This window comes from Neofelis nebulosa, chromosome 6 (genome assembly GCF_028018385.1).
Source record: "Neofelis nebulosa isolate mNeoNeb1 chromosome 6, mNeoNeb1.pri, whole genome shotgun sequence".
NCBI classification, from domain to species: domain Eukaryota; kingdom Metazoa; phylum Chordata; class Mammalia; order Carnivora; family Felidae; genus Neofelis; species Neofelis nebulosa.
The window spans coordinates 2,605,989-2,750,167 of NC_080787.1; positions in this window are offsets into that span (position 1 = coordinate 2,605,989).

Sequence of the window (144,179 nt, forward strand, 5' to 3'; positions counted from 1 at the left end):
CCCAAACACGTGTGTGGCCTTGGCAGCCAAAGACGGATCCTGACCGGCAGCCTCCCTTGTGCCCTCAACTCATCCCTTGGGGGCGACCACTGCCATGCTGTGGGTTGGGCGCCTGGAGCCTCCTGGGACCTAACCCTAACCCTAACCGTACCCCGAACCGGGAACCTCCACCACAACCTAAGCCTGCCTCGAATCCCAACCCTGCTATGGAGCCGCCTTCTGGCATGGGCCCTCACTTCAGCCCTCGAGGGAGATCACGAGACTGGAGTCGATTCAGCCCTGGGGACGTCCCTGGACCAAACCCTAACCCTAGCTAAGGCTCCCTCCCCTTGGGGACCCCATGCCAAAGTCTGACAGCACCACGCGCCTGGAGTCCAGAAGCGGTGCAGGCTGACTCGGCATGGAAGCTGCAAGCTCACCATGTCGTTTCCAGGCCCGTCTGCAGCTGACCGAGAGGATTCCGGAGGCCTCTTCGAACAGTGGCCCAAACACGGGTGTGGCCTTGGCAGCCAAAGACGCATCCTGACCGGCAGTCTCCCTTGTGCCCTCAACTCAGCCCTTGGGGGCGACCACTGCCATGCTGTGGGTTGGGCACCTGGAGCCTCCTGGGACCGAATCCTAACCCTAACCGTACCCCGAACCGGGACCCTCCACCACAACCTAAGCCAGCCTCGAACCCTAACCCTGCTATGGAGCCGCCTTCTGGCATGGGCCCTCACTTCAGCCCTCGAGGGAGATCACGAGACTGGAGTCGATTCAGCCCTGGCGACGTCCTTGGCCCAAACCCTATCCCTAGCTAAGGCTCCATCCCCATGGGGACCCCATGCCAATGTCTGACAACACTACGCGCCTAGGGTCCAGAAGCGGTGCAGGATGACTCGGCATGGAAGCTGCAAGCTGACCATGTCGTTTCCAGGCCCGTCTGCTGCTGACCGAGAGTATTCCGGAGGCCTCCTCGAACAGGGGCCGATCGACGTCTGTGTCCTTGGCAGCCAAAGACGGATCCTGAACGGCACCGTCCCTTGTGCCCTCAACTCAGCCCTTCGGGAAGACCCCTGGCCTGCTGTGGGTTCGGCGCCTGGAGCCTCCTGGGACCTAACCCTAACCCTAACCCCACACCGAACTGGGACCCTCCACTGAAACCTAAGCCGGCCTCGACCCCTAATCCTGCACTTGAGCCGCCTTGCTGCATGGACCCTCACTTCAGCCCTCGAGGGAGATCACGATACCGGAGTCGCTTCGGCCCTGGCGACGTCCCTGGACCGAACCCTAACCCTAGCTAAGGCTCTCTCCCCAAGAGGACCCTATGCCAACGTGTGACAACACCACGCGCCTCGGGTCCGGAAGAGGTGCAGGTGACTCGGCATGGAACGTGGAAGCTCACCATGTCATTTCCCAGGCCTGGCTGCAGCTGCGGAAAGGATTTCGGAGGCCTCCTCGAACAGTGGCCCAAACACGTGTGTGGCCTTGGCAGCCAAAGACGGATCCTGACCGGCAGCCTCCCTTGTGCCCTCAACTCATCCCTTGGGGGCGACCACTGCCATACTGTGGGTTGGGCGCCTGGAGCCTCCTGGGACCTAACCCTAACCCTAACCGTACCCCGAACCGGGAACCTCCACCACAACCTAAGCCTGCCTCGAACCCTAACCCTGCTATGGAGCCGCCTTCTGGCATGGGCCCTCATTTCTGCCCTAAAGGGAGATCACGAGACTGGATTCAATTCAGCCCTGGCGACGTCCCTGGACCAAACCCTAACCCTAGCTAAGGCTCCCTCCCCATGGGGACCCCATGCCAAAGTCTGGCAACACCACACGCCTGGGGTCCAGAAGCGGTGCAGGCTGACTCGGCATGGAAGCAGCAAGCTCACCATGTTGTTTCCAGGCCCGTCTGCAGCTGACCGAGAGGATTCCGGAGGCCTCCTCGAACAGGGACCGATCGACGTCTGTGGCCATGGCAGCCAAAGTCGGATCCTGACCGGCACCGTCCCTTGTGCCCTCAACTCAGCCTTTCGGGAAGACCACTGCCCTGCTGTGGGTTCGGCGCCTGGAGCCTCCTGGGACCTAACCCTAACCATAACCCCACACCGAACGGGGACCCTCCACTGAAACCTAAGCCGGCCTCGACACCTAACCCTGCACTTGAGCCGTCTTGCTGCATGGGCCCTCACTTCAGCCCTCGAGGGAGATCACGATACCGGAGTCGCTTCGGCCCTGGCGACGTCCCTGGACCGAACCCTAACCCTAGCTAAGGCTCTCTCCCCAAGAGGACCCTATGCCAACGTCTGACAACACCACGCGCCTCGGGTCTGGAAAAGGTGCAGGCTGACTCGGCATGGAACCTGGAAGCTCACCATGCCGTTTCCCAGGCCCGTCTGCAGCTGACCGAGAGGATTCCGGAGGCCTCCTTCAACAGGGGCCGATCGACGTCTGTGGATTTGGCAGCCAAAGACGGATCCTGACCAGCAGCCTCCCTTGTGCCCTCAACTCAGCCCTTGGGGGCGACCACTGCCATGCTGTGGGTTGGGCGCCTGGAGCCTCCTGGGACCTAACCCTAACCCTAAACGTACCCCGAACCGGGACCCTCCACCACAACCTAAGCCTGCCTCGAACCCTAACCCTGCTATGGAGCCGCCTTGCTGCATGGGCCCTCACTTCAGCCCTCGAGGGAGATCACGAGACTGGAGTCGATTCAGCCCTGGACCAAACCCTAACCCTAACCCTAACCCTGGACCAAACCCTAACCCTAGCTAAGGCGACGTCCCTGGACCAAACCCTAACCCTAGCTAAGGCACCCTCCCCATGGGGATCCCATGCAAAAGTCTGACAACACCACGCGCCTGGGGTCCAGAAGCCGTGCAGGCTGACTCGGCATGGAAGCTGCAAGCTCACCATGTCGTTTCCAGGCCCGTCTGCAGCTGACCGAGAGCATTCCGGAGGCCTCCTCGAACAGTGGCCGATCGACGTCTGTGGCCTTGGCAGCCAAATATGGATCCTGCCCGGCAGCCTCCCTTGTGCCCTCAACTCAGCCCTTGTAGGCGACCACTGCCATGCTGTGGGTTGGGCTCCTGGCGCCTCCTGGGACCTAACCCTAACCCTAACCGTACCCCGAACCGGGAACCTCCACCACAACCTAAGCCTGCCTCGATCCCTAACTCTGCTATGGAGCCGCCTTCTGGCATGGGCCCTCACTTCAGCCCTCGAGGGAGATCACGAGACTGGAGACGATTCAGCCCTGGCGACGTCCCTGGACCAAACCCTAACCCTAGCTAAGTCACCCTCCCCATGGGGACCCCATGCCAAAGTCTGACAACAACACGCGCCTGGGGTCCAGAAGCGGTGCAGGCTGACTCGGCATGGAAGCTGCAAGCTCACCATGTCGTTTCCCAGGCCCGGCTGCAGCTTCCGAGATGATTGCGGAGGCCTCCACGAACAGGGGCCCAAACACGTGTGTGGCCTTGGCAGCCAAAGACGGATCCTGACCGGCAGCCTCCCTTGTACCCTCAACTCAGCCCTTGGGGGCGACCACTCCCATACTGTGAGTTGGGCGCCTGGGGACTCCTGGGACCTAACCCTAACCCTAACCGTACGCCGAACCGGGACCCTCCACCACAAACTAAGCCTGCCTCGAACCCTAACCCTGCTATGGAGCCGCCTTCTGGCATGGGCCCTCACTTCAGCCCTCGAGGGAGATCACGAGACTGGAGTCGATTCAGCCCTGGCGACATCCCTGGACCAAACCCTAACCCTAGCTAAGGCTCCCTCCCCATGGGGACCCCATGCCAAAGTCTGACAACACCACGCGCCTGGGGTCCAGAAGCGGTGCAGGCTGACTCGGCATGGAAGCTGCAAGCTCACCATGTCGTTTCCAGGCCCGTCTGCAGCTGACCGAGAGGATTCCGGAGGCCTCCTCGAACAGGGGCTGATCGACGTCTGTGGCCTTGGCAGCCAAAGACGGATTCTGACCGGCAGCCTCCCTTGTGCCCTCAACTCAGCCCTTCGGGAAGACCACTGCCCTGCTGTGGGTTCGGCGCCTGGAGTCTCCTGGGGCCTAACCCTAACCCTAACCCCACACCGAACGGGGACCCTCCACCGAAACCTAAGCCGGCCTCGACCCCTAACCCTGCACTTGAGCCGCCTTGCTGCATGGGCCCTCACTTCCGCCCTCGAGGGAGATCACGACACCGGAGTCCCTTCGGCCCTGGCGACGTCCCTGAACCGAAACCTAACCCTAGCTAAGGCTCTCTCCCCAAGAGGACCCAATGCCAACGCCTGAAAACCCCACGCGCCTGGGGTCCGGAAGAGGTGCAGGCTGACTCGGCATGGAACCTGGAAGCTCACCATGTCGTTTCCCAGGCCCGGCTGCAGCTGCCGAGAGGATTGCGGAGGCCTCCTCGACCAGGGGCCCAAACACGTGTGTGGCCTTGGCAGCCAAAGACGGATCCTGACCGGCAGCCTCCCTTGTACCCTCAACTCATCCCTTGGGGGCGACCACTGCCATGCTGTGGGTTGGGCGCCTGGAGCCTCCTGGGACCTAACCCTAACCCTAACCGTACCCCGAACCGGGAACCTCCACCACAACCTAAGCCTGCCTCGAACCCTAACCCTGCTATGGAGCCGCCTTCTGGCATGGGCCCTCACTTCAGCCCTCGAGGGAGATCACGAGACTGGAGACGATTCAGCCTTGGCGACGTCCCTGGACCAAACCCTAACCCTAGCTAAGGCACCCTCCCCATGGGGACCCCATGCCAATGTCTGACAACACCACTCGCCTGGGTTCCAGAAGCGGTGCAGGCTGACTCGGCATGGAAGCTGCAAGCTCACCATGTCGTTTCCCGGGCCCGGCTGCAGCTGCCGAGATGATTGCGGAGGCCTCCACGAACAGAGGCCCAAACACGTGTGTAGCCTTGGCAGCCAAAGACGGATCCTGACCGGCAGCCTCCCTTGTGCCCTCAACTCATCCCTTGGGGGCGACCACTGCCATGCTGTGGTTTGGGCGCCTGGAGCCTCCTGGGACCTAACCCTAACCCTAACCGTACCCCGAACCGGGACCCTCCACCACAACCTAGGCCTGCCTCGACCCTAACCCTGCTATGGAGCCGCCTTGCTGCATGGGCTCTAACTTCAGCCCTCGAGGGAGATCACGAGACTGGAGTCGATTCAGCCCTGGCGACGTCCCTGGACCAAACCCCAACCCTAGCTAAGGCTCCCTCCCCATGGGCACCCCATGCCAAAGTCTGACAACACCACGCGTCTGGGGTCCAGAAGCAGTGCAGGGTGACTCGGCATGGAAGCTGCAAGCTCACCATGTTGTTTCCAGGCCCCTCTGCAGCTGACCGAGAGGATTCCGGAGGCCTCCTCGAACAGTGGCCCAAACACGGGTGTGGCCTTGGCAGCCAAAGACGGATCCTGACCGGCAGCCTCCCTTGTGCCCTCAACTCAGCCCTTGGGGGCGACCACTGCCCTGCTGTGGGTTGGGCGCCTGGAGCCTCCTGGGACCTAACCCTAACCCTAACCGTACCACGAACTGGGACCTTCCACCACAACCTAAGCCTGCCTCGAATCCCAACCCTGCTATGGAGCCGCCTTCTGGCATGGGCCCTCACTTCAGCCCTCGAGGGAGATCACGAGAGTGGAGTCGATTCAGCCCTGGGGACGTCCCTGGACCAAACCCTAACCCTAGCTAAGGCTCCCTCCCCTTGGGGACCCCATGCCAAAGTCTGACAGCACCACGCGCCTGGAGTCCAGAAGCGGTGCAGGCTGACTCGGCATGGAAGCTGCAAGCTCACCATGTCGTTTCCAGGCCCGTCTGCAGCTGACCGAGAGGATTCCGGAGTCCTCTTCGAACAGTGGCCCAAACACGGGTGTGGCCTTGGCAGCCAAAGACGCATCCTGACCGGCAGTCTCCCTTGTGCCCTCAACTCAGCCCTTGGGGGCGACCACTGCCATGCTGTGGGTTGGGCACCTGGAGCCTCCTGGGACCGAATCCTAACCCTAACCGTACCCCGAACCGGGACCCTCCACCACAACCTAAGCCAGCCTCGAACCCTAACCCTGCTATGGAGCCGCCTTCTGGCATGGGCCCTCACTTCAGCCCTCGAGGGAGATCACGAGACTGGAGTCGATTCAGCCCTGGCGACGTCCTTGGCCCAAACCCTATCCCTAGCTAAGGCTCCATCCCCATGGGGACCCCATGCCAATGTCTGACAACACTACGCGCCTAGGGTCCAGAAGCGGTGCAGGATGACTCGGCATGGAAGCTGCAAGCTGACCATGTCGTTTCCAGGCCCGTCTGCTGCTGACCGAGAGTATTCCGGAGGCCTCCTCGAACAGGGGCCGATCGACGTCTGTGTCCTTGGCAGCCAAAGACGGATCCTGAACGGCACCGTCCCTTGTGCCCTCAACTCAGCCCTTCGGGAAGACCCCTGGCCTGCTGTGGGTTCGGCGCCTGGAGCCTCCTGGGACCTAACCCTAACCCTAACCCCACACCGAACGGGGACCCTCCACTGAAACCTAAGCCGGCCTCGACCCCTAACCCTGCACTTGAGCCGCCTTGCTGCATGGACCCTCACTTCAGCCCTCGAGGTAGATCACGATACCGGAGTCGCTTCGGCCCTGGCGACGTCCCTGGACCGAACCCTAACCCTAGCTAAGGCTCTCTCCCCAAGAGGACCCTATGCCAACGTGTGACAACACCACGCGCCTCGGGTCCGGAAGAGGTGCAGGTGACTCGGCATGGAACCTGGAAGCTCACCATGTCATTTCCCAGGCCTGGCTGCAGCTGCGGAAAGGATTGCGGAGGCCTCCTCGAACAGTGGCCCAAACACGTGTGTGGCCTTGGCAGCCAAAGACGGATCCTGACCGGCAGCCTCCCTTGTGCCCTCAACTCATCCCTTGGGGGCGACCACTGCCATGCTGTGGGTTGGGCGCCTGGAGCCTCCTGGGACCTAACCCTAACCCTAACCGTACCCCGAACCGGGAACCTCCACCACAACCTAAGCCTGCCTCGAATCCCAACCCTGCTATGGAGCCGCCTTCTGGCATGGGCCCTCACTTCAGCCCTCGAGGGAGATCACGAGACTGGAGTCGATTCAGCCCTGGGGACGTCCCTGGACCAAACCCTAACCCTAGCTAAGGCTCCCTCCCCTTGGGGACCCCATGCCAAAGTCAGACAGCACCACGCGCCTGGAGTCCAGAAGCGGTGCAGGCTGACTCGGCATGGAAGCTGCAAGCTCACCATGTCGTTTCCCAGGCCCGGCTGCAGCTGACCGAGAGGATTCCGGAGTCCTCTTCGAACAGTGGCCCAAACACGGGTGTGGCCTTGGCAGCCAAAGACGCATCCTGACCGGCAGTCTCCCTTGTGCCCTCAACTCAGCCCTTGGGGGCGACCACTGCCATGCTGTGGGTTGGGCACCTGGAGCCTCCTGGGACCGAATCCTAACCCTAACCGTACCCCGAACCGGGACCCTCCACCACAACCTAAGCCAGCCTCGAACCCTAACCCTGCTATGGAGCCGCCTTCTGGCATGGGCCCTCACTTCAGCCCTCGAGGGAGATCACGAGACTGGAGTCGATTCAGCCCTGGCGACGTCCTTGGCCCAAACCCTATCCCTAGCTAAGGCTCCATCCCCATGGGGACCCCATGCCAATGTCTGACAACACTACGCGCCTAGGGTCCAGAAGCGGTGCAGGATGACTCGGCATGGAAGCTGCAAGCTGACCATGTCGTTTCCAGGCCCGTCTGCTGCTGACCGAGAGTATTCCGGAGGCCTCCTCGAACAGGGGCCGATCGACGTCTGTGTCCTTGGCAGCCAAAGACGGATCCTGAACGGCACCGTCCCTTGTGCCCTCAACTCAGCCCTTCGGGAAGACCCCTGGCCTGCTGTGGGTTCGGCGCCTGGAGCCTCCTGGGACCTAACCCTAACCCTAACCCCACACCGAACGGGGACCCTCCACTGAAACCTAAGCCGGCCTCGACCCCTAACCCTGCACTTGAGCCGCCTTGCTGCATGGACCCTCACTTCAGCCCTCGAGGGAGATCACGATACCGGAGTCGCTTCGGCCCTGGCGACGTCCCTGGACCGAACCCTAACCCTAGCTAAGGCTCTCTCCCCAAGAGGACCCTATGCCAACGTGTGACAACACCACGCGCCTCGGGTCCGGAAGAGGTGCAGGTGACTCGGCATGGAACCTGGAAGCTCACCATGTCATTTCCCAGGCCTGGCTGCAGCTGCGGAAAGGATTGCGGAGGCCTCCTCGAACAGTGGCCCAAACACGTGTGTGGCCTTGGCAGCCAAAGACGGATCCTGACCGGCAGCCTCCCTTGTGCCCTCAACTCATCCCTTGGGGGCGACCACTGCCATACTGTGGGTTGGGCGCCTGGAGCCTCCTGGGACCTAACCCTAACCCTAACCGTACCCCGAACCGGGAACCTCCACCACAACCTAAGCCTGCCTCGAACCCTAACCCTGCTATGGAGCCGCCTTCTGGCATGTGCCCTCATTTCTGCCCTAAAGGGAGATCACGAGACTGGATTCAATTCAGCCCTGGCGACGTCCCTGGACCAAACCCTAACCCTAGCTAAGGCTCCCTCCCCATGGGGACCCCATGCCAAAGTCTGGCAACACCACACGCCTGGGGTCCAGAAGCGGTGCAGGCTGACTCGGCATGGAAGCAGCAAGCTCACCATGTTGTTTCCAGGCCCGTCTGCAGCTGACCGAGAGGATTCCGGAGGCCTCCTCGAACAGGGACCGATCGACGTCTGTGGCCATGGCAGCCAAAGTCGGATCCTGACCGGCACCGTCCCTTGTGCCCTCAACTCAGCCTTTCGGGAAGACCACTGCCCTGCTGTGGGTTCGGCGCCTGGAGCCTCCTGGGACCTAACCCTAACCCTAACCCCACACCGAACGGGGACCCTCCACTGAAACCTAAGCCGGCCTCGACCCCTAACCCTGCACTTGAGCCGTCTTGCTGCATGGGCCCTCACTTCAGCCCTCGAGGGAGATCACGATACCGGAGTCCCTTCGGCCCTGGCGACGTCCCTGGACCGAACCCTAACCCTAGCTAAGGCTCTCTCCCCAAGAGGACCCTATGCCAACGTCTGACAACACCACGCGCCTCGGGTCTGGAAAAGGTGCAGGCTGACTCGGCATGGAACCTGGAAGCTCACCATGCCGTTTCCCAGGCCCGTCTGCAGCTGACCGAGAGGATTCCGGAGGCCTCCTTCAACAGGGGCCGATCGACGTCTGTGGATTTGGCAGCCAAAGACGGATCCTGACCAGCAGCCTCCCTTGTGCCCTCAACTCAGCCCTTGGGGGCGACCACTGCCATGCTGTGGGTTGGGCGCCTGGAGCCTCCTGGGACCTAACCCTAACCCTAAACGTACCCCGAACCGGGACCCTCCACCACAACCTAAGCCTGCCTCGAACCCTAACCCTGCTATGGAGCCGCCTTGCTGCATGGGCCCTCACTTCAGCCCTCGAGGGAGATCACGAGACTGGAGTCGATTCAGCCCTGGACCAAACCCTAACCCTGGCTAACCCTGGACCAAACCCTAACCCTAGCTAAGGCGACGTCCCTGGACCAAACCCTAACCCTAGCTAAGGCACCCTCCCCATGGGGATCCCATGCAAAAGTCTGACAACACCACGCGCCTGGGGTCCAGAAGCCGTGCAGGCTGACTCGGCATGGAAGCTGCAAGCTCACCATGTCGTTTCCAGGCCCGTCTGCAGCTGACCGAGAGCATTCCGGAGGCCTCCTCGAACAGTGGCCGATCGACGTCTGTGGCCTTGGCAGCCAAATATGGATCCTGCCCGGCAGCCTCCCTTGTGCCCTCAACTCAGCCCTTGTAGGCGACCACTGCCATGCTGTGGGTTGGGCTCCTGGCGCCTCCTGGGACCTAACCCTAACCCTAACCGTACCCCGAACCGGGAACCTCCACCACAACCTAAGCCTGCCTCGATCCCTAACTCTGCTATGGAGCCGCCTTCTGGCATGGGCCCTCACTTCAGCCCTCGAGGGAGATCACGAGACTGGAGACGATTCAGCCCTGGCGACGTCCCTGGACCAAACCCTAACCCTAGCTAAGGCACCCTCCCCATGGGGACCCCATGCCAATGTCTGACAACACCACTCGCCTGGGTTCCAGAAGCGGTGCAGGCTGACTCGGCATGGAAGCTGCAAGCTCACCATGTCGTTTCCCGGGCCCGGCTGCAGCTGCCGAGATGATTGCGGAGGCCTCCACGAACAGAGGCCCAAACACGTGTGTAGCCTTGGCAGCCAAAGACGGATCCTGACCGGCAGCCTCCCTTGTGCCCTCAACTCATCCCTTGGGGGCGACCACTGCCATGCTGTGGTTTGGGCGCCTGGAGCCTCCTGGGACCTAACCCTAACCCTAACCGTACCCCGAACCGGGACCCTCCACCACAACCTAGGCCTGCCTGGACCCTAACCCTGCTATGGAGCCGCCTTGCTGCATGGGCTCTCACTTCAGCCCTCGAGGGAGATCACGAGACTGGAGTCGATTCAGCCCTGGCGACGTCCCTGGACCAAACCCCAACCCTAGCTAAGGCTCCCTCCCCATGGGCACCCCATGCCAAAGTCTGACAACACCACGCGTCTGGGGTCCAGAAGCAGTGCAGGGTGACTCGGCATGGAAGCTGCAAGCTCACCATGTTGTTTCCAGGCCCCTCTGCAGCTGACCGAGAGGATTCCGGAGGCCTCCTCGAACAGTGGCCCAAACACGGGTGTGGCCTTGGCAGCCAAAGACGGATCCTGACCGGCAGCCTCCCTTGTGCCCTCAACTCAGCCCTTGGGGGCGACCACTGCCCTGCTGTGGGTTGGGCGCCTGGAGCCTCCTGGGACCTAACCCTAACCCTAACCGTACCACGAACCGGGACCTTCCACCACAACCTAAGCCTGCCTCGAATCCCAACCCTGCTATGGAGCCGCCTTCTGGCATGGGCCCTCACTTCAGCCCTCGAGGGAGATCACGAGACTGGAGTCGATTCAGCCCTGGGGACGTCCCTGGACCAAACCCTAACCCTAGCTAAGGCTCCCTCCCCTTGGGGACCCCATGCCAAAGTCTGACAGCACCACGCGCCTGGAGTCCAGAAGCGGTGCAGGCTGACTCGGCATGGAAGCTGCAAGCTCACAATGTCGTTTCCAGGCCCGTCTGCAGCTGACCGAGAGGATTCCGGAGCCCTCTTCGAACAGTGGCCCAAACACGGGTGTGGCCTTGGCAGCCAAAGACGCATCCTGACCGGCAGTCTCCCTTGTGCCCTCAACTCAGCCCTTGGGGGCGACCACTGCCATGCTGTGGGTTGGGCACCTGGAGCCTCCTGGGACCGAATCCTAACCCTAACCGTACCCCGAACCGGGACCCTCCACCACAACCTAAGCCAGCCTCGAACCCTAACCCTGCTATGGAGCCGCCTTCTGGCATGGGCCCTCACTTCAGCCCTCGAGGGAGATCACGAGACTGGAGTCGATTCAGCCCTGGCGACGTCCTTGGCCCAAACCCTATCCCTAGCTAAGGCTCCATCCCCATGGGGACCCCATGCCAATGTCTGACAATACTACGCGCCTAGGGTCCAGAAGCGGTGCAGGATGACTCGGCATGGAAGCTGCAAGCTGACCATGTCGTTTCCAGGCCCGTCTGCTGCTGACCGAGAGTATTCCGGAGGCCTCCTCGAACAGGGGCCGATCGACGTCTGTGTCCTTGGCAGCCAAAGACGGATCCTGAACGGCACCGTTCCTCGTGCCCTCAACTCAGCCCTTCGGGAAGACCACTGGCCTGCTGTGGGTTCGGCGCCTGGAGCCTCCTGGGACCTAACCCTAACCCTAACCCCACACCGAACGGGGACCCTCCACTGAAACCTAAGCCGGCCTCGACCCCTAACCCTGCACTTGAGCCGCCTTGCTGCATGGACCCTCACTTCAGCCCTCGAGGGTGATCACGATACCGGAGTCGCTTCGGCCCTGGCGAAGTCCCTGGACCGAACCCTAACCCTAGCTAAGGCTCTCTCCCCAAGAGGACCCTATGCCAACGTGTGACAACACCACGCGCCTCGGGTCCGGAAGAGGTGCAGGTGACTCGGCATGGAACCTGGAGGCTCACCATGTCATTTCCCAGGCCTGGCTGCAGCTGCGGAAAGGATTGCGGAGGCCTCCTCGAACAGTGGCCCAAACACGTGTGTGGCCTTGGCAGCCAAAGACGGATCCTGACCGGCAGCCTCCCTTGTGCCCTCAACTCATCCCTTGGGGGCCACCACTGCCATGCTGTGGGTTGGGCGCCTGGAGCCTCCTGGGACCTAACCCTAACCCTAACCGTACCCCGAACCGGGAACCTCCACCACAACCTAAGCCTGCCTCGAATCCCAACCCTGCTATGGAGCCGCCTTCTGGCATGGGCCCTCACTTCAGCCCTCGAGGGAGATCACGAGACTGGAGTCGATTCAGCCCTGGGGACGTCCCTGGACCAAACCCTAACCCTAGCTAAGGCTCCCTCCCCTTGGGGACCCCATGCCAAAGTCAGACAGCACCACGCGCCTGGGGTCCAGAAGCGGTGCAGGCTGACTCGGCATGGAAGCAGCAAGCTCACCATGTTGTTTCCAGGCCCGTCTGCAGCTGACCGAGAGGATTCCGGAGGCCTCCTCGAACAGGGACCGATCGACGTCTGTGGCCATGGCAGCCAAAGTCGGATCCTGACCGGCACCGTCCCTTGTGCCCTCAACTCAGCCTTTCGGGAAGACCACTGCCCTGCTGTGGGTTCGGCGCCTTGAGCCTCCTGGGACCTAACCCTAACCCTAACCCCACACCGAACGGGGACCCTCCACTGAAACCTAAGCCGGCCTCGACCCCTAACCCTGCACTTGAGCCGTCTTGCTGCATGGGCCCTCACTTCAGCCCTCGAGGGAGATCACGATACCGGAGTCGCTTCGGCCCTGGCGACGTCCCTGGACCGAACCCTAACCCTAGCTAAGGCTCTCTCCCCAAGAGGATCCTATGCCAACGTCTGACAACACCACGCGCCTCGGGTCTGGAAAAGGTGCAGGCTGACTCGGCATGGAACCTGGAAGCTCACCATGCCGTTTCCCAGGCCCGTCTGCAGCTGACCGAGAGGATTCCGGAGGCCTCCTTCAACAGGGGCCGATCGACGTCTGTGGATTTGGCAGCCAAAGACGGATCCTGACCAGCAGCCTCCCTTGTGCCCTCAACTCAGCCCTTGGGGGCGACCACTGCCATGCTGTGGGTTTTGCGCCTGGAGCCTCCTGGGACCTAACCCTAACCCTAAACGTACCCCGAACCGGGACCCTCCACCACAACCTAAGCCTGCCTCGAACCCTAACCCTGCTATGGAGCCGCCTTGCTGCATGGGCCCTCACTTCAGCCCTCGAGGGAGATCACGAGACTGGAGTCGATTCAGCCCTGGACCAAACCCTAACCCTGGCTAACCCTGGACCAATCCCTAACCCTAGCTAAGGCGACGTCCCTGGACCAAACCCTAACCCTAGCTAAGGCACCCTCCCCATGGGGATCCCATGCAAAAGTCTGACAACACCACGCGCCTGGGGTCCAGAAGCCGTGCAGGCTGACTCGGCATGGAAGCTGCAAGCTCACCATGTCGTTTCCAGGCCCGTCTGCAGCTGACCGAGAGCATTCCGGAGGCCTCCTCGAACAGTGGCCGATCGACGTCTGTGGCCTTGGCAGCCAAATATGGATCCTGCCCGGCAGCCTCCCTTGTGCCCTCAACTCAGCCCTTGTAGGCGACCACTGCCATGCTGTGGGTTGGGCTCCTGGCGCCTCCTGGGACCTAACCCTAACCCTAACCGTACCCCGAACCGGGAACCTCCACCACAACCTAAGCCTGCCTCGATCCCTAACTCTGCTATGGAGCCGCCTTCTGGCATGGGCCCTCACTTCAGCCCTCGAGGGAGATCACGAGACTGGAGACGATTCAGCCCTGGCGACGTCCCTGGACCAAACCCTAACCCTAGCTAAGTCACCCTCCCCATGGGGACCCCATGCCAAAGTCTGACAACAACACGCGCCTGGGGTCCAGAAGCGGTGCAGGCTGACTCGGCATGGAAGCTGCAAGCTCACCATGTCGTTTCCCAGGCCCGGCTGCAGCTTCCGAGATGATTGCGGAGACCTCCACGAACAGGGGCCCAAACACGTGTGTGGCCTTGGCAGCCAAAGACGGATCCTGACCGGCAGCCTCCCTTGTACCCTCAACTCAGCCCTTGGGGGCGACCACTCCCATACTGTGAGTTGGGCGCCTGGAGACTCCTGGGACCTAACCCTAACCCTAACCGTACGCCGAACCGGGACCCTCCACCACAAACTAAGCCTGCCTCGAACCCTAACCCTGCTATGGAGCCGCCTTCTGGCATGGGCCCTCACTTCAGCCCTTGAGGGAGATCACGAGACTGGAGTCGATTCAGCCCTGGCGACATCCCTGGACCAAACCCTAACCCTAGCTAAGGCTCCCTCCCCATGGGGACCCCATGCCAAAGTCTGACAACACCACGCGCCTGGGGTCCAGAAGCGGTGCAGGCTGACTCGGCATGGAAGCTGCAAGCTCACCATGTCGTTTCCAGGCCCGTCTGCAGCTGACCGAGAGGATTCCGGAGGCCTCCTCGAACAGGGGCTGATCGACGTCTGTGGCCTTGGCAGCCAAAGACGGATTCTGACCGGCAGCCTCCCTTGTGCCCTCAACTCAGCCCTTCGGGAAGACCACTGCCCTGCTGTGGGTTCGGCGCCTGGAGTCTCCTGGGGCCTAACCCTAACCCTAACCCCACACCGAACGGGGACCCTCCACCGAAACCTAAGCCGGCCTCGACCCCTAACCCTGCACTTGAGCCGCCTTGCTGCATGGGCCCTCACTTCCGCCCTCGAGGGAGATCACGACACCGGAGTCCCTTCGGCCCTGGCGACGTCCCTGAACCGAACCCTAACCCTAGCTAAGGCTCTCTCCCCAAGAGGACCCAATGCCAACGCCTGAAAACCCCACGCGCCTGGGGTCCGGAAGAGGTGCAGGCTGACTCGGCATGGAACCTGGAAGCTCACCATGTCGTTTCCCAGGCCCGGCTGCAGCTGCCGAGAGGATTGCGGAGGCCTCCTCGACCAGGGGCCCAAACACGTGTGTGGCCTTGGCAGCCAAAGACGGATCCTGACCGGCAGCCTCCCTTGTACCCTCAACTCATCCCTTGGGGGCGACCACTGCCATGCTGTGGGTTGGGCGCCTGGAGCCTCCTGGGACCTAACCCTAACCCTAACCGTACCCCGAACCGGGAACCTCCACCACAACCTAAGCCTGCCTCGAACCCTAACCCTGCTATGGAGCCGCCTTCTGGCATGGGCCCTCACTTCAGCCCTCGAGGGAGATCACGAGACTGGAGACGATTCAGCCTTGGCGACGTCCCTGGACCAAACCCTAACCCTAGCTAAGGCACCCTCCCCATGGGGACCCCATGCCAATGTCTGACAACACCACTCGCCTGGGTTCCAGAAGCGGTGCAGGCTGACTCGGCATGGAAGCTGCAAGCTCACCATGTCGTTTCCCGGGCCCGGCTGCAGCTGCCGAGATGATTGCGGAGGCCTCCACGAACAGAGGCCCAAACACGTGTGTAGCCTTGGCAGCCAAAGACGGATCCTGACCGGCAGCCTCCCTTGTGCCCTCAACTCATCCCTTGGGGGCGACCACTGCCATGCTGTGGTTTGGGCGCCTGGAGCCTCCTGGGACCTAACCCTAACCCTAACCGTACCCCGAACCGGGACTCTCCACCACAACCTAGGCCTGCCACGACCCTAACCCTGCTATGGAGCCGCCTTGCTGCATGGGCTCTCACTTCAGCCCTCGAGGGAGATCACGAGACTGGAGTCGATTCAGCCCTGGCGACGTCCCTGGACCAAACCCCAACCCTAGCTAAGGCTCCCTCCCCATGGGCACCCCATGCCAACGTCTGACAACACCACGCGTCTGGGGTCCAGAAGCAGTGCAGGGTGACTCGGCATGGAAGCTGCAAGCTCACCATGTTGTTTCCAGGCCCCTCTGCAGCTGATCGAGAGGATTCCGGAGGCCTCCTCGAACAGTGGCCCAAACACGGGTGTGGCCTTGGCAGCCAAAGACGGATCCTGACCGGCAGCCTCCCTTGTGCCATCAACTCAGCCCTTGGGGGCGACCACTGCCCTGCTGTGGGTTGGGCGCCTGGAGCCTCCTGGGACCTAACCCTAACCCTAACCGTACCACGAACCGGGACCTTCCACCACAACCTAAGCCTGCCTCGAATCCCAACCCTGCTATGGAGCCGCCTTCTGGCATGGGCCCTCACTTCAGCCCTCGAGGGAGATCACGAGACTGGAGACGATTCAGCCCTGGGGACGTCCCTGGACCAAACCCTAACCCTAGCTAAGTCACCCTCCCCATGGGGACCCCATGCCAAAGTCTGACAGCACCACGCGCCTGGGGTCCAGAAGCGGTGCAGGCTGACTCGGCATGGAAGCTGCAAGCTCACCATGTCGTTTCCCAGGCCCGGCTGCCGCTTCCGAGATGATTGCGGAGGACTCCACGAACAGGGGCCCAAACACGTGTGTGGCCTTGGCAGCCAAAGACGGATCCTGACCGGCAGCCTCCCTTGTACCCTCAACTCAGCCCTTGGGGGCGACCACTCCCATACTGTGAGTTGGGCGCCTGGAGACTCCTGGGACCTAACCCTAACCCTAACCGTACGCCGAACCGGGACCCTCCACCACAAACTAAGCCTGCCTCGAACCCTAACCCTGCTATGGAGCCGCCTTCTGGCATGGGCCCTCACTTCAGCCCTCGAGGGAGATCACGAGACTGGAGTCGATTCAGCCCTGGCGACATCCCTGGACCAAACCCTAACCCTAGCTAAGGCTCCCTCCCCATGGGGACCCCATGCCAAAGTCTGACAACACCACGCGCCTGGGGTCCAGAAGTGGTGCAGGCTGACTCGGCATGGAAGCTGCAAGCTCACCATGTCGTTTCCAGGCCCGTCTGCAGCTGACCGAGAGGATTCCGGAGGCCTCCTCGAACAGGGGCTGATCGACGTCTGTGGCCTTGGCAGCCAAAGACGGATTCTGACCGGCAGCCTCCCTTGTGCCCTCAACTCAGCCCTTCGGGAAGACCACTGCCCTGCTGTGGGTTCGGCGCCTGGAGTCTCCTGGGGCCTAACCCTAACCCTAACCCCACACCGAACGGGGACCCTCCACCGAAACCTAAGCCGGCCTCGACCCCTAACCCTGCACTTGAGCCGCCTTGCTGCATGGGCCCTCACTTCCGCCCTCGAGGGAGATCACGACACCGGAGTCCCTTCGGCCCTGGCGACGTCCCTGAACCGAACCCTAACCCTAGCTAAGGCTCTCTCCCCAAGAGGACCCAATGCCAACGCCTGAAAACCCCACGCGCCTGGGGTCCGGAAGAGGTGCAGGCTGACTCGGCATGGAACCTGGAAGCTCACCATGTCGTTTCCCAGGCCCGGCTGCAGCTGCCGAGAGGATTGCGGAGGCCTCCTCGACCAGGGGCCCAAACACGTGTGTGGCCTTGGCAGCCAAAGACGGATCCTGACCGGCAGCCTCCCTTGTACCCTCAACTCATCCCTTGGGGGCGACCACTGCCATGCTGTGGGTTGGGCGCCTGGAGCCTCCTGGGACCTAACCCTAACCCTAACCGTACCCCGAACCGGGAACCTCCACCACAACCTAAGCCTGCCTCGAACCCTAACCCTGCTATGGAGCCGCCTTCTGGCATGGGCCCTCACTTCAGCCCTCGAGGGAGATCACGAGACTGGAGACGATTCAGCCTTGGCGACGTCCCTGGACCAAACCCTAACCCTAGCTAAGGCACCCTCCCCATGGGGACCCCATGCCAATGTCTGACAACACCACTCGCCTGGGTTCCAGAAGCGGTGCAGGCTGACTCGGCATGGAAGCTGCAAGCTCACCATGTCGTTTCCCGGGCCCGGCTGCAGCTGCCGAGATGATTGCGGAGGCCTCCACGAACAGAGGCCCAAACACGTGTGTAGCCTTGGCAGCCAAAGACGGATCCTGACCGGCAGCCTCCCTTGTGCCCTCAACTCATCCCTTGGGGGCGACCACTGCCATGCTGTGGTTTGGGCGCCTGGAGCCTCCTGGGACCTAACCCTAACCCTAACCGTACCCCGAACCGGGACCCTCCACCACAACCTAGGGCTGCCTCGACCCTAACCCTGCTATGGAGCCGCCTTGCTGCATGGGCTCTCACTTCAGCCCTTGAGGGAGATCACGAGACTGGAGTCGATTCAGCCCTGGCGACGTCCCTGGACCAAACCCCAACCCTAGCTAAGGCTCCCTCCCCATGGGCACCCCATGCCAAAGTCTGACAACACCACGCGTCTGGGGTCCAGAAGCAGTGCAGGGTGACTCGGCATGGAAGCTGCAAGCTCACCATGTTGTTTCCAGGCCGCTCTGCAGCTGACCGAGAGGATTCCGGAGGCCTCCTCGAACAGTGGCCCAAACACGGGTGTGGCCTTGGCAGCCAAAGACGGATCCTGACCGGCAGCCTCCCTTGTGCCCTCAACTCAGCCCTTGGGGGCGACCACTGCCCTGCTGTGGGTTGGGCGCCTGGAGCCTCCTGGGACCTAACCCTAACCCTAACCGTACCACGAACCGGGACCTTCCACCACAACCTAAGCCTGCCTCGAATCCCAACCCTGCTATGGAGCCGCCTTCTGGCATGGGCCCTCACTTCAGCCCTCGAGGGAGATCACGAGACTGGAGTCGATTCAGCCCTGGGGACGTCCCTGGACCAAACCCTAACCCTAGCTAAGGCTCCCTCCCCTTGGGGACCCCATGCCAAAGTCTGACAGCACCACGCGCCTGGAGTCCAGAAGCGGTGCAGGCTGACTCGGCATGGAAGCTGCAAGCTCACCATGTCGTTTCCAGGCCCGTCTGCAGCTGACCGAGAGGATTCCGGAGTCCTCTTCGAACAGTGGCCCAAACACGGGTGTGGCCTTGGCAGCCAAAGACGCATCCTGACCGGCAGTCTCCCTTGTGCCCTCAACTCAGCCCTTGGGGGCGACCACTGCCATGCTGTGGGTTGGGCACCTGGAGCCTCCTGGGACCGAATCCTAACCCTAACCGTACCCCGAACCGGGACCCTCCACCACAACCTAAGCCAGCCTCGATCCCTAACCCTGCTATGGAGCCGCCTTCTGGCATGGGCCCTCACTTCAGCCCTCGAGGGAGATCACGAGACTGGAGTCGATTCAGCCCTGGCGACGTCCTTGGCCCAAACCCTATCCCTAGCTAAGGCTCCATCCCCATGGGGACCCCATGCCAATGTCTGACAACACTACGCGCCTAGGGTCCAGAAGCGGTGCAGGATGACTCGGCATGGAAGCTGCAAGCGGACCATGTCGTTTCCAGGCCCGTCTGCTGCTGACCGAGAGTATTCCGGAGGCCTCCTCGAACAGGGGCCGATCGACGTCTGTGTCCTTGGCAGCCAAAGACGGATCCTGAACGGCACCGTCCCTTGTGCCCTCAACTCAGCCCTTCGGGAAGACCCCTGGCCTGCTGTGGGTTCGGCGCCTGGAGCCTCCTGGGACCTAACCCTAACCCTAACCCCACACCGAACGGGGACCCTCCACTGAAACCTAAGCCGGCCTCGACCCCTAACCCTGCACTTGAGCCGCCTTGCTGCATGGACCCTCACTTCAGCCCTCGAGGGAGATCACGATACCGGAGTCGCTTCGGCCCTGGCGACGTCCCTGGACCGAACCCTAACCCTAGCTAAGGCTCTCTCCCCAAGAGGACCCTATGCCAACGTGTGACAACACCACGCGCCTTGGGTCCGGAAGAGGTGCAGGTGACTCGGCATGGAACCTGGAAGCTCACCATGTCATTTCCCAGGCCTGGCTGCAGCTGCGGAAAGGATTGCGGAGGTCTCCTCGAACAGTGGCCCAAACACGTGTGTGGCCTTGGCAGCCAAAGACGGATCCTGACCGGCAGCCTCCCTTGTGCCCTCAACTCATCCCTTGGGGGCGACCACTGCCATGCTGTGGGTTGGGCACCTGGAGCCTCCTGGGACCTAACCCTAACCCTAACCGTACCCCGAACCGGGAACCTCCACCACAACCTAAGCCTGCCTCGAATCCCAACCCTGCTATGGAGCCGCCTTCTGGCATGGGCCCTCACTTCAGCCCTCGAGGGAGATCACGAGACTGGAGTCGATTCAGCCCTGGGGACGTCCCTGGACCAAACCCTAACCCTAGCTAAGGCTCCCTCCCCTTGGGGACCCCATGCCAAAGTCAGACAGCACCACGCGCCTGGAGTCCAGAAGCGGTGCAGGCTGACTCGGCATGGAAGCTGCAAGCTCACCATGTCGTTTCCAGGCCCGTCTGCAGCTGACCGAGAGGATTCCGGAGTCCTCTTCGAACAGTGGCCCAAACACGGGTGTGGCCTTGGCAGCCAAAGACGCATCCTGACCGGCAGTCTCCCTTGTGCCCTCAACTCAGCCCTTGGGGGCGACCACTGCCATGCTGTGGGTTGGGCACCTGGAGCCTCCTGGGACCGAATCCTAACCCTAACCGTACCCCGAACCGGGACCCTCCACCACAACCTAAGCCAGCCTCGAACCCTAACCCTGCTATGGAGCCGCCTTCTGGCATGGGCCCTCACTTCAGCCCTCGAGGGAGATCACGAGACTGGAGTCGATTCAGCCCTGGCGACGTCCTTGGCCCAAACCCTATCCCTAGCTAAGGCTCCATCCCCATGGGGACCCCATGCCAATGTCTGACAACACTACGCCCCTAGGGTCCAGAAGCGGTGCAGGATGACTCGGCATGGAAGCTGCAAGCTGACCATGTCGTTTCCAGGCCCGTCTGCTGCTGACCGAGAGTATTCCGGAGGCCTCCTCGAACAGGGGCCGATCGACGTCTGTGTCCTTGGCAGCCAAAGACGGATCCTGAACGGCACCGTCCCTTGTGCCCTCAACTCAGCCCTTCGGGAAGACCCCTGGCCTGCTGTGGGTTCGGCGCCTGGAGCCTCCTGGGACCTAACCCTAACCCTAACCCCACACCGAACGGGGACCCTCCACTGAAACCTAAGCCGGCCTCGACCCCTAACCCTGCACTTGAGCCGCCTTGCTGCATGGACCCTCACTTCAGCCCTCGAGGGAGATCACGATACCGGAGTCGCTTCGGCCCTGGCGACGTCCCTGGACCGAACCCTAACCCTAGCTAAGGCTCTCTCCCCAAGAGGACCCTATGCCAACGTCTGACAACACCACGCGCCTCGGGTCCGGAAGAGGTGCAGGTGACTCGGCATGGAACCTGGAAGCTCACCATGTCATTTCCCAGGCCTGGCTGCAGCTGCGGAAAGGATTGCGGAGGCCTCCTCGAACAGTGGCCCAAACACGTGTGTGGCCTTGGCAGCCAAAGACGGATCCTGACCGGCAGCCTCCCTTGTGCCCTCAACTCATCCCTTGGGGGCGACCACTGCCATACTGTGGGTTGGGCGCCTGGAGCCTCCTGGGACCTAACCCTAACCCTAACCATACCCCGAACCGGGAACCTCCACCACAACCTAAGCCTGCCTCGAACCCTAACCCTGCTATGGAGCCGCCTTCTGGCATGGGCCCTCATTTCTGCCCTAAAGGGAGATCACGAGACTGGATTCAATTCAGCCCTGGCGACGTCCCTGGACCAAACCCTAACCCTAGCTAAGGCTCCCTCCCCATGGGGACCCCATGCCAAAGTCTGGCAACACCACACGCCTGGGGTCCAGAAGCGGTGCAGGCTGACTCGGCATGGAAGCAGCAAGCTCACCATGTTGTTTCCAGGCCCGTCTGCAGCTGACCGAGAGGATTCCGGAGGCCTCCTCGAACAGGGACCGATCGACGTCTGTGGCCATGGCAGCCAAAGTCGGATCCTGACCGGCACCGTCCCTTGTGCCCTCAACTCAGCCTTTCGGGAAGACCACTGCCCTGCTGTGGGTTCGGCGCCTGGAGCCTCCAGGGACCTAACCCTAACCCTAACCCCACACCGAACGGGGACCCTCCACTGAAACCTAAGCCGGCCTCGACCCCTAACCCTGCACTTGAGCCGTCTTGCTGCATGGGCCCTCACTTCAGCCCTCGAGGGAGATCACGATACCGGAGTCGCTTCGGCCCTGGCGACGTCCCTGGACCGAACCCTAACCCTAGCTAAGGCTCTCTCCCCAAGAGGACCCTATGCCAACGTCTGACAACACCACGCGCCTCGGGTCTGGAAAAGGTGCAGGCTGACTCGGCATGGAACCTGGAAGCTCACCATGCCGTTTCCCAGGCCCGTCTGCAGCTGACCGAGAGGATTCCGGAGGCCTCCTTCAACAGGGGCCGATCGACGTCTGAGGATTTGGCAGCCAAAGACGGATCCTGACCAGCAGCCTCCCTTGTGCCCTCAACTCAGCCCTTGGGGGCGACCACTGCCATGCTGTGGGTTGGGCGCCTGGAGCCTCCTGGGACCTAACCCTAACCCTAAACGTACCCCGAACCGGGACCCTCCACCACAACCTAAGCCTGCCTCGAACCCTAACCCTGCTATGGAGCCGCCTTGCTGCATGGGCCCTCACTTCAGCCCTCGAGGGAGATCACGAGACTGGAGTCGATTCAGCCCTGGACCAAACCCTAACCCTGGCTAACCCTGGACCAAACCCTAACCCTAGCTAAGGCGACTTCCCTGGACCAAACCCTAACCCTAGCTAAGGCACCCTCCCCATGGGGATCCCATGCAAAAGTCTGACAACACCACGCGCCTGGGGTCCAGAAGCCGTGCAGGCTGACTCGGCATGGAAGCTGCAAGCTCACCATGTCGTTTCCAGGCCCGTCTGCAGCTGACCGAGAGCATTCCGGAGGCCTCCTCGAACAGTGGCCGATCGACGTCTGTGGCCTTGGCAGCCAAATATGGATCCAGCCCGGCAGCCTCCCTTGTGCCCTCAACTCAGCCCTTGTAGGCGACCACTGCCATGCTGTGGGTTGGGCTCCTGGCGCCTCCTGGGACCTAACCCTAACCCTAACCGTACCCCGAACCGGGAACCTCCACCACAACCTAAGCCTGCCTCGATCCCTAACTCTGCTATGGAGCCGCCTTCTGGCATGGGCCCTCACTTCAGCCCTCGAGGGAGATCACGAGACTGGAGACGATTCAGCCCTGGCGACGTCCCTGGACCAAACCCTAACCCTAGCTAAGTCACCCTCCCCATGGGGACCCCATGCCAAAGTCTGACAACACCACGCGCCTGGGGTCCAGAAGCGGTGCAGGCTGACTCGGCATGGAAGCTGCAAGCTCACCATGTCGTTTCCAGGCCCGTCTGCAGCTGACCGAGAGGATTCCGGAGGCCTCCTCGAACAGGGGCTGATCGACGTCTGTGGCCTTGGCAGCCAAAGACGGATTCTGACCGGCAGCCTCCCTTGTGCCCTCAACTCAGCCCTTCGGGAAGACCACTGCCCTGCTGTGGGTTCGGCGCCTGGAGTCTCCTGGGGCCTAACCCTAACCCTAACCCCACACCGAACGGGGACCCTCCACCGAAACCTAAGCCGGCCTCGACCCCTAACCCTGCACTTGAGCCGCCTTGCTGCATGGGCCCTCACTTCCGCCCTCGAGGGAGATCACGACACCGGAGTCCCTTCGGCCCTGGCGACGTCCCTGAACCGAACCCTAACCCTAGCTAAGGCTCTCTCCCCAAGAGGACCCAATGCCAACGCCTGAAAACCCCACGCGCCTGGGGTCCGGAAGAGGTGCAGGCTGACTCGGCATGGAACCTGGAAGCTCACCATGTCGTTTCCCAGGCCCGGCTGCAGCTGCCGAGAGGATTGCGGAGGCCTCCTCGACCAGGGGCCCAAACACGTGTGTGGCCTTGGCAGCCAAAGACGGATCCTGACCGGCAGCCTCCCTTGTACCCTCAACTCATCCCTTGGGGGCGACCACTGCCATGCTGTGGGTTGGGCGCCTGGAGCCTCCTGGGACCTAACCCTAACCCTAACCGTACCCCGAACCGGGAACCTCCACCACAACCTAAGCCTGCCTCGAACCCTAACCCTGCTATGGAGCCGCCTTGCTGCATGGGCTCTCACTTCAGCCCTCGAGGGAGATCACGAGACTGGAGTCGATTCAGCCCTGGCGACGTCCCTGGACCAAACCCCAACCCTAGCTAAGGCTCCCTCCCCATGGGCACCCCATGCCAAAGTCTGACAACACCACGCGTCTGGGGTCCAGAAGCAGTGCAGGGTGACTCGGCATGGAAGCTGCAAGCTCACCATGTTGTTTCCAGGCCCCTCTGCAGCTGACCGAGAGGATTCCGGAGGCCTCCTCGAACAGTGGCCCAAACACGGGTGTGGCCTTGGCAGCCAAAGACGGATCCTGACCGGCAGCCTCCCTTATGCCCTCAACTCAGCCCTTGGGGGCGACCACTGCCCTGCTGTGGGTTGGGCGCCTGGAGCCTCCTGGGACCTAACCCTAACCCTAACCGTACCACGAACCGGGACCTTCCACCACAACCTAAGCCTGCCTCGAATCCCAACCCTGCTATGGAGCCGCCTTCTGGCATGGGCCCTCACTTCAGCCCTCGAGGGAGATCACGAGACTGGAGTCGATTCAGCCCTGGGGACGTCCCTGGACCAAACCCTAACCCTAGCTAAGGCTCCCTCCCCTTGGGGACCCCATGCCAAAGTCTGACAGCACCACGCGCCTGGAGTCCAGAAGCGGTGCAGGCTGACTCGGCATGGAAGCTGCAAGCTCACCATGTCGTTTCCAGGCCCGTCTGCAGCTGACCGAGAGGATTCCGGAGTCCTCTTCGAACAGTGGCCCAAACACGGGTGTGGCCTTGGCAGCCAAAGACGCATCCTGACCGGCAGTCTCCCTTGTGCCCTCAACTCAGCCCTTGGGGGCGACCACTGCCATGCTGTGGGTTGGGCACCTGGAGCCTCCTGGGACCGAATCCTAACCCTAACCGTACCCCGAACCGGGACCCTCCACCACAACCTAAGCCAGCCTCGAACCCTAACCCTGCTATGGAGCCGCCTTCTGGCATGGGCCCTCACTTCAGCCCTCGAGGGAGATCACGAGACTGGAGTCGATTCAGCCCTGGCGACGTCCTTGGCCCAAACCCTATCCCTAGCTAAGGCTCCATCCCCATGGGGACCCCATGCCAATGTCTGACAACACTACGCCCCTAGGGTCCAGAAGCGGTGCAGGATGACTCGGCATGGAAGCTGCAAGCTGACCATGTCGTTTCCAGGCCCGTCTGCTGCTGACCGAGAGTATTCCGGAGGCCTCCTCGAACAGGGGCCGATCGACGTCTGTGTCCTTGGCAGCCAAAGACGGATCCTGAACGGCACCGTCCCTTGTGCCCTCAACTCAGCCCTTCGGGAAGACCCCTGGCCTGCTGTGGGTTCGGCGCCTGGAGCCTCCTGGGACCTAACCCTAACCCTAACCCCACACCGAACGGGGACCCTCCACTGAAACCTAAGCCGGCCTCGACCCCTAACCCTGCACTTGAGCCGCCTTGCTGCATGGACCCTCACTTCAGCCCTCGAGGGAGATCACGATACCGGAGTCGCTTCGGCCCTGGCGACGTCCCTGGACCGAACCCTAACCCTAGCTAAGGCTCTCTCCCCAAGAGGACCCTATGCCAACGTGTGACAACACCACGCGCCTCGGGTCCGGAAGAGGTGCAGGTGACTCGGCATGGAACCTGGAAGCTCACCATGTCATTTCCCAGGCCTGGCTGCAGCTGCGGAAAGGATTGCGGAGGCCTCCTCGAACAGTGGCCCAAACACGTGTGTGGCCTTGGCAGCCAAAGACGGATCCTGACCGGCAGCCTCCCTTGTGCCCTCAACTCATCCCTTGGGGGCGACCACTGCCATACTGTGGATTGGGCGCCTGGAGCCTCCTGGGACCTAACCCTAACCCTAACCATACCCCGAACCGGGAACCTCCACCACAACCTAAGCCTGCCTCGAACCCTAACCCTGCTATGGAGCCGCCTTCTGGCATGGGCCCTCATTTCTGCCCTAAAGGGAGATCACGAGACTGGATTCAATTCAGCCCTGGCGACGTCCCTGGACCAAACCCTAACCCTAGCTAAGGTTCCCTCCCCATGGGGACCCCATGCCAAAGTCTGGCAACACCACACGCCTGGGGTCCAGAAGCGGTGCAGGCTGACTCGGCATGGAAGCAGCAAGCTCACCATGTTGTTTCCAGGCCCGTCTGCAGCTGACCGAGAGGATTCCGGAGGCCTCCTCGAACAGGGACCGATCGACGTCTGTGGCCATGGCAGCCAAAGTCGGATCCTGACCGGCACCGTCCCTTGTGCCCTCAACTCAGCCTTTCGGGAAGACCACTGCCCTGCTGTGGGTTCGGCGCCTGGAGCCTCCTGGGACCTAACCCTAACCCTAACCCCACACCGAACGGGGACCCTCCACTGAAACCTAAGCCGGCCTCGACCCCTAACCCTGCACTTGAGCCGTCTTGCTGCATGGGCCCTCACTTCAGCCCTCGAGGGAGATCACGATACCGGAGTCGCTTCGGCCCTGGCGACGTCCCTGGACCGAACCCTAACCCTAGCTAAGGCTCTCTCCCCAAGAGGACCCTATGCCAACGTCTGACAACACCACGCGCCTCGGGTCTGGAAAAGGTGCAGGCTGACTCGGCATGGAACCTGGAAGCTCACCATGCCGTTTCCCAGGCCCGTCTGCAGCTGACCGAGAGGATTCCGGAGGCCTCCTTCAACAGAGGCCGATCGACGTCTGTGGATTTGGCAGCCAAAGACGGATCCTGACCAGCAGCCTCCCTTGTGCCCTCAACTCAGCCCTTGGGGGCGACCACTGCCATGCTGTGGGTTGGGCGCCTGGAGCCTCCTGGGACCTAACCCTAACCCTAAACGTACCCCGAACCGGGACCCTCCACCACAACCTAAGCCTGCCTCGAACCCTAACCCTGCTATGGAGCCGCCTTGCTGCATGGGCCCTCACTTCAGCCCTCGAGGGAGATCACGAGACTGGAGTCGATTCAGCCCTGGACCAAACCCTAACCCTGGCTAACCCTGGACCAAACCCTAACCCTAGCTAAGGCGACGTCCCTGGACCAAACCCTAACCCTAGCTAAGGCACCCTCCCCATGGGGATCCCATGCAAAAGTCTGACAACACCACGCGCCTGGGGTCCAGAAGCCGTGCAGGCTGACTCGGCATGGAAGCTGCAAGCTCACCATGTCGTTTCCAGGCCCGTCTGCAGCTGACCGAGAGCATTCCGGAGGCCTCCTCGAACAGTGGCCGATCGACGTCTGTGGCCTTGGCAGCCAAATATGGATCCTGCCCGGCAGCCTCCCTTGTGCCCTCAACTCAGCCCTTGTAGGCGACCACTGCCATGCTGTGGGTTGGGCTCCTGGCGCCTCCTGGGACCTAACCCTAACCCTAACCGTACCCCGAACCGGGAACCTCCACCACAACCTAAGCCTGCCTCGATCCCTAACTCTGCTATGGAGCCGCCTTCTGGCATGGGCCCTCACTTCAGCCCTCGAGGGAGATCACGAGACTGGAGACGATTCAGCCCTGGCGACGTCCCTGGACCAAACCCTAACCCTAGCTAAGTCACCCTCCCCATGGGGACCCCATGCCAAAGTCTGACAACAACACGCGCCTGGGGTCCAGAAGCGGTGCAGGCTGACTCGGCATGGAAGCTGCAAGCTCACCATGTCGTTTCCCAGGCCCGGCTGCAGCTTCCGAGATGATTGCGGAGGCCTCCACGAACAGGGGCCCAAACACGTGTGTGGCCTTGGCAGCCAAAGACGGATCCTGACCGGCAGCCTCCCTTGTACCCTCAACTCAGCCCTTGGGGGCGACCACTCCCATACTGTGAGTTGGGCGCCTGGAGACTCCTGGGACCTAACCCTAACCCTAACCGTACGCCGAACCGGGACCCTCCACCACAAACTAAGCCTGCCTCGAACCCTAACCCTGCTATGGAGCCGCCTTCTGGCATGGGCCCTCACTTCAGCCCTCGAGGGAGATCACGAGACTGGAGTCGATTCAGCCCTGGCGACATCCCTGGACCAAACCCTAACCCTAGCTAAGGCTCCCTCCCCATGGGGACCCCATGCCAAAGTCTGACAACACCACGCGCCTGGGGTCCAGAAGCGGTGCAGGCTGACTCGGCATGGAAGCTGCAAGCTCACCATGTCGTTTCCAGGCCCGTCTGCAGCTGACCGAGAGGATTCCGGAGGCCTCCTCGAACAGGGGCTGATCGACGTCTGTGTCCTTGGCAGCCAAAGACGGATTCTGACCGGCAGCCTCCCTTGTGCCCTCAACTCAGCCCTTCGGGAAGACCACTGCCCTGCTGTGGGTTCGGCGCCTGGAGTCTCCTGGGGCCTAACCCTAACCCTAACCCCACACCGAACGGGGACCCTCCACCGAAACCTAAGCCGGCCTCGACCCCTAACCCTGCACTTGAGCCGCCTTGCTGCATGGGCCCTCACTTCCGCCCTCGAGGGAGATCACGACACCGGAGTCCCTTCGGCCCTGGCGACGTCCCTGAACCGAACCCTAACCCTAGCTAAGGCTCTCTCCCCAAGAGGACCCAATGCCAACGCCTGAAAACCCCACGCGCCTGGGGTCCGGAAGAGGTGCAGGCTGACTCGGCATGGAACCTGGAAGCTCACCATGTCGTTTCCCAGGCCCGGCTGCAGCTGCCGAGAGGATTGCGGAGGCCTCCTCGACCAGGGGCCCAAACACGTGTGTGGCCTTGGCAGCCAAAGACGGATCCTGACCGGCAGCCTCCCTTGTACCCTCAACTCATCCCTTGGGGGCGACCACTGCCATGCTGTGGGTTGGGCGCCTGGAGCCTCCTGGGACCTAACCCTAACCCTAACCGTACCCCGAACCGGGAACCTCCACCACAACCTAAGCCTGCCTCGAACCCTAACCCTGCTATGGAGCCGCCTTCTGGCATGGGCCCTCACTTCAGCCCTCGAGGGAGATCACGAGACTGGAGACGATTCAGCCTTGGCGACGTCCCTGGACCAAACCCTAACCCTAGCTAAGGCACCCTCCCCATGGGGACCCCATGCCAATGTCTGACAACACCACTCGCCTGGGTTCCAGAAGCGGTGCAGGCTGACTCGGCATGGAAGCTGCAAGCTCACCATGTCGTTTCCCGGGCCCGGCTGCAGCTGCCGAGATGATTGCGGAGGCCTCCACGAACAGAGGCCCAAACACGTGTGTAGCCTTGGCAGGCAAAGACGGATCCTGACCGGCAGCCTCCCTTGTGCCCTCAACTCATCCCTTGGGGGCGACCACTGCCATGCTGTGGTTTGGGCGCCTGGAGCCTCCTGGGACCTAACCCTAACCCTAACCGTACCCCGAACCGGGACCCTCCACCACAACCTAGGCCTGCCTCGACCCTAACCCTGCTATGGAGCCGCCTTGCTGCATGGGCTCTCACTTCAGCCCTTGAGGGAGATCACGAGACTGGAGTCGATTCAGCCCTGGCGACGTCCCTGGACCAAACCGCAACCCTAGCTAAGGCTCCCTCCCCATGGGCACCCCATGCCAAAGTCTGACAACACCACGCGTCTGGGGTCCAGAAGCAGTGCAGGGTGACTCGGCATGGAAGCTGCAAGCTCACCATGTTGTTTCCAGGCCGCTCTGCAGCTGACCGAGAGGATTCCGGAGGCCTCCTCGAACAGTGGCCCAAACACGGGTGTGGCCTTGGCAGCCAAAGACGGATCCTGACCGGCAGCCTCCCTTGTGCCCTCAACTCAGCCCTTGGGGGCGACCACTGCCATGCTGTGGGTTGGGCGCCTGGAGCCTCCTGGGACCTAACCCTAACCCTAACCGTACCACGAACCGGGACCTTCCACCACAACCTAAGCCTGCCTCGAATCCCAACCCTGCTATGGAGCCGCCTTCTGGCATGGGCCCTCACTTCAGCCCTCGAGGGAGATCACGAGACTGGAGTCGATTCAGCCCTGGCGACGTCCTTGGCCCAAACCCTATCCCTAGCTAAGGCTCCATCCCCATGGGGACCCCATGCCAATGTCTGACAACACTACGCGCCTAGGGTCCAGAAGCGGTGCAGGATGACTCGGCATGGAAGCTGCAAGCTGACCATGTCGTGTCCAGGCCCGTCTGCTGCTGACCGAGAGTATTCCGGAGGCCTCCTCGAACAGGGGCCGATCGACGTCTGTGTCCTTGGCAGCCAAAGACGGATCCTGAACGGCACCGTCCCTTGTGCCCTCAACTCAGCCCTTCGGGAAGACCACTGGCCTGCTGTGGGTTCGGCGCCTGGAGCCTCCTGGGACCTAACCCTAACCCTAACCCCACACCGAACGGGGACCCTCCACTGAAACCTAAGCCGGCCTCGACCCCTAACCCTGCACTTGAGCCGCCTTGCTGCATGGACCCTCACTTCAGCCCTCGAGGGAGATCACGATACCAGAGTCGCTTCGGCCCTGGCGACGTCCCTGGACCGAACCCTAACCCTAGCTAAGGCTCTCTCCCCAAGAGGACCCTATGCCAACGTGTGACAACACCACGCGCCTCGGGTCCGGAAGAGGTGCAGGTGACTCGGCATGGAACCTGGAAGCTCACCATGTCATTTCCCCGGCCTGGCTGCAGCTGCGGAAAGGATTGCGGAGGCCTCCTCGAACAGTGGCCCAAACACGTGTGTGGCCTTGGCAGCCAAAGACGGATCCTGACCGGCAGCCTCCCTTGTGCCCTCAACTCATCCCTTGGGGGCGACCACTGCCATGCTGTGGGTTGGGCGCCTGGAGCCTCCTGGGACCTAACCCTAACCCTAACCGTACCCCGAACCGGGAACCTCCACCACAACCTAAGCCTGCCTCGAATCCCAACCCTGCTATGGAGCCGCCTTCTTGCATGGGCCGTCACTTCAGCCCTCGAGGGAGATCACGAGACTGGAGTCGATTCAGCCCTGGGGACGTCCCTGGACCAAACCCTAACCCTAGCTAAGGCTCCCTCCCCTTGGGGACCCCATGCCAAAGTCAGACAGCACCACGCGCCTGGAGTCCAGAAGCGGTGCAGGCTGACTCGGCATGGAAGCTGCAAGCTCACCATGTCGTTTCCAGGCCCGTCTGCAGCTGACCGAGAGGATTCCGGAGTCCTCTTCGAACAGTGGCCCAAACACGGGTGTGGCCTTGGCAGCCAAAGACGCATCCTGACCGGCAGTCTCCCTTGTGCCCTCAACTCAGCCCTTGGGGGCGACCACTGCCATGCTGTGGGTTGGGCACCTGGAGCCTCCTGGGACCGAATCCTAACCCTAACCGTACCCCGAACCGGGACCCTCCACCACAACCTAAGCCAGCCTCGAACCCTAACCCTGCTATGGAGCCGCCTTCTGGCATGGGCCCTCACTTCAGCCCTCGAGGGAGATCACGAGACTGGAGTCGATTCAGCCCTGGCGACGTCCTTGGCCCAAACCCTATCCCTAGCTAAGGCTCCATCCCCATGGGGACCCCATGCCAATGTCTGACAACACTACGCGCCTAGGGTCCAGAAGCAGTGCAGGATGACTCGGCATGGAAGCTGCAAGCTGACCATGTCGTTTCCAGGCCCGTCTGCTGCTGACCGAGAGTATTCCGGAGGCCTCCTCGAACAGGGGCCGATCGACGTCTGTGTCCTTGGCAGCCAAAGACGGATCCTGAACGGCACCGTCCCTTGTGCCCTCAACTCAGCCCTTCGGGAAGACCCCTGGCCTGCTGTGGGTTCGGCGCCTGGAGCCTCCTGGGACCTAACCCTAACCCTAACCCCACACCGAACGGGGACCCTCCACTGAAACCTAAGCCGGCCTCGACCCCTAACCCTGCACTTGAGCCGCCTTGCTGCATGGACCCTCACTTCAGCCCTCGAGGGAGATCACGATACCGGAGTCGCTTCGGCCCTGGCGACGTCCCTGGACCGAACCCTAACCCTAGCTAAGGCTCTCTCCCCAAGAGGACCCTATGCCAACGTGTGACAACACCACGCGCCTCGGGTCCGGAAGAGGTGCAGGTGACTCGGCATGGAACCTGGAAGCTCACCATGTCATTTCCCAGGCCTGGCTGCAGCTGCGGAAAGGATTGCGGAGGCCTCCTCGAACAGTGGCCCAAACACGTGTGTGGCCTTGGCAGCCAAAGACGGATCCTGACCGGCAGCCTCCCTTGTGCCCTCAACTCATCCCTTGGGGGCGACCACTGCCATACTGTGGGTTGGGCGCCTGGAGCCTCCTGGGACCTAACCCTAACCCTAACCATACCCCGAACCGGGAACCTCCACCACAACCTAAGCCTGCCTCGAACCCTAACCCTGCTATGGAGCCGCCTTCTGGCATGGGCCCTCATTTCTGCCCTAAAGGGAGATCACGAGACTGGATTCAATTCAGCCCTGGCGACGTCCCTGGACCAAACCCTAACCCTAGCTAAGGCTCCCTCCCCATGGGGACCCCATGCCAAAGTCTGGCAACACCACACGCCTGGGGTCCAGAAGCGGTGCAGGCTGACTCGGCATGGAAGCAGCAAGCTCACCATGTTGATTCCAGGCCCGTCTGCAGCTGACCGAGAGGATTCCGGAGGCCTCCTCGAACAGGGACCGATCGACGTCTGTGGCCATGGCAGCCAAAGTCGGATCCTGACCGGCACCGTCCCTTGTGCCCTCAACTCAGCCTTTCGGGAAGACCACTGCCCTGCTGTGGGTTCGGCGCCTGGAGCCTCCTGGGACCTAACCCTAACCCTAACCCCACACCGAACGGGGACCCTCCACTGAAACCTAAGCCGGCCTCGACCCCTAACCCTGCACTTGAGCCGTCTTGCTGCATGGGCCCTCACTTCAGCCCTCGAGGGAGATCACGATACCGGAGTCGCTTCGGCCCTGGCGACGTCCCTGGACCGAACCCTAACCCTAGCTAAGGCTCTCTCCCCAAGAGGACCCTATGCCAACGTCTGACAACACCACGCGCCTCGGGTCTGGAAAAGGTGCAGGCTGACTCGGCATGGAACCTGGAAGCTCACCATGCCGTTTCCCAGGCCCGTCTGCAGCTGACCGAGAGGATTCCGGAGGCCTCCTTCAACAGGGGCCGATCGACGTCTGTGGATTTGGCAGCCAAAGACGGATCCTGACCAGCAGCCTCCCTTGTGCCCTCAACTCAGCCCTTGGGGGCGACCACTGCCATGCTGTGTGTTGGGCGCCTGGAGCCTCCTGGGACCTAACCCTAACCCTAAACGTACCCCGAACCGGGACCCTCCACCACAACCTAAGCCTGCCTCGAACCCTAACCCTGCTATGGAGCCGCCTTGCTGCATGGGCCCTCACTTCAGCCCTCGAGGGAGATCACGAGACTGGAGTCGATTCAGCCCTGGACCAAACCCTAACCCTGGCTAACCCTGGACCAAACCCTAACCCTAGCTAAGGCGACGTCCCTGGACCAAACCCTAACCCTAGCTAAGGCACCCTCCCCATGGGGATCCCATGCAAAAGTCTGACAACACCACGCGCCTGGGGTCCAGAAGCCGTGCAGGCTGACTCGGCATGGAAGCTGCAAGCTCACCATGTCGTTTCCAGGCCCGTCTGCAGCTGACCGAGAGCATTCCGGAGGCCTCCTCGAACAGTGGCCGATCGACGTCTGTGGCCTTGGCAGCCAAATATGGATCCTGCCCGGCAGCCTCCCTTGTGCCCTCAACTCAGCCCTTGTAGGCGACCACTGCCATGCTGTGGGTTGGGCTCCTGGCGCCTCCTGGGACCTAACCCTAACCCTAACCGTACCCCGAACCGGGAACCTCCACCACAACCTAAGCCTGCCTCGATCCCTAACTCTGCTATGGAGCCGCCTTCTGGCATGGGCCCTCACTTCAGCCCTCGAGGGAGATCACGAGACTGGAGACGATTCAGCCCTGGCGACGTCCCTGGACCAAACCCTAACCCTAGCTAAGTCACCCTCCCCATGGGGACCCCATGCCAAAGTCTGACAACAACACGCGCCTGGGGTCCAGAAGCGGTGCAGGCTGACTCGGCATGGAAGCTGCAAGCTCACCATGTCGTTTCCCAGGCCCGGCTGCAGCTTCCGAGATGATTGCGGAGGCCTCCACGAACAGGGGCCCAAACACGTGTGTGGCCTTGGCAGCCAAAGACGGATCCTGACCGGCAGCCTCCCTTGTACCCTCAACTCAGCCCTTGGGGGCGACCACTCCCATACTGTGAGTTGGGCGCCTGGAGACTCCTGGGACCTAACCCTAACCCTAACCGTACGCCGAACCGGGACCCTCCACCACAAACTAAGCCTGCCTCGAACCCTAACCCTGCTATGGAGCCGCCTTCTGGCATGGGCCCTCACTTCAGCCCTCGAGGGAGATCACGAGACTGGAGTCGATTCAGCCCTGGCGACATCCCTGGACCAAACCCTAACCCTAGCTAAGGCTCCCTCCCCATGGGGACCCCATGCCAAAGTCTGAAAACACCACGCGCCTGGGGTCCAGAAGCGGTGCAGGCTGACTCGGCATGGAAGCTGCAAGCTCACCATGTCGTTTCCAGGCCCGTCTGCAGCTGACCGAGAGGATTCCGGAGGCCTCCTCGAACAGGGGCTGATCGACGTCTGTGGCCTTGGCAGCCAAAGATGGATTCTGACCGGCAGCCTCCCTTGTGCCCTCAACTCAGCCCTTCGGGAAGACCACTGCCCTGCTGTGGGTTCGGCGCCTGGAGTCTCCTGGGGCCTAACCCTAACCCTAACCCCACACCGAACGGGGACCCTCCACCGAAACCTAAGCCGGCCTCGACCCCTAACCCTGCACTTGAGCCGCCTTGCTGCATGGGCCCTCACTTCCGCCCTCGAGGGAGATCACGACACCGGAGTCCCTTCGGCCCTGGCGACGTCCCTGAACCGAACCCTAACCCTAGCTAAGGCTCTCTCCCCAAGAGGACCCAATGCCAACGCCTGAAAACCCCACGCGCCTGGGGTCCGGAAGAGGTGCAGGCTGACTCGGCATGGAACCTGGAAGCTCACCATGTCGTTTCCCAGGCCCGGCTGCAGCTGCCGAGAGGATTGCGGAGGCCTCCTCGACCAGGGGCCCAAACACGTGTGTGGCCTTGGCAGCCAAAGACGGATCCTGACCGGCAGCCTCCCTTGTACCCTCAACTCATCCCTTGGGGGCGACCACTGCCATGCTGTGGGTTGGGCGCCTGGAGCCTCCTGGGACCTAACCCTATCCCTAACCGTACCCCGAACCGGGAACCTCCACCACAACCTAAGCCTGCCTCGAACCCTAACCCTGCTATGGAGCCGCCTTCTGGCATGGGCCCTCACTTCAGCCCTCGAGGGAGATCACGAGACTGGAGACGATTCAGCCTTGGCGACGTCCCTGGACCAAACCCTAACCCTAGCTAAGGCACCCTCCCCATGGGGACCCCATGCCAATGTCTGACAACACCACTCGCCTGGGTTCCAGAAGCGGTGCAGGCTGACTCGGCATGGAAGCTGCAAGCTCACCATGTCGTTTCCCGGGCCCGGCTGCAGCTGCCGAGATGATTGCGGAGGCCTCCACGAACAGAGGCCCAAACACGTGTGTAGCCTTGGCAGCCAAAGACGGATCCTGACCGGCAGCCTCCCTTGTGCCCTCAACTCATCCCTTGGGGGCGACCACTGCCATGCTGTGGTTTGGGCGCCTGGAGCCTCCTGGGACCTAACCCTAACCCTAACCGTACCCCGAACCGGGACCCTCCACCACAACCTAGGCCTGCCTCGACCCTAACCCTGCTATGGAGCCGCCTTGCTGCATGGGCTCTCACTTCAGCCCTCGAGGGAGATCACGAGACTGGAGTCGATTCAGCCCTGGCGACGTCCCTGGACCAAACCCCAACCCTAGCTAAGGCTCCCTCCCCATGGGCACCCCATGCCAAAGTCTGACAACACCACGCGTCTGGGGTCCAGAAGCAGTGCAGGGTGACTCGGCATGGAAGCTGCAAGCTCACCATGTTGTTTCCAGGCCCGTCTGCAGCTGACCGAGAGGATTCCGGAGGCCTCCTCGAACAGTGGCCCAAACACGGGTATGGCCTTGGCAGCCAAAGACGGATCCTGACCGGCAGCCTCCCTTGTGCCCTCAACTCAGCCCTTGGGGGCGACCACTGCCCTGCTGTGGGTTGGGCGCCTGGAGCCTCCTGGGACCTAACCCTAACCCTAACCGTACCACGAACCGGGACCTTCCACCACAACCTAAGCCTGCCTCGAATCCCAACCCTGCTATGGAGCCGCCTTCTGGCATGGGCCCTCACTTCAGCCCTCGAGGGAGATCACGAGACTGGAGTCGATTCAGCCCTGGGGACGTCCCTGGACCAAACCCTAACCCTAGCTAAGGCTCCCTCCCCTTGGGGACCCCATGCCAAAGTCTGACAGCACCACGCGCCTGGAGTCCAGAAGCGGTGCAGGCTGACTCGGCATGGAAGCTGCAAGCTCACCATGTCGTTTCCAGGCCCGTCTGCAGCTGACCGAGAGGATTCCGGAGTCCTCTTCGAACAGTGGCCCAAACACGGGTGTGGCCTTGGCAGCCAAAGACGCATCCTGACCGGCAGTCTCCCTTGTGCCCTCAACTCAGCCCTTGGGGGCGACCACTGCCATGCTGTGGGTTGGGCACCTGGAGCCTCCTGGGACCGAATCCTAACCCTAACCGTACCCCGAACCGGGACCCTCCACCACAACCTAAGCCAGCCTCGAACCCTAACCCTGCTATGGAGCCGCCTTCTGGCATGGGCCCTCACTTCAGCCCTCGAGGGAGATCACGAGACTGGAGTCGATTCAGCCCTGGCGACGTCCTTGGCCCAAACCCTATCCCTAGCTAAGGCTCCATCCCCATGGGGACCCCATGCCAATGTCTGACAACACTACGCGCCTAGGGTCCAGAAGCGGTGCAGGATGACTCGGCATGGAAGCTGCAAGCTGACCATGTCGTTTCCAGGCCCGTCTGCTGCTGACCGAGAGTATTCCGGAGGCCTCCTCGAACAGGGGCCGATCGACGTCTGTGTCCTTGGCAGCCAAAGACGGATCCTGAACGGCACCGTCCCTTGTGCCCTCAACTCAGCCCTTCAGGAAGTCCACTGGCCTGCTGTGGGTTCGGGGCCTGGAGCCTCCTGGGACCTAACCCTAACCCTAACCCCACACCGAACGGGGACCCTCCACTGAAACCTAAGCCGGCCTCGACCCATAACCCTGCACTTGAGCCGCCTTGCTGCATGGACCCTCACTTCAGCCCTCGAGGGAGATCACGATACCGGAGTCGCTTCGGCCCTGGCGACGTCCCTGGACCGAACCCTAACCCTAGCTAAGGCTCTCTCCCCAAGAGGACCCTATGCCAACGTGTGACAACACCACGCGCCTCGGGTCCGGAAGAGGTGCAGGTGACTCGGCATGGAACCTGGAAGCTCACCATGTCATTTCCCAGGCCTGGCTGCAGCTGCGGAAAGGATTGCGGAGGCCTCCTCGAACAGTGGCCCAAACACGTGTGTGGCCTTGGCAGCCAAAGACGGATCCTGACCGGCAGCCTCCCTTGTGCCCTCAACTCATCCCTTGGGGGCGACCACTGCCATACTGTGGGTTGGGCGCCTGGAGCCTCCTGGGACCTAACCCTAACCCTAACCGTACCCCGAACCGGGAACCTCCACCACAACCTAAGCCTGCCTCGAACCCTAACCCTGCTATGGAGCCGCCTTCTGGCATGGGCCCTCACTTCAGCCCTCGAGGGAGATCACGAGACTGGAGACGATTCAGCCTTGGCGACGTCCCTGGACCAAACCCTAACCCTAGCTAAGGCACCCTCCCCATGGGGACCCCATGCCAATGTCTGACAACACCACTCGCCTGGGTTCCAGAAGCGGTGCAGGCTGACTCGGCATGGAAGCTGCAAGCTCACCATGTCGTTTCCCGGGCCCGGCTGCAGCTGCCGAGATGATTGCGGAGGCCTCCACGAACAGAGGCCCAAACACGTGTGTAGCCTTGGCAGCCAAAGACGGATCCTGACCGGCAGCCTCCCTTGTGCCCTCAACTCATCCCTTGGGGGCGACCACTGCCATGCTGTGGTTTGGGCGCCTGGAGCCTCCTGGGACCTAACCCTAACCCTAACCGTACCCCGAACCGGGACCCTCCACCACAACCTAGGCCTGCCTCGACCCTAACCCTGCTATGGAGCCGCCTTGCTGCATGGGCTCTCACTTCAGCCCTCGAGGGAGATCACGAGACTGGAGTCGATTCAGCCCTGGCGACGTCCCTGGACCAAACCCCAACCCTAGCTAAGGCTCCCTCCCCATGGGCACCCCATGCCAAAGTCTGACAACACCACGCGTCTGGGGTCCAGAAGCAGTGCAGGGTGACTCGGCATGGAAGCTGCAAGCTCACCATGTTGTTTCCAGGCCCCTCTGCAGCTGACCGAGAGGATTCCGGAGGCCTCCTCGAACAGTGGCCCAAACACGGGTGTGGCCTTGGCAGCCAAAGACGGATCCTGTCCGGCAGCCTCCCTTGTGCCCTCAACTCAGCCCTTGGGGGCGACCACTGCCCTGCTGTGGGTTGGGCGCCTGGAGCCTCCTGGGACCTAACCCTAACCCTAACCGTACCACGAACCGGGACCTTCCACCACAACCTAAGCCTGCCTCGAATCCCAACCCTGCTATGGAGCTGCCTTCTGGCATGGGCCCTCACTTCAGCCCTCGAGGGAGATCACGAGACTGGAGACGATTCAGCCCTGGCGACGTCCCTGGACCAAACCCTAACCCTAGCTAAGTCACCCTCCCCATGGGGACCCCATGCGAAAGTCTGACAGCACCACGCGCCTGGGGTCCAGAAGCGGTGCAGGCTGACTCGGCATGGAAGCTGCAAGCTCACCATGTCGTTTCCCAGGCCCGGCTGCAGCTTCCGAGATGATTGCGGAGGCCTCCACGAACAGGGGCCCAAACACGTGTGTGGCCTTGGCAGCCAAAGACGGATCCTGACCGGCAGTCTCCCTTGTACCCTCAACTCAGCCCTTGGGGGCGACCACTCCCATACTGTGAGTTGGGCGCCTGGAGACTCCTGGGACCTAACCCTAACCCTAACCGTACGCCGAACCGGGACCCTCCACCACAAACTAAGCCTGCCTCGAACCCTAACCCTGCTATGGAGCCGCCTTCTGGCATGGGCCCTCACTTCAGCCCTCGAGGGAGATCACGAGACTGGAGTCGATTCAGCCCTGGCGACATCCCTGGACCAAACCATAACCCTAGCTAAGGCTCCCTCCCCATGGGGACCCCATGCCAAAGTCTGACAACACCACGCGCCTGGGGTCCAGAAGCGGTGCAGGCTGACTCGGCATGGAAGCTGCAAGCTCACCATGTCGTTTCCAGGCCCGTCTGCAGCTGACCGAGAGGATTCCGGAGGCCTCCTCGAACAGGGGCTGATCGACGTCTGTGGCCTTGGCAGCCAAAGACGGATTCTGACCGGCAGCCTCCCTTGTGCCCTCAACTCAGCCCTTCGGGAAGACCACTGCCCTGCTGTGGGTTCGGCGCCTGGAGTCTCCTGGGGCCTAACCCTAACCCTAACCCCACACCGAACGGGGACCCTCCACCGAAACCTAAGCCGGCCTCGACCCCTAACCCTGCACTTGAGCCGCCTTGCTGCATGGGCCCTCACTTCCGCCCTCGAGGGAGATCACGACACCGGAGTCCCTTCGGCCCTGGCGACGTCCCTGAACCGAACCCTAACCCTAGCTAAGGCTCTCTCCCCAAGAGGACCCAATGCCAACGCCTGAAAACCCCACGCGCCTGGGGTCCGGAAGAGGTGCAGGCTGACTCGGCATGGAACCTGGAAGCTCACCATGTCGTTTCCCAGGCCCGGCTGCAGCTGCCGAGAGGATTGCGGAGGCCTCCTCGACCAGGGGCCCAAACACGTGTGTGGCCTTGGCAGCCAAAGACGGATCCTGACCGGCAGCCTCCCTTGTACCCTCAACTCATCCCTTGGGGGCGACCACTGCCATGCTGTGGGTTGGGCGCCTGGAGCCTCCTGGGACCTAACCCTAACCCTAACCGTACCCCGAACCGGGAACCTCCACCACAACCTAAGCCTGCCTCGAACCCTAACCCTGCTATGGAGCCGTCTTCTGGCATGGGCCCTCACTTCAGCCCTCGAGGGAGATCACGAGACTGGAGACGATTCAGCCTTGGCGACGTCCCTGGACCAAACCCTAACCCTAGCTAAGGCACCCTCCCCATGGGGACCCCATGCCAATGTCTGACAACACCACTCGCCTGGGTTCCAGAAGCGGTGCAGGCTGACTCGGCATGGAAGCTGCAAGCTCACCATGTCGTTTCCCGGGCCCGGCTGCAGCTGCCGAGATGATTGCGGAGGCCTCCACGAACAGAGGCCCAAACACGTGTGTAGCCTTGGCAGCCAAAGACGGATCCTGACCGGCAGCCTCCCTTGTGCCCTCAACTCATCCCTTGGGGGCGACCACTGCCATGCTGTGGTTTGGGCGCCTGGAGCCTCCTGGGACCTAACCCTAACCCTAACCGTACCCCGAACCGGGACCCTCCACCACAACCTAGGCCTGCCTCGACCCTAACCCTGCTATGGAGCCGCCTTGCTGCATGGGCTCTCACTTCAGCCCTCGAGGGAGATCACGAGACTGGAGTCGATTCAGCCCTGGCGACGTCCCTGGACCAAACCCCAACCCTAGCTAAGGCTCCCTCCCCATGGGCACCCCATGCCAAAGTCTGACAACACCACGCGTCTGGGGTCCAGAAGCAGTGCAGGGTGACTCGGCATGGAAGCTGCAAGCTCACCATGTTGTTTCCAGGCCCCTCTGCAGCTGACCGAGAGGATTCCGGAGGCCTCCTCGAACAGTGGCCCAAACACGGGTGTGGCCTTGGCAGCCAAAGACGGATCCTGACCGGCAGCCTCCCTTGTGCCCTCAACTCAGCCCTTGGGGGCGACCACTGCCCTGCTGTGGGTTGGGCGCCTGGAGCCTCCTGGGACCTAACCCTAACCCTAACCGTACCCCGAACCGGGAACCTCCACCACAACCTAAGCCTGCCTCGAATCCCAACCCTGCTATGGAGCCGCCTTCTGGCATGGGCCCTCACTTCAGCCCTCGAGGGAGATCACGAGACTGGAGTCGATTCAGCCCTGGGGACGTCCCTGGACCAAACCCTAACCCTAGCTAAGGCTCCCTCCCCTTGGGGACCCCATGCCAAAGTCAGACAGCACCACGCGCCTGGAGTCCAGAAGCGGTGCAGGCTGACTCGGCATGGAAGCTGCAAGCTCACCATGTCGTTTCCAGGCCCGTCTGCAGCTGACCGAGAGGATTCCGGAGTCCTCTTCGAACAGTGGCCCAAACACGGGTGTGGCCTTGGCAGCCAAAGACGCATCCTGACCGGCAGTCTCCCTTGTGCCCTCAACTCAGCCCTTGGGGGCGACCACTGCCATGCTGTGGGTTGGGCACCTGGAGCCTCCTGGGACCGAATCCTAACCCTAACCGTACCCCGAACCGGGACCCTCCACCACAACCTAAGCCAGCCTCGAACCCTAACCCTGCTATGGAGCCGCCTTCTGGCATGGGCCCTCACTTCAGCCCTCGAGGGAGATCACGAGACTGGAGTCGATTTATCCCTGGCGACGTCCTTGGCCCAAACCCTATCCCTAGCTAAGGCTCCATCCCCATGGGGACCCCATGCCAATGTCTGACAACACTACGCGCCTAGGGTCCAGAAGCGGTGCAGGATGACTCGGCATGGAAGCTGCAAGCTGACCATGTCGTTTCCAGGCCCGTCTGCTGCTGACCGAGAGTATTCCGGAGGCCTCCTCGAACAGGGGCCGATCGACGTCTGTGTCCTTGGCAGCCAAAGACGGATCCTGAACGGCACCGTCCCTTGTGCCCTCAACTCAGCCCTTCGGGAAGACCCCTGGCCTGCTGTGGGTTCGGCGCCTGGAGCCTCCTGGGACCTAACCCTAACCCTAACCCCACACCGAACGGGGACCCTCCACTGAAACCTAAGCCGGCCTCGACCCCTAACCCTGCACTTGAGCCGCCTTGCTGCATGGACCCTCACTTCAGCCCTCGAGGGAGATCACGATACCGGAGTCGCTTCGGCCCTGGCGACGTCCCTGGACCGAACCCTAACCCTAGCTAAGGCTCTCTCCCCAAGAGGACCCTATGCCAACGTGTGACAACACCACGCGCCTCGGGTCCGGAAGAGGTGCAGGTGACTCGGCATGGAACCTGGAAGCTCACCATGTCATTTCCCAGGCCTGGCTGCAGCTGCGGAAAGGATTGCGGAGGCCTCCTCGAACAGTGGCCCAAACACGTGTGTGGCCTTGGCAGCCAAAGACGGATCCTGACCGGCAGCCTCCCTTGTGCCCTCAACTCATCCCTTGGGGGCGACCACTGCCATACTGTGGGTTGGGCGCCTGGAGCCTCCTGGGACCTAACCCTAACCCTAACCGTACCCCGAACCGGGAACCTCCACCACAACCTAAGCCTGCCTCGAACCCTAACCCTGCTATGGAGCCGCCTTCTGGCATGGGCCCTCATTTCTGCCCTAAAGGGAGATCACGAGACTGGATTCAATTCAGCCCTGGCGACGTCCCTGGACCAAACCCTAACCCTAGCTAAGGCTCCCTCCCCATGGGGACCCCATGCCAAAGTCTGGCAACACCACACGCCTGGGGTCCAGAAGCGGTGCAGGCTGACTCGGCATGGAAGCAGCAAGCTCACCATGTTGTTTCCAGGCCCGTCTGCAGCTGACCGAGAGGATTCCGGAGGCCTCCTCGAACAGGGACCGATCGACGTCTGTGGCCATGGCAGCCAAAGTCGGATCCTGACCGGCACCGTCCCTTGTGCCCTCAACTCAGACTTTCGGGAAGACCACTGCCCTGCTGTGGGTTCGGCGCCTGGAGCCTCCTGGGACCTAACCCTAACCCTAACCCCACACCGAACGGGGACCCTCCACTGAAACCTAAGCCGGCCTCGACCCCTAACCCTGCACTTGAGCCGTCTTGCTGCATGGGCCCTCACTTCAGCCCTCGAGGGAGATCACGATACCGGAGTCGCTTCGGCCCTGGCGACGTCCCTGGACCGAACCCTAACCCTAGCTAAGGCTCTCTCCCCAAGAGGACCCTATGCCAACGTCTGACAACACCACGCGCCTCGGGTCTGGAAAAGGTGCAGGCTGACTCGGCATGGAACCTGGAAGCTCACCATGTCGTTTCCCAGGCCCGGCTGCAGCTGCCGAGAGGATTGCGGAGGCCTCCTCGACCAGGGGCCCAAACACGTGTGTGGCCTTGGCAGCCAAAGACGGATCCTGACCGGCAGCCTCCCTTGTACCCTCAACTCATCCCTTGGGGGCGACCACTGCCATGCTGTGGGTTGGGCGCCTGGAGCCTCCTGGGACCTAACCCTAACCCTAACCGTACCCCGAACCGGGAACCTCCACCACAACCTAAGCCTGCCTCGAACCCTAACCCTGCTATGGAGCCGCCTTCTGGCATGGGCCCTCACTTCAGCCCTCGAGGGAGATCACGAGACTGGAGACGATTCAGCCTTGGCGACGTCCCTGGACCAAACCCTAACCCTAGCTAAGGCACCCTCCCCATGGGGACCCCATGCCAATGTCTGACAACACCACTCGCCTGGGTTCCAGAAGCGGTGCAGGCTGACTCGGCATGGAAGCTGCAAGCTCACCATGTCGTTTCCCGGGCCCGGCTGCAGCTGCCGAGATGATTGCGGAGGCCTCCACGAACAGAGGCCCAAACACGTGTGTAGCCTTGGCAGCCAAAGACGGATCCTGACCGGCAGCCTCCCTTGTGCCCTCAACTCATCCCTTGGGGGCGACCACTGCCATGCTGTGGTTTGGGCGCCTGGAGCCTCCTGGGACCTAACCCTAACCCTAACCGTACCCCGAACCGGGACCCTCCACCACAACCTAGGCCTGCCTCGACCCTAACCCTGCTATGGAGCCGCCTTGCTGCATGGGCTCTCACTTCAGCCCTCGAGGGAGATCACGAGACTGGAGTCGATTCAGCCCTGGCGACGTCCCTGGACCAAACCCCAACCCTAGCTAAGGCTCCCTCCCCATGGGCACCCCATGCCAAAGTCTGACAACACCACGCGTCTGGGGTCCAGAAGCAGTGCAGGGTGACTCGGCATGGAAGCTGCAAGCTCACCATGTTGTTTCCAGGCCCCTCTGCAGCTGACCGAGAGGATTCCGGAGGCCTCCTCGAACAGTGGCCCAAACACGGGTGTGGCCTTGGCAGCCAAAGACGGATCCTGACCGGCAGCCTCCCTTGTGCCCTCAACTCAGCCCTTGGGGGCGACCACTGCCCTGCTGTGGGTTGGGCGCCTGGAGCCTCCTGGGACCTAACCCTAACCCTAACCGTACCCCGAACCGGGAACCTCCACCACAACCTAAGCCTGCCTCGAATCCCAACCCTGCTATGGAGCCGCCTTCTGGCATGGGCCCTCACTTCAGCCCTCGAGGGAGATCACGAGACTGGAGTCGATTCAGCCCTGGGGACGTCCCTGGACCAAACCCTAACCCTAGCTAAAGCTCCCTCCCCTTGGGGACCCCATGCCAAACTCTGACAGCACCACGCGCCTGGAGTCCAGAAGCGGTGCAGGCTGACTCGGCATGGAAGCTGCAAGCTCACCATGTCGTTTCCAGGCCCGTCTGCAGCTGACCGAGAGGATTCCGGAGTCCTCTTCGAACAGTGGCCCAAACACGGGTGTGGCCTTGGCAGCCAAAGACGCATCCTGACCGGCAGTCTCCCTTGTGCCCTCAACTCAGCCCTTGGGGGCGACCACTGCCATGCTGTGGGTTGGGCACCTGGAGCCTCCTGGGACCGAATCCTAACCCTAACCGTACCCCGAACCGGGACCCTCCACCACAACCTAAGCCAGCCTCGAACCCTAACCCTGCTATGGAGCCGCCTTCTGGCATGGGCCCTCACTTCAGCCCTCGAGGGAGATCACGAGACTGGAGTCGATTCAGCCCTGGCGACGTCCTTGGCCCAAACCCTATCCCTAGCTAAGGCTCCATCCCCATGGGGACCCCATGCCAATGTCTGACAACACTACGCCCCTAGGGTCCAGAAGCGGTGCAGGATGACTCGGCATGGAAGCTGCAAGCTGACCATGTCGTTTCCAGGCCCGTCTGCTGCTGACCGAGAGTATTCCGGAGGCCTCCTCGAACAGGGGCCGATCGACGTCTGTGTCCTTGGCAGCCAAAGACGGATCCTGAACGGCACCGTCCCTTGTGCCCTCAACTCAGCCCTTCGGGAAGACCCCTGGCCTGCTGTGGGTTCGGCGCCTGGAGCCTCCTGGGACCTAACCCTAACCCTAACCCCACACCGAACGGGGACCCTCCACTGAAACCTAAGCCGGCCTCGACCCCTAACCCTGCACTTGAGCCGCCTTGCTGCATGGACCCTCACTTCAGCCCTCGAGGGAGATCACGATACCGGAGTCGCTTCGGCCCTGGCGACGTCCCTGGACCGAACCCTAACCCTAGCTAAGGCTCTCTCCCCAAGAGGACCCTATGCCAACGTGTGACAACACCACGCGCCTCGGGTCCGGAAGAGGTGCAGGTGACTCGGCATGGAACCTGGAAGCTCACCATGTCATTTCCCAGGCCTGGCTGCAGCTGCGGAAAGGATTGCGGAGGCCTCCTCCAACAGTGGCCCAAACACGTGTGTGGCCTTGGCAGCCAAAGACGGATCCTGACCGGCAGCCTCCCTTGTGCCCTCAACTCATCCCTTGGGGGCGACCACTGCCATACTGTGGGTTGGGCGCCTGGAGCCTCCTGGGACCTAACCCTAACCCTAACCGTACCCCGAACCGGGAACCTCCACCACAACCTAAGCCTGCCTCGAACCCTAACCCTGCTATGGAGCCGCCTTCTGGCATGGGCCCTCATTTCTGCCCTAAAGGGAGATCACGAGACTGGATTCAATTCAGCCCTGGCGACGTCCCTGGACCAAACCCTAACCCTAGCTAAGGCTCCCTCCCCATGGGGACCCCATGCCAAAGTCTGGCAACACCACACGCCTGGGGTCCAGAAGCGGTGCAGGCTGACTCGGCATGGAAGCTTCAAGCTCACCATGCCGTTTCCCAGGCCCGTCTGCAGCTGACCGAGAGGATTCCGGAGGCCTCCTTCAACAGGGGCCGATCGACGTCTGTGGATTTGGCAGCCAAAGACGGATCCTGACCAGCAGCCTCCCTTGTGCCCTCAACTCAGCCCTTGGGGGCGACCACTGCCCTGCTGTGGGTTGGGCGCCTGGAGCCTCCTGGGACCTAACCCTAACCCTAACCGTACCCCGAACCGGGAACCTCCACCACAACCTAAGCCTGCCTCGAATCCCAACCCTGCTAAGGAGCCGCCTTCTGGCATGGGCCCTCACTTCAGCCCTCGAGGGAGATCACGAGACTGGAGTCGATTCAGCCCTGGACCAAACCCTAACCCTGGCTAACCCTGGACCAAACCCTAACCCTAGCTAAGGCGACGTCCCTGGACCAAACCCTAACCCTAGCTAAGGCACCCTCCCCATGGGGATCCCATGCAAAAGTCTGACAACACCACGCGCCTGGGGTCCAGAAGCCGTGCAGGCTGACTCGGCATGGAAGCTGCAAGCTCACCATGTCGTTTCCAGGCCCGTCTGCAGCTGACCGAGAGCATTCCGGAGGCCTCCTCGAACAGTGGCCGATCGACGTCTGTGGCCTTGGCAGCCAAATATGGATCCTGCCCGGCAGCCTCCCTTGTGCCCTCAACTCAGCCCTTGTAGGCGACCACTGCCATGCTGTGGGTTGGGCTCCTGGCGCCTCCTGGGACCTAACCCTAACCCTAACCGTACCACGAACCGGGACCCTCCACCACAACCTAAGCCAGCCTCGAACCCTAACCCTGCTATGGAGCCGCCTTCTGGCATGGGCCCTCACTTCAGCCCTCGAGGGTTATCACGAGACCAGAGTGGCTTCGACCCTGGCGACATCCCTGGACCGAACCCTAACCCTAGCTAAGGCTCTCTCCCCAAGAGGGCCCAATTGCAACGTCTGACAACACCACGCGCCTGGGTTCCGGAAGAGGTGCAGGCTGACTCGGCATGGAAGCTGCAAGCTCACCATGTCGTTTCCCAGGCCCGGCTGCAGCTGCTGAGAGGATTTCGGAGGACTCCTCGACCAGGGGCCCAAACAAGTGTGTGGCCTTGGCAGCCTCCCTTGTGCCCTCAGCTCAGACCTTCGGTGTGACCACTGCCCTTCTGTGGGTTGGGCGCCTAAAGCCCCCTGGGACCTAACCCTAATCTAACCTTACCCCGAAATGGGACCCTCCACCACAACCTAAGCCTGCCTCGAACCCTAACCCTGCTATCTAGCCGCCTTCTGGCATGGGCTGTCACTTCAGCCTTCGACGCAGATCACGAGACTGGAGACGATTCAGCCCTGGCGACGTCCCTGGACCAAACCCTAAGCCTCGCTAAGGCTCGATTCCCATGGGGACCCCATGGCAAAGTCTGAGAACACCACGCGCCTGGGGACCAGAAGCGGTGCAGGCTGACTCGGCATGGAAATTGGAAGCTCACTATGTCATTTCCCAGGCCCGAATGCAGCTGCCCGAGACAATTCCGGAGCCATCCTCCACCAGGGGCTTATCGACGTGTGTGGCCTTGGCAGCCAAAGACGGTTCCTGACCGGCACCATCCCTTGTGCCTTCAATTCAGCCCTTCGGGGAGAAAAATTTCCTGCTGTGCGTTCGTCTCCTAGAGCCTCCTGGGACCTAACCCTAACCCTAACCGTACCCCGAACCGGGACCCTCCAACGAAGTCTAAGCCGGCCTCGAACCCTAACCCTGCATTTGAGCCACCTTGTCTCATGGGCCCTCAATTCAGCCCTCGAGGGAGATTATGAGACCGGAGTGGCTTCGGTCCTCGCGACGTCCCTGGACCGAACGCTAACCCTAGCTAAGGCTTTATCTGCATGGGGACCCAATTCCAATATCTGTCAACACCTAGTCCTGCGGTTCAAAAGGGGTACAGGCTACCTCTACATGGAACCTGGAAGCTCACTATGTTATTTCCCAGGCCCGGCTGCAGCTGCCCGAGAGGATTCCGGAGGCCTCCTCGACCAGGGCCCATCGACGTGTGTGGCCTTGGCAGCCAAAGACTGATCTTAACTGTCACCGTCCCTTGTGCCCTCAACTCAGCCCTACGGGGAGACCACTGCCCTGCTGTGCATTTGGCGCCTGGAGCCTCCTGAGAACTAACCCTAACACTAACCCTGCCCTGAAACACGATCTTCCAACGAACCTTAAGGTGTGCTCGAACACTAACCCTACACTTGACCCCCCACGTCGCATGGGCCCTCACCTCAGCCCTGAGGGAGATCAAGAGAAAGATTCGCTTCGGCCTTGGCGGCGTCCCTGGACAGAACCCTAACCCTACCTAAGGCTATCTCCCTATGGGTATCCAATACCAAAATCTGACAACACCACACGCCTGGGGTGCATAAGTGGTGCAGGTTCACATGGCATGGAACGTGGAAGCTCACCATGTCATTTCCCAGGCCCGGCTGCAGCTGCCCGAGAATATTCCTGAAGCCTCCCAACCAGGGGGCAATTGACGTGTGTGGAATTGGCAGCCAAGGACTAATTCTGACCGGCACCATCCCTTTTGCCCTCAACTCAGCCCATCCGGGACACCACTGCTCTGTTGTGGGTACGGCGCCTCGTGCTTCCTGGGACCTAACCCTAAACCTAACCCTAAGCCGATCTGGGACACTCCACTGAAACCTAAACCGGCCAGGATCCCTAACCTTACACTTGAGCCGTCCAGTCACATGAGCCCTCACTTCAGCCTTCGAAGGACATGAAGAGAACTGAGATGCCACGGCCCTGGCGACGTCCCTGGACAGAACCCTAACCATAAGTAAGGCTCTCTCCCTATGGGGACCCAATACCCAAGTCTAACAACACCATGCGCCTGGGGTGCACAAGCAGTGCAGGGTCACTCGACATGGAACCTGGAAGCTAAATTAGTCGTTTCCTGGGCCTGGCTGCAACTTTCTGAGAGGATTCCTGAGGCTTCCCTGACCTGGGACCCATCGATGTGTGTGGCCTTGGAAACCAAAGACTGATACTGACCGGCAACCTCCCTTGTGCCCTCAACTGAGCCTTTTGGGGAGACAACTGCCCTGTGTGGTTTCAGAGCTGGGAGCCTCCTGAGACCTAACCCTAACCCTACCCCGAACCGGGTCCCTCCTCCGAAACCTAAGCCAACCTCGATCCCTAACCCTAAACTTAAGCCGCCTTGTCGCATGGACCCTCACTTCAGCCCTCGAGGGAGATCAAGAGAACTGAGTCGCTTCGGCCTTGGCGACTTCCATGGACCGAACCCTATCCCTGCCTATGGTCTCTCCCCATGGGGATCCAAAAGCAAAGTCTGACAACACCACGCGCCTGGGGTGCACAAACAGTGCAGTTTCACTCGGCCTGGAACATGGAAGCTCACCATGTCTTTTCCAAGGCCCAGCTGCAGCTACCCGAGAGGAGTCCTGAGGCCTCCCGACCAGGGGCCCATCAACTTGTGCGCCTGTGGCAATCAAAGACTGATCCTGACTGGCACGCTCCCTTGTGCCCTCAACGCAGCCCGTCAGGGAGACCACTACCCTGCTGTGGGAACGGTGCCTGAAGCCTCCTGGTACCTCACCCTAACCCTACCACGAACAGGACCCACACACCGAAACCTAATCTGGCCTCGAACCCTAACCTACACTTGAGCCACCCCGTCACATGGGCTCTCACTTCAGACCTCGAAGGAGATCACAAGAACGGACTCGCTTCGGGCCTGGCGACGTTCCTGAACCTAACCCTAACCCTATCTAAGGCCCTCTCCCCATGGGGACCCAATACCAAATATGAGAACACCACGTGCCTGGGGTCCAGAAGCAGTGCAGGCTCACTTGGCATGGAACCTGGCATCTCACCATGTCGTTTCCCAGGCCTAGTCACAGCTGCCCGAGGGTATTCCTGAGGCGTCTTCGACCAGGGGCCCATCGACTTGTGTGCCCTTGGCAGCCAAAGATTGATCCTGATCGGCACCCTCTGTTGTGCCCTCAACTCAGCCCTTTGGGGAAACCACTGCCCTGCTGTGGCTTCGGCGCCTGGGGGCCCCTGGGAACGAACACTAACACTAACCCAATTGCAAAAAGGACCCCTCCACTGAAACCTAAACCGGCCTCAAACCCTAACCCTCAGTTGAGCCGCCCCTTCACATGGGTCCTCATTTCAGCCCTCGAGGGAGATCGTGAGACCGGAATCGCATGAGCCCTGGCGACGCCCTGGACAGAACCCTAACCCTAGCTAAGGCTCTCTCCCCATGGGGACCCAATACCAAAGTCTGACAACACCATGCGCCTGGGGTCCACAAGCAGTTCAGGCTCACTCGGCAAGGAACCTGGCAGCTCGCAATGTCATTTCCCAGGCCCGGGTGCAGCTGCCCGAGAAGATTCCTGAGGCCTCCCTGACCAGGGGCCCATCGACGTGTGTGGCCTTGGCAGCCAAACACAGATCCTGACCTGCACCCTCCCTTGTTCCCTCAACTCAGCCCTTCGGGGAGACCACTGCCCTGCTGTGGGTTCAGGGCCTGGAGCCTCCTGGGACCTAACACAAATCCCAACCCTACTCTGAGACGGACCGTACCACACTGTGGGTAAGAATGCAAACTGGTGCAGCCACTCTGGAAAACATCATGGAGAATCTCCAAAAAATAAAAAAATAAAAATAAAAATAAAAAAACTGGAAATAGAAGTACCTTACAATCCAGAAATTTCACTACAAGGTATTTCCACAAAGAATACAAAATCATCAAAGGGATAAATGCACCGTGATGTTTACAGCAGCATTTTCCACAACAGCCAAATTACGGAAACTTCCCAAGCATCCATCAAGTGATGAATAAATTGAGATGTGGTATACGGAATGTAATATTTAGCCGTAAAACCATGAAATCTTGTCATTTGCCATGAGCTAGATGTAGCGAGAGAATGTTATCCTGGGTGAAATAAGCCTTTCAGACAAAGACAAATACCAGATGATTTCACTAACACATGGAAATAAAAGAAAGTGGGGGTAGGGGGGAGGAAACAGTGACCAACAGACTTTTATCTAGGAAAGAAACTGAGAGTTTCCAGAGAAAGTTGGAGAATTGGTGAAACAGCTGCTGGGGATTAAGAAGTGCACCTGGGATGAGCACCGGGTGATGTGTGGAAGGGTTGTTCTCTATTGTACACCTGAAAGTAATACTACACTGTATCTTTACTCACTGGAATTTAAATTAAAGTACACGTACATTAATGACTGGTACCTACCAGGTTTTCTGTATTTTGCACTCACTTCACTAAATTGGAAAAATAACCATGAAATTTTTTAAAAAGCATGTATGATGTGGGGGAAAGTTTGTGCCTTTACCTCGGTCTCTGGTTCCAGCAGGCCTTGGAAAGCGGGTCCCAGCTCATTCTTCTAGGAGTTCTCAAGAGCATTTCATGTATTCATGTCCTAAAGGAATGCAGCTCCAATTCTTCTGAATTTCTGTCAGGGTTTCTTCCCAGAAACAGCCTGAATCTGGAACAAACCATCGATTTCCTCGAAGAGGTGATGTCGTGGGACCCTGCAATCCACGAGACCTTTAGTAAAATACGTCTTGTTCAAATACTGACCGGGAAGGGGAGGAATGAAACACGGGAACAGCCCAGAAAATGCAAGGGCCTGTGCAGCTCAGCAACCAGCTTGCCCAGGGAAGCCACCCAGCGCCCACTCCTCAGCACTCAGTACAATAAGGCAAATTCTCTCTGGCGACTCAGGAGATGCCAAGTTGCTATAAAGCTCCCAAGGTCTCCCCTGGGGCGGGTGGCAGAACCTGCTGGAAATGCAGCTCTGCTCTCTGTACTGAGGCAGCGGCAGAGGTCCTGAGTCCTCTGGGAGCAATCAACGCCCTTCCTGCTCTCAGGTGCCCTGGGTCAGTAAAGCCGATGTTGCGCCCTCTGCTGGCCATCACTGCCTGGGCAGAGGAATCCGCCCCTCCGGGTCTGTGGTGCTCGAGCTCTCTCTGCTGGCCATTATGGGCATTCTTGCAATGTGGAAGACCCTGGTCGCTCAGCTGAGACACTGAAGGTGCTCAGTGCAACTAAATCTGTTCTCCACATTGGGAAAGGTTTTAATGACAGGGCCTGGGAGACAAAGAAATCTTTTCCTTCTCCTTTCTTGTGAGTGAAGAATGAAACCGAATTTATTAATGTAATGACATCATTTGTAATGTGTTAAGCAATGTTCACAGAAAAATAGACCGCCAATTTACACTTGCTGAGCAAGAGATAATTGTGTTTACCACCAAAATACTTAGGTTAGATAAAGAATGAACACCTTTGAGAGAGATACCGGAGTCAGCTATGGAATGAATGAGTCCTAGGGATACAAGGGACAGCCAATGTAAGGGGTCAACCCTGTAATAATACTGTTGCATGGTTTCACAGGATACCTACACTTGTGCTTAAGTACAATATAATTTATAGACATATGGAATGACTACAATATATGCCTAAAACTCATACATCAAATGTGTGAACAATATTTCAATTAAAAATAGACATCCTTTACACTATCTTTAATTTCTCCTTCTTTGCCAATAAACTATAATTCCTGGGGCGCTTGGGTGGCTTAGTTGGTTAAGCGTCTGACTTTGACACAAGTCGTGATCTTGCAGTCCATGAGTTTGAGCCCTGCGTCAGGCTCTGTTCTGAGAGCTCAGAGCCTCGAGCCTGCCTCAGATTCAGTATCTCCCACTCTGTCCCCACCCCCCAGCCAGGGCTCTCTCAAAAAAAAGAAAAAAGAAACATTAAAAATGAAAAATCATTCCTAATTTGGAATCTGTGAAATTCCATTTATACCAGATTCTCTAACATCACCATCTTGATGTGGAGGGCTTATCTGAAAAGTCACTAATAATATCTTTGATGACACATATGCCACAAGGTCAGAATGAAACTTACAGGGAGCTATGAATCAGTTGTAAATTTATACTATGTATCCTTGGCTAATATTTCCAATGAAACATGCTTTAGGGACACGGAATTAAAGGAAAGTTGGGACAATAAAATGTCTTTGAATTTGATGTAAGGGAAGACTAGAGTGTTTTAAAGTGTTCACTTACCTTCTGGAATCCTCAGATAGTTGTGTGGAAAGGAGGATAGCAACCCACGATTGGGATGCAAACCGCTAGTCCCAGAGGGAGGATATGGACTTTATTGTCAATTTTTTAATCAATATCAGCATTCCACCTCTTCCAGGTACAGACTTCAGGACCTGGGAGCAACATGATGCCTGATACCTGGGTTCAGAACTTGAGGAAGGCTAGCTGGTGGCGGAGAGGGGAAATCCAACAGGGCCTGGGGCAGTTAGGGAGATGTCCCGAGGACACCCCCCCACAAGGCAGGCTTGGAGTTTACCTGCCAAAGAGCAGCACAATCTCTTGCCTGAGTCACTCCCAGTGACTGAAGTAAAAGTCACACTCAGTGTCTGCAGTTACTCCTAGTGACGGCAGTCGTCATTCCCAGTGACTGAAGTCGGCACTCCCAGTGCTGAAGGAACTGCAAGGGAAGGACAGAGAGACAGGAGACACAGAATCCCAAGCAGCATCCAGGCTCTGTCGCCTCAGCACAGAAATTCCAGGGGAAGGTCAGAGAGAGAGGGAGACATAAAATCCCATGCAGCCTCCAGGCTCTGTGCCACGAGCACCGTGCCTCCAGGTTCTGTGCCGCGAGCACCGGGCATCCAAGCTCCGTGCCGCGAGCACCAGGTTTCCAGGGACAGTGCCGCAAGCACCAGGCCTCCAGGATCTGTGCCACGAGCACAGATCCTCCAGGCTCTGTGCTGCGAGCCCAGGGGCTCCAGGCCCTGAGCCGCTCACCATGGAAGACTGCACTCCCCGTGCCTGAAATGCACAGGCACACTCTGAGGATGCATGCCATGCCTGAGAGTAGTCTCTCTGTCTCCTTGAGTTCCCTGTGCATGATGGGCCACCCCTTGTTGAAAGACACATATACTCCCCTTTCCAGAATGGCACAGGAGCTCGCCGTCCTGAAGTGTGCCCCATGCCTCAAAAAGCTCCCAGTGCCTGAAGGCAAGCCCCTTGACTCAAGGCGCTCCCCTTGACTCAAGGGCACAGACACTCCCTGAAATAGCCCCATGCCTGACTGCGCACCCCTTGCCTGAGGGTGCCCTGAGCCTGATGGCGAGCACAGTGCCTAACGGCGCGCCCCGTGCCTGAAGAGCACAGAGGCTCCCCTTGCCTGAAGTCACGCCCTGTGCATAAAGCAGCTCACTGTACCTGAAGGTGCACCCAGTGCCTGAAGATAAGCCCCATGGTTGAAGGCGTGCCCCATGACTCCAAACGCGCCATGTACCTAAAGCCGTCCCCTGTACCTGAGAGAAAGGAGTCACAGAATCCTAAACACCCTCCACACCCTGTAGACTCAGCTCAGAAACTCCCGGGGAAGGTTCGAGGAATGGGAGACACAGAATCCCAGGCCCCCTCCAGAGGCTGTGCAGCGAGCACAAAATCCCAAGCGAGAATCCCAAAGAATCTCCAGACCATGTGGTCTCAGGTTAGAACCTGCCAGGATAGGTCCGAGGGATGTGAGACACAGAATCCGAAGCAGGCCCTGCGAGCCCCGAGCCTCCAGGCCCTGTGTCACCTACCATTACTAACGGCATTCCCCGTCAGGGAGCTGAAGCCACTCCCTGTACCTGAGAGAAAGGACTCACAGAATCCCAAACAGCCTCCTGACCCTGTGGGTCAGCTCAGAAACTCCCGGGGAAGGTGGGAGGAATGGGAGACACAGAATCCCAAGCAGCCCGTCCAGGGGCTGTGCAGCGAGCACAAAATCCCAAGTGAAACACAAACGAGAATCCGAAACAGTCTCCAGACCCTGTGGTCTCAGGTCAGAAACTCACAGGATAGGTCGAAGGGATGCGAGACACGGAATCCGAAGCAGCCCCTGCGAGCCCCGGGCCTCCTGGCCCTATGTCACTTACCATGGCTGACGGCATTCCCCGTCAGGGAACTGGAGCCGCTCCGTGTACCTGAGAGAAAGGAGTCACAATTTACCAAACAGCCTCCAGACCCTGTGGTCTCAGCTCAGAAACTCCCGGGGAAGCTCCGAGGAATGGGACACACAGAATCCCAAGCAGCGCGTCCAGGGGCTGCGCAGCGAGCACAAAATCCCAAGCGAGACACAAGCGAGTATCCCAAAAAGCCTCCAGACCCTGGGGTCTCAGCTCAGAAATTCCCGGGGAAGATCCGAGGGATGTGAGACAAAGATTCCCAAGCAGCCCCTCCAGGGGCTGTGCAGCGAGCCCAAAATCCCAAGCGAGACACAAGCGAGAAACCGAAACAGCCCCCAGACCCTGTCGTCTCAGGTCAGAAACTCCCGGGAGAGGTCCGAGGGATGCGCAACACAGAATCCGAAGCAGCCCCTGCGAGACCCAGGCCTCCTGGCCCTGTGTCACTTACCATGGCTGACGGCATTCCCCTTCAGGGAGCTGAAGCCGCCCCATGGACCTGAGAGAAAGGAGTCACAATATCCCAAACAGCCTCCAGACCCTGTGGTCTCAGCTCAGAAAGTCACGGGGAAGGTCCAAGGGATGGGAGACACAGAATCCCAAGCAGCCACTCCAGGGGCTGTGCAGCGAGTAATAATCCCAAGCGAGACACAAGCTAGAATCCGAAAAAGCCTCCAGACCCTGGGGTCTCAGCTCAGAAACTCCCGGGATAGGTCCGAGGGATGTGAGACACAGAATGGGTTGCGCCCCTACGAGGCCCAGATCTCCAAGCCAGAGTCACTTACCATGGCGTACCATGGCTGAAGCCACTCCCTGTACCTGAGAGAAAGGAGTCACAGAATCCCAAACAGCCTCCAGAACCTGGGGTCTCAGCTCAGAAACTCCCAGGGAAGTTCCGATGGATGGGAGACACAGATTCCCAAGCAGCCCCTCCAGGGGCTGTGCAGTGAGCACAAAATCCCAAGCGAGACACAAGCTAGAATCCGAAAAAGCCTCCAGACCCTGGGGTGTCAGCTCCGAAACTCCCAGTATAGGTCCTAGGGATGCGAGACACAGATGGGTAGAGCCCCTGCGAGCCCCGGGCCTCCAGGCCAGAGTCACTTACCATGGATTACCATGGCTGAAGCCGCTCCCTGTAACTGACAGAAAGGGGCCCAGAATTCCAAACAGCCTCCAGACCCTGGGGTCGCAGTTCAGAAACTGCCAGGGAATGTCCGAGAAATGGGAGACACAGAATCCCAAGCAGCCCCTACAGGGGCTGTTCAGTGACCACAAAATCCCAAATGAGACACAAGCTACAATCCCAAAAAGCCTCCAGACCCTGAGGTCTCAGCTTAGAAACTCCCAGGATAGGTCTGAGGGATGCGAGACATTGAATCCCAAGCAGCCACTGTGAGCCCTGGGCCTCCAGGTCCTGAGTCACTTACCATAGCTTACCATGGCTGAAGCCGCTCCCTATACCTGAGAGAAAGGGGTCACAGAATCCCAAACAGCCTCCAGACCCTGGGGTCTCAGCTCAGAAACTCCCGGGGAAGGTACGGGGGATGGGAGACACAGAATCCCAAGCAGCCACTCCAAGGGCCGTGCAGCGAGCACAAAATCCCAAGCGAGACACAAGCTAGAATCCGAAAAAGCCTCCAGACCCTGTGGTCTCACCTCAGAAACTCCCAGGATAGGTCTGAGGAATGCGAGACACAGAATGCGTAGCGCCCCTGTGAGCCCCGGGCCTCCAAGCCAGAGTCACTTACCATGGCTTACCATGGCTGAAGCCGCTGCCTGTACCTGAGAGAAAAGGGTCACAGAATCCCAAACAGCCTCCAGACCCTGGGGTCGCAGCTCAGAAACTCCCGGGGTAAGAATGAGAAATGAGAGACACAGAATCCCAAGCAGCCCGTCCAGGGGCTGTTCAGTGAGCACAATATCCCAAGACACACAGAAGTTACAATCCTAAAAGGCCTCCAGACCCTGTGGTCTCAGCACAGAAACTCCCAGGGTAGGTCCGAGGGATTCGAGACACAGGATCCCAAGCAGCCACTGAGAGCCCCGGGCCTCCAGATATTCAGTCACTTACCATGGCTCACCATGGCTGAAGCCGCTCCATGTACCTGAGAGAAAGGGGTCACTGAATCCCAAACAGCCTCCAGACCCTGGGGTCTCAGCTCAGAAACTCCAGGGTAAGGTCAGAGTGAAGGAAGACACAGAACCCCAAGCAGCCTCTCCAGGGACTGTGCAGTGAGCACAAAATCACAAGAAAGACACAAGCTAGAATCCGAAGAAGCCTCCAGACCCTGGGGTCTCAGCTGAGAAACTCCCGGGGAAGGTCCGAGAAGTGGGAGACACAGAATCCCAAGCAGCCCCTCCAGGGGCTGTGCAGCAAGCACAAAATCCCAAGCGAGACACAAGCCTGAATCCCTAAAAGCCATCAAACCCTGTGGTCTCAGCTCAGAAAATCCTGGGATAGGTGCGAGGAATGCGAGACACAGAATCCCAAGCAGCCGCTGCGAGCCCCGGGTCTCCAGGCCATGGGTCACTTACCATGGCTCACCATGGCTGAAGCCGCTCCCTGTACATGACAGAAAGGAGTCACAGAATCCCAAACAGCCTCCAGACCCTTCTGTCTCAGCTCAGAGTCCCGGGGAAGGTCCAACGGATGGGAGACACAGAATCCCAAGGAGTGCCTCCAGGGGCTGTGCAGCGAGCCCAAAATCCCAAGCGAGACACAAGCGAGTATCCCAAAAAGCCTCCAGACCCTGGGGTCTCAGCTCAGAAATTCCCGGGGAAGATCCGAGGGATGTGAGACAAAGATTCCCAAGCAGCCCCTCCAGGGGCTGTGCAGCGAGCCCAAAATCCCAAGCGAGACACAAGCGACAATCCCAAACAGCGTCCAGACCCTGTGGTCTAAGCCAGAAATCCATGGTATATGTCTGAGGGATGCGAGACACAGAATCCATAGCAGCCCCTGGCAGCCCCGGGCCTCCAGGTCCTGAGTCACTTACCATGGGTGACGGCATTCCCTGTCAGGGAGCTGAAGCTGCTTCCTGTACTTGAGAAAAGGGAGTCACAGAATCCTAAACAGCCTCTATACCCTGTGGTCTCAGCTCAGAATCTCTCGGGGAAGGTCCGAGGCATGGAAGACACAGATTCCCAAGCAGCCCCTCTGGGGGCTGTGCAGCGAGCCCAAAATCCCAAGCGAGACACAAGCGAGAATGCCAAAAAGCCTCCAGACCGTGTGGTCTCAGCTCAGAACCTCCTGGGATTGTCCCGTGGGATGGGAGACCCAGATTCCCAAGCAGCCGCTGCGAGCCCCGGGACTCCAGGTCCTGAGTCACTTACCATGGCTTACCATGGGTGAAACCGTTCCCTGTACCTGAGAGAAAGGAGTCCCAGAATCCCAAACAGCCTCCAGACCCTGGGGTCTCAGCACAGAAACTGCCAGGGAAGGTCCCAGGGATGGGAGACAAAGAATCCCAAGCAACCCCTCCATGGGCTGTGCAGCGAGCATAAAATCCCAAGCGAGACACAAGCTAGAATCCCAAAAAGCCTCCAGACCCTGTGGTCTCAGCTTAGAAAGTCTCGGAATAGGCCCGAGGTATGCGAGACAGAGAATCCGTGGCAGCCCCTGCAAGCCCTGACCCTCTAGGTCCCGGACTGCGACCCCTGGCCTCCAGGCCTGGGGCTGCAAGCCCCGGCCTCCAGGCCCTGAGTCACTTACCATGGCTTACCATGGCTTAAGCCGCTCCCTGTACCTGAGAGAAAGGAGTCACAGAATCACAAACAGCCTCCAGACACTGTGGTTTCAGCTCAGAAACTCCCGGGGAAGGTCTGAGAGATGGGAGATACAGAAGCCCAAACAGCCCTTCCAGGGGCTGTGCAGTGAGCACAAAATCCCAAGCGAGACACAAGCTACAATCCCAAAAAGCCTCCAGACCCTGGAGTCTCAGCTCAGAAACTCCCAGGATATGCCCAAGGGATGCGAGACACAGAATCCCAAGCACCCGCTGCGAGCCCCGGGCCTCCAGGTCCTGAGTCACCTACCATGGCTTACCATGGCTGAAGCCGCTCCCTGTACCTGAGAGAACGGAGTCACAGAATCCCAACCAGCCTCGAGAGCCTGTGGTCTCAGCTCAGACACTCCTGGGGTAGGTCCGAGGGATGGGAGACACAGAATCCCAAGCAGCTGCTGCGAGCCCCTGGCCTCCAGGTCATGAGTCACTTACCATGGCTTACCATGGCTGAAGCCTCTCCCTGTACCTGAGGGAAAAGAGTCACAGAATCCCAAACAGCCTCCAGACCCTGTGGTCTCAGCTCAGAAACTCCCAGGATAGGTCCGAGGCATGCGAGACACAGAATCCGTAGCAGCCCCTGCGAGCCCCAGGCCTCCAGGTCCTGAGTCAATTTCCATGGCTGACGGCACATCCCGTCAGGTAGATGAAGCTGCTCCCTGTACCTGAGAGAAAGGAGTCACAGAATCCCAAAGAGCCTCCTGACCCTGTGGTCTCACCTCAGAAACTCCCAGGGAACTTCCGAGGGATGGGAGGCACAGAATCCCAAGCAGACCCTCCAGGAGCTGTGCAGTGAGCACAAAATCCCAAGCGAGACACAAGCGAGAATGCCAAAAAGCCTCCAGACCCTGTGGTCTCAGCTCAGAAACTCCCGGGATAGGTCCGAGGGATGCGAGACCCAGAATCCCAAGAAGCCCCTGCTAGCCCAGGGCCTCCCTGCCCTGCTGGGCTGTGAGCCCAGGGCCTCCAGGCCCTGCTGGGCTGAGAGCCCAGTGCCTCCAGGCGTTGCTGGGCTGCCAGCCCTGGGCCTCCAGGCCCTGGGCTGCACGCCCAGGGCCTCCAGACGTTGCTGGTCTACTAGCCCAGGTCCTCCATGCGCTGGGCTCCTAGCCCTGGCCCTCCATGCGCTGGGCTTGCGGCCCAGGGCCTCCAGGCACTGGGCTGAGAGCCCAGTGCCTCCATGTGCTGGGCTGAGAGCCCACGGCCTCCAGGCATTGGGCTGTGAGCCCAGGGCCTCCAGGTCCTGAGTCACTTCCCATGGCTGACTGCACTCCCCTTGCCTGAAATGCATAGGCACACACTCTGAGGATGCACACCATGTCTGAGGGTAGTCTCTCTGTCTCCTTGAGTTCCCTGTGCATGATGGGGCACCCCTTGTTGAAAAACACATGTACTCCACTTTCCTGAATGGCACAGGAGCTCCCCATCCTGAAGCTGCGCCCCATGCCTGAAAAAGCTCCCAGTGCCTGAAGGCAAGCCTCATGCCTCAAGGGGCTCCCCTTGACTCAAGGGCACAAGTACTCCCTGAAGACTTGCCCCATGCCTGACTGCACACCCCTTGCCTGAGGGCACCCTGTGCCTGATGGCGAGCACAGTGCCTGATGGCACACCCTGTGCCTGAAGAGCACAGAGGCTCCCCTTGCCTGAAGTCGCCCACTGTGCATGAAGCATCTCCCTGTACCTGAAGTTGCTCCAAGTGCCTGAAGACAAGCCCCATGGTTGAAGGTGTGCCCCGTGCCTCAAAATGCTCCGTGTGCCTGAAGCCGCTCCCTGTACCTGAGAGAAAGGGGTCCCAGAATCCCAAACAGCCTCCAGACCCTGTGGTCTCAGCTCAGAAACTCCCGTGGAAAGTCCGAGGGATGGGAGACACAGAATCCCAAGCAGCCACTCCAGGGGCTGTGCAGCGAGCACAAAATCCCAAGTGAGACACAAGCAAGAATCCCAAACCGCCTCCAGACCCTGTGGTCTCAGCTCAGTAACTCCCGGGATAGGTCCGAGGGATGCGAGACACAGAATCTGTAGCAGCCCCTGCGAACCCCGGGCCTCCAGGCCTGGAGCTCGCAGCCCAGGGCCTCCAGGTCCTGAGTCCCTTACCATGGCTGACAGCACTCCCCGTGACTGGGTTGACTGCAGGCTGCCGTGCGGCGGGAACTGGGTTCACTGGATGGTGCAGTGCTGCGGTCACTGCGTGAACAGGAGGGTGCAGTGCACTCTGTACTAGCTGCACTGGAAGCTACATTGTCGCGGGCACTGGGTTCACTGGAGGGTTCAGGGCCTGGCGGTCAGGCTTCACTGGAGGCTGCAGTGCTGCAGGCACTGGGTTCACTGGGGGCTGTAGTACCGCGGGCACTGGGTTCACTGCAGGCTGCAGTGTACCAGTCACTGAGATGAGTGGAGGCTGAAGTGATGCGGACATTGGGTTCACTTGATCTGTAGTGCCGCGGGCACTGGGTTCAAGGCTGGCTGCAGTGCCGTGGGCACTGGGGTCACTGGAGGGTGCAGTGCCACGGGCACTGGAGGGTGCAGTGTCGCGGGAAGTGTGTTCACTGGAGGCTGCAGATCCGCAGGCAGTGGGTTCACAGAAGCCTGCAGTGCCACAGGCACTGTGTTCACCGGAGGGTGCAGTGCCGCGGGCCCTTGGTTCACTGGAGTGTGCAGTGCCACGGGCTCTAGGTTCACTGCAGGTTCAATGGCCGCGGGCACTTTGTTCACTGGAGGCTGCAGTGCCGTGGGCAGTGGGTGCACTGTTGGCTGCAGTGCATTGGGAACTGGGTTCACTGGAGGGTGCAGTGCCATCGATCTAGGTTCACTGGATTGTGCAGTGCTGTGCGCTCTGGGTTCACTGCTGGATGCATTGCCATGGGAACTTTATTCACTGGAGGCTGCAGTGTTGTGGGCACCGGTTCACTGCACGGTTCAGTGCCAGGGGAACTGGGTTCACTGGAGGCTGGAGTGCTTAGGACACTTGTTTCACTGGAGGGTGAAGTGCCCCATGCATTGCGTTCACTGGAGGGTGCAGTGAAGCGGGCGCTGCCTTCACTGGAAGTTGCAGTGCCGCGGGCAGTGGGATCACTGGAGGCTGCAGTGCCGTGGGAACTGGGTTCACTGAAGGGTGCAGTGCCGCGGGCACTCGGTTCACTGCAGGCTGCAGTGCCACGGGCACTGGGTTCACTGAAGGGTGCAGTGCGGCAGGCACTACCTTCACTGGAGGGTGCAGTGCCGTGGACAGTGGGTTCACTGGAGGCTGCTCTGAAGTGGGAACTGGCTTCACCTGAGGGTGCAGTGCACGGGCACTGGGTTCACTGCAGGCTGCATTGCACCGGTCACTGAGATAACTGGAAGCGGCAGTGCTGCGGGCACGGGGGTCACTGGAGGATGCCGTGCGTCGGGCACTGGCTTCACTGGAGGCTGCAGTGCCGCGGGCACTGGGTTCACTGGAGGTTGCATAGAAGCGGGAACTGGGTTCACAGCATGGTGCAGTGCCACGGGCACTGGGTTCACTGGAGTGTGCAGTGCAGCAGGCACTGCCTTCACTGGAGGCTGCAGTGTTGCGGGCAGTGGGTTCACTGGAGGCTGCAGTGCCGCGGGCACTGGGTTCACTAGAGGGTGCAGTGCCACGGGCACTGGGTTCACTGGAGGGTGTAGTGTCGCAGGCAGTTGGTTCACTGGTGGCTGCACTGTCACGGGAAGTGGGTTCACAACAGGCTGCAGTGCCATGGGAACTGGGTTCACTGGAGGCTGCAGTGCCGCGGACACTGGGTTCCCTGGAGCATGTAGTGCCGCAGGCACTGGGTTCACTGCAGGATGCAGTGCCGTGAGCACTGGGTTCACTGGAGGGAGCAGTCCCGCGGGGTCTGGGTTCACTGGAGGGTGCAGTGCCGCGGGCACTGGGTTCACTGGAGGCTGCATTGCCGCAGGCACTGGGTTCAGTGCCGGCTGCATTGCTGCGGGCACTGGGTACACTGCAGGATGCCGTGCCGCGGGCACTGTGTTCACTGGGTAGTGCAGTGCCGCTGCGACTGGGTTCACTGGAGGGTGCAGTGTGGCGGGAACTAGATTCACTGGACTGTGCAGTGCCGTGGGCTCTGGGTTCACTGCAGGATGCATTGCCTTGGGCACTGTGTTCCCTGCAGACTGCAGTGCCACGGGCACTGGCGTCATGGGAGGGTGCAGTGCCGCGGGCACTGGGTTCACTGGAGTGTGCAGTGTCGCGGGAAGTGGGTTCACTGGAGGCTGAAGTTCCGCGGGCAGTGGGTTCACAGCAGGCTGCAGTGCCTCGGGCTCTGTGTTCACTGCAGACTGCAGTGCCGCGGGCACTGGGTTCACTAAAGGGTGCAGTGCGGCTGGCACTGCCTTCACTGGAGGGTACAGTCCGTGGGCAGTGTGTTCACTGTAGGCAGCAGTGCAGTGGGAACTGGCTTCACTGGAGGGTGCAGTGCTGCGGGCACTGGGTTTACTGCAGACTGCAGTGCCACGGGCACCGAGGTCGCTGGAGGTTGCAATGCCACGAGCACTTGGTTCACTGCAGGGTGCGGTGTCTCAGGCAATGGGTTCACAGGCGGCTTCAGTTCCGCGGGCACTGGGATCACAGCAGGCTGCAGTGCCACGGGCACTGGGTTCACTGGAGGGTGCAGTGTCGCGGGCAGTGGTTTCACTGGAGGCTGCAGTGCCGTGGACAGTGGGTTCACAACAGTCTGCAGTGCCACAGGAACTGGGTTCACTGGAGGGTGCAGTGACTTGGGCACTGGGTTCACTGGAGTGTGCAGTGCCGCGGATTCTGGGTTTACTGGAGGCTGCAGTGCTGTGAGCACTTGGTTCACTGCATGCTGCAGTTCTGCGGGCACGGGGTTCATGGCAGGCTGCATGTCGCGAGCACAGGGTTCACTGCACACTGCCGTGCCGCCTGCTCTGGGTTTACTGGAGGCTGCAGTGCCATGGACACTGGGTTCAAGGAGGATGTGATGTATCAGACACTGGTTTCACTGCAGGATGCAGTGCCTCCGGGACTGGGTTCCCTGCAGGCTGCAGTGCGGTGGGAACTGGGTTCACTGGAGGGTGCAGTGCTGCGGTCACTGCGTTAACAGGAGGGTGCGGTGCACTCAGGACTGGCTTCAGTGGAGGCTGCAGTGCTGCGGGCACTGTGTTCACTGCAGGCTGCATTGCCGCGGGCACTGGGTTCACTGCAGGATTTAGTGCCGCTGACACTGTGTTCACTGGATGGTGCAGTTTCGCCGGCACTGTGTTCACTGGAGGCTGCAGGTCCGCGGGAACTGTGTTCACTGGTGCCTGCAGTGCCGCCGGATCTTTGTTCACTGGAGGCTGCAGTGCTGCGTGCACTGGGTTCACCGGAGGGTGCAGTGCGGCAGGCACTGCCTTCACTGGAGTGTGCAGTGCCACGGGCAGTGGGTTCACTGGAGGCTGCAGTGCAGTGGGAACTGGGTTCACTGCAGGCTGCAGTGCCCCGGCACAGGGTTCACAGCAGGATGCAGTGCTTCGGACACTTTTTCACTGGAGGGTGCAGTGCCGCGTGCACGGGGTTCAGTAGAGCCTGCAGTGCTGCCACCACTGGGTTCAATGGTTGGTGCAGTGCTATGGGTACTGTGTTAACTGGCGGGTTCAGTGCACCCAGCATTGGCTTCACTGGAGGGTGCAGTGATGCAGGATCTTGGTTCACAGGTGGCTGCAGTGCCGAGGGCACTGAGTTCACTGGAGGGTGCAGCGCCACGGCACTGCATTCACTGGAGGCTGCAGTGCCGCGGGCAGTGTGTTCACTGTAGGCTGCAGTGCCGCGGGCACTGAATTCCATAGAGGCTGCAGTGCAGTGGGAACTGGGTTCACTGGAGGGTGCAGTGCCGTGGACACAGGGTTCACTGCATGCTGCAGTGCGCCGGTCACTGGGATAAATGGAAGATGCAGTGCTGTGGGCACTGGGTTCACTGGAGGATGCAGTGCAGCGGGCACTGGGTTCAATACAGGCTGCAGTGCCTCGGGCACTGGGTTCACTACAGGCTGCAGTGCCGCAGGCAGTGGGCTCACTTGAGGCTGCAGTGGTGCGCACCCTGGGTTCACTGGAGGGTTCAATGCCCCAGGCACGGGGTACACCGGAGGATGCAGTGCCTAGGGCACTGTGTTAACTGGTGGGTGCAGTGCCTTGGTCACTGCCTTATCAGAGGATGAAGTGCCGCGGGGACTGGGTTCACTACAGGGTGCAGTGCCGAAGGCACAAGGGTTCACTAGAGGGTCCAGTGCCACAGGCTCTGACTTCACTGCAGTGTGCAGTACCGCGGGCTCTGGGTTCAGTCGAGGGTGCAGTGCCACGAGCACTGTGTTCACTGGAGCCTACAGTGTCGTGGGCTTTGCGTTCACTGCAGGCTTCAGTGCCGCAGGCACTGGGTTCACTGCAGGCTGCAGTGCCCCATGCACTGGGTGCACTGCAGGATGCAGTGCCACGGGCACTTTGGTCACTGCAGGGTGCTGTGCCGTGGGCACTGGATTCAGTCGAGGGTGCAGTGCCACGGGCCTGGGTTCACTGTAGGCTGCAGTGCAGTGGGAACTGGGTTCAATGGATGGTGCAGTTCTGCTGGCACTGCGTTAACTGAAGGGCGCAGTGCACCCAGCACTGGCTTCACTGGAGGGTGCAGTGCCACGGGCTCTGGGTTCCCTGGAGGCTGGAGTACCATGGGCACTGGGTTCACTGGAGGCTGCTCTGCCTCGGGCACTGGGCTCACTGGAGGCTGCAGTGCAGTGGGAACTAGGTTCACTGCAGGGTGCAGTCCGTGGGCACTGGGTTCAATACACGCTGCTGTGCACTGGTCACAGGGATAACTGGAGGCTGTAGTGCTGCAGGCAGTGGCTTCACTGGAGGCTGCAGTGCCGCAGACACTGTGTTCACTGGAGGCTGCAGTGCCTAGGGCATTTGGTTCAATGGAGGTTGCAGTGTCGTGGGCACTGGGTTCACTGGACGCTGCTGTGCCACGGGCACTGGGGTCACTGGAGGCTGCAGTGCCATGGACACTGTGTTCACTGGAGGCTGCAGTGCCGTTGGCACTGGGTTCACTGGAGGCTGCAATGTGGCGGGACCTGGGTTCTCTGGAGGCTATAGTGCCGTTAACACTTGGTTCACTGCAAGGTGCAGTGCCGCGGGCACAGGGTTCACTGGAATGTGCAGTGCCGCGGGCTCAGGGTTCAATGGAGGCTGCAGTGCTGTGGGCACTGAGTTCACTGCATGCTGCACTGCCTCGGGAACTGGGTTCACTGGAGGCTGCAGTGCCGTGGACACTGTGTTCACTGGAGGGTGCAGTGCCGCGGGCACTGGGTTCACTGGAGACTGCAGTGCCGTTGGCACGGTGTTCACTGCGGGATGCAGTGCCGCGGGCAGTGGGTTCACTGGAGTCTGCAGTGCCGCGGGCAGTGGGTTCACTGGAGACTGCAGTGCCGTTGGCACTGTGTTCACTGCAGGATGCAGTGTCGCGGGCAGTGGGTTCACTGGAGTCTGCAGTGCCACGGGCAGTGGGTTCACTGGAGTCTGCAGTGCCGCGGGCAGTGGGTTCACTGGAGATTGCATAGAAGCTGGAACTGAGTACACTGCATGGTGCAGTGCCGCAGGCCCTGGGTTCACTTGAGGGTTCAATGCCCCAGGCACGGGGTACACCGGAGGATGCAGTGCCTAGGGCATTGTGTTAACTGGTGGGTGCAGTGCCTTGGTCACTGCCCTATCGGAGGATGAAGTGCCGCGGGGACTGGGTTCACTACAGGGTGCAGTGCCGAAGGCACAAGGGTTCACTAGAGGGTCCAGTGCCACAGGCTCTGACTTCACTGCACTGTGCAGTACCGCGGGCTCTGGGTTCAGTCGAGGGTGCAGTGCCACGAGCACTGTGTTCACTGGAGCCTACGGTGTCGTGAGCTTTGCGTTCACTGCTGGCTTCAGTGCCGCAGGCACTGGGTTCACTGGAGTCTGCAGTGCCGCGGGCAGTGGGTTCACTTGAGATTGCATAGAAGCTGGAACTGAGTACACTGCATGGTGCAGTGCCGCAGGTCCTGGGTTCACTTGAGGGTGCAGTGTGGCAGGCACTGCCATCACTGGAGGGTGCAGTGCCGCGGGCAGTGGGTTCACTGGAGGGTGTAGTGCAGTGGAACTGGGTTCACTGCAGGCTGCAGTGCCGTGGACACTTTTTTTTCACTGGAGGGTGCAGTGCCCCGGGCATGGGTTCAGTAGAGTGTGCAGTGCCACGGGCTCTGGGTACACTGGAGACTACAGTGCCGTGGGCACTGGGTTCACTGCAGGCTGCTCTGCCTCGGGCACTGGGTTCACTGCATGCTGCAGTGCCACGTGCAGTGGGTTCACTGCATGCTGCAGTGCCACTTGCAGTAGGTTCACTGGATCCTGCATTGCTGCGGGCAATGGGTTCATGCAGGCTGCAGTGCACCGGTCACTGGCATAACTGGAGGATGTAGTGCTGCAGGCACTGGCTGCACTGGATGCTGCAGTGCCACGGACACTGTGTTCACTGGAGGCTGCTGTGCCGCGGGAACTGGGTTCACTGGAGGCTGCATTGCCTTGGACACTGGGTTCACTGGAAAGTGCCGTGGGCACGGTCATCCCTGGAGGCTCCAGTGCCACGGTCACTGAGGTCACTGAAGGCTCCACTGCCGCGGTCACTGGGGCCTCCTGTGCCCCAGTTCCGCTGGCACTGGAGCCTGGATGGGCTACTTGGGATTCTGTGTCTCCCTCTCTGTTTTTCCCCGGGTGGTCTCTGGTTTGAGCACAGACCTGGAGGCTGCATGGGATTGTGTGTCTCCCTCTGTTTCTGTCCTTCCCCAGGAGTTTCCGTGCTGAGACCACAGAGCCTGGAAGCTGCTTCGAATTTTGTGTCTCCCTCTCTCTCTGTCCTTCCCCTCCAGTTCTTTCAGGCACTGGGATTGCCGACTTCAGGCTCTGGGAGTGACTTTGACTTCAGTCACTGGGAGTGACGTCAGGAGTGACTTAAGTCACTGGGAGTGACTTCAGGAGTGTTCCGTCAGTGGGAGTGACTTCAAGAGGGTCTTCCGTCAGTGTGTGTGACTTCGCGAGGGACTTCCATCACTGGGAGTGACTTCAGTCATTGGGGTGACCGACTTCAGTCACTGGGCATGCCCTCAGGCCCTGGGCATGCCTGTGCCCTTCAGGCAGGGGGCTAGACTTCAGGCCCAGGGTGAGAATTCAGGCATGGTGCAAGCCTTCAGGCAAGGGGCGTGCCTGCAGGCACTGGGCGGGGCTCCATGCTTGTGGCAAGGCTTCAGGCACGGGGCTTTCCTTCAGGCACGGGCCTTGCCTGCAGGCAAGGGGCCTGAGTACAGGCACCTGGAGCTGTTTCAGGCAAGAGGCATGCCTTCAGGAACAGGGAGCGGCTTCAGGCACATGGAGCGTTTTGAAGCACGGGGCGCACCTTCAACCATGGAGCTTGTCTTCAGGCCCTGGGAGCACCTTCATGTACAGTGAGCGGCCTCATGCACAGGGTGCGACTTCAGGCACGGGGAGCCTCTGTGCTCTTCAGGCACAGGGCGCGCCCTCAGGCACTGGGCGCACTCAGGCAAAGGGTGTGCCCTCACCCATGGGGTGAGCACTCAGAGAGTGCTTGTGCCTTTCAGGCAAAGGGAGTGCCTTCAGGAACCGGGAGTGCATTCAGGCACGGGGAGTGCCTTCAGGCATGGTGAGTGGCTTCAGCAACTGGAGGCTCTGTGCTGCCAGCACTGGGGCCTGGAGGCTCGGTGCTGGGAGCACCGGGGCCTGGAGGGGCTGCTTGGGATTCTGTGTCTCCCTCTCAGTCCTTCCCCAGGAGTCTCTGTGGTGAGACCACAGAGCCTGGGGGCTGCATGGGGTTCTGTGTCTCCTTCTGTCTCTGTCCTTCCCCGGGAGTTTCTGTGCTGAGACCACAGAGCCTGGAGGCTGCTTTGGACTTTTGTGTCTCACTCTCTCTGTCCTTCCCCTGCAATTTCTTCAGGCACTAGGAGTAACTTCAGACACTGAGTGTGACTTTGACTTCAGTCACTGTGAGTGACTATGACATCAGCCACTGGGAGTGGCTTTGACTTCAGCCCCTGGGAGTGACTTCAGTCCCTGGGAGTGACTTCCATCACTGGGAGAGGGACTTCGAGAGGGACTTCCATCACTGGGAGGGAATTCGCGAGTGACTTACATCACTGGGAGTGACATCGGAAGTGACTTCTGTCACGGGGAGTGACTTCGGGAGAGACTTCCCTCACTGGGAGTGACATAGTGAGTGATTTCCATCACTGGGAGTGACTTCGGGAGAGGCTTCCGTCACTTGGAATGACTTTGGGAGTAACTTCCTTCACTGGGAGTGACGTTGACTTCAGTCACTGGGAGTGACTTTGGGAGTCACTTCATGTACTGGGCATGACTCAGTCATTGGGGGTGACTGACTTCAGTCCCTGGGCATGCCCTCAGGCACTGGGCATGCCTGTGCCATTCAGGCATGGGGCGTGCCTTCAGGCAAGGGGTGTGCTTTCAGGCACTGGGCGGGGCTTCATGCACGGGGCTTGCCTTCAGGCAAGGGGCTTGATTAGAGGCACATGGAGGTGTTTCAGGCAAGAGGCATGCCTTCAGGCAAAGAGAGTGGCTTCAGGCACACGGATTGTGAGGCTTGTCTTCAGGCACTGGGAGCCCCTTCAGGTACAGTGAACGGCTTCATGCACAGGGCAAGACTTCAGGCACGCGGAGTTCTTTGCTCTTCTGGCACAGGGTGCGTCATCAGGCACTGGACTCGCCATGAGGCACAGGGCGCCCTCAGCACGGGGTGTGCCGTCAGGCATGGGGCACGACTTCAGGCAGTGCCTGTGCCCTTGAGTCAAGTGGAGTGTTTTCTGGCATGGGGCTTGCCTTCAGGCATGTGGAGCATCTTCAGGCATGGGGCCCGTCTTCAGGCACAGGGAGCTCCTGTGCCATTCAGGTAAGGGGAGCACATGTGCCTCTCAACAAGGGATGCCCCATCATGCACAGGACGCTCATTGAGACTCACAGCATACCCTCAGGCATGGGGTGCACCCTCAGAGAGTACCTCTGCCTTTCAGGCAAAGAGAGTGCCTTCAGGCAGGGGGAGTGCCTTCCGGCACTTGTAGTGCCTTCAGGCATGGTGAGTGGCTTCAGGAAGTGGAGGCTCTGTGTGGCGAGCACAGGGCCTGGAGGCTTCATGGGATTCTGTCTCCCTCTCTCTCTGTCCTTCCCCAGGAGGCTCTGTGCTGAGACCACAGAGCCTGGAGGCTGCTTGGAATTCTGTGTCTCCTTTTCTCTGTGTCCTTCCCCTGCAGTTCCTTCAGGCACTGGGAGTGCCGACTTCAGTCACTGGGAGTGACGACTGCAGTCACTAGGAGTAACTGCAGACACTGAGTGTGACTTTGACTTCAGTCACTGTGAGTGACTATGACATCAGTCACAGGGAGTGACTTTGACTTCAGTCACTGGGAGTGACGTCAGGAGTGACTTCAGTCACTGGGAGTGACTTCTGGAGTGACTTCTGTCACGGGGAGTGACTTCGAGAGGGACTACCGTCACTGGGTGTGACTTCGCAAGGGACTTCCATTTCTGGGAGTGACTTTTCCAGTGACTTCCGTCACGGGGAGTGGCTTCGGGAAAGACTTCCCTCTCTGGGAGTGACTTTGGGAGTAACTTTATTTACTGGGAATGACTTTGACTTTAGTCACTGGGAGTGACTTTGGGAGTGTCTTCATTCATTGGGCAAGACTTCAGTCATTGAGAGTGACTGACTTCAATCACTGGACATGTCCACAGGCACTGGGCATGCCTGTGCCCTTCAGGCAGGGGGCTAGCCTTCAGGCACAGGGTGAGAATTCAGGCATGGGGCAAGCCTTCAGGCATGGGGCGTGCCTTCAGGCATGGGGCGTGCCTTCAGGCAAGGGGTGTGCCTTCAGGCACTGAGCAGGGCTTCATGCATGGGGCAAGGCTTCAGGCACCAGGCTTGCATTCAGGCACCGGGCTTGCCTTCAGGCAAGGGGCTTGAGTACAGGCACCTGGAGCTGTTTCAGGCAAGAGGCATGCCTTCAGGAACAGGGAGCAGCTTCAGGCACAGGGAGCGTCTTTAGGCACGTGGCGCACCTTCAACCATGGGGCTTGTCATCAGGCACTGGGAGCACTTTTAGGTACAGTGAGCGGCTTCAGGCACAGGGCACGACTTAAGGCACAGCACGGGGGAGTCTGTGCTCTACAAGCACGGGGCGCCTTCTGGCCAGGGGTGCGCTGTCAGTCATGGTATGCGCCTTCAGGGAGTGCCTGTGCCCTTCATTCAAGGGGAGCGCCTTCAGGCATGGAACATGCCTTCAGGCACATGGTGTGCCTTCAGGCACTGGGCGAGGCATCATTCATGGGGCGCTGCTTCAGTCAAGGGGCTTACTTTCAGGCAGTGGGCTTGCCTACAGGCATGTGGAGCTCTATCAGGCATAGGTCCTGTCTTCTGGAACAGGGAGTGGCCTCAGGCACAGGGAGAATCTTCAGGCAAGGGGTGCACCTTCAGCCATGGGGCTTGTCTTCAGGCACTGGGAGCGCCTTCAGGCACAGGGAGCAGCTTCATGCAAGGGGTGCGCCTTCAGGCAAGGGGAGCATCTGTGCTCTTCAGGCATGGGGCACGCAGTCAGGCATGGGGCGACCCATCAGGCATAGGGAGTGGCTTCAGGCATGGTGCATGGCTTCAGACATGGGGCGTGGCTTCAGGCAAGAGGAGGTCCTGTGCCAATCAGGCAAGGGGGGCTCCTGTGACTTTCAGGCACAGAATGCCCCATCCTGCACAGGGAGCTCAGTCAGACTCAGGGCATGTCTTCAGGCATGGGGTATGCCTATAGAGAGTGCTGGTGCCTTTCAGGCAAGGGGAGTGCCTTCAGACAAGGGGAGTGCCTTCAGGCATTGGAGGCTCTGTCCTGTGATCACAGAGCATAGGGTTTCTGTGCTGGGAGTACAGAGCCTGGAGGAGCTTCTTGGGATTCTATGTCTCCCTCTCTGTCCTTCCCCAGGAGGCTCTGTGGTGAGAGCACAGAGCCTGGAGCCTGCTTGGGATTCTGTGTCTCCCTCTCACTCTGTCCTTCCCCTGGAGTGTCTTCAGGCACTGGGAGTGCCAATTTCAGGCACTGGGAGTGATGACTGCAGTCCCTGTGAGTGGAGACTCCAGTCACTGGGAGTAACTGCAGACACTGAGAGTGACTTTGACTTCAGTCTCTGGGAGTGACTATGACATCAGTCACTGGGAATGACTTTGGCTTCAGTCACTGGGAGTGACTTCGGGCGTGACTTCAGTCACTGGGAGTGACTTCGAGAGGGACTTCCCTCACTGGGAGTGACTTCGGGCGTGACTTCTGTCACGGAGTGACATCTGGAGTGACTTCCGTCACTGGCAGTCACTTCGGGTGTGACTTTCATCACTGGGAGTGACTTCGAGAGGGACTTCCCTCACTGGGAGTGACTTTGGGTATGACTTCTGTCACTGGGAGTGATATGTGGAGTGACTTCCGTCACTGACAGTCACTTCGGGTTGACTTTCATCACTGGGAGTGACTTCGGGAGAGACTTCCTTCACTGGGAGTGACTTTGGGATGACTTTCTTCACTGGGAGTGACTTTGTCTTCAGTCACTGGGAGTGACTTTGACTTCATTCCCTGGGAGTGACTTTGGGAGTGACTTCATTCAATAGGCATGACTTCAGACATTGGGAGTGAATGACTTCAGTCACTGGGTATGCCCTCAGGCACTGGGCATGCCTAACCCTTCAGGCAAGGGGCGAGCCTTCAGGCATGGGGAGAGCCTTCAGGCAGGAGGAGCCTTCAGGCAAGGGGCAAGGCTTCAAGCAAGGGGCCTTCAGGCAAGGGGCAAGCCTTCAGGCAAGGGGTGAGCCTGCAGGCATTGGACCTGCCTTCAGGCATGGGAAATGGCTTCATGCTCGGGGCATGGCTTTAGGCAAGGGGCTTGCCTTCAGGTAAGGGGCTTGTCTTTAGGCATGGGGCATGCCTTCAGGCCCTGGGCATGCCTTCAGGCACAGGGAGCGGCTTCAGGCAAGGGGCTTGTCTTCAGGCATGGGGAGCGCCTTCAGGTATGGGGAGCAGCTTCAGGCATGGGGTGTGCCTTCAGGTACTGGGAGCGTCTGTGCCCTTCAGGACACTTTCCATGGAAAGTAACGCTGTACCACTTCTCTCCCCACATGTGTGTGGTCATATCAGATTTAGGAATTTTGTCCTCATTGAGAGAGAGAGAGAGAGAGAAAGAGAGAGAGAGAGAGAGAGAGAGAGAGAGAGTGAGTGTCTTAGCTAGTGTTTGGGTTTGGGCCAGGGACTTAGATAGGACTGAATGGACAGGAGACCTGTGATCACCCTGGAAGGCTGCAGTGAGGGCCCATGCACTAATGCGTGTAAGGTTTAGGATTATGGTAAGAGTTGGTATGAACTGTAAGTTGAGGGGTATGGTGCGGGTCAAGGTTACTGTTAGGTTTAGGTCCCAGGAGGTTGTAGGGGGTGAACCCCTAGCAGTGCAGTGGTCTCCACATAGGGTTGAATGGAGACTGCATGAAAGCCTCTAGTTCAGGCTTCGTCTTTCCATGCCAGAGCCGGCCTCCCGTGTGTGCCACTCTTCAGTTGGGCCTCAGCACCCTCCTTGTGAAACTCCATGCCAGCAGTGGAATTGACATGATGATGTTCCAATTCCATACCGAATAATACTTCAGGGGTCTGGGCCCTATGGGCGTGATGTTCTCAGAATTCGGAACTCGATCCCCATTGGGAGAGAGCCATCGCTAGGGTTAGGGTATGTTCCAGCGACATAAGCACGGCTGAAGCGACACCAGTCCCTTGAGCTACATGGAGGGCTGAATAGGGCGCATGCACAGGTGCAGGTCAGATGTAGGGTTACGGTTAGAGTTGGTGAGGTTGGTGTGTATAGTTATGTTCATTGTTTTAGTTCTGTTCATAGTTATGTTCATGGTGAGGTTGGTGTGTATAGTTATGTTCATTATTTGGTTTGGGGTTAAGTCCTAGGTGGCTCCAAGCGATAAATGAACAGCAATGCAGTCAGCTTCCCGGAGGGCTCAGTGGAGGGCATATTGCAGGTTGTCTGTCATGCTTAGTCTTTGTTTGCCAGGGCAAGCCTCCATCGTGGGCCATTCTTTGAGCCTCAGCAACTACTTCTGCAGCAACATCTGGGCTTTGGATATTACATGGTGATATTCTGCATTCCACGCTGAGTAATACTCCTCCTCCTCTGGACTCCATGTGTGTGGTATCCTCAGACTAAAGAATTGAGTCACCATCAGGAGAGAGCCTTAGTTTGAGTTAGGGTTTGCTTCAGGGCCATAAGCAGCGCTGAAGCAACACTACTCATGTGATCTACATGGGGTGTTGTATGAGGGACCATGCGCACGTGAGGGTCTGGTGTAGGATTAGCGTTAGAGTTGGAGTGAGGTTTAGGTTGAGGAGTACTGCGAGGGTCATGATTAGGGTTAGGGTCCAGGAGGCCCTAGGTGCTGAAACCCAAGCAGTGCAGTGATCTCCCTGGAGGGCTGAGGGAGGTCGCATTGGAGGGTGCCGGCCAGGCTTAGTCTTTAGGGGCTAGGGCCAGCCTCAGATATGGACCACACTTTGGTTGGGCCTCAGCAACCCCTTGTGCAGCTCCCTCTGGGCTTTGGAAATTACCTGGTCATGTTCCACGTTCCATGCCGAGGAATCCGTCTCCTCTTCTGAACACCACGTGTGTGGTTTGCACAGAAGTAAGTATTAGGTCACCATGGGGAGACAGCCTAAAATGGAGTTAGGGTTCAGTCCAAGGACATAAGCAGGGCCGAAGCGACAGCAGTCCCGTGATCTCCCTGGAGGGCTGAAGAGAGGGTCCCTGAGAGGGTGCAAGTCAGTTGTAGGTTATGTTTCGAATAGGGGTGATGTTTAGGTTGAGGGGTACTTTGAAGGTCATGGTTATTGTTAGGTCTCACGAGGCTCTAGGTGCAACAACCCCAGGAAGGATGTGGTCTCCCAGAAGGGCTGAGTGGATCCCACATGGGATTGTGCTGATCAGGCTTTGTCTTTGAGTGCCCGATCAAGCCTCTCGTGTGAGTCACTCTTCAGTGTGGCCTCAGGAACCCCCTTGTGCAGCTCCTTATGGGTAATGGAAATGACACGATTTGCTCCAAGATCCATGCTGAGGAATCCTGCAAAGCTTTGGGCCCCATGTGTGTGGTCTCTGAGAGTTAGGCATTGGATCCCCATTCGGATTCAGCCACAACTAGGGTTAGGGTTCGGTCCAGGGAGGTAAGCAAGGCTGAAGCAACAGCAATCCCATTACCTACATGGAGGTTTGAATGAGGGCCCATGAGCGGGTGAGGGTCAGGTGTAGGGTGTCAGGTGAAGCCTTAGAGTTGGGGTAAGGTTGAGGTTGAGGAGTATGTTGATGGTCACGTTTACGGTTTGGGTTAGGTTCCAGGAGGTATGAGGTACTGTACCCCAAGCAGTCCAGTGGTCTCACTGGAGGAATCAGTGGAGGGCAAATGGTAGGTTGCTGCTCAGGCTTAGTCTTTGGGTGCCGAAGCCAGCATCAGTTGTGGGGCAATCTTCAGATGGGCCTCAGCAAACCCTTTTTGCAGCTTCCTCTGGGCTTTGTAAATTACCTGTCGATGTTCCACGTTCCATGTGAGTAACACTGCAGCACTTCTGGGCCCCATATGCATGGTGACTGAGACTTAGGAATTTGTTCCTCGATGGGAGAGAGCCATTACTAGGGTTAGGTATTGGCCCAGGGATGTAGATAGGGCCAAATCCACATGAGTCCGTGATCATTCTGGAGGACTCCATAGGGCCCATGCTTGGGGGCGGGTCATGTGTAGGGTTAGCGTTAGAGTTGGTGTGAAGTTTAGGTTGAGGTGTATGGTGAGGGTCAAGTTTAGTGTTAGTGTTAGGTCCCAGGAGGTTCCAGGCAGTGAACGCCTAGCAGTGCAGTGGCCTCCACAGAGGGCTGAGTGGAAGCTGCATGGAAGTCTACAGCTCAGACTAAGTCTTTGCGTCCCAGGGCAGCATCCTATGTGTGACAGTCTTCAGTTGGGCCTCAGCAACCTCCTTGTGCAGCTCCATCCCAGCAGTGCAAATGAAATGATGATGTTCCAATTCCATCCTGAAGAATACTGCAGGGGTTTGGACACTATGTGCATGGTGTTCTCAGAGTTAGGAACTGGATCCCCTTTGGGGGAGAGTCATAGCTAGGGTCAGGATTCGGTCCAGGGACATAAGCAGGGCCGAAGCAACACCAGTCCCATTATCTACATGGAGGGCTGAATGAGCACCCATGCAGGGGTGCAGGTCAGATGTAGCGTTACATTTAGAGTTGGGGTGAGGTTGAGGATGATGTGTATGGCTCTTGTCAATATAATGGTTAGGTTTTGTCCCAGGTCCTCCAGAAGCTGAAGCACCAGCAGTGCTGGTCTTCCTGCAGGGTTCAGTGGTGAGCACATAGGAGGGTGTAGGTCATGCTTAGTCTTTGAGAGCCAGGGTGAGCCTCCTTTGTGGGCCACACTTTGGTTGAGCCTCAGGAACCGCTTCTGAAGCAACATCTGGGCTTTGGATATTACATGGTGATATTCCACGTTCCATGCCGAGGAATCCGCCTCTTCTTCTGGAAGGGAGATATCCTCAGACTTAATAATCGGGTCACCATCTGGAGAGAGCTTTAGATAGAGTTGGGTTTCAGACCAGGGCCATAAGGAGGGCCAAAGTTACCCCATTCCACTTACTTCCATGGGGTGATGAATGATAGCCAGTGTGCAGGTGAGGGTCAGGTGTAGGGTTAGTGTTAGTGTAGGAATGCGTTTGAGGTTCAGGGTATGGTGAGAGTCACGGTTAGTGTTAGGGTTAGGGCCCAAGAAATTCCAGGTGGTGAACCCCTAGCATCGCAGTGGTCTCCACGGAAGGCTGAGTGGTGGCTGCATGGGAGCCTTCAGTTCAGACATTCTTTGTGTTTCAAGGCCAGCCTCCCATGTGTGCCACTATTCATTTGGGTCTCAGCAACCTCCTCAGGCAGCTCCATCCGAGAAGTGGAAACGAAATGATGATGCTCCAATTCCATACCGAGTAATACTGTAGGGGTTTTGACCTATATGCGTGGTGTTTCAGAATTAGGACCTGGATACCCATTGGGAGAGAACCACGGATAGGGTGAGGTTCTGTCCAGGGACATAAGCAGGGCTGAAGAGAAACCAGTCCTGTTATCTCCATGAGGGCCTGTATGAGGGCCAATGCACGGGTAAGGGTCAGGTGTAGGGTTAGCATTAGCGTTGGGGTGAGGTATAGGTTGAGTAGTATGGGGAGGGTCATAGTTGGCATTATGGCTAGGTTCCAGGAGGCCCAAGGTGCTGAATCCAAGGCATTGCAGTTGTTTCCCTGGGGGACCAAGAGGAGGGCGCATGGGAGGGTGCCGGTCATGCTTATTCTTTGGGTGCCAAGGCCAGCCTCTTGTGTGGGCCACTCTTCGGTTGGTCCTCAGCAACCCCCTTGTGCAGGTCCCTCTGGGCATTGGAAATGGTATGGTGATGTTCCCCGTTCCATGCCAAGTAAGCCTGCACCGCATCTGGGCCCCATGTACGTGGTTTTCTCCGAGTCAGGAATTGGGTCCCCATCGGGAATGAGCCATAGCTAGGGCAAGGGTTTGATCCAGGGACGGGACGTAAGCAAGGCTGAAGAAACAACAATCCCTTTACCTCCATGGAGGGCTGAATGAGGGCTCATGGACGGATGCGGGTCATGTGTAGGGTTAGCGTTAGACTTAGGGTGAGGTTCCAATTGAGGAGTATGGAGTGGGTCATGAATAGGGTGAGGGATAGCTCCAAGGAGTCCCCAGATGATGAACCCCATGCAGTGCAGTGGTCTGGGAGGGCTCAGTGGAGGGCAAATGGGAGGGTGCTGGTCAGGTTTAGTCTTTGGTTACTGGTGCCAGCCTTGCATGTGGGCCACTTTTGGGCCTCAGCAAGCACTTTGGCACCTCCCTCTGGTATTTGGACATGACATGGTGGTGGTCCATGCTCCATGTGGAGTAATCCTGCACCGCTTCTGGGCCACAGGTGCATGATATTCTCTGCATTAGGAATTGGATCCCCATCGGGATAGAGAAATAGGTAGGATTACAGGTAGATCCAGGGACATAAGCAAGGCCGAAGAAACAACAGTCCATTTATCTCCATTGAGTATGAATGAGGGCCATGCGCGGTAGCAGGACAGGTGTAGGGTTAGTGTTAGAATTGGGGTGAGGTTTCGGTTGAGGAATACAGCGAGGGTCATGGTGAGGGTTAGGGGTAGGTTCCAGGAGGCGCTTAAGTGCAGAAACCTAAGTAGTGCAGTGGTCTCCTAGACGGTTGAGTGGAGGGTGCAAAGGATGGTGCCATTCCTTCTTAGTCTTAGGGTGTCAAGGCCCTCCTTGGGTGCAGGACACTCCTTAGTTGGGCCTCAGCAGCGCCCTTGTGCAGCTCCCTCTGAGCTTTGGAAATGACATGGTGATGTTCCAGGTTCCAAGCCGAGTGATTTACACCATGAGCGTGCTGTTGTCAGTCATTGGAATTGGGTTGCCATGAGGAAGGAGACTTAGCTAGGGTTAGGGTTCAGTGCAGTGACATCACCAGGGCAGAGTGACTCCAATCTCATGAATTTCATGGAGGGCAGAAGTGAGAAAACTTGCGAGGGTACCGGTCTGTTATAGAGTTAGTGTGAGAGATAGGTTTAGGTTTAGGTTGAGGGCTAGGGTCAGGGTTCTGGTTAGGGTTGGGGATAAGTCCCAGGAGGCTCCAGATGCTGAACCCACAGCAGTGCAGTGGTCTCCCCGAAGTGCGGACTGGAGTACACAATGAATGCTGCGGGTCAGGATTAGTCTTTCTGTTGCCAGGCCAGACAACTGTTTCTGGCAGTCTTCGGGTAAGCCTCAGGAATGCTCTCAGGCACAACGGAGGCTGCCGGTCCGGATTAGTCTTTGGGTTCCAAGGCTAGACAAGTGCATTGGACACTCTTTGGGGGAGACCTCAGGAATCCTCTTATGCAGCAGCAGCCGGGCTTTGGAAATGACATGGTGATGTTCCACGTTCCACGCCGAGTAATCCTGCACTACTTCTCGACCCCATGTGCATTCTGTTGTCAGACATTGGAATTGGGCACCCATGGGGAGTGAGTTTTAGCTAGGGTTAGGGTTCAGTGCAGGGATGTGGCCAGGGCCAAAGGACTCCAGTCTCATGATCTCCCTTGAGGGCTGAAGTGAGGGCACATGCGCTTGTATGGGTCTGGTGTAGAAGTATTATGAGATATATGGTCAGGTGAGATTGAGGGTTATGCTCAGGGTTATGGTTAGGGTTAGGGTAGGTCAAAGAAGGATCCAGGCGCTGTACCCACAGCAGTGCAATTGTTTCCCCGAAGGGCAGAGTCAGTGCACAATGGAGGCTGCTCGTCAGAATTAGTCTTTGGGTTCCAAAGACGGACAACTCTATAAGGTCTGGTGTAGATAGGTGGGTCCAGTGTGATAGAAAATGTTAGATTTAAGTTGAGGGTTATGGTTAGGTTTAGAGTTAGGTCCCAGGAGTCTCCAGGCGCTGAACCACAGCAGTGCAGTTGTCTCCCGGAAGGGTTGAGCGGACTGCACAACGGAGGCTGTGGGTCAGGATTAATCTTTGGGTTCTAAGGACAGACAACTGTATCTGGTCTGGAGTAGATAGATGTGTCTAGTGTGAGTGATAGGGTTAGGTTTAGGTTGAGGGTTAGAATATGGTCCTGGTTAGCATTAGGGTTAGGTCCCAGGAGGTTCCACGCACTGAAACCACAGCAGAGCATTTGTCTCCCCGAAGGGCAGAAGGGAGTACACAAAGGAGGGTGCTGGTCAGGATTAGTCTTTTGGTTCCAAGGCCAGACAACTGTATGGGCCACCCATCGGTTAGGCCTCAGGAATCCTCTTGTGCAGCTGCAGCCGCGGTTTGGAAATACATGGTGATGTCCACATTCCATGCTGAGTGTTCATGAACCGTTTCTGGTCCTGGTGTGTGTGCTGTTATCAGTCTTTCGATATGGATCCCCATGGGGAGAGGGCCTTAGGTTTATAGTTTTAGATTTAGCGGGTAGAGTTAGAGCATTAGGATGAGTGTTTTAGGGTTAGAGTTAGAGGCTTAGGGTTAGAGAGTTAGGGTCAGGCTAGGGTTAGTTCGGGTTATGTTTACGTTTACGGTTAGTTAGAGGTAGGGCTATGTTTAGGGGAAGGGTGGCGGCAGGATTTAGCATTAGGATTATGGTTAGGGTTAGGTGTTAGGTTTAGGTGGTGGGATTTTGTTTAGTGATAGGTTTAGGAGTTGGGCAAGGAGTAGGTAATGCTTGCACCCCTACTTTGAGCGGGAAGGTGTTCATGCGTGGACACCACCCTCCATGTTTGAGGGATTGTGTTCTTCTATCACCCCAGTCTCTCTGCAGTGCAGGTTGTTCTTGCCTCGCCCATTCCAGCTTTGCTCTGGAGTTTTTCACACCATCACCCCACACTCTCTCGGTATGGTAGGATTTCACGTACCACCCAATCCTTTTTGGTGCATGGGTTGTGTTCACACATGCAACCCTCCACACCTTCTGCGTGCGATGGTGTCACCCATGAGCCTCACCACTCCTTAGATTGGGATTACTGATGCCAGTATTAAATCTGATACTGATGCCAGTATTAAATCATGAATATCTATTTTCACTTTCACAACTGAAAAAGTAGGCGTTTCTTAAGGTAAGGTTTATGTTTAGGATTAATGTTAGGTGTCAGTTAAGGTTTAGCGCATGGTGCAATCCCCCTCGGTGTTGGATGGCTTCCCGATTGTGTCCCATCTGATTCCCTTTATCCACGATGTAGCAGTGATAGTCCTTTTAATTCAGATGTTTTCCTTGGCACCTGGATGTCTCTGAGTTAAGCGTCCCACTTCGTCTTGGTTCATGGGCTCTCGGTTTCTGGTTTGAGCCCTGAGTAGCTTCTGTGCTGATGGCTCTGAATCTGGAGCCTGCTTCCGATACTATCTCTCTCTCTCTCTCTCTCTCTCTCTCTCTCTCTCTCTCTCTCTCTCTCTCTCTCTCTCTCTCTGCCCATGCCCCACTTGTGTTCTTTGTGTCTTTCAAAAATTAATGTACCTAAAATCATTTTCAATCCGATGTTTCCTGGATGGCTCTTTTCACTTTCATTGCTGAAGAAGAAGGCGTCTGTCTCATTCATTGTTCTTTTGTTATCTTTGGCATAGCTGACAACATATACGACATTTCCCCAGCCAGCATCGGGGATGCTCAGCATTTCTTCTACCAGCTGGACACCTCTCATCCACTGTAACACTGCATTCCTCTAGAGCATCCCACATGCTCTCGGAAACTGGACTGTAACTGTGGATGGTAGCACTGTCCCATAGTCTTCTGATGGTATTTCAGGAGGTTCTTCATTCGCACCTTTGGTTACCTGAGTGTCTTCTGACATCTCTCGTATTTCCACTAGGCCGCTGCTATGATGCTCAACAGGGAACCCGAAGCACACAGGGATTCAGGGGCAGACCAACTACCGCTTGGCTCCCACAAATGGTCACCTTGGAACTCTTTATGGAAGAGGAGAAAACACCCACCACCACCATTTCATAACCCTGCACCGAATGTGGAGACAACAATCACCCACCCCCAAAAGGAAACTCTAGCAGGGTACATGTATCAAACCTAAGGTGTTGGTTATGTACTTTGGATCAATAAGGGAGGTTATACTTTTGACTGGTAAGTGTACATCTAAATCCCTCAGAGAGGATATTCTCTGAGGTCACCCCAACCTAAATTGTTGGCCCATGGGGAGATGTGTTGTCCCTATTGACTGTATTGATGTTGTCTCTGTAGGCCAGTGAATTAAAGCTCCATAGGGTCTTATCCTGTTCTTGCCTCTTCACGGGAAGGTCCATTTCACTGATTGAAAGAGACAGCAAGGGAGTAGTGTTGCCACTATTAAATCTGACGTTTCATGAATGAGTCTTTTCACTTTCATGGCTGAAGAAGCAGCATCTCTTATGATGAGGGTTTGGGTTTGGATTACCCTGATGATTAGGGTAAGGGTTAGGTCATGCTTGCACCCCCCGTTTTGGCAAGGGAGGAAGGTCTCACCTGACCCCCACCACCCTCCTTGTGGAAGGGTGTTCAGGCATGCAGCCTGCCTCCCTTCCACAAGGGAGTAGTGATGCCACTACTTAATGTGTTGTTTTATGAATGGCTCTTTTCACTTTCACAGCTGAAGAAGCAGGCATTTCTTAAGGTAAGTGTTATGGTTAGGATTGCCGTTCATGGTTCGGGTAAGGGATAGGACATGCCTGCACCCTCCCTTGGAGTGGGAGGGCATTCACACATGAGCCACGCCCCCCTCATCTCGGCAGGGTGTTCACCAATAGGAACCAGTCCCCTTCACCGGGGGGGATGTTGATGTATGCGCCTGCACCCATCTCGTGTGCGAGGGTGTTCATGGGTGGACACCACAACCCTTGGCGAGGGAGGGCATTTGTCCATGCACCATGCCCTCCTTGGCTCAGGAGGTGTTCACGCATGAGCACAGTGCCCCCTTGGCTTGGGAAGGTGTTCAGGTAAGTGCATGAACCTGCCCCCCAGCATGGGAGAGGGTTCACGCATGTGCCCTCCCCCCTCAGGTGCTGGAGGGGGTCACTTGTGCACAGCACCACTAGTCAGCAAGGGAGTAGTGATGCTACTATTAAATCTGACGTTTCATGGACGGCTGTTTTCACTTTCACAGCTGAAGGAGCATGTATCTCTTAAGGTCAGGGGTAGGGTTAGCATTACAGTTAGGGGTTAACATAAGGGCTAGGTCATGCTTGCTCTCCCCCCTCAGCATGGGAAGACTTCACGCATTACCCCACTATCCTGAGCAAGGGAGAGTGTTCACCCTTTCACCCCAACCCCTGAGAGTGGTAAAATATTGAAGCACGTCCTCCACTCCACTTCTGCTGGGGAGGGCTTTCACACATGCGTAGATCCCCCCTTCGGGACAGATTGTTCACATATGTGCATGACCACCTGTCGGGTCGGGAGGGTGTTCACTCATGGGCACACCCCACCTCTGCATGGGAGATGGTTCATGCGTGTGTCTTGCTCACCTCAGCAGGGAGGGTTTTTACGCATGTGCACAGCCCCACCTTGGTGTGGGAGGAGGTCACCCATGCAGATTGCCACTTTTCAATGAGGGAATAGTGATGCCATTATTAAATGTGACGTTTCATGAATGGTTATTTTCAATTTCACAGCTGAAGTAGCAGACAACTCTTAAGGTAAGTGTTCGGGTTAGCATTACCATTAACGGTTAGGGTAAGGGTTAGGTCATGCTTCCACACCCACCCCCTCGTCCCTAGTGTGTATTCACGCAATAGCACCGCCCCTCAGTGTGGGAGAATATTCGTGCGTGTGTCCCGCCCCCTTCAGCGTGGGAGGGTGTTCACACATATGCCCCATCCTCTTCAGCTTGGAAGTGCGTTCATGCATTCTCACATTTGCACCACCCGTCCCAAGTTGAGGGAGGGTGTTTCCACATGTGCCCTGTCTCCCTCGGCATGGGAGGTGGTTCACACATGCTCTTCATCCCCTCGGTAATGGAGGGTGTCACCCATGAACAGTGCCACCCCTCGGAGAGGGAGTACTGTTGCCACTATTAAATGTCACCTTTCATCAATGATTCTTTTCACTTTCACAGCTGAAGAAGTATGCATCACTTAAGGTAAGGGTTAGGGTTAGCATTACATTTAGGCTTTAGGGTAAGGTTTAGGTCATGCTTGCTCCGCCCCTCTGCGAGAGGTGTTTCACTAATACTCCCTGCCCCCTTTGGCACAGATGGGCACAGCCCTCTGTCCGTGTAGAATGGTGTTCTCACGCACAACCCTCCTTGGCGATGGAGGGCTTTTGTTCACGCACCCTGCCCCATTAGTGCGGGAGTTTGTTCTCACGTGTGTAAGGCCCCCCTCCTGGAGGAAGGGCGTTCACCCATGTGCACCATCCCCCCACTTTGGCATGGGAAGGTGTTGACCTATGTGACGTGACACGTCAGCATGGGGGAGTATTCACGCATCTGCCCCGTCCCCCTCTGCCCGGGAGGGTGTTCATGCATGCGCACAGCCACCAGTCAGTGAGGGACGGTATTCATGCATGCGCACAACAACCCCTCCATGAAAGAGGGCATTCACATATGCGCCATGCATCCCTCAACAAGGGAATGGTTCAAGCATGTGCCCCATACCCATTTTGGCACGGGATGGTGTTGACCTATGCACCTTACCCCCTCAGCGCTGGAGGGTGTTCATAGATGTGCACAGCCCCCGTTATGGCGGAAGTGTGTTCACACTTCTGAACAACCCCGGCTAGGGGAGGGATGCCATTCGCACGTGGGCCCCGCCCCATACCACTGGGTGCTGTTCACACATGTGCACAGCTCTCCCTACTGGCGGAAGAGTGTTCACACATGCACAAAACTCCTGCTCCAAGAGGTAGGGCGTTTCCACATGAGCACAATCCCCATCAGTGAGGGAGGGCATGCATGCATGCTCCTTACCCACTACCGCAGGAGGCTGTACAGGCATGCGCACAGCCCCCCCCCCCAGTGGTGTATGTTCATGCATGCACACAGCCACCCTCAATGAGGGAAGGCGTTTGCACATGCGCCCCCCTCCCCTGGGCAAGGAAGGGTGTTCAGGCATGCACAGAACCACCACCTCAGCCAGGGAGGTCGTTGGTGCATGCACCCTGCCCCATTTAGCACAGGAGGTGGTTCAGGCTTCCGCCTGGCCCCCTGTCAGCATGTGAGTCGGTCACCCATGCACAGCGCCACCCCTCAGGGAGGAAGTACTGATGTCACTATTGAATGTGATGTTTCATGAATGGTTCTTTTCACTTTCACAGCTGAAGAAACACGGCCAGGGAGGGTGTTGACGTATGCTCCCCGCTCCCCTCGCCAGGATGGTGTTCACGCATGTGCAAAGCCCCCCCCTCCTTGCCAAAGGGGGTTCAGGCATGCCCATAACCCCCGCTCTGTGAGGCAGACCATTTGTACAGGCACACAACCCTCCCTCAGCAAGGGACAATGTTCATGCTTGGCCCCACTCACCTCAGTGGGAAGGGTGTTCACACATAACACATAACCCCCCTCAGCATTGGAGGGCATTCAAACATGTGCCCCACCCCACTTGACACCAGAGGTGGTTCAGGATTCTGCCTTGCCCCTGGTTGGTGTGTGAGATGGTCACCCATGCACAGTGCCACCTTTTAGGGAGAGAGTAGTGATGTCACTATTAAATGTGATATTTCACGAATGGTTCTTTCACTTTCACAGCTGAAGAAACACACATCTCTTAAGGTAAGTGTTAGGGTTGGCACTGACATAAGGCGTAGGGTAAGGCTTAGGTAGTACTTCCTCCACCCTGGGTATGAGAGGTTTTCAAGCATTAGCGTCCCCCCCCTTTGGACAGGAGGGGGTTAACACATGCGCCCTCTCACATCAAGGGAGGGGGTCACCATTGCGCCACTGTCTCTGCAATGGAGGGGTGTCACTCATGTTCTTTCCCACACCTTGGCACGGGAGGGGATCATGCATGTGCCCCTGCTGCACCCCTTCTTCAGCGATGTAGCCTTGATGTTTCTTTTAGGCCAGACGTATTTTGCACTGCCTCAGCCGCTCAGTGGATTAAGTGTCCCACTTCAGGTCATAGTCTCACAGTTTGTGGTTTCGAACCCTCGCTTCACCTCTATGCTGATGACTCTGAACATGGAGCCTGCTTCAAATACTGTGTCTCACTCTCTGTCTGCCCCTTCCCCACGTGTGTTCTGTCTCTGTCTGTCTGTCTCTCTCTCTCAAAAAACAGTGAAGCTAAAAACATTTTAAAGCAGCTCCATCAGTCTACTTGTCTTCTTGCTCTATTCCCGCCTCTTCATGGGAAGGTCCATTTCACCGATTGGAAGAGACAGTAAAACCCTCGTGTGGTCATTCAAATGAGTCACTATTTAGGAAACAAGTGATTATGCTACTTTTCCACGGTCAGGATACCATGGCCATTTCATGAATGTCCCTAGGCAGGCGGGGCCTCTAAAACTAGAAATGCTAGAGGTGATTTTACTGGTAAGCAGGTGGGGTTTGTGTTCACTGAGTTACTTTTACTTCCTTTCATCTTTCCTTGATTGCCTATCTGTGTTGGGTCAACAATTGGTTTGGTATTGACTTTACAGTTAGGTTATTTTTATCTCATGGTTAACTATCCATGGTTATCCGCTCTGATAGAGCTTAAGCAAGTACAAATATTTCTTGTTGCACATACTAGCATTATTGTTTCCTGTGTACCTGCAGCTGTTTCTCCCGGCCCACGGGGAGCAATCACTTCCCATCCAGCACCACCTGCTTTGTCTTCCTATGCCTAGCAGTGCACGTGCCGGTGCCTGCAGAACTTCCCTTGTTTCTCTGTCAGCTGAGTCTGAATGGGCTTCCTCTCCCACTCATCCCTACTTCTCATCTCTTTAATGGATGACACACATCGCTGAAGGTCACAGTGAAGTCTCAAACTTCAGTATGTGGACTACGTGGCACCATTTTACAGTCTCACTTGATTACCCCCTTTCTTTAAAAATTACTTCCTTCCTCCTCCCACCATCTGGGCCGCTGCTCACCAGTGTCTCTGTTGGTAGGTCCTCATCTTCTTCCTGCCCCCCATCTGCTTTCCATCCGCCCTTACTCTGGGGTGATCTCAGCCAGCCTCAGGCTTCTATATGCCAGCATCTGGGGCCTCTAAGTCTTTATGCACTGCCCACAGCTGTTCATGACTCCAGACACCTGACTCCAGCTGTGCACCACACAGGTGCTACCCTCCCCAGACTCTGCTACCTCCTTGTAGGCCTCTCTTATTCCCCTCCCCTTTTGTACTGGGCTGCTGCCACACTGGCCCCTCCCTGTTCCCTGAGCTTGTCAGGCACATACTCCTGCATCAGGTCTTTGCACTCACTTTGCCTCGTTCTGTCGGGGATATACTTCCACGTGTCAACAAGACATACTCCCTCATTTCCGTCATAACCTTGCTCTGACATCACCTGCTCAGTGGAGTCTCTGCTAGCTCTCTATGTAAAACTGAAAACTGTTCCTTCTCCGACCTGAACACCCGATATCCCTTCCCTGCATTCTTTATCTTCCTGGCCCTTGGCACCATCTGTTTTTCTTTCTTGCTTGCTGGATGTCGCCTACTGCAGTCCCTGCCAGATTGTTGGCTCCATGGGGCCCAAAGACCAAACTCTCTTTGTTTAGGGCTGGTTCCTTAGGGCCCTCGAACAGTGCCTAACTCCTTCAAAGGCTCACACACCATTTGCTGAGCAAGTAAATATTAGGATTTCGTATTATTCTGCTGTGTCTGCCATCACAATGTACCACAGACTGGGTGGCTTAAGCAACAGAAATTGATTTATTTATTTTCTCATACTTCAGATCAAGGTGTGGCCAGGGTGGGTGTCCTCTCTCCATGACTGGTGGATGTCCTCCTTCCCACTGTCTTCACGTGGTCTTCCTTCTGTGTGTGTAGTTACCCGCTCTCTTCCTATAGGACACCGGTTATCAGACTAGAGTCCCTCCCCGCAAATGAGCTCATTCGACCTCCACTTTACCTTTCAAGATCTGGTATCCAAGTACAGTCCCATGGGTAGTTAGGACTTCAATGTATGGATTTTTTGGGCAAATCCATTCCATAACAGGTTTCTGTCTATTGTACCTAGTCACTACCTACATGGGTTTTTTTTTTCTCTATGCCCTTGTGCCCATTATTTGCTCACACAGTGCTAATCCCAGTTTGCCCTTAGCCCAAGTTATAACTCTGTTTGTTTATTTATTTGTATAGGCTTGCATCTTTCCCTTTATCAAATGGAAGACTGTTACCAAAGCAGTTATTTTCTGTTTTATATGAAAACTAATCTTTTATGTCCTTACGGCATTTATGTTATATCCTATTCACTTTTGTTTAATGCTATTTGTGTGTGTGTGTGTGTGTGTGTGTGTGAGCAACTAAGCGAAATGTGCAATATATGGTCATTTACATAGATTCACTAATTTAGGCAAAGTCAGCCATAAAAAAATGCAATACACTATGTCCAAAGTAGTCAAGCAGATTTTGCATCATGAGTAAAAGTTGCTTTATCTTAAATGAATTTGCTTTTCTATTTTATTTTTAACAAGCCAAGTCAAAGGTGAATATATTCTTTCTGCTCACCTTGAGGCAGGGCAAGAGCAGATTTGTGTCAGAGCACACTGTCCGTATTTATGAGAAACTAGGGAAATTAAGAAAGCCACTTAGGTACAAATCTTAGTGGGGACTCATGACTGACAGCTTTTCAACAATATTCTGTTGGGATGTCTTTTATTTACTGGGTTAATTTTTTTTTAATTTTTAGTTAATTTATTTTTTAAATTTACATCCAAGTTAGCATAATGTGGAACAATGATCTCAGTAGTAGATTACTTAAAGTCCCTTATCCATTTAGCACATCAGCCCTTCCACAGTCCCTCCAGTAACCCTGTTTATTCTCCACATTTAAGAGGGTTTTTTAATGTTTTTGTCCCCCTCCATGTTTTTATATTATTTTGCTTCCCATCCCTTATATTCATCTGTTTTGTATCTTAAAGTCCTCATATGAGTGAGGTCCTATAATATTTGTCTTTCTCTGACTAAATTCCCGTAACATAATAGCCTCTAGTTCCATCCATGCAGGTTAAATGGCAACATTTTATTTTTTTGGATTGCTAAGCAATACCCTATTATGTGTGTGTGTGTGTGTGTGTGTGTCTGTGTGTGTACACCACATCTTCTTTATCCATTCATCCATCAATGAACATTTGGTTTTTTTCTATACTTTAGCTGTTGTTGATGGTGCTTCTGTAACTTTGGGGTTCACTTTTCCCTTCAAAATAGCACATCTGTATCATTTGGATAAATACCTAGTAGTGCAACTGCTGGGTTGTAGGGTAGTTCTCTTTTTCATTTTGTGAGGAGCCTACCTACTGGTTTCCAGAGTGACTGTGCCAGTTTGCATTCCCACCAGCAGTGCAAGAGTTCCTCTTTCTCCGCTTCCTCACCAACATCTGTTGTTGCCTGAGTTGTTAGTGTTAGCCATTCTCACGGGGTGAGGTGTTATCTCATTGTGTTTATGATTTGTACTTCCATGATGATCAGTGATGTTGAGCATTTTTTCATGTTTCATTTGGCCATCTGAATGTCATCCTTGGAAAGTGTTTGCTCATGTCTTTGCTCATTTCTTCACTGGATGACTTGTTTTTTGGGTATTGAGTTCGACATGTTCTTTATAGATTTTGTATACTAATCCTTTATCTCATATGTCGTTTGCAAATATCTTCTCCCATTCTGTTGGTTGCCTTTTAGTTTTGCTTATTGTTTCCTTCACTGTGCAGAAGCTTTTTATTTTGATGAGGTCCTAATCCTTCATTTTTGCTTTTGTTTCCCTTGCCTCTGGAGACTTGTTGACTAAGAAGTTGTGGAAGGAAACATCAAAGACGTTTCTGACAGCTTTCTCCTCGAGGGTTTAATGGCTTCCTATGTTACATTTAGGTCTTTCATCCATTTTGAGTGTGTTTCATCCATTTTGAGTGTGAGAAAGTGGTCCAGGCTCATTCTGTATGTCGCTGTCCAGTTTTCCCAGCACTCTTTCTGAGGAGACTGTATTTATTCCATTGGATATTCTATCCTTTTTGTCAAAGATTAGTTGGCCATAGGTTTCTGGGTCCATTTCTGTGTGCGTATTCTCTTCCACTCATCTGAGTGTCTGTTCTTGTGCCAAGAGCATACTGTCTTGGTGATTACTGCTTTGAATACAGCTTGAAGTCCAGGATTGTGATGCCTCCTACTTTGGTTTTCGTTTTCAAGATAGCCTTGGCTATTCGGGGTCTTTTCGGGTTCCATACAAATTGTAGGATTCTTTGTTGTAGCTCTGTGAAGAATGATGGTATTATTTTGGTAAGTATTCTGTTGACTATGTAGATTGTTCTGGGTACTATTGACATTTTAACAATATTTGTTCTTCGTATCCAGGAGCATGCAATATTTGTCTTTTCTGTGTGTTTGCCATCTGCAATTTCTTTCATAAGCTTTCTGTAGTTTTCAGTGTATAGATTTGTCACCTATTTGGTTAGATATTGCTAGGTATTGTATGGGTTTTGGTGCAATTTTAAATGGGATCGATTCCCCGATCCCTCTTTCTCTTGCTTCATTGTTGGTGCATAGGAATGCAACTGATTTCTGTGCATTGATTTTGTATCCTGCCACTTTGCTGAATTCCTGTATTATTTCTAGCAGTTTTTTGTTGACTATTGTGGGTTTTCCACATAGCGTTTCATGCCATCTATGAAGAGTGAAAGGTTGAGCTCCTCCTGGACGATTTGGATGCCTTTTATTTCTTTGTGTTGTTTGATTGCTGAGGCTAAGAATTCCCATATTATGTTGAATACCAGTGGCGAGAGTGGACATCCTTGTCTTGTTCCTGACCTTAGGAGGAAAGCTCTCAGTGTTGCCCCTTTGAGGATGATATTAGCGTCGGGTCTTTCTTTCATATATGCCTTTTATGATCTCGAGGTGTGATCCTTCTATCCCTACGTTCTTGAGGGATTTTATCAAGAAAGGATGCTGTATTTTGTCAAATGCTTTCTCTGCATCTATTGAGAGGATCATGTGGTTCTTGTCCTTTCTTTTATCGATGTGATAAGTCACATTGATTGTTTTGTGGATATTGAACCCGATTTGCATTCCAGGTATAAATCCCACTTGGTCGTGGTGAGTAACGTTTAAATGTATTGTTGGATCTGGTTGGTTCATATCTTGTGGAAGATTTTTGTATCCATGTTCATCGTGAAAATTTGTATATACTTCTCCTTTTTAGTGGGTCTTTTTCTGGTTTTGAAATCAAGGTAATGCTGGGTTCAGAGAAAATGTTTGGAAGTTTTCCTTCCATTTCTTTTTTTGGGACAGCTTCAAGAGCATAGGTGTTAACTCTTCCTTAAATGTTTGGTAGAATTCCCCTGGAAAGCCGTCTGGCCCTAGGCTCTTTTTCTTGGGAAATTTTTGATTAGTAATTCAATGTCTTTACTGGTTATGGGTCTGTTCAAATTTTCTATTTCTTCCTGTTTCAGTTTTGTTAGTTTATATATTTCTAGGAATTTGTATGTTTCTTCCAGATTGTCCATTTTATTGGCATATATTTGCTGATAATATTCTCTTATTTTTTGTATTTCTGCTGTGTTGGTTGTGACCTCTCCTCTTTCTTTTGTGATTTTATTTCTTTGGGTCCTTTCCTTTTTCTTTTTGATCCAACTGGCTAGTGGTTTATCAATGTTATTAATTATTTCAAAGAACAAGCTTCTGGTTTCATTGATCTGTTCTACTGTTTTGTGTGTGGGTGGAGGGGGGTTATTTGTTGTTGTTTTTTTCTGTGTGTGTTTTTGTTTTTGTTTTCAGTTTCGATAGCATTGATTTTTGCTGTAATCTTTATCATTTCTTGTCTTCTGCTGGTTTTGGTTTTATTTGTTGTTCTTTTTCCAGCTCTTTAAGGTATAAAGTTGGGCTGTGTATCTGAGACCTTCGTACCTCTTTTGGAAGGCCTGGATTGCTATAAACTTCCTCTTATGACTACCTTTGCTGAATCCCAGAGGTTTAGGGGTGTGGTGTTATCCGTTTCGTTGGCTTCCATGTACTTTTTAATTTTCTCTTTAACTTCTTGGTTCACCCATTCTTTCCTTTTTTTTAATTTTATTTTTTATGTTTTAAAATGTACATCCAAATTAGTTAGCATATAGTGCAACAATGATTTCATGAGTATATTCCTTATGCCCCTTACCCATTTAGCCAAACCCCCTCCCACATCCCATCCAGTAACACTCTGTCCTACATAGTTATGAGTCCATTCTCTTTTGTCCCACTCACTGTTTTTATTTTATTTTTGTTTCCCTTCCCTTATGTTCATATGTTTTGTCTCTTAAAGTCCTCATGTGAGTGAAGTCATGTGATTTTTCTCTTTCTCTAATTTCACTTAACATAATACCCTACAGTTCTAACCATGTAGTTGCAAATGGCAAGATTTCAGTCTTTTTGATATGTGTATATATATATATATATATATATATATATATATATATATACATACTTTGGTACTTTTGGTGTTTTTTTATTCTTTTTATTTTACCTTTTCTCTCATATATATATATATGATTTATATATAATGTGTATATATATATGATTTATATATCTATATCTATCTATATATATATATATATATATATCTATATCTATCTATATATATATATATATATATATACCATATATATATATATATATCACTTATATTTATCACTTAGCTAGGGTTAGGGTTCGATCCAGGGACATCGTCAGTGTTGATTAGACCAGTCTCGTGACCTACCTCGAGGGCTGAAGTGGGGGCCCATGTGACGGTGCGCTTCAAGTGTAGGGTTAGAATTTGAGATAGGGTTTGGGTTCGCCTGAGGGTTCTGGTTAGGGTTTCTGTTAGGTTTAGGTCTCAGGAGCCTCTAGACACTGACCCCAAGGCAGTGCAGATGTTACCCCGAAGGGCTGAGTTGAAGACACAAGGGAGGGTGCCGGTCAACATTAGGCTTTGGGTTCCAGGGCCAGAAAAATGTATTGGCCACCCTACAGGTAGGCCTCAGGAATCCTCTCATGCAGCTGCAGTCGCGCTTTGCAAATGACATGGTGAATTTCCATGTTCCATGCCGAGTATTTCTGCACTGATTGTTTATCTCATGTGCGTGCTGTTGTCAGACTTGAAATTTATTCCACATGGGGAGAGAGCCTTAGCTAGGGTTAGGGGTCGGTCCTGGGAAGTCACCAGAGCTGAAGCTACTCCAGTTTCATGATCTTCCTAGAGGGCTGAGTGAGGGCCCATGCGAAGTTTCAGGTGAAGTACAGGGTTAGAGTTAGAGATAGGGTTAAGTGTAGGTTGAGGGATATGGTTTGGGTTTCGGTTTCAGTTAGGGTTAGGTCCCAGGAGGCTCCAAGCACTGATTCCACAACAGTGCTGTTGTCTACCAGTGGTGTCCCCAGGGAGGGTTCAGTCAGGATAAGTCTTTGGGTTCCAATTCCAGACAAATGTATGGGAGACACTTCGGATAGGCCTCAGGAATCCTCTCGTGCAGCTGCAGTCGTGCTTTGGAAATGACGTGGTGATGTTCTACATTCTGTGTAGAGTATTTCTACACTGATCTCGAAACCGTGTGTTTGCTGTTGTCAGTTTTGGAATTGGTTCCCACGGGGTTAGCGCCTTAACCAGGGTTAGGGTTAGGTCCAGGGATGTCGGCAGGGCTGAAGCGACTCCAGGTTCGTGATCTCCCTCGTGGGCTGAATTGAGGGCCCAGCAATGATGCGGGTCAAGTGTAGGGTTAGAGTTCAAGATAGGATTAGGTTTCGGTTGAGGGTTCTGTTTAAGATTACGTTTAGGGTTAGGGTTAGAATTAGGTCCCAGGAGGCTCCAGGCAATGAAAGCACAGCAGTGCAGTTGTCTCCCCACTGGGCTGAGTGTACAAGGGAGGGTGCTAGTCAGGATTATTCTTTTCGTTCCAAGGCCTGACAACTCTATGGGTCACTGGTGTATTAGGCGTCAGGAATCCTGTCAGGCAGCTATAGCCAGGCCTTCGAAAGCACATGGGGACCTTCCAGGTTCTATCCTGAGTGATCCTGCACTGCTTCTGGAGCCCAGGCATGTGGTGTTGTCAGACTTTGGTAATGGGTCCACATGGGGAGAGAGCCTTAGCTATGGTTAAGGTTCTGTCCCTGGACGTCGCCAGGTCTGAAGCGACTCTGGTCTCGTGATGTCCCTCCAGGGATGAAGTGAGAGCCCATGCGACGGTGATGGTCAAGTGGAGCGTTAGTGTTTGAGATAGGATTAGGTTTCGGTTGAGGGTTCTGGTTAGGCTTAGGTTTAGGGTAGTGTTAGGACCCAGGATACTCCAGTCGCTGAACCCACAGCAGTGCAGTTGTCTTCCCGAAGTAATAAGGTGAGGGCACATGGTAGGGTGCTGGTCAGGATTAGTCTTGGGCTTCCAAGACCACACAACTCTTTGGGCCACTGGTCAGTGAGGCCTCTGGAATCCTCTCGGGATGCCGCAGCCGGGTCTTTGAAAGGACGTGGTGTTGTTCCAGGTTCTATGCCGAGTGATCCTGCACCGCTTCTGGACCCCAGGTGCATGGTGTTGTCACACTTGGTTTTGGGTCCCCATGGGGAGAGAGGCTTAGCTAGGGTTAGCTAGGGTTAGGGTTTGGTCCAGTGACATCGCCAGGGCTGAAGCAACTCCAGTCTTGTGATCTCCCTCGAGGGCTGAAGTGAGGGCCCATGCGACGGTGCGGGTCAAGTGTAGGTTTAGGGTTACAGATAGGGTTAGGTGTAGTGTGAGGGTTATGTTTAGGGTTATGGTTAGGTCCCAGGAGTCTCTAGACACCCCACAGCAGAGCAGTGTCTCCCCAAAGGTCTGAGTGGAGTACACAATGGAAGGTGCCTGTCAGGATTAGTTTTTTGGTTCCAAGGCCAGACAATTATATGGGCCACCCTTCGGTTAGGCCTAAGAAGTCCTCTAGTGCAGCTGTCATAGCTCTTTGGAAATGACGTTGTGATGTTACACGTTCCATGGCGAGTATTTCTCCACCGATTCTTGAACGTGTGCGTGATGTTGTCAGACCTTGGAATTGGGTCCCCATGGGAAGAACCCTTACCTAGGGTTAGGGTTCGGTCCAGGGACATTGCCAGGGCCAAAGTGACACCAGTGTTGTGAATCCATGGAGGGTGACGTGAGGGCACATTCACGGCTGTGGGTCTGGTATAGAGTTAGTGTGATAGATCGGGTCAGGTGTAGGGTGGGTTATGGTTAGGGTTATGGTTAGGGTCAGGGTTATGTCCCAGGAGCCTCCAGGTACTGAACCCACAGCAGAGGAGTTGTCTCCCTGAAGGTTTCAGTGGAGTACACAAGGTAGGGTGCCGGTCAGGATTAGTCTTTGGGTTCCATGGCCAGTCAAATGTATGGCCCACCCTTCTGGTGGGGCTCAGGAATCCTCTCGTACAGCTGTCTCCCCGAAGGGCTGAGTGGAGTACACAAGGGAGGTTTCCAGTAAGGATTTGTCTTGGGTACAAAGTCTAGACAAGTGTATGGAATGCTCTTCTTGTAGTACTCATAAATCCTCTGTTGTAGCTGCAGTCGTGCTTCAGATATGACATGGTGATGTTCCATGTTATGTTGAGTATTTCTGCACCGATTCTGGAACCCATGTACGTGCTGTTATCAGACTTTGGAATTGGGTCTCCATGGGAGAGAGCCTTAGCAAGGTTAGGGTTCAGTACAGGGACGTCGCCAGGGCCGAAACGATACCATTCTCGTGAATTCCATGGAGGGCTGAAATGTGGGCACATGGGCGGGTGTGGGTCTGGTTTAGAGTTAGTGTGAGAGTTCGTGTTAGGTTTAGGTGTAGCATTAGGGTTACGTTTCTGTTTATGGTTGAGATTAGTTCCCAGGAGGTTCTAGACCCTGAACCTACAGCAGTGCAGTTGTTTCCCCGAATGGCTGACTGGAGTGCAGAAGGAAGGGTACCGGTCAGCATTAGTCTTTGCGTTCCACGGCCCCACACCTATATCCGCACTCTTCGGTAGGCCTCAGGAATCCTCCTGTGCATCTGAAGCCCTGCTTTGGAAATGACATGGTGATGTTCCACGCTTCACACATAATTATCCTGCACCGCTTCTCAACCAATTGTGCCTGCTCTTGTCAGACTGTGGAAATTCGGTCTCCATATGAAGAAAGCCTTAGCTACAGTTAGGGTTTTGGCCAGGGAAATCTCCAGGGCTGAAGTGACACAAGTTCTGTGATCTCCCTGAATCGATGATATGAGGGCACACGCATGGTGCGAGTCAGGTGTAGGGTGAGTGTTAAAGATGAGGTGAGGTTTAGGTTCACGTGTATATTGTGGGTCACTGTTAAGATTAGGGCTTGGTCACAGGAGGCTCCTGGCACTATACCCCCAGTAGGGCCATTGTCACCCCACAAGGCTGAGTAGAGGGGTCTAAGGAGGTTCCCAGTCAGGCTGAGTTTTGGGTGCCAGTGCCACTCCTCGGTTAGACCTCAAGAAGTCCCCTGTGGAGCTCCTTCTGGTCTTTGGAAATGACATTGTGATATTCCAGGTTCCATGCTGAGTAATCCTCCTCCGCTTCTGGGCCCCATGTCCGTCATGTCCTCAGACTTGGGATTTGGGTCCCCATTAGGAGAAAGCTCTTGCCAAGGTTAAGGTTCATTCCATGGATGTTGCCAGGGCCAAAACGACACCAGTGCCATGATCACCCTGAGGGCTGAATGAGGGTCCATGCACGGGTGCGGGTCATGTGTAGGGTTAGGTTTAGAGTTGGGGTGAGGTTTAGTTTGAGCGGTATGTGAGTGTCACAGTTAAGGTTAGGGTTAGGTCCCTGGAAGCTCCAAGCGCTGAACCTCCGCTGGGTAGTGGTCTCCCCAGAGGATTGTGTGTGGGCCTCATCAGAACGGGCTTTTTAGGCTTAGTCTTTGTGTTCCAGGAGCAGCCTCGTGTGTGTGCCATCTTCAGTTGGGCCTCATCAGCCCCCTTGTGCTGCTCCATGCAGGCATTGGAAATTTCATGATGATGTTCGATGTTCCATGTCGAGTAATTCTGTACCGCTTTGGGCCATTTGTTTGTGGTGTTCTCAGAGATAGGAATTGGGTCCCCATCTAGAAAGATTCTTAACTAGGGTTAATGTTCTGACCAGGGACTTCACCAGTGTGTATGTGACACCATTCCTGTGTGTCGTGTGCGTTGGGTTAGGGTTTGGGATTGGGTTTGGTGTTAGGTGTTAGGTTTATGGTTAGGGTTGTTGTTAGGGGTTACTGTTAGGGGTTAGAGTTAGGTTTATGCATTAGGGTTATGTTTAGGGTTATGGTTAGTGTTTAGTGTTATGGTTAAGTGTTAGGTTTAGGCATTAGTTTTGGGCTTGGGTTAGGCTTAGGTTTAGGGTTATGGTTTGGGTTTGAGAGTTAGGGTAATGGTTAGATGGTGTGCTTAGGGTAAATTGATAGCATTAGTGTTAGGGTTTGCGTTAGGTTTAGGGATAAAGTGAGGTCTAGGTCTAGGACTTGGGTTCGGGTTATGGGTGTGGAGATTCGATTAGCGGTTAGCGTTAGGGTTAGTGTTCGAGTTTTATGGTTAGGGTTAGGGTTAGTGTTAGGTGTTATAATTTTAGGGTTAACGGGTAAAGTTAGAGCATTAGGGTTATGGTTTTAGGGTTAGAGTTATATGGTTAGGGTTAGAGGTTTAGGCAGAAGGTCACAGTTAGTTCAGGGATTGTTTACTTTCTCAGTTCGGTATGGTTAGGTTTGGGTTTAGGTGTAGGGATAGGGACAGGGTTTAGTATTAGGGTTATGGTTAGGGTTAGCTGTTATGTTTAGCTGTTGGGATTTGGGTTAGTGTTAGGGTTAGGTCAAGGACAAGAATTAAGTTATGTTTGCACTCCCACTTGGAACGGGGTGATGTTTATGCGTAGACATCGACCTGGATCTGGGAGGGAGTGTGTTCATTCTTTTCGCCCCTGTCTCTCTGCACCGGAGGTTCTTTTTGCCTTGCCCCATTCTTGCTTGGCTCTGGACTGTTTCACATCGCCACCCTGCTTCTCTAGGTATGATAGGATTTCACGTACTGCCTCATCCGTTTTTGATGCATCGGGTGCATAGTTTTAATCTCTATATCATTTGTTTCTTTTTTGATTTTAATTATTTTCTTCATTCTGTCCTTTGTGAGTTTTGTTTGTTGTCCTTTGTCTGGTTTTTATTTTATAAAGTTATGGAGTTTACTTCAGTGTTTGTTTTTTTTTGTTTGTTTCTTTTTGCCTGAGGCAGACTTGTATTGTTTTAAACTTCCCTGTTAGAACCAGTTTTCCTGCTTTACAGAAGTTTGGATTCTTCTGTTTTCAATTTCATTTCTTTCCATGTTTTTTTTTTTATTTTCTCTTTGATTTGTTGGTTGAGCCATTGTTTGTTTAGTGGCATGTTAACTTCCATGATTTTGTGCCTTTTCCAGATTTTTTTTCTTGTTGTAGAGTTCTAGTTTCATAGCTTTGTGGTCTGAAAAGACACATGGTATGGTGTCAATCGGTTTGATTTTGTTTTGGCTTGTTTTATGACCTAATATCGAGTGTGGGGAATGTTATGTGCACGTGAAAAGAATGTGCATTGTGCTGTTTTAGGATGGAATGTCTAAAATATATCGGTTAAGTCCATCTGGTCTACTCTGTCATTCAAAATCTCTACTTCTTTGCTGATTTTCTGATGGAAATATCTCTCCATTGATGTAATTGGGGTGTTAAAGTGCCCTACTATTATTGGATGTCTATCAATTCTTTAGTTTTGGACTGTTTTGTGTATTTGGATGCTCTCAGGTTGAGCGCACATATGTTTACAATTGTTCTATCTTTTTGTTCAATTGTATCTTTTATTATTATAGTGTCCTTTGTCTCTTGTTACAGTTTTATTTTTAAATCTATTTTGTCCGATAAAGGTACTGCTAGTGCAGATTTCTTTTGAAACCTTAGTTCTATAATTAGTCTCTTGTAGGTAGAAGATAGATGGGTCCTATATATTTACTCATTCTATCACCCAGTGCTTTTGATTATGAAGAGAGTGAGCATAGGCATGGGAGGGCGCGGTGGGGGGAATGAGGGAAGAGAGAGACAGAGAGGGAGTGAGAGAGAGAATGAGAATGTGAATGAATCCTCACCAAGTTCCATGCTCAGTGCAGAGCCCAGTTGGGGCTCAATCCCATGATCCTGCAATCATAGCCTGAACCGAAATCAAGAGTCGAAATCTCAAGCGATTGAGCCATCCAGTTGCCCCTATCTGTCACACAGTGCCTTTGATTTGAGAATGTATTCTGTTTCTATTCAATGTAATTGATAGACATGTACTTGTCCTATTATTACTTGATATTGGTTATTTCTGATTTTTTCTGATCCTTTGTTCTCTTTCTCTTATTTTGATTTGCTGGGTTTCTTCACAATTTCACAGTTGAAATTGTTTGTCTTTATACTCTGCATATGTATTAGTAGTGTTTGATTTGTGGGTATTATTAGGTTTGTACCTAACCACTTCTGTATATAGGAGTCTAAATTAAGTTGATAGTTGTTTAAGTTTGAACCAGTTGTTTACTCCTCTCCTTCCCGTGTTGTAGCTATGTAGTGTTCCTATTTCGAAACCTTTCATATTGTGAATACCTTGACTGATGTTTTACAGATAAACTCATTTTTATTGCTTTTGCGTTTCACACTTTAATATTGTCACTTTAGGTGTTTCTTTTCCACTTAAAGAGTCCCCTTTAACATTTCTTGCAAGGGTGGTTTGTTGATTGTGAACTCTCTTAGTATTTATTTGGGAACCTCTTGATCTCTCCTTCCATCTGAATGATAGTTTGCTGGATAGACTCTTTGGCTGCAGATGTTTTCCATTCGGCACCTTTACCAAACCGTGCTGCTCACTTACGGTTTCAAAGTTTCTTCTGAAATACATCCAGTGATAACTTTATGGGGTTTCCCTTGTAGGTAACTGTCAACTTTTGTTTTCTTGCTGTGAAAATTTTTCTTTATCACGACATTTGGGGTTTTAATTACTATACGACTTGGTGTGGATCTGCTTCTGTTGAATATAATGGGGGATCTTTGTGCCTCCTGCTCTGTATCTCTTTCCTTCCCCGCATTAGGGAAGTTTTCATTTATTGTGTCTTCAAATAAATTTTCGGATTCTATTTCTCAGAGTTCTGAGAATGAGAAATAGGACAGAAAAGACTTATTGAAGGTTCTCTGATGAGTCACTGGCTTTGCATGCGTGGAGGATAGATTTGAGACTCAAATGAACAACCTACCTTTAACTTCTAAGAACTAGAAGAAAAAAACAATCTATGCCCATTGTTCTCAAAAGGGAGAAATTAATCCATATGAGAGTGGAAACCAATGAAACAGACCATGAAATCAATAGAAAATATGAAGAAGACCAACAGTGGGTTTTCAGAAGAGTGAAACAAAATTGTCAGGACTATACATAGACTATGCTAAGACATAAAGAGGACCAAATTCAAAAGAATTATAAATAAAAGAGAAGATATTATGCCTTATACCAAAGAAACATAAAGCAGACAAAGTGGCAACTATGGCCAAATTAGATGACAGAAAACTACCTACCTAGAAGAAATGGATAGGTTCTTAGAAACGCACAACCTACCAAGATTGTATCAGGAAGATATGGAAGGTTTGCACAGACCCATTAAAGGAAGACTGTATCAATACAAGAAGATAACCAATGTAAGTAAATTGAATCAGTAATCGATGTTCTGCCAAGGAAGAAAACCCCAGGACCAGGTGGATTCATTGGTGAATTTAACCAAACGTTTGTAGAAGAACTAACAGCAGTCCTCTCATTGATTCAAAAGGAATGAACACCACCAAACACATTTCATGAGACTGGAATTACCCTGGTAGGAAGCCAGAAAGGATACTACCTGAACAGAAATCTATAGGCCAGTATCCCCGTGATGAATATAGATGAATCATTCCCAGTAACATACAGGCAAACCAAATTCAGGATCACATGAAAAGGATCATTGACCGTGATGAAGGGTTTTTTTTTTCCTGTAAAGGCAGGATGTTTCAGAAATGCATATCAATAAATGTGACCCCTCACATAATTGAATGAAATAAAAATCAACCAGAAACCAGACTCTTAACTATAAATAGCAAATGGAGGGTTACTATAAGTGAGGTGGGCAGGGGAATGGGTTAAATGGGTGATGGGCTATGGAGGGCGCTAGCAGTGAGGATCACTGGGTGTTGTATGTAAGTGATGGATGACTACATTCTATACCTGAAATTAACATACACTGTATGTTAACCAATTGGAATTTAAATAAAAACTTGAAAAAATAAATACTGAAGAAATGCATACATAAATTTAAACTAAACTAAATAAATACATTTTATTTTATTTTTTTTCAATATATGAAGTTTATTGTCAAATTGGTTTCCATGCAACCCCCAGTGCTCTATCCAAAATGTGCCCTCTCAATACCCATCACCCACCCTCCCCTACCTCCCACCCCCCATCAACCCTCAGTTTGTTCTCAGTTTTTAACAGTCTCTTATGCTTTGGCTCTCTTCCACTCTAACCTCTTTTTTTTTCCTTCCCCTCCCCCATTGGTTTCTGTTAAGTTTCTCAGGATCTACATAAGCGTGAAACCATATGGTATCTGTCTTTCTCTGTATGGCTTATTTCACTTAGCATAACACTCTCCAGTTCCATCCGTGTTGCTACACAGGGCCATATTTCATTCTTTCTCATTGCCATGTAGTACTCCATTGTGTATAGAAACCACCGTTTCTTTATCCATTCATCAGTTGATGGACATTTAGGCTCTTTCCATCATTTGGCTATTGTTGAGAGTGCTGCTATAAACATTGGGGTACAAGTGCCCCTATGCATCAGTACTCCTGTATCCCTTGGGTAAATTCCTAGCAGTGCTATTGCTGGGTCATAGGGTAGGCCTATTTTTAATTTTTTGAGGAACCTTCACACTGTTTTCCAGAGCGGCTGCACCAATTTGCATTCCCACCAAGCGTGCAAGAAGGTTCCCGTTTCTCCACATCCTCTCCAGCATCTGTAGTCTCCTGATTTGTTCATTTTGGCCACTCTGACTGGCGTCAGGTGATATCTGAATGTGTATTTCCCTGATGAGGAGCGACATTGAGCATCTTTTCATGTGCCTGTTGGCCATCTGGATGTCTTCTTTAGAAAAGTGTCTATTCATGTTTTCTGCCCATTTCTTCACTGGATTACTTGTTTTTCGGGTGTGGAGTTTGGGGAGCTCTTTATAGATTTTGGATACTAGCCCTGTGTCCGATGTCATTTGCAAATATCTTTTCCCATTCCGTTGGATGCCTTTTAGTTTTGTTGGTTGTTTCCTTTGTTGTGGAGAAGCTTTTTATCTTCATAAGGTCCCAGTAGTTCATTTTGCTTTTAATTCCCTTGCCTTTGGGGATGTGTCAAGTAAGAAATTGTTACGGCTGAGGTCAGAGAGGTCTTTTCCTGCTTTCTCCTCTAGGGTTTAGATGGTTTCCTGTCTCACATTCAGATCCTTTATCCATTTTGAGTTTATTTTTGTGAATGGTGTGAGAAAGTGGTCTAGTTTCAATCTTCTGCATGTTGCTGTCCAGTTCTCCCAGCACCATTTGTTAAAGAGACTGTCTTTTTTCCATTGGATAATCTTTCCTGCTTTGTCAAAGATTAGTTGGCCATACGTTTACAATAGCATCCAAAACAATAAAATTTATTGGAATAAATTTAGCCAAGGAGGTGAAAGATCTCTACAGATAACTACAAAACCTGTGTGCAGAAATGGAAGAAATTCAATTTGCATGGAAGAAACAGAACACACAAGTCAGTGAAAAGCCACCCCATGTCCATCTGGAGGAGGAATTAATACAGATACAGCGTCCATACTACTCAAAGCCCTCTAGAGATTCAGTGCTATCTCTATCAAGATTCCGATGCAATTTTTATGCAATTAGAAACACATATCCTCAAATGTATTTGGAGCCACAAAAAGACCCTAAGTAGCCAATGCAAGGAAGGACAACATAGGAGGCATCACACTTCTCGATTTCAAGCTTCATTCTAACACAAAGAAGTCAGTTATGTTACTGGCATAAGCACACACATAAGACAATGGAATGGAAATTGAGAGCCCAATCTAAACCCGTGCATGCACAGTCAACTAGTATTTGAGAAGGGAGTCAAAAATACACAGTGGAGAAGAATAGTCTCTTGAATAACTGGTGCTGGGAAAATTGGATATTCACATGTACAAGAATAAAGGTTAGCACTGTATGTTACACCACTCCCTAAAGAGTGAAAGGAAGAAACATAGATGTGGTTAGAGAGAAACAGTGACAAAGAGGAAGTACAAAGAGGAAGGTAGACACCTGCTCGAGGTATGTGGATGGCATTAGATGCGTCAGGGGAGAGGGGATGTATGAGATGGCTCTGCGTGCTGGGGCAGAAAGGGATTGTGTCGTGGGCATCAGAGTTCCATGACCCCAAGACTCCAACATCCCTGGGTCCAAGCTCTGCAGAAGCCATTGGAATTGAACAGAAGAGTATCCCTCATTTCTTCTGGAATTTTGAGGCTCAGCCTCATGTTCTGTCATGGAGAGGGATGTCTTGAGGGAGATTGTGCTGCTCTTTGGCAGGTATACTCCAAGTCTGCCCTGTGAGGAGGTGTCCTGGGGCCATCTCTCTCACTGCCCCAGGCCCTGTTGGATATCCCCTCTCCCCCACCAGCTGGCCTTCCTCAAGTTCTGAACCCAGGCATCAGGCATCATGTTGTCCCCAGGTCCTGAAGTCTGTACCTGGCAGAGGTGGACTGCTGATATTGATTTTAAAAAATTGACAATAAGGTCCATATCCTCACTCTGGGACTAGCGGTGTGCATCCCAATCGTGGGTTGCTATCCTCCTGTTCACAACTAATCTGAGGATTCCAGAAGTTAGGTGAACACTTTAAAACACTCTAGTCTTCTCTTACATAAAATTCAAAGACGCTTTCTTGTCCCAGATTTTTTTTAATGCTGAAGAGATGGCAATTAGTAATTGAAGGCATAACGGTCCTATAGGATATTTACCTATATGACTGGTGGACATTATTTCATCCATCCATGTCCCTAAAGCACATTTCATTGGAAATATTATCCAAGGATACATACTGTAAATTCACAACTGATTCATAGCTCCCTGTAAGTTTCATTCTGACCTTGTCACATATGTGTCATCAAAGATATATTAGTGACTTTTCAGATAAGCTCTTCACATCAAGATGGTGATGTTAGAAAATCTGGTATAAATGGAATTTCACAAATTCCAAATTAGGAATGATTTTTCATTTTTAATGTTTCTTTTTTCTTTTTTTGAGAGAGCCCGAGCTGGGGAGGGGGGAGAGAGTGGGAGATACTGAAACTAAGGCAGGCTCGAGGCTCTGAGCTCTCAGGACAGAGCCTGACGCAGGGCTCAAACTCATGGACTGCAAGATCACGACTTGCGTCAAAGTCGGACGCTTAACCGACTAAGCCACCCAAACGCCCCAGGAATTATAGTTGATTGGCAAAGAAGGAGAAAGTAAAAATAGTGTAAAGGATGTCTATTTTTAATTGAAATATTGTTCACACATTTGTTGTATGAGTTTTAGGCATACATTGTAGTCATTCCATATGTCTATAAATTATATTGTACTTAAGCACAAGTGTAGCTATCCTGTGAAAGCCTGCAACACTACTATTACAGGATTGACTCCATTGCATTGGCTGTCCCTTGTATCCCTAGGACTCATTCATTCCATAGCTGATGCCGGTATCTCTCTCAAAGGTGTTCATTTTTCTCTAACCTAAGTATTTTGGTGGTAAACACAATTACCACTTGCTCAGCAAGTGTAAATTGGCGGTCTATTTTTCTGTGAACATTGCTTAAAACACTACAAATGATGTCATTACGTTAATAAATTCGGTTTCATTCTTCACTCACAAGAAAGGAGTAGGAAAGATTTCTTTGTGTCCCAGGCCCTGTCATTAAAACCTTTCCCAATGGGGAGAACAGGTTTAGTTGCCCAGGCACCTTCAGTGTCTCAGCTGAGTGACCAGGGCCTTCCACATTGCAAAAATGCCCATGATGGCCAACAGAGAGAGCTCGAGCACCGCAGACCCGGAGAGGCGGGTTTCTCTGCCCAGGCAGTGACGGCCAGCAGAGGGCGCAACATCGGCTTTTCTGACCCAGAGCACCTCAGAGCAGGAAGGGCGTTGATTGCTCCCAGAGTACTCAGGGCCTCTGCCGCTGCCTCAGTACAGAGAGCAGAGCTGCATTTCCAGCAGGTTGTGCCGCCCGCCCCAGGGGAGATCTTGGGAGCTTTGTAGCAACTTGGCATCTCCTGAGTCGCCAGAGAGAATTTGCCTTATTGTACTGAGTGCTGAGGAGTGGGCGCTGGGTGGCTTCCCTGGGCAAGCTGGTTGCTGAGCTGCACAGGCCCTTGCATTTTCTGGGCTGTTCCCGAGTTTCATTCCTCCCCTTCCCGGACAGTATTTGAACAAGACATATTTCACTAAAGGTCTCGTGGATTGCGGAGCCCCACGACATCACCTCATCGATGCAGTCGATGGTTTGTTCCAGATTCAGGCTTGTTTCCGGGAAGAAACCCTGACAGAAATTCAGAAGAATGGGAGCTGCATTCCGTTAGGACATGAATACATGAAATGCTCGTCTTGGGAACTCCTAGAAGAATGAGCTGGGACCCACTTTCCGAGTCCTGCTAGAACCAGTGACCGAGGTAAGGGCACAAACTGTCCCCCACATCATACATGCCTTTTAAAAAGTTTCATGGTTATTTTTCCAACCTAATTAAGTGATTGCAAACTACAGAAAACCTGGTAGGTACCTGTCATTAACGTACGTTACCTTTATTTTAAATTGCAGTGAGTAAAGTTACAGTGTAATATTAGTTTCAGGTGTAAAATATAGAGCAACCCTTCCACACGTCATCCGGTGCTCATCCCAGGTGTACTTCTTAATCCCCAGCAGCTGTTTCACCCATTCCCCACCTTGCTCTGGAAGCCCTGTTTGTTTCCTAGTTAAGAGTCTGTTTGTCACTGTCTCCTCCCCGCCCCCCCCCCCGCGCTTTGTTTTGTTTTATTTCCATGTGTTAGTGAAATCATCTGATATTTGTCTTTGTCTGAAAGGCTTATTTCACTCAAGGTAACATTCTCTTGCTCCATCCAGCTCACGGCAAATGGCAAGATTTCATGTTTTTACGGCCTAGTAATATTACATTCCATATACCACATCTCAATTTATTCATCAATTGATGGATACTTGGATAGTTTCTGTAATTTGGCTGTTGTAGGAAATGCTGCTGTAAACATCATGGTGCATGTATCCCTTTGAAGATTTTGTATTCTTTGTGGAAATACCTTGGAGTGAAATTGCTGGATCGTAAGGTACTTCCTTTTCCAGTTTTTTTTTTTTTTTGAGAAATCTCCATAATGTTTTCCATACTGGCTGCACCAGTTTGCATTCTTACCCACAGTGCAAGAGGGTTATTCTTTCCCCACATCCTTGGCAACACCTGCTGTTTCATCCTTCATTGATTTTCGTCATTGTGACAGATGTGATGTGTTATCTCATTGTACTTTTGAATTGTATTTCCCTGAAGATCAGTATTGTTGAGTATTTTTTCATGTGTCTCTTGGCCATGTATATGTCTTCCTTCGGGAAATGTCCATTTTTGTCTTCTTCCCATTTTTAATCAGATTTCTCATTTTTTGGGTGCTGTATAACTGTATATATTTTGGGCACTAACCCTTTATCTGATGTCGTTTGCAAATATCATTCTGTAGGTGTTTTAGTTTTGTTGATTATTTCCTAGGTGACGGAAGGTTTTAATTTTTATGAAGTCTCATTATTTTTGCTTGTGTTTCCCTTACCTCTAGAGATATATCTACAAAGACGTTTGTACAGGCAATGTCAAATAAGATACTACCCGTGTTATCCTCTGGGATTTTTATGGTTTCGTGTTTCACATATAGGTCTTTATCCATGTTGGATTTATTTTTGTGTATGTTGTAAGAAAGTGGTCCATTGTTGTTTTTGTTTTGTTTTGCAGGATGCTGTCCAGTTTTTCCAAAACCATATGTTGAGGAGCCTTTTTTTAAGTTTATTTACTTATTTTTGATAGAGAGAGCATGAAGAAGAGGGGCAGAGAGAAATGGAGACAGAGAATCCCACGCATGCTCTGCACTGCCCTGAGATCATAACCTGAGCTGAATTCACAATCACACGCTTTGTTGACTGAGCCACCCCTGTGCCCAAGACTATCTTTTTTTCCATTGGATGTTCTTTCCTGCTTTGTTGACAATTAATTGACCATATAGGTGTGAGTTCATTTCTGCATTTCTATTCTATTGATCTATGCCTCTTTGTGGTGGTGTTGTGGTTGTTGTTGTTGTTGTTTTGCCAGTTCCATACTGTTTTGATCAGTATAGCTTTGTAATAGAACCTAAAGTCTGGAATTGTGATGTCTCCAGCTTTGCTTTTCTTCTTCAAGTTTGTTTTGGCTGTATGGGGACTTTTGTTATTCCATACAAATTTTGAGATTATTTGTTCTTGTTCTGTCACAAATGTTTTTGTTACTGTGATAGGGATTTCATTATATGTGTAGATTGTTTTGAGGAGTGTAGACATTTTAACAGTATTTTGTACTTCCCATCCATGAACATGAAATGTATGTCCATTTCTTTGTGTCTTCTTCCATTTATTTCATCAATGTTTCATAGACTTTAGAGTACAGGTCTTTCAACTCTTTGGTTAGGTTTATTCCTGGTTTCTTGTGGCATTTGTGAGCCTGTCAATGGGATTGATCCCTTACTTTCTCTCTGTGTTAATTCATGATTTGTGTTAGAAATGCAATACATTTATGTAGCTTGATTTCTGTATATTGTGACTTGTGGAATTCATATATCAATTCTAGCAAGTTTTAAGGGAATCTTTCATGTTTTTTATAGAACACATCATGTCAGTTCCAAATAGCGAAAGTGCTACATCTTCCTTGCCGATTTGGATGGCTCTTATTTCTTTTTGTTGTCTGAGTGCTGTGGTTAGGGTTTCCAGTACTATGTGGAATAACAGTGGTGAGAGGGGTCATCCCTGTTTTGTCCCTGACCTTGGAGGAAAAATTTTCAATTTTTCCCCATTGAGGTGAGATGAGCTGTGGGTTTTTCCTAGATGACCTTTATTATGTGCAGGTAGGTTGAGTCTCAATGTACTTTGCTGAGGGGTTTTATCATGAATGGATGTGACATTTTGTCAAATAGTTTTCCTGCATCTGTTGAAAGCATCGTATTGTTCTTATCCTTTCTTCTATTACTGTGGTGCATCATGTTGATTGATCTGTGAATGTGGAACCACCCTTGCAGCCCAGGAATATATCCCACTTGATTATGGTAAATGATTCTATTAATGTATTGGTGACTTTAATTTGAAGGTATTTTAATAAGAATTTCTGCATACATAGTCGTCAGGCTATCGGGCTGCAGTTTTATTTAAAAATTTTTTAAATATTTTTTAAATGTTTATTTCTTTCCTTTGAGTACATAAAAGTGAGGGAGGGGCTCAGAGATAGGGAGAGAGAGAATCCTGGTCATGCCCTACACTGTCATGGCAGGGTCCAACATGGGACTCAAACCCACGCACCGCAAGATAATGTCCTAATCCGAAATTAAGAGTTGAACAGTAAACAGCCCGAGTCACACAGGCGCCACACCAGTTTTCGGTTTTAGTGGAGGCTTTATCTGGTTTTGGTATCAGGGTAATGATGGCCTCTTAAGATGAAATTATAAGTTTTCCTTCTTTTTTATTTTTCGTAATAATTCGAGGAGAATACATATTACCTCTTTCTTAAATGGATGGTAGAATTCATTAGTTAAACCATCTGGCCCAGAACTCTTGTGTTGGGGGAGATTTTTTTATTACTGATTTGATTTCTTTCTGTTTTCAGATTTTATGTATCTTCCTGTTTCAGTTTTGGTAGTTTGTGTGTTTATAGGAATTTGTCCATTTTTCTCAGAATTTCCAATTTGTTGCATATAGTTGTTCATAATATTAACTTCTAACTGTATTTTTGTGGTGTGGACTGTTATTTCTCCTTTCTTATTTGTGATTTTATTTATTTGAGTCCTTTCTCTCTTCTTACTCAAAAGTCTGCCTAGAAGTTTTCATGTTGATTACTGTTTTCAAAGAACCAGCCCCTGGTTTCATTGATTTTGTCTAGTGTCTTTTTGGTTTGAATATCCCTTATTTCCCTGTGAATCTCTATTACTTCCTTCCTTCTGCTGTTCTTCTTCTGATATGTGACCTAGAATATGATCAATTCTGGAGAATGTCCCATGTGCGCTTGAAAAGAATATGTACTCTGCCATTTTAGTATGGAGTGTTCTAAATATATCTGTTAAACCCATCAGGTCCAGTGTGTCATTCAAAGCCATTGTTTCCTTGTTGATTTTCTGTTAACAGCTTCTGTCCATTGATGTGAGTGATGTGCTAAAGTCCTCTACTATCGTTATATTATAAAAAATGAGTTCCTTTATGGTGGTTGTTAAATATTTTATATACTTAGTGATCGCATGTTGGGTGCATCAAAATTTACAATCATTGGATCTTCTTGTTTCATTGTCCCCTTTAGTATGAGATAGCGTCCGTCTTCATCTCTTGTTATGGCTTTATTTATTTATTTATTTATTTACTTATTCATTTATTTATTTATTTATTTTAATTTAAGTCATAGTTGACATACAGTGCATTCTCGGATTCGGGAGCAGAATTTGGTGATTCATCCCTTACATACAATACCCAGTGCTCATCACAACAAGTGCTCTCCTTAATACTCATCTGACATCTAGCCCAGCGCTGACCCATTTCCCTCCATCAACCTTCGTTTTTTTTCTCTAACATTAAGAGACTCATGTGGTTTGTTACCACTCTTCTTGTTTCCTTCCCCCTTCTCATGTTTTCATCTGTTTTGTTTCTTCAATTCCACATGAGTGAAATCCTATATTTGTCTTTCTCTGATTGACATATTTCACTTAGCATAATACATTCTAGCTCCATCCACATCATTGCAAATGGCAAGATTTCATTCTTCTTGAAGTTGAGTTATATTTCTTTGTATATACATGTTTGTATATATGAACGTACACATATGTGTATATATATATATATATATATATATATATATATGCGCGTATACATACATACACACACACACACACACACAAACCGCTTCTTTATACCTTCATCAGTTGATGGATACTTGGGCTTTCTCTGTAGTTTGGCTACTGTTGATAATGCTGCTATAAATACTGGGTTCATGAAATGTCACTATTAGGTATTTACCCAAAGTGTACCAAAATAGAGTCTCGGTTTTTAAGGTTATTTTGCCTGATATAAGTATTGCTACTGGCTTTCTTTTGACATTATTGGCATAATAAATGTTTCTTTATTCCCTCACTTTAAATCTGAAGGTGACTTAAGTCCAAATAAATCTTTGTAGACAGCATCTAGATAGGTGTTGTTTTTGTTTGTTTGGTTTGTTTTGTCCATTCTGACGCCCTATCCAATGTCTTATGATTGGAGCATTTAGTCCATGTACATTTAGAGTGGTTATTAATAGGTATATATTTAGTGCCATTCTTCTAGTTGTTTTGCCATTGTTTCTTGGTGTTTTCTCTGATCCTTTCTTGTCTGTAACACTTTTAGTCCTAGATATCCACTCAAAGAGCCCGATTTAAATATTCTTTTCTTTTGACTGGTAGTACATTTCTTTACTTCTTTTTAATATCTCTCTTTTTTTTAATTTAAGCTCAAGTTAGTTACTTTATAGTGGAATACTGTTTCAGCAGTAGAATTTAGTGATCCATCAAGTACAAAATATACGCAATACTCATCCCAAGTGCGCCCGTAATGCCCGTCACCCATTTAGCCCATACCCCTATTCAATAACCCTCCTGGAACCCTGAGTTTCTTCTCTGTATTTAAGAGTCTCTTATCGTTTGACTCCCTCTCTGTTTGTATCTTATTTTTGCTTTCCTTTCACTACGTTCATCAGTTGTATTAAATTCCACAGATGAGAGAAATCATATGATGTGTGTCTTTCTCTGACATATTTTGCTTAGCATAATCAAGTCGGGTTCCACCCATGTTGTTTCAAAGAGCAAGATTTCATTCTTTTTGATCGCCGAGTAATATTCCATTGTATGAATATACCACATCTTCTTTATCCATTCATCTGTCAATGGTCATTTGGGCTCTTTGCATAGTTTAGCTATTGTTGATAATGTTGCTATAAACATTGCAGTGCATGTGCCACTTCGACTCAGCGTTAGTGTATCCTTTGGATAAACACGTGGTAGTGCAATTGCTGGGGCCTAGTGTAGTTCTATTTTTAGTTTTTCTGACAAATCTCCATACTATTTCCAGAGTGGCTACACCACTTTGCATTTCCACCAGCATTTCAAAAGCGTTCCCTTTCTCTGCATCCTTGCCAAATCTGTCTTTTTCGGAGATGTTAATTTTAGCCATTCTGATAGGTGTGAGGGGATATCTCATTGTGGTTTCGATTTGTATTTCAGTGATAACGAGTGAGATTGAGCATCTTTTCATGTGTGACCAATCTGAATGTCATCTTTCTTAAAGTGTCTCTTCACGTCTTTTGCCCATTTCTTCACCGGATTATTTGGTTTTTGGGCGTTGAGTGTGATGATTTTTTATAGATTTTGGATACTAATCCTTTATCTGATATGTCACCTGCAAATATCTTCTCCCATTTCATTCAGTGGCCTTTCAGTTTTGCTGATTGTGTCCTCTGCTGTGCAGATGCTTTTTATCTTGAGGTCCCAAGAGTTCATTTTGGTTTTTATTGCCCTTGCTTTGGAGACATGACAAGCAAGAAGTTGTTGTGGCCAGTATCAAGGAGGTAGATTGCCTGATTTCTCCTCTAGGATTTTGATGGTCCCTTTCTTACATTTATATCTTTCATCCATTTTGAGGTGTGTGTGTGTGTGTGTGTGTGTGTGTGTGTGTGTGTGTGTGGTTTAAGAACATATTCCAGGTCCAGTCTTCTCACTGTCCAGTTTTCCCAGTACCATTTGCTGAAGAGACTTTTGTTTTTCCATTGGATACTCTTTCCAGTGTTATCAAAGATTACTCGGCCATATGTTTGAGGGTCCATTTATGGGTTCCCTATTCCATTCCATTGATGTCTGTATCCGTTTTTGTGCCCGTACCATACTGTCTTGATGATTGCGGTTTTCTAATACAACATAAAGTCCAGATTTTAATGCCTCCAGCTTTGTTTTCTTTTTCAACATGACTTTGGCGATTTGGGGTCTTTTCTGGCTCCCTACAAATTTTAGGGTTGTTTGTTCTAGTTCTGTGAGAAATGCTGTTGTTATTTTGATAGGGATTGCATTGAATGTGTCGATTGCTTTGGGTGGTATTGACATTTTAATAATATTTGTTCTTCTCATCCATGAGCATGGAATGTTTTTCCATTTCTTTGTGTTTCTTGCATTTCTTTCATAGATGTTGTATGGTTTGTTCCTTTATTTTTTTAATGTTTGTTTATTTTTGAGAGAGAGAGAGAAAGTGAGAGCACATGAGCAGGGGAGGGGCAGAAAGAGAGAGAGAGAGGGAGACACAGACTCTGAAGCAGGCTCCAGACTCCGAGCGGTCAGCACAGTGCCCATCACGGGACTCAGACCCACAAATGAGGGATCATGTCCTGAACCGAAGTTGGCACTTAACCGACTGAACCACCCAGGCGCCCCTCTATTGTTTAAGTGTACTGATCTTTTACCTCTTTGGTTATGTTTACCCCTGGGTATTTGATGGTTTTCAGTGCAGTTGTAAAGTACATCAATCCTTGATTTCTCTCTGCTGACTCATTATTGGTGTATAGAAATGCAGTCAACTTCTGTATATTGATTTTATATCCTGAGACTTTCCTGAATTCCAGTATCAGTCCTAACAGTTTTTCCATGGAGTCTTTTGGATTTCCTTGGAAACTATCATGTCTGTGAAGAGGGAAAGTTTGACCCTCCTTGCCAATTTGAACGCCTTGTATTTCTTTTTGTTGTCTGCTCGCTGAGGTTAAGACTTCCAACAGTTTGTGGAATAATAGTGGTGAGAGTGGACATCCCAGTCGTGTTCCTGACCTTAGGGGGAAAGCTCTCAGTTTTTCCTCAATGAAGATGATATTAGCTGTGGGACTTTTGTATCTGGACATACTGATATTCAGACAAGATCTTTCTATCCTTCCTTTCATGAGTACTTTTTTTTTCATCAAGAAAGGAAGCTGCATTGTGTCAAATGCTCTTTCTGCATCTATTGAGAGGATCATATGGTTGTTATCCTTTCTTTTATCAATGTGATGTATCACATCAGTTGATTTGCAGATATTGAATTCGTGGTGCATCCCAGGAATAAATCCAATTCATTGTGGTGAATAATTATTTGTATGTATTGTTGGATCCGGTTCACTACTTTTTGTTGAGAATTTTTGCATCCAGGTTCATCAGGGAAATTGGTCCATAGTTTTCTTTTCTGGTGGGGTCTTTGTCCAGTTTGGACTCACGGCCAAGAAGGCCTCATAGAATGAGTTTGGACGTGTTCCTTCCATTTCTCTGGCCATGACCGTATCTTTTTCTTTCATTTGGGATGCATTCCTCTTTTCTTGGCATCTTGGCTGAGTATTTGCCTTCTCTGTGTTACAAAAGCTCATTATGTTAGCTGCCTGTGAGATGAATGGCTTTATGAAAAGGAGGTCATCTAGTGTCCAGGGCCTGACCATCAGGGAGTGTCCGTGGTGTGTGTTGCATACACTGTTTTGTGTTCTGGCTGCACTGTCCTTCAGGCCAGTTGTATGGACAATGTATGGTCCTTGGCCAGAATGTGCTGAGTTTTATCTAGGTCAGCTCCGATCTGCTTCTTAAGTGAGACTTGAAATGACTGCCACTCGAAGTGAAGCTCTGCAGAACTGTCTGGTCAAGAGAGGTGATGCGGTCATGGGCTTCCGCTGGTCTCCTGGGGGAAGGGATCACCTACATTGGGACTGAAGCAAGCCTGATTGACCTAGAAGGCCAGTCTCACCAGAGCACAGGAATGTGGGGTTGATGTAAGGATGTTAGGCAGCCAGTGTGGGGATGACATTGTTTCCAGCAGATGGCTCTGTGTTTATGCTGTGGGGAAGAGGAGGAAAATGGTCCCACACACCTCCTCTGTCCTAGCTCCTTTGTCCCCTTGTTGTGAACACTGCCTCTCAGGGATGCTCTCCATGATGAGTGTATAATCGCCCCACTGCATGCACCAGGCGATGTACAGGTCACTGTTTCCATACCATCTGCCTGTAAGTAGCTTGCTGCCTTCTCTCAAGGATTAGGCCAGTGCCCTCAGGGCTGTATCCCAGCCAAGCCTGCTAACCTTTGAACCTCCACATTCTCGGGGTCTGGATCGCTTGGTTAAGTGTCTGAGTCTTGATCCTGGCTCAGATCATGACCTCGTGGTCATGGGCTTCTCTCTCTCCCTCTATTCCTGCCCCTCCCTTGCATGTGCTCTCTTTCTCTCTCTCTCTCTCTCTCAAAATAAATAAACTTAAAACAAATTTAGTGGCATGGAATACTTTATTTAGGCGAGATTTCCTCCCTGAGGGAATGGCGGGGGTCTGTCAGTTAAATTTCCAGCAATGACTAGGAATTTCATTGCTGACTGGTTAAAGGTTACATTCCTACAGGAATGAATTTAGGGATAGTGACATGAGGCCTTAACGTAAGTAACTCCATGATGGTCCTGTGAGTTTTCTTTACATTCCAAACCCATATTTTTGCACATCAATTTTTTTTATTAAAAACATAACCCTAAATTTAGCCATCTACTGCCAGCCCGATGATCATATCCTGTAAAACTGTGACCATCTCCTAATCATAGATGAAGATCAACTCTGTGGCTCTAAGATTTTTTGACTCTAAATTACATTGATGTATGTTACTTAGATCTTTGTGAGTCTAAGTTACCGCTGGCCTCCTGAAATCTTTGACCCAGGGACACCCAGCCAGGTTTCTGAGCCATCACTTAGGCACAGAAGCACCCATTCCAAGTCACCTCTTCCTAAAGTGTGTCTTTCCCTCTGGTACTTCTGGGTCTTACCCTTTTGCAGATCACATGCTGTGATGGACATCCCCTCATGAAAACCTGTCAAAGTGGGTGAGAAAAACCTGCTTGCCTGTGACTGCCACTTCATGGTCACATCTTTTCCTTCTGAAACCCCTTGAACACCCTATCATTCTTCCAGACTTTGAACATCTCTTTGATTTGGAAATATTTCATTCTCTTGTATTCCTGCTAAAAATATGCGTGAAAATATTAAAGCAAGGATTCTTTACAATAAGTGAGCCAGTCACAATGATCCATCTGGCCGTGTGTACGTATGTTTTCTTTTTTGGACACTCTTCAGGCATGATGTGAAGTACATCCTGTAAAATCTGAGTATCCTTCATTATCTAGGATAACCGCCTTTATGGAAAGCCATTGAATGACATGTTCATTCAAGATCCGAAAAACACTTAATTGACATACCACATAATACAGTGGTGTCTACATACGTTATTATCTTAAAATATGTAAAGTGGATGTTTCTATGAAGCGTATATCATGCATTCAGTTTTCTGTACCATGAATGCTATTATTTAAATTACACAATAGTAAGAACAACAAGACTAGGTACATGGCCATCACTAGTAACTAATACTAGAACTAGTCATATAATATTAGGTGTGAAAACATAAAACCATGATTACTACTAATATTTTCAACCGTGGTGGGCTTCTAGTTACCAGAAAAATGGGGAAGATATTATTGAGTCTCCACACACATCAGAGTGTTTTCTGACTATTGATGTCCTCTAAGTCGATACATGATCACAATCAATATCCCAAAGAGATATGGTAGTATTAACTAACTTTATATTTGTATTCAGATTGCTTCAGTTTTAACCTCTTCTGTCCCAGACTCATCCCAGCTGGCACATTACAGTCATCCTGTCTCCTTCGGCTCCACTTGGCCATGACAATTTTTAGATTTTTCCATATTTTTCATGATCTGCAAAGTTTTGAGGGTACGTTTGTAGAATGTATTTTGTAGAATGATCTTTGGTTGGGATATGTCTAACGTTTGTTCAAATGCTTAGGCTGACTACTGTGTTTTGGAGCAGAAGATCCAGAGGCATAGTTCCATCCATAATGATCACTTCACATAAAGGTTGTTTACTCTGAAGATTTGGGTCTTTTGTGGTTCTGTACAAATTTTAGGACTGTTCTAGTTCTATGAAAAATGTTGTTGCTATTTTGATGGCGATTGCATTAATTGTGTCAGTTGCTTTGGGAAGTATAGACATTTCCATGAAATTTGTACTTCCGATCCATGAGTATGGAATATCCTTCCACTTTTTTGTGTCATCTTGTATTTCTTTCATCACTTTTTTATAATTTTCAGAGTATAGGTCGCTCACCACCTTGGATAGATTTATTCATAGATACCTTATTATTTGGTGTACAACTGTAAATGGGACTGTTTTCTTAATTTCTCTCTCTACTGATTCGTTATTGTCTAGAAATGCAACAGATTTCTGTGCAATGATTTTGTATCCGGTGACACTGCTGTATTCATTTATCACTTCTAGCAGTTATTGGGTGGACTCTTTGGGGTTTTCTATATATAGTGTCATGTAATCGGCAAAGGGTGAAAGATTCACTTCTTCCAGATTTGGATTAGTTTTTCTTTTCTTCTTTTCTTTTCTTTTCTTTTCTTTTCTTTTCTTTTCTTTTCTTTTCTTTTGTCTTTTCTTTTCTTGTCTTTTACTTTACGTTGTTTTGTTTCGTTTCGTTTTGTTTAGTTTCATTTCATTTGATTTATCTGCTGCCTGTAGCTTGGACTTCCAGTGCTATGTTTATTAAAAGTGGTAAGAGTAAACATCCTTGTGTTTTCCCTGACCTTATAGGAAAAGCTCTCAGATTTTCTCCATTAAGGTTGATTATAGCTTCAGGGTTTTCATAGAAAACATTTATTGCATTGATGTATGTTCTCTGTAAACCTACTTTAGGGGGTTATAATCATGAATGGATGTTGTAGTATGTCAAATGCTTTTTCTTCATGTATTGAAATGACCGTATGGTTCTTTTCTTTTAACGTTTATTACTTTTGAGAGAGACAGAGTGTGAGCAGGGAAGGGGCAGAAAGAGAGTGGGAGACACAGAGTTCGATGGAGGCTCTTGGCTCTGAGCTTTCAGCACAGAGTCTGATGTGGGACTTGAACTCCCGAATCATGGGGTCATGACCTGAGCTGATGTCAGACTGCTAAAGGATTGAGCCACCCAGGTGCCCAGATCATATGGTTCTTATCCTTTCTCCTGTTGATATATTGTATCACATTGATTTGCAAATACGGAACCACCCTTGCAGCTTGGAAATAAATCCCACTTAATTGTGGGATATATTTACAGTTGTTATATCTCCTTTTGGACTGTACCCTTTACTGTTCTATAACGTCCTCCTCTGTCTCTTGTTATGTACTTTGTTTTAAGTGTATTTTTTCTGATACAAGTATTGCTACTCTAATTTTTTTTTTCATCCGTTCTTACACCCTATGTCTCTAGATTGGAGCATTCATTCCATTTACCTTCAAAGAAATGGTTGCTATGTATGTATGTATGTATTGCCATTATATTACCTGTTTTCTTGTGGTTTCTAATGATTTTCTCCGATCCTTTCTTGTCTGTCTTTCATGTTTTGCTTATTTTCTTTAGTGAAGTATTTTAATTTATTTATCTTTATTCTTAGCATATTTGTGACTGGTTTTTGATATATGGTTACTGCTGGGTTATTTACATAACCTCTTCTGCGTTTAGCAGTTTGTACTAAGCTGATGGTCATTTACCTTGGAACCCATTATGTTCTTCTCCCTAGGTTTTTGGTAGATGTTATTATATTTCAAATCCATATCTCTGAGTTCCTTAACTATTTTTTACAAAAATATTCATGTTTTACTTGATTTGTGTCTTTTAGCTCTATAGTGTCACTTTTGGTCTCTCCTTTCCACTCAAAGAGTCCCTCTTCATATTTCTTGCAGGACTGATTTAGTGGTACAAACACCTTTAGTTTTTGTTTGGGAAAGTCTGTGTCTCCTTCCATTCTGAATGATAGACTTGCTGGATAGAGTATTCTTGGCTGCTGATTTTTCCATTCAGCACTTTGAATATGTGATGTCACTTGCTTCTCGCTTGCCAAGTATCTGTTCAGAAATCTGGTAGCTAGCCTTCTAAGTGAAGGTCTCTTTGTGTTGCTGCATTTAAGAGTTTTTCTTTATTGTCACTGTAATTTGCAAGTTTGCTTACAATATGTCTGGATGTTGGCCTGATTTTGTTCATTTCGATGTGAATTCTCTAGCCTCCCGCATGGGGATGTTTGTTTCCTCCCCCAATTAGGGCATTTTTCAGCTATTGTTTCCACAAATAAATTTTCTGCCGCCTTTTCTCTTTCTTCTGAGACTCCTACAATATCAATATTGTTATCTTTGCTGTAGTCACTGAGGTCCCTTAGTCTCATCTCACGTTGCAGAATTCTGTTCTCTCTCTTTGGTTCAATGTGGTTAATTTCCATTACTCAGTCTTCGAGGACACTGGTTTGCTCCTCTGCTTCTTCCATCCCTTTGTTAGTTCCAGCAAGCATGTCTCTCCTTTATCATGTCCTCAATGTCTACTGTACTATTTCTTATCTCTAGTCAGTCTCACTCTTCTACTCATTTCACAACTCTAATGAGTACCCTTATGATCATTGCTTTCAAATCTGTATCAGGTATGTTACCTACATCTCTTTGGCTTAGATCTCTGGCTGTGACTTTGACTAGGTCTTTCATTGTGGATAAACATCTCTGTGTGTCCATTTTGTCTGTCTCTCTGTCTCTATTTGTCTGTGTTAAGAAAGTCAGCTGTACCTTCTGCTCTTGAAACTAATAACGTGATGAAGAAGAGGTCCTGGAGAACTCAGCAGTGCACATCTCCGTTTATAGGACCTGGACCTTCAGGAGGCTATCGTATAGGTACTGTTCACAGCCTGCTGCTGTGTCTGGGTTACTTTTCCTGTTAGTGCAGGTGTCTGCACTGACTGTGTGCTGTTTTGGGCTGTGCTTTGTCTCAGTGGTGTTAGTGGGACCCAGGCAGGCCAGCTGTGGGGTGGTATGTCCGCTGGATAACTTGGGCACAGGGCAGAAGTGTTAGCAAAATTTCACAGGGCTACAAGTCCTATGCCAGATTTCCCAATGTCCTTTGGTGGCTGGGGGCTGTGGCCCAGCGGTGGAAGGTAGGGGCTTGAGGATATGCACAGAGCATGTCTGTGCCTGGGGACATGTGGCTTAGTGAGACAGATGAGGGTACCTGGATATGTACAGGTGGGTGAGGTGCAGATGTGCACAGCATGTTGTGGCAGCTATGCATGCAGCTTGTCAGACAGGGTGCCCTTGTGGTTTGAAAAATGTTTGCCCTGAGACCAGCAGGCTTGGTTTGGTGAGTCCCCTAGTGAACCCTTGGGACTGGTGCACCGCTAATGGGTTAGTTAGCAAGTGTCTGTGCAGCCTAACCCTCTTGTGGGTGCTTCTATGCTTATTCTGGGAGGCTGGGGGAGAAGAGTGCTGCCTGTGAGCTCCCTCATTGTTGGAGAAGTCCTCCAACATACTCCAGAATCAGCATGAATACATCTCTCTTCTGTTTCCTCGGCATTGTGTAAAATGCCATGTTTACATTGCCTCTCTACACATGCAGGGATATGGCTATCACTCATCCTCCTGGATCTCCCAGTGCTGGGTCAGCTGACCTCCAAACCTCCTGTCTCTGAACACAAAGGCATTCAGCCCCTCTATGTTTTAATGCCCTATGTTATGGAGATTAGTCTTCCCTGTATGACCTCCCTGGTGTGAGGGCTCACTTTTTCTGCCCCTTCTGCAGGCAGACAGCCTCCACCTTTCTGATATTCCTAACCTTTCTGATGCAGCTTCTCTCTACTTCTGTGTGGAGTTTGTTCTGCCAGTCTTTGGGTCGCTCTTTGGTTCATGGACTTGAATGTGGATGTTATGCCGTTGAAAATATGGGACAGGGTGAGCTCAGGGTCCTCTTACTTTGCTATTATTAATTTTTAAATGTCTTATTATTTTGGATTTTTGAGACATGGGAAGACAAACTCATATCACACATGCACTTCAGGATTGGAAAGGAACTTTCCCACATTTGCTTCTATTATTTTATGTTTTGAAACTCTCTTTAATGAGATATGATTACATATAACAAACCTCAAGTTAAAGGGTATACTTTGATGAGATTGAGGGTACAGGACCATGGGTACAGCACCATGAAATCATAGGGTTTCTCCCTAAACCTTCCATCATGAGCCCTTTGTGTCTAATGCTAATGTTGCTTTTGAAGTAAGGACTACTTTTTTCCCCACGTTTTCACATATTGCCCAGGTGTCTGAAAGCTGGCATTGGGGTATCTCCTTTTCCGATAGTCTATATTCCCATAAGTTTTGAAGTCGGTTTACCTTTGGACTTTTGCTTCTATTGTATCTCTCTGTATGTTCACATGCTCTCGTTGCAATACTTTAATGATGAGGTCTTCATCATCGCTTTAATTTTCACCAAATGTTATGAGCTGCAGTTCCACTTATGACAGAAGGCACAGGCTTCCTGTGATATGTATTCAAGAGCGAGGCAGATATCCTGAGCACTTGAGCTGAGAATGTCACCCTGTCTTTTTGCCAGCCCTCTTCCCTTCCCTGTGAGACAAGAATCTCCTTTTGTTCACACAGAAATGTGGGTGAAGTCAGTAGAAAACGTTGCCTTCTCTCCTCTTCCCTTTATATCTCAAAATCCTTGCCACTATCTTCTGCCTTTCCCTTTCTCTGACTCATTCTCTCAGGCCCACTGTTCCACTCCAGCCATGATCAGGGTGTCCTCCAGCTGCTGGCCTCTGCCCTGTCCATCCCTCAGTGAGAAATCTGGAGTAGGATTATGCATTTCACAGGACTGATCAAGAAATATGTGATCCTCAGAGCCCTCCTGCACAAGGTTGCTGTCGTGGAGACATGGCATCTTGAGTGAGGATCTGACGCCATGTGTGGCCCCCTCACTCATCTCCCACAGTCACTGCTGGTCCCTGATCCTTACCCACCATTAGAAATCAGCCAAATGCTAGGGTCAGGTACCTGTCTATCTGACCCCAAGCACCAGGAGTCAGTGAATATTTCTAAGATAATTGAGCACAAGCACCCCATGCATCTAGATATAGGAAGTTACCATCACCCCAGAAAACTCTCTCGGGCTCCTCTGCAAAAAGGGCGATCTTGCTACTATCCTCCATCACTGCAATTTCTGCTAGTTTGTTACCTGTGTGTATAGGAACCGCACTGTGTGCATTCGATGGGGGGTGAGAGTAGGTCCTCCTAGAAGCAAACACTGAAACAGAGACAGAACAGTAAAAGTACTATTAAGGGATACTAAGAAAAACAAAGTGGAGAGCACAGGGTGAGCAGAGAAAGCATGTGGGCAGATCTGACACATTTTTAAGATATATAATCACCATACTCTGTCACCTCACACAGTCCTCTTCAAAATTCAAACTAGTTGTCGTATAAGACAGTGAGATTTACGAGATTTGGGGTTATTTCCCTATGGTCTTATGTTTTCCTATATGCATTCCCTCTTCGGTACTTAATCTGTGGCCTCAGATGAACACTTTAGTGTGTGGATGCATCTGCAAGTCTATATGTAATGGAATATGATTGTCTTCAGATCTCAGATGTAGAACTCTGATATACACATTCTCATAATTATCTTTTTCTTTCTTTGCCTGGTAAGGCCTGAATCTTAATAGAATAAGTGTGCCGTTGTCTTCTTTAAAGTGGCGATCCCCAATCCCTGGGCTGAGGCATTAACCGTCTTAGTTTAATGAACTTCTGTGACCATCTTTTTTTGATGATCATTTGTGTGGAGATATCTTAATTGAAACTGTGAGAAGGGTGAGTGGACATTTCCCAGACATTTTGCAGATGCATTCTGTATTCAATGTCTTCTTTTCATTATGTCCTTAGAAACAATTATTACCCCTCTTTCACAGATAACCCATCTCAGGCTCTGTGTAGGTCCCACTGAGAATTGGTGTTCTGGCTGAGATAACAGGAACACAGGGAAACCCTCGGGATATTGTGAAAGAAGTTTAAGGAGATAGATGCAAAGCTGTAGTCAGGTTATGTCAGGGGTCCAGCAGGGGTGGCATCTGGGCATCCCTGAATTGTAGGTTTACCCAGGCTAAAGGCCAATGCAGGCACTCAGCTGATCTAGATCCTTTCTTCACTTTTAGTCTCACTGAAGGATATGAACTTAGGCAGACAAGCATTTCCTTAAGACCAAGTTAAATTTCCTATATATCCAGGGCATTTTTTCACCCATAAATATCCAGAACCTTCAGACAACGCAGGGAGACAACAACCTTTTTAGATGATCACCTGGGTGCACTTTGACAAATATGACATTTTGGAGAGGAATCTTGCATTGTGCACTGAGAGTGATCCCACATAGTAGCTCCGTGTGGAACTCATGCTCCCTGCTCAGGCTGTGGTCAGGAATGGCCTGCAACTGCATCTCACTGAACCCAGTACCCTCCCCTCTGCACTTCCTCAAACTCTGCTTACTGTCCTCTAATTTCTCAATTTTCTATTCCTGTGTGATTCAAGTTTCTCCCACTCCTTCACTGGTGCTTCCATTATGGTGACCACAAGGTCTGTGTCATATAATGCATGTGCCCCATTTCACACAGGACACCTAAGGCACCTACACTTAGTGGTGCATCTCATTCTTTGCAGAACTCAAAACATTGTGTCTGTAAAATATGCACCAGTACGCCCGATACATCTGTCTTTGTGTAAAAATCCTCTTTCTTTTTGACAGGAGAAACCTAAAGCTGACCTCATTACGGGGAAATGATACAGTCCACTGAACATATGTCCTGAGAAACTTGAGATATGTTACAAAGTCCTCAGGCAGTTTTGCAGTTGAATTGCCAAGCCCTAACAACCATCTCTACATTTTTCCCACAAAGTGTTTCACGAAGTAGATGAATATGCTTTAGAAATCCCTAACCACTTCAGTTTATCTACCCAAATAGAGGAGGCAGAGGATGGGGGGGGGGTAGTTCATAGCCCATGACTGGTGATGAAGGACTTTCCATGGGGTTAGGGTTAGGGGTTAGGGTTAGCGGTTCGGGGTTAGGGTGAGGATTAGGATTAGATGGTTAGATTTAAATGTTAGGATTACGGTGAAGGTTAGGTTTAGGGTTTAGGGGCTAGGGTTGGGGTGATGGTTAGTGTTACGGTAGGGCTTAGATGTTAGTGTTAGTATCAGCATTAGCTTCAGGGTTCGGTTCACGGTCAGGGTAGTGTCAGGGTCAGGGGATAGGGGTTAGGATTTAGGTTTTATTGTTTAGAGTTTAGGTTTTAGGTTTTGGGGTAGGTTTTAGGTTTTCGTGGTTACGTGTTAGTGGTTAGGTTTTAGGGTTATGGTCAGGGTCAGTGTTTGGTTTAGGGTTAGTGTTTAGGATTTATGGTTTACGGATTAGGGTTAGAGTTTAGTGTTCAGGTCTAGGGTTTACGTTTATGGTTACAGTTAGGATTTAGATTAGGATTTGGGGTTTAGGGTTCAGCGTTTCGGTGTAGGGTTTAGGGTTAGTATCATTGTTGCGGTTCGGGTTAGGGTAGTTCAGTGCCATGGTTTGTGTTAGGGATAGGATTTAGGGCTATGATTCAGGTTAGGGTTTGTGTTTGGGTTAGGGTTAGGAATAGTAGTTAGGATTAGGTCCTAGCACATTGCAGGGACTGATCCCACAGCATTGGAGTTGTCTCCCCAAAGGGCTGAGTAGAGGTTCCAAGGTCAGTTTCCTGTCAGGATTAGTCTTTTGGTTCCAATCCAGACAACTGTATGGGAGAATGTTCTAGCAGGCCTCAGGAATATTCTCGGGCAGCTGCAGCCAGCCTTTTGAAACGACATGGTGATGTTCCAGGTTCTAAGCCAAGTGATCCTGCACCACTCCTGTACTTAGGGCGTGGTTTTGTCATACTTTGTTATTGGATCTGCATGGGTAGAGAGCCTTAACTAGGGTTATGGTTTGTTACACGGACGCCGCCAGGGCGTAAGCGACTCTAGTTTCGTGATCTCCCTCTAGGGCTGAATTGCGGACCCATGCGACGTTGCTTCTCAACTGTAGGGTTAGGGTTGAGATAGTGTTAGGATTCGGTTGAGGGTTCTGTTAGGTTTAGGCATAGGTTTAGGGATAAGTTCCAGGAGATCTAGTCGCTGAAACCAGAGCAGTGCAGTTGTTTTCCTGAAAGTCTAATTTGAAGGAACAATGGAGGGTGCCGATTAGGATTAGTCTTTGAGTTCCAAGGCTAGACAACTGTATGGGCCACCAGTCAGGTAGGCCTCTGGAAATCTCTCTGGAGCTCCAACTGGTCCTTCAAAAGGACATAGTATATTATGTGTCCTATGAGGAGTGATGCTGCACCGCTTGTGTTCCCCAGGCATGTGGTGTTTTCATATGTTGTTATTGGGTCTAATAGCGAGAGAGCCTTATCTAGGGTTAGGGTTCGGTCCAGTGACGTTTCCAGCTCCAAGTGAAACCAGTCTTGTCATCTCCCTTGAGGTCTGAAGTGAGGGCCAATGTGACGATGCGGAGCAATTGTGGGGTTTGGGTTCGAGTTAGGTTCAGTTTCAGTTGAGGTTTCCGATTAGGGTTAAAAGTAGGGTTCGGGGTTTGTTCCCAGGAGGTTCAAGGCGCTAAACACATAGCAGTGCACTTGTCTCCCTGAAGGGCTGAGTTGAGGGCACAAGGGAGGGTGCCGGTCAGGATTTGTCTTTGGGTTCCAAGGCCAGACAATTCTATGGGCCACTGGTCGGTTAGGCCTCAGGAATACTTTCAAGCACCTGAATCCCAGCCTTGGAAATGACATGGTGATGTTCCAGGTTCTATGTGGAGTGATCCTGCACCGCTTCTGGACCCCAGGCGCGTGGTGTTGTCAGATTTTGGTATTCGGTCCCCATGGGAAGAGAGCCTTAGCTAGGGTTAGGGTTTGGTCCAGGGACATCACCAGAGCTGAAGCAACTCCCATCTCGTGATCTTCCTCGAGGGCTGAAGTGAGGGCCTAGGTGATGGTATGGGTCAAGTGTACGGTTAGGGTTCGAGACTAGGTTAGGTTTTGGTTGGCGGTTCTGGTTGGGGTTAGGGTTAGGGTTATGGTTAGGTCCCAAGAGGCTCCAGGCACTGAACCTACAGCAGTGTGGTTGTCTACCCAATGGGCTGAGTTGAGGGCTCAAGGGAGGGTGCTGGTCAGGATTAGTCTTTGGGTTCCTATTCCAGATATCTCTATGGGCCACTTGTTGGGTAGGCGTCAGGATTCCTCTCAGATAGCTGCAGCCGGGTTTTGGAAACGACATGGTGATGATCCAGAGTATATGTTGAGTGATCCTGCACCATTGCTGCACCCCAGGCGCTTGGTGTTGTCAGACTTTGGTATGAGGTCCCCACTGGGAAAGAATCTTAGCTTGTGATAGGTTTCGGTCTAGGGACATCGCCAGGGCCAAAGCCACTCCAGTCTTGTGATCTCCCTCGAGGGCTGAAGTGAGAGACAATGTGATGGTGTGCTCAATGTAGGCTTAGTTTTCGAGTTAGGGTTAGGTTTTGCTTGAGAGTTCTGGTTAGCGTTAGGTCCCAACAGGCTCCAGGCGCTGAAGCCACAGCAGTGCAATTGACTCCCCGAAGGGCTGAATTGAGTGCACAAGGGAGGGTGCCCTCAGGATGAGTCTTTGGATTCCAAGGCCAGACAACACTGTGGGCCAGTGTTCGGGTAGGCCTCAGGAATACTCTTGGACAGCTGCCACCGGGACTTGGAAATGACATGGTGATGTTCCAGATTCTATGCTGAGTGATCCTGCACCGCTTCTGGACCATAGGCGCGTGGTGTTGTCACTTTGGTATTGGGTCCTTATGGGGAGAGAGCCTTAACTAGTGTTAAGGTTCGGTCCAGAGACAACACCAGGGCCGAAGCGACTCCAGACTCGTGATCTCCCTCAATGGCTGAATTGAGGGTCCATGCAACGGTGTGAGTCATGGGTTTGGGTTCGAGATACCGTTAGGTTTCTGTTGAGGGTTCTGGTTAGGGTTAGGGTTAGGTCCCAGGATTCTCCCTACACTGAACCCACAGCAGAGCAGTTGTCTCCTTGAAAGGCTGAGTTGAGGGCACAAGGGAGGGTGCCGCTCAGGATTAGTCTTTGGGTCCCAGACCATACAATTCTATGGACCACTCATCAGTTAGGACTCAGGAATTCTCTTGTGCACCTGTACTCAGGCCTTGGAAATGACTTGGTGATGTTCCAGTTTCTATGCCGAATGATCCTACATCGCTTCTGGCCCCCAAGCACATGCTGTTGCGAGACGTTGGTGGGTCCACATGGGGAGAGAGCCCTAGCTAGGGTTAGGGTTCGGTCCAGGGATGTCCCCAGATGCAAAGCGACTCAAGTCTCGTGATCTTCCTCGAGGGCTGAAGTGAGGGCCCATGTGACAGTGCGGGTCAAGTGTACCATTAGGTTTTGGTTGAGGGTTCTGGTTAGGAATAGTGTTAGGTCCCAGGAAGCCTCTGGCACTGAGTCCACAGCAGTGCAGTTGTCTCCCCGAAGGGCTGGGTTGAGGGCACATGGGAGGATGCTGGTCATTTTTAGTATTTCCGTTCCAATTCCAGACAACTGTATGGACCATTGGTCGTGTAGGCCTCAGCAATCCTTTCGGAAAGCTGCAGCCGGGCCTGAGAAACAATATGCTGAGGTTCCAGGTTCTATCCGGAATGATCCTGCACTGCTTCTGGACCCCAGGCGTGTGGTGTTGTCAGACTTTGGTTTTGGGTGCCCATGGGTAAGAGCCTTAGCTAGGGTATGGTTCCATCCAGGGTTGTCGCTAGGCTGAAACAACACCACTGTTGTGAATTCAATGGAGGGCTTATGTGTGGCTGTGAGTCTGCTGCAGAGTTAGTGTGCTAGATACAGTTAGGTTTAGGGTGAAGGTTATGTTTCGGTTCACCGTTAGGGTTAGGTCCCAGGTGAGTGAAGGCAGTGACTCTACAGCAAAGCAGTTGTCTTCCTGAAGGCCTGAGTGCAGTACAGAAGGGAGGGTTTGCGTTAGCATTAATCTCTGGGTTCCAAAGCCAGACAAACATATGGCCCACCCTTCGGTTAGGCCTCAGGATTCTTCTCGTGCAGCTGCTGTCGTGCTTTGCATATGACATGGTGATGTTCCACGTTTCATGTCTAGTGTTTATGCACCGATTCTCGATCCCATGTATGTGCTGATGTCAGACTTTGTAAATGAGTCCCCATGGGGATAGACACTTAGCTAGGGTCAGGGTTCAGTATAGGGAAGTTGCCAAGTCCGAAGCGACACCAGTGTTTTGAATTCCATGGAGGGCTGAAGTGAGGGCACATACGCGGCTGTGAATCTGGTTTAGAGTTAGTGTGCTAGATAGGGTTAGGTGTAGGGTGAAGGTTGTGTTTAGGGTTATGATTAGGGTTAGGGTTAGGTCTCAGGAGGCTCTAGGCACTGAACCCACAACAGTGGTGTTGTCTCCACGAAGGGGTGAGTGGTGTCCCCAAGGGAGGGTGTCAGTCAGGACTAGTCTTTGGGTTCCAAGGCCAGACAAATGTAAGGGTCACCCTTCAGGTAGGCCTCAGGATTCGTCTCGTGCAGCTGCAGTCGCGCTTGAAATGAGATAGTGATGTTCCACATTCCATGTCGAGTATTTGTGTACAGATTCTCGAAACCGTGTGCATACTGTTGTCAGACTTGGAATTGGGTTCTGACGGGGAGAGAGCCTTACCGAGGGTTTGTGTTAGGTCCAGGGAAGTCAGCAGGAGTGAATCGACTCCAGTTTCGTGATCTTCCTCGAGGACTGAATTGAGGGCCCATGCGACAGTTCGGGTCAAGTGTAGGATTTGGGTTAATGTTAGGGTTAGGTGTAGGGTGAAGGTTATGGTTAGGGCTACGTTAGGGTTAGGTCCCAGGAGTCTCTAGGCACTGACCCCACCGCAGAGCAGTTGTCTCCCCGATGGGCTGAGTGGAGTACACAAAGGAAGGTGTCAGTCAGGATTAGTCTTTGGTTTCCAATGCCAAACAAATATTGGGCAAGCTTCATATAGGCCTCAGGAATCCTCTCGTTCAGCTGCAGTTCCGCCTTGAAAATGACATAGTGATGTTCCACGTTCCATGTCAAGTATTTCTGCACTGATACTCGAACCTATGTGCGTGCTCTTGTCAGACTTTGGAATTGGGTCCCCATGGGGACAGAGCCTCAGTTAGGGTTAGGTTTCGGTCCAGGGGCGTCAGCATGGCAGAAGCCATAGCAGTTTTGTCAATTCCATGGGGGGCTGAAGTGAGGGTACGTGCGTGGCTATGGGTCTGGTGTAGCTTATTGAGGTTGATAGGGTTGATAGGTGTTGGGTAAGGATTATGTTGAGGATTAGGGTTAGTTTTAGGTCTCAGAAGACACCAGACACTGATCCCATAGCAGAGCTGGTGTTAACCCGAGGGGCTGAGTGGAGTACACAAGGGAGGGTGCCGGTCAGCATTAGCCTTTGTCTTCCAAAGCCAGAGAAATGTATGTGTCACCCTTCGTGTAGGACTCAGGAAGCTTCTCGTGCAGCTGCAGTCGCGCTTTGGAAATGACATGGTGATGTTCCACGTTCCATGCCAAGGATTTCTGCACTGATTCTCGAGCCCATTTGTGTACTGTTGTCAGACTTTGGAATTGGGTCCCCGAGCCTTAGCTAGCATTAGGGTTTGGTCCAGGGAAGTTGCCAGTCCTGAAGCAACTCCCTTTTCGTGATCTCCCGCGAGGGCTGAATTGAGGGCACATGCGAGGGTGTGGTTCAATGTAGGGTAGGGTTAGATATAGGGGAAGGTGTAGGGTGAGGGTAATTGTTAGGGGTACAGTTAGGGTTACAGTTAGGGTTATGGTTTGGAAATAACATGGTGATGATATATATTCCATGCCAAGTATTTCTACACCTGTTTTCGAACCTTGTGTGTGCTATTGTCAGATTTTGGACTTGTTTCCCCATGGGAGAGACACTTATATAGGTTTAGGGTTTGGTCCAGGAATGTCACCAGGGCCAAAGCAACTCCAGTGTTGTGAATTCCATGGAGCTCTGAAGTCAGGGCACATGCGCAGCTGTGGGTCTGGTGTAGACTTAATGAGATAGATAGGGTTCGGTGTAGGGTGATATTTATGGTTAGGGGTACTGTTAGGTTTAAGTTTAGGTCCCACGAGACTCCAGACACTGACCCGAAACAGAGCAGGTGTCAACCTGAAGAGCTGAGTGTAGTACACAAGGGAGGGTGCCCGTCAGTCTTCGTATTTGGGTTCCTAGACCAAACAAATGTATGGGCCACCCTTCGGGTAGGCCTCAGGATTCCTCCCGTGCAGCTGCAGTTGCACTTTGGAAGTGACATGGTGATGTTCCAAGTTCCATGCCAACTATTTCTGGACCCATTCTTGAACCAGTGTGAGAGCTGTTGTCAGACATTGGAATTGGGTCCCAATGCATACAGAGCCAGAGCTAGGGTTAGAGTTCGTTCCAGCGGTGTGGCCATGGCCGAAGAGACTCCAGTGTCGTGATCTCGCTGGAGGGCTGAATTGAGTGTCCATGCGAGTGTGCAGGTCAAGTGTAGTGTTTGGGTTAGAGATAGGGTTGGGTGTAGGTTGAAGTTTACGATTAGGGTTATGATTAGGGTTAGGGTTAGGTCCTAACCCATCAAGCTCCAGGCACTGAACGCACAGCAGAACAATTGTATCCCTGAAGGGCTGAGTGTAGGACACAAGGGAGGGTGCCTGTCAGGATTAGTCTTTGGGTTCCAAGGCCAGGCATATGTATGGGCCACCCTTCGGGTAGGCCTCAGGAATCCTCTTGTGCAACTGCAGTCGTGCTTTTGAAATGACATGGTTATGTTCCATGTTCCATGCTGAGTATTTTTTAACCGATTCTCGAATCCTTGTGGGTGCTGTTGTCAGATTTTAGAATTGCGTCCCCATGGGGAGAAAGCCTTAGCTAGGGTTAGGGTTCAGTCCAAGGAAGTCGACAGGGCTGAAGCGACTCCAGTCTAATGATCTCCCTCGAGGGCTGTGTTGAGGGCCCTAGAGCAGGTGGGGGTCAAGTATAGGGTTCAATTAGAGATAGGGTTAGGTGTAAGTTGAGGGTTATGTTTAGGGTTATGGGTAGGGTTAGTTTTAGGTCCCAGGAGGCTCCAGGCACTGAACCCACAACAGTGCAGTTGTCTCCCCGAAGGGCTGAGTGGAGTAAATAAGGGAGCCTGCCGGTCAGTATCAGTTCATAAGATCCAAGACCAGAGAGATATTTGGGCCACCCTTGGAATAGGCCTCAGGAATCCTGTCGTGCAGCTGCAATCACACCTTCCAAAAGAAATGGTGGTGATGTTCCATGTTCAATTCCGGGTACTGTTGCACCGATTCTCGAACCCGTGTGCGTGCTGTTGTCAGACTTTGGAATTGGGTCTCCATGGGGATAGACACTTAGCTAGGGTAAGTGTTCGGTACAGGGAAGTTGCTAAGGCTGAAGCGACACCAATGTTGTTAATTCCATGGAGGTCTGAAATGAGGGCACATGTGCGGCTGTGGATCCGGTTTACTTTTCACGTGCTAGATAGGGTTAAGTGTAGGGTGAGGGTTATGTTTAGGGTTATGTTTACGGTTAGTGTTAGGTCCCAGGAGGCTCTCCATACATGTAGTTTCAAATGGCAAGATTTAATTCTTTTTGATGGCTAAGTAATATTCCAGGGTGTGTGTATGTATGTATGTGTATACACACACAAACGCACACAAACACATATACATACCGTGTGTGTGTGTGTGTGTGTGTATACGTCTGTATCCATTCATCCATCGATGGACATTTGGGCTTTTTCCATACTTTGGCTATTGTTGATAGTGGTGCTATAATCATGGGGGTGCATGTGTCCCTTCAAAACAGCACACCTGTGTCCCTTAGATAAATGCCTAGTATTGCTATTGCTGTGTCGTAGGATAGTTCTCTTTTTAGGTTTTTGAGGAGCCTCCGTACTGTTTTCCAGAGTGGCTGCAACAGCTTGCATTCCACTATTCATTGTTCAGTAGGATGTTCTTTATTCTACAAGTATTTGTTATCTTTCCAAATTTTTTCTGGTGGTTGATTTCGAGTTTCATAGCATTGGGGTCTGAAACTGTGCACGGTTTGATCTCTATCTTTTTGTACTTGTTGAGTACAAGTGAACATAAAATTATTTATGTTTACTTATTTTAGAGAGAGAGACAGAGCATGAGCGGGGGAGGGGCAGAGAGAGAGGGAGACAAAGAATCCGAAGCAGGCCTCAGGCTCTGAGCTGTCAGCACAGAGTCCAACACAGGGCTCAAACTCACAAACCATGAGATGACGACCTGAGCTGAAGTCAGATGCTTAACTGAATGAGCCTCCCAGGCACCCACTTTAATGAAATTTTAAATGACACCGTTCAAAGTGCACTTGCTACCTTGCAAACTCAGAGAGAGAGAAAGAAATGTGAAGAATCAGGAAGTGGTTAAGAGTTGGCTGCTGAGTTTTACCGTAATTTGGCTTTGGAGGGTTTTTGTTCATTGGGTGAAGTGAGCACAGCATATTTGCCTGCCATTTACCACAGTAGACAATGGGCCTCTGGGAGCCAAAACTCTTTCTGACCAATGAGTTGGAATTTTAGTAGGACCGCCAAGATGAGATTTGCTATTTCAAAGACTAGGAATTATCTTTTATTTTCACAACTAGGTAATTATCACATCATTCAACTTTGCCCTCCAAGATATGTAGAAAATACCCAAATATAGTTAAGAGAGAAAGGGTGATAGCCAAAGTGTATAATCCTTTCCCTTTAAAAAATATGTTTAAATTATGCTTTATGATTTTTTTTTAATTTTAGTGAGGGGCATGCAAGTGGGGGAGAGGGGCAGAGGGAAAGAGAGACAATCTTAAGCAGGATTCACACTTAGTGTGGAGCCCAACACAGGTCTGGGTCACATGATCCTACAATCATGACCTGACCAAAATCAAGAATCTGATGCTCAACTGACTGAGCCACCCAGGTGCTCAATAGTCTCTTTCTCTCTCAATGCTGAATAGTAAATTTTCAACGTGAATGGGGATAAACATGCATGCATACATACATACATACATACATACATATGTATACCACTAAGAAAGCCATGAGTTGTTAGACATGAACTATTTTCCATCATCTTTGTCTTCTAGTTATATTCATGCCTCAAGGTGTTTTTTGATTGCAATGCACGATCTTGCTGTGTGAGGTACAAATTGTTGTGTGATCAGTTTTCCGTGAAAGTCTTTCCTCATATCTGTCTTAACCACAAGATGCAAATGTCGAATTCAAGGATGTAGAGCTAAGAGCCTTCAGGTCCAATAACTGTCAACTAGAAGTTATATTTTCTGTTGGGGAGAAATCCCCATATGATGGCAATGACTTTGCATTGGTAAGGGAAAGAATACTTTCATGCCTTCGTGGTTCTTGCCTTTTTTCTGTCTCACCAAAATCAAGACTCAGGTCATGTGCACGTTTATCAAGAAAACACCTTTTTTTTTTCCAGAAAATAAAAACGCCCTGGAAGACAAGTGTGATGCATTGAGGTCTTTGAAAGCCACAAAGGAAGCAAAAGTCAAAAGCTGAAGGAGAAAGCACATAACCTGGAAGAATTCTATGAACAAAGAAAAGTGCCTTCAAAAAAGTAACATGGGGGCGCTTGGGTGGCTCAGTCGGTTGAACGTCCAAATTCGGCTCAGGTCATGATCTCACGGTCCATGAGTTCAAGCCCCATGTCGGGCTCTGTGTTGACAGTTCAGAGCCTGGAGCTTGCTTTGGATTCTATATCTTCCTCTGGCCCTACCCAACTCGCACTCTGTCTCTATCAAAAAATGAATAAACGTTAAAAAAAAAAATTTAGAAAAGTAAGATGTTCATGTGAGAACTGTCACAAGGACCGGATTGTATGGGAGAACATGGCAGCCAGTAGAGATAATTGTATTTCTTTTGGAACTGGGTCCAGAGTATTTTTGCCCAATGCATTCAGTAGTATTGGACCTTCCCTTCCTACCTTGCTTTCTGTAATGTAACCTGCATTTTCCTTTCTGTCCTAAGTGCTTGCCACACATTGTGTCATGTTTTGGGGGTGGAAGAGGGAAGGTACCATCATTAATAACTTTAATACCTGGATCCACTCTGGATCCACCTACACTGTCCTACAGGTTTCAATCGCCTCACACTGTTTTGTCACCCAGCAATTAGGTCATTTTTCTTCAGGACCAGACATGGGTCAAAAATGTGTGGGGGAAAAAATGAATTATCTTGCTGCAGAAACAATGGAAGTTGCTTTCTGGAAAGTGGGTATGGGTACCAGCAGTACTGGATCCCTGCATCCCTTCTGCCAGTGAGATTGCTCACTGCAGACCCAATCCCTAAGAAAGTCAAGTTGTTTCCTGTCCCCTGATTTTTTAAGTGTAACTCTTCTGAGTCTTGGCCAAAGCCCGCAGCTTCACTAGGGCTCATCTTTGCTGGCCGCCCCTGAACTACACTTGTTTACTTCTAAGTCTGTGCCCATAAAGTTGTTCAGCTTCTTTGCCATTCAAATGTATGCCCCCCACCTCAATGATGAGTCCTAGGGAGTTTGGGTCCAACTGCCAGGCTGGCTTTGTCCTGGGCTTCCTTCTTCTCCATCTTGGTCTTGTGTGTCTTTGTGGGGTTGTCAGACACTTGGTGCATTCGGTAACATGTTTCCTCCTTTGTACAGTATTTCCTTTTGTTCTCAGGAGGAGATGCGGGACTTTAAAGTCCCTCACTCGTTTTGGAAAATGAAGTCTTCTCTTCCCTGGAGACTCACCTTATATTTGTCCTTCCCACAGCTGGGGTTGGGGCTTGCTCTGTCTCACTGGCATCTTGGTTTTGTTAACTCGTAAGCACTTTCTGTGAGTGGGTGCAGCACCCTGACCACCTGTCTATCTTCAACCCCTTACAACAGAGCCACTCCATTACAACCACTCCAGCAAGCATTTGCCGAAGGACTGCCTGAGAGGCCAGAAGGAAATGCATGTGCCTTTCTCTGTCTAGTGCTTTTGTGTCATTTTCTAAGAGATTTTCAATTTTGCATGTGATTCTTGAGTACATCAAGTGTCAAGTTGAAACCATCTCAATCAACACCACAAAGAAAATAGTCTGAGGGTAACACAGCAACCCAGCCTTGCCAAGCATTGCCTTTTGCTGCCTTCATTATCAATGGAATGAGTCTTGTTAAAGTAGATTTGGCTCCATGAAGCTGAGAGTTTTCCACCTGAAATCTCTTTCCTGGAAGTAATCCCAGACTGTGTGACAGTTCATATCATGTTGTACGTCAGGAGATGATGTTGTTCTAAGATTGGCCTTTTGAAGGTGGAGGCACGGGTTGCAGTCCTGAACTCTAGCGATGTCTGGGAGTGAGCTGCAATGTTAGTGAAACCATATTCTGGAAGGTCGTCTTTCAGGTGATTGCCTGTGTCATGGTACAACTTTTGGACTGAGAATCAGGGCTCCCCATGGAGGTGTAAGACTAGTGATGATCCCCTGCTTCATCCTAATGGGTACAGTTGGTCAGATATGGTTTTTCACTCACTGATGAAATGAGTCTTCACCATCTCAAACAAAAGACCAACTCTGGGAAGGCACAAAGTACAATGTTATTTGATGACTTTATGATAAAGGAGAGGAAACGAGAACTAGAAAGACAGTTCCAATAGTAGAGACGTGGCAGTAGACAGAAGTTGAATTTTCTTGAACTTAAATGGGGTGTTCACTTCATTTCTCTGATTGGGTTGTCAGTCTGTGCATTTATGGGAGAAGTGGGGGAAGGGATATTTGCATAGGACTTCAAGAGTGCTGGGAGGTAAAAAGGGAGAACCTCTGGACCTTGTTCCTGACTGTGTATGTATCTTTCCCATCATAGGAAGCTGAAAATGACACTGTGAACTGGTGGCAAAGAAGAATCAGCTGGCAGCTGCAGGTAAAATTTGAAAATAGCTACTTAAGGGGCGCCTGGGTGGCTCAGTCGTTTAAGCGTCCAACTTCAGCTCAGGTCATAATTTCACAGTCCGGGAGTTCGAGCCCCGTGTCAGGCTCTGTGCTGACAGATCAGAGCCTGGAGCCTGTTTCAGATTCTGTTACATCTCTCTCTGTCCCTCCCCCGCTCATGCATGTGCTCACTCTCTCTCTGTCTCAAAAATAAACATTAGGAAAAAAAAGAAAATAGCTACAGAAGAAATAAACAAGTGCAAGTGAGTTCAGCTAGTAATTACCAGCAGCTCATGAAACCGCTGTTCATTTTTTGGTTTTTAATCTTTGTGCAGTGTTTAAAGTCAACATATGCATAGAGTATTAACAGATAAAAAAGGTAAGTTTAGAAAGAATAAAACAATTAAGTTTCTAAACATTTGCAGATCTCAAGTAGTGGCCAGACTGTGTGGAAACTTTGTCCATGCTAACATTCCTCGGAGGTGGTGTCAATTGTCATCATATGTAGGAAAGCAGTGTGTCATACAATGAATCATACCCATCAACGTGGTAGTGCCATTTCATGGCCCTCATCTTTGCAACCCTGGGAAACATGGTGAGGATATGAGTTATAGAAGAATAGATCTTTATGATAAAAGACACTTGTCACATGATGAGTTAGAGAAAGATTGAAAATGGGAAGGAATTCTATGAACTCTGAACCCTACAGGCATGGAATAATGAGTAAGGAAAAGATGTAACAATAGCTTTGATCCTACTGGTCATTGATAATCATGTGCAAAGTGTTTCATGTGTAAGAATAAATTGTATCCTGGGACAAATATGAGGTTGTTGGGAACGTGGACAGCTTATTTAAAATCATACCCAATATCGGGCCTTATCTGACAAGAGCAATTGTAACTCACAGGCAACAAATTGAACAAACACGGGAACAGCTGCAGCAGGCACAGCTCCCCTTTAGATACCAGGTAACCTGAGTTCTGCCTGACATACTGAACCCTTAGCGCCTCACGCGGGTGAGTGTAGTGGCCCTTGGAATCCCTGACCACGGGCTTTTCATTGTTGGCTTTTTCAGCTTGCAGTTCATGAGAAGAATGCTCAGGACAACTAGGTAAGTGTTTTCTTGTTTCCTCCTCTTTCTTTGGTGCATAGTGTGGCACCACCTTCCGACTGAAGGTGGATGTGTTTTTTCTCCCCCAGATCAAGACTCAGATCTGGGACAGGGAGATGGCGGAGCAGGGCAGGGAGGTCGCTTACTTGAAATACAGGTGTGGTCATTTGACTTGCGTTTTTATGGGTGTTTCCAGGGATGACGCCTGCACTTTTTGTTGTCTAGTAGACGACGCGGTGTTGCAACTCTTCTAGAAGTCCATTATTTTTCTGTATCCAAGACTGGACGGGATGGAAGCAAAGAGGCTGCCTGAGGGATACATGAGGCAGAAACCAATCACTGCAAGAACCCTCCACGGAGAGGTAAGGAGCACGTTGTGATGTGCCGCAGTCTAATTTCTGCTGTGCAGCCTGTTCCTGTGTGTGATCATCGTGTGGTCTGGAAAGAATCACAAGCAGTCAGGACGGCAGGTGGTCTGAAGGGGTGACAGAAGGGTGTTCTCCTCTGGTGCCGCAGACAGTGAGGCACTTGTCCCTGTGACTGGTGGAGCTCATGCCCCTCCTCTGACGGTGACCCTCCCACCTCCTCTAACATCCCGGTGTCTGAAGAGCCTGGAAACCTTCTTCCCACCCGGACACAATACGAAGACTTTAGTTTATTTGAGGAGAAGGTCATTTATTCACTAGTTTTAACAGTCTTTCTTTTTGTTTGTTTTGCGAACTGTAGCCCTACATCCCTCATTTCAAGTTCCATAAAGCTTAGCTTAGTCCTCTGATGGTATCAGTGCAACTCTGCAGCTTCACTGCTAACTTCTGACAGTTTTCCTTTTCTCGATAGTGTCAAATTAGTCTTTCCTTATATACTAACTGCTCTCATGTGGAAGGCAGCTTGTAGATAAGCTGGGAGATTGAACAATTTGCCTGAAGCCTGAAGAAATGCACCCTTCTTGAGGACTCATTGAGGATATACACCAAACCAGTATTCTCAATGTTATTCTTTTTTGTTAATTTTATTTATTTTGAGAGACGCATAGACAGAATGCCAAGCAGGCGCCACACTGTCAGTGAGGAACCCAATGCTGGGCTTGAATTCACAAGCTGTGAGATCGTGACCTGAGCCAAAATTAAGAGTTGGATGCTGAATCCAAGCATCCTCAGATTAATTCTTGATCTGTAATGGAATCGTGATTTCCCATGATGTATACTGAGAAAACTGTTTTACTGGTGAATTCTAAATTGCTAGTTTGCCTGGCCTGTCCACAGTTATGTGATTAATTATGAAACAACATGAACTAGGGCACCATGAGGCCTTTATCAAGGTGAGGGGACGGCTCTCCCCCTTATCCTTGGGGACCTGACCATAGGGAAAAGTTTAAGATATTTGAGGAATGAGTTGAGGGATTGCTTTCATTCCGCACAGTCCTCTAAAAGCAGAATAAACCTCTGTCCCTTCTAGGGTCTTTAGTAGATCGAGAAACTGCTGAAACCTTTGTGGGTTACAGCGGCTCTGACGGTACCAAGAATGCATACAAGGACAAGGTAAATGCCAGGGCCATTCTCAGTTGTAACTCTTTTGGGAAACCCTCATCTTTATGTACAGCATGCTCCCCGGCCTTGTCTCATTTTGCGTGTTGTGTGATATGTCTGTTTGTTCTTTCTTTTCCAAATGCACACTCATAACCCAGGAGCCCACAGGCTTCTCAATTTTTAGTCTGTCAGCTTTCTGTGGTAAGTTTAGAAGCCAAAAGCGCTCAGAGACTGAGTACCTTAAGGTTTTTCCATGAGTTTCAGGAAATAATGAGAGGAGGATGACTGCACACCCCAAACAGAGGTCTCCCGGCCTGGGTGATCCCTTCCAGACCTCACCTCTGTGGGAACAGTGTGGCTGCTGTGTCTTCCTTTCTTGATTCTGGTTAGGAGATGAACCTGTTAGAAACGACATCATGACTCCAACTTTTTATTATGTGCCCTGTGCCATTTAGAGTGGTCATAGGAAAGCCAATGTCATCACCTTTCTGTCTTTGTTGGTAAATGACTTGTCTGGAATCCTCCAGCCATACCTTAGGTAAAAAACAATTTGCACACTGTGTCCTTCAGTTGTGTTTCTATGAGCAGTTTCTGGTTGTGTCCCCAGTCACTGTTAGAGCTGATGTAATCTCATGACACATACCAGTTTCATACCAAAACACTTGCATGAAATCTGTTATGTGAATTTCTCCCTCTTTTTTTCCATTGCACATAACTACTCTGTGTCCTTTAGTATGCTTAAAGTCAGAATTCCCTATGAATTAAGATGAACACATCTGAACTTTGTAGACATTCACCACAAGTAACTCGTTCTTCACAGAAGACTCTCATTCCCCTGCAAGATTCCAGGCATCCTCCACTCCCCAGAGGTCTCCAAGGCCTTTGACAACACTTCAAGAGGGAAGACTCCTTTCTCAGGGAGAGGACCAGAGGAGGCACAGTGAGGGTCCGGCTGCAGAACGTTTTGCCAGGAGTGGCTGTGATTCCATGAGCAGAATATGAGTCGTTTATTCCCAATCATTTTTTTTTGTGTTCTTAATATAGCAAAAGCAGAGCATCTGGAGTCGCCGTAGAGGAGGGATGCAGGGTGAACCTGGACATCGATGGCTGCCTGTCGGGAGAATGCTACTTCATTAATCTGTAGTTACTTCTGTTAACCCTCTAGGACAGGACCCTTGCCATTTTACTTCCGCAGACATGGGCAATGATGTGTGGTGGCAATAGATTAACCTCTTGCATCTACTACCCCAAGCTGTAGGTGGTATCCAGTGGCAGGGACAGACTTTTCAGGTACTGATGCTACTCTCTTGGGTCCTGGTGGTAGAGAGGTGGCAGGTGCTGACACCTTCTTCTCTGGGTTACAGCTGCTTTTGGTATTGGTTCTCTTGTCTGGCATATGGATGTAGCTGTCACTTCTGTTCTGCAGGGCAGTCTGGATCCTGGGGACCTCCTCCGTTAACTGGATGATTCTGCATGCCCTACCCTAGACATGCCCCGCCCCCATGGACTATTAGGCACGTCCACCTCCTGAACCTTAGTGGCCCTGAGGCCACCCGGAACCCCTCCACCTGCAACACTTGGTAAGATGATCTAAGCACTAGGATTTGACTCTAAAACACGCTCACCTTATTTTGTTGCTGTTAGGTCTTGGGCCAAGCTGCAGAGGCGGTACCACAGACCATTGTGATGCAAGGGGAATGTGTCTGCTGCCATTACCATATTCCTCAAGTTGCTCAGGATCTCATCTTTGTCCTTTCCCCCACCATGGGTTGGTACAGGCATCTCTTGTGGAAAAGGAATGGGGCCGTATGCAGAAAAGCAGACACAGCGCTTCAGCAGAAATGCCCTGTACACAGTCCACTTGCTGGGATCTGTGAGGCATGAGGGACAATGTAACGTACGTCCATCTAGTTGTGCTCACAGCCATCCATAGTTGTTCTATGAGTGATGAATACATCTGAATCAGGGCTTTTAGGAGTCTTCATCAAGTTATAAGGGATGGTTCTTCAAGTTCTTTTTGGGTATCACCGGAGGCATGTGGGACACCCTGTGCATGTAATTTGGGATCTCACTGGGACAAAGAGTTTAAGTTGACGGAAGTATGAGGGGAGGGTTTTTTGTTTTGTTTTTGACCTCCAAACACTCTACTCAAGTCAGAATAAACCTCCATCCCTTCTAGAGCAGGTCCAGAAGTAGGTGTCACAACCAAGAGTGACATTGACACTGGCTCTGCCAAAACTACCAAGAAGCACAAAGTAAATACTGTGGCCATTTTCAGTTCTAAGTCTTTACGGACCGCCACATCTTTCTGTACAGGACACACTCCTGTCATTGTCTCTGGTTTGTGTGGAGTATGGCCTGTCTGCTGTTTTTGTTTTTTTGTTTTTTTTCCCAAATGCAAAACCTTTATCACCGAGTCTATGGGATTCCCTATTTTCCAGCTGGCATCTCTTTGTGGTAACTTTAGAAGCTAAGCGTGCTTAAGGGTGAGAACCATAGGGCTTTTCCAATGTGTTCCTGGAATAAATCAAGGAGGATGACACCACACTCCACTTGGAAGTCTCCTACCTTGCCTCATTCTTTGTGGATCTCCTCAATGTGGAATCATTGCTCTTGCTGTTTCTTCCTCTCCTGTTTCCTTCTATGGAGGGTTTTAACGTGCTCAGAACAATCTGTGGGTATCCTTACAATTTGAAAATGCAAACTGTCTTCACTCCAACTTATATTTTTGTATGTGTCATTTACAGTGGTCTTAGACAAAGTAAATTTCATACCCATCAGCATTTTGGTAAACATGCTGTCCAGAGTCCCTTCAGGTGTGCCCTGGGCACAAATATCTGAACTATAAGAGGTGGCATATTTGCCATAGAAAACATGCACTGAAACTTAAGTTGTGAAGAGAAAAAATCCAAAATTACCTGTGTGTCAAGTCCCCACGGTGTCCTTCACTTGTGTTCACATGAGCACATTCTCTCGTGTCCTGTGTCACAGGTACAGGTAAAACATGGAAACTTACACCAGACATCAAAGTGCATTTGTGTTAATTTTGTCTTTTAGAATTTCAGCTCATTTTTCCAGAGGACACAATTACCCTGCAGAGTGTACTGCACTTAAGCTGAGAAGTACCTCTGAATTCAAATAAATTAGCTGAACCCAACTAACATGTATAGGCTACCTGTTTCTCTAAGAGCATGCTTTCCCAGGTCCTCTACAGGCCCTCACTGTGCCCATGGATAGCACTTCCAGAGAGGAGGAGATCCCATTGTCGGGACAGTAGTTTGGACACAGGCAGGGGCTTAGAGGCAGAACTTTGAGCCACGAGGGCTATGATTCCATGTGTGGACACTGGCTTTGTCATTCCTTCTCATTCTGTAGTTCTTCACATACACAATAAACAGCGTCTGTGGTGGAGGGGATGAAGGGTGGAGTGTGATCCTGGACATAGTTGACTTCCTATCTGGAATATGCTACTTTGTTAATTTAGTATTCAGCCTATAAATCTTCTAGGAAAAGGACGCTTGCTGTTTCTATGTTTCCAGACACGTGGGGACATTAGTTTACCCCAATCACATCCTCTTCCCACCCCAAAGCTGTAAGTGGAACCCAAAGTATGGGTAGAGATTTTGGCACTGATGCTGCCCTCTTGGAACCTGGTGGTGGGGAATCTAGTAGGATATGAGCACCGCTGCTTTGGGTTTCCGCTTTTTGCTGGTGTTGGTGCTCGGTTCTGTCCTATGAACACACCTCTCATTTCTTTTCCGCAGGCTATTTTTTATGCAAGAGTCCTGGTCCTTTCCCAGGATTGCCTTGCAGGCTGTACCTCATGGACCACCCTTCACCACCAGTCATGGGCTATAGGCCACATCCCCCTCCTCCACCTACTCTCTTTGTTAAGATGACCTCAACTGGATGAGTGGCTGGTAAAGTATATTCATCTTCTTCATGATTGACTTTGTGGCAACGATGTAGAGATGGTTGTGAGTCTTGGCAATCCAACTACAAACTGCCTGAGGACACTGTAGCATATCTCAAGTTTCTCAGGACATACATACAATGGGCAGTGTCATGTCCCTGTAATACAGTGAGCTATACGTTTCTCTTGTCAAATGAAAGAGGATTTTTTACACAAAAGCAGACGTATCAGCAGTACTGGGGCGTATGTTGGAGACACAATGTGTTGGGTTCTCTAACTTTTAGAGCATCAGGTGTCCTGCGTGAAAGAGGGACATTCATTAAACGATGCAGACCTTGTGATCACCATGATGGAAACACCAGTGAAGGATCCAGTGCAAAACCGGGGGAGACTTGAATCATACAGGAATAGAAGGGAAGTTGAGCACAATAAGCAGAGTTTGAGGAGGTGCAGAGGGGAGGGTGTTGGGGGTCAGTGAGATGCAGCTGGAGGTCATTCCTGGCCACAGCCTGAGCAGGGAGTGTGAGGTCCATACGGAGCTGCTATGTGGGACCGCTCTCAGTGCACAATGCACTGTTCATCTCCAAAATGTCAGTGTGTTGCCAAAGTGCACGCAGGTAATCACCTAAAAAGATTCTTGTCTCCCTGGATTTTCCTGAAGGTTGTACATATTTGTGGGGGGAAAAGAGCCCTGGAGATATGGGGAATTTAACTTGTTCTTATGAAAATGCTGTATGCCCAAGTTCATATCCCTCAGTGAGACTAAAAGTGGAGACAGTTTCTAGATCAGCTGAGTCATCCTACAATTCAGGGCTGGCCAGATGCCACCCCTGCTGGACCCCTGTCATCACCCTGACTACAGCTTTGCATCTCCTCAAACTTCTCTCACAATATCCTGAGGCTTTGCCTGTGTTCCTGCTGTCTCAGCCCTAATAACAGTTCTCAGTGGGACCTACACAGAGCCTCAGCTGTGTTATCTGTGAAAACAGGGGTAATATTTGTTTCTAAGAACAAGAGAAAAAGAAGACATTCAGTGTATAAAGCATCTGCAAAATCTCTGGGAACACGCTTCTCACAGTTTCAGTTAAGATATCTCCACACAATGATCCTCCAAAAAAGATGGCCACAGGAGTTCATTAAACTAGGACTGTTAACAACTCAGCCCAGGGAGTGGGAATCGCGGTTTTAAAAAATAAGACAATGTCCCTCGTTTTTCTATTAGAATTCGGGCCCTGCCACACAGTGAAAGAAAAGCTAATTATGAGAATGTGTACATTCAGAGACCTAGATCTGAAGACAATCATTTTCTATTACACATAATCTCACAGATGCCGCCACACACTACAGTGTTCGTCTGAGGCCACAGCCACAGATAAACTACAGAAGACAGAATGCATGTAGGAAAACATAAGATCACAGGGAAATAAACCAAAATCTCTTTGCCTTGTAGGACAACTCTTTTGAAATTTGAAGAGGACTGTGCATGGTGACAGACTATCATGTTTGTATATACATTTTAAGAATGTGTCAGATCTACCTGAATGCTTTCCATGCCCATCCTGTCCCCTCCACTTTGTCCTTCCTACTGTCCCCTAATCCACCTTTCATCGTTATGTCTCTGTGTCAGCGTCTGCTTCTAGGACCATCTACTCTCACTCCCCATTGGTGCACACAGTGGGGTTCCTGTACACACAGGTAACAAAGTACCGGAAATGGTGGAGGGAGTTTTCTGGGGTGATGGGACCTTCCTATATCTAGGTGCTTATGCTCATTTATTTTGGAAATATTCCCTGAGTCCATGATGCCTTCGGGTCAGATAGGTATCTGTCCTTAGGAAATGGCTGAGATCTAATGGTGGAGAAGGATGAGGGACCAGCAGTGACTGTGGTAGAGGAGTGAGGGTCAGACACATGCCCAGGATGCCAGGTGTTCACAGACAGCACCACGTGTAGGAGGACTCTGAGGAGCAGAGATTTCTTGATCAGACCCATGGACTACATAATCATCCTGCAGTTTCCTCACTGAGCGATGGCCAGAGCAGAAGGACAGCAGCTGGAGGACACCCTGATCATGGCTGGAGTGGAGCAGTGGGCCTGGGGGATTGAGTCAGGGAAAGGGACAGGCAGAAGGCAGCAACAGGGAGTTTGAGAGACAAAGGAAAGAGAAGAGAAGGGACCCTTCTCTGCTGACTTCACCTACATTTCTGTGTGACCAAAATGAGACGCTTGTCTCCCAGGGAAGGGAAGAGGGCTGGCAAAAAGACAGAATGACATACTCAGCTCAAGTGCCCAGGGTATCTGCCTTGCTCTTGAGTACCTAACACAGGAAGCACGTGCTTTCTGTCATGATTGGAACTGCAGCTCGTACCATTTAGTGAAAATCTATCCAATTATGCATCCCTCAGCATTAAAGTACTCCAACAAAATTAAGTGAACAGACTGAAAGATACAACACAGGATAAAGTCCAAAGGTAGAATGACTGCAATACTTTCGGGCATACAGTCTATCAGAAAAGGAGGTAGGTACCCTAGTGCAGGCCTTTAGACACCTGGGCAATATGTGAAAATGTAAAAAAAAAAAAAAAAAAAAAAAGTCCTTACTCCAAAAGCAACATTAGCTCTAGACACAAAGGGATCATGATTTAAGGTTTAGAGAGAAAGCATGTGACTTCATGGTGCTGTATCCAAGAGATCAATTCTCATCAAATTATACCCTTTAATTTGAGGCTCTTTGTTATATGTAAATTATACCTCATTAAAGA